At 45.4% G+C, this 144179-nt stretch overlaps 1 protein-coding gene across 1 annotated transcript; it reads left to right on the top strand.

The window, feature by feature from the left end:
- Positions 1 to 56720: 56720 nt before the first annotated feature.
- zswim2 (zinc finger, SWIM-type containing 2) lies at positions 56721 to 136002 on the top strand. Its single transcript, XM_041200253.1, has 11 exons — positions 56721 to 56748; positions 71222 to 71287; positions 77250 to 77433; positions 81019 to 81095; positions 83079 to 83119; positions 89983 to 90196; positions 102477 to 102725; positions 113965 to 114049; positions 117090 to 117217; positions 134276 to 134387; positions 135178 to 136002. The coding sequence occupies exons 3-11, from the start codon at positions 77284 to 77286 to the stop codon at positions 136000 to 136002; spliced, it is 1881 nt and encodes a 626-aa protein (XP_041056187.1). The 5' UTR covers positions 56721 to 56748; positions 71222 to 71287; positions 77250 to 77283.
- Positions 136003 to 144179: the final 8177 nt, after the last annotated feature.

Here is a 144179-nt window from a genome sequence, read left to right as displayed (position 1 = left end):
CGCAGCAGCTACCTGTCATCGGTGCGAGCTCCTCTCAGGGCACTCCGGATGAGGGCAGCAGCTCCTCCGCCCCTCTGCCAGTGACTGTTGCATCCGTTGAGGCTGCAACAACTGGGGAGGTTCCAGTTCTGGAACTGGACACTCCCCCCACCCCCCCTCCCAGACGGGGCCAGCACAGGCTCCACGGGCCAGAGGACGGCCGCCAAGATCATCGAGGCCAACAGGACAGCAGAGTCAGCAGGCTGTCTCACAACCCACTCTGAGCAATGGGGCAGCACCAAGACGTAGCACCCTCAAACATAAGCATAAGGCACGTTAGGCACTCCACAGGTTTCTCACTGGTGATTTTGTGTTGGCCCTAGATTAGGGAATGCTTGATTCTCAACTTCAGAGCGACGTTTGTTCATTTTTTTGGTGGCAATAAAGTCCGCATTTGTGACCATGGCTGGGGGTGTTGGCTTTGTGCTGCACTTGTCTGATTCATAGACATATCATGAGAGTTTGAGTGGACATTGATGTTTATGTACTAAGCCCTTAGTTGCAGCAGATGAGGTGGAAGATGTAGCACCTAAGTGCCATATGGAAGCTAGAGGCAATGCTGGTCCTGCTGATCCATGTGTGTGGAGCTAGCTGAAGGTTCATTGGATTAAAGTGTCCCGGGTGTCCCTGCCTCCTTGGTGTAGTAGTGGGTCAGCATGCTGCCCCTCATTATCGCCCTGTGCTTCCTCATCCTCTGAGCCACTGCTCGATTCATCATGTGCAGCCACATCCACTGCGTCAAGGTTTTCAGGGTCAACTGCATCCCCCTTTTCCAGCGCAAGTTTGTGCAGAGTGCAGCATAGTACCACTATCACAGAGATGCGATCTGGGAGGTAATGGAGTGCGCTTCCTGAGCAGTCTAGGCATCGGAAGCACATCTTGAGAAGACCGATGGCTCTCTCCACCACAGCCCTTGTGGTGCCATGGATCCTATTGTAGCACTCCTCAGCTTCTGTTCTTGGATGGCGGAGAGGCGTCATGAGCCACGTTCTGAGGGGATAGCTCTTGTCACCCAGCAGCCAACCATCCAGCGGAGCCGGAGCACTGAAGAGCCCCAGCACCTGGGAGTGTCTGAGGATGTAGGCGTCGTGGGAGCTGCCTGGGTACTTTGCACAAACTTGCAGAATCTGCATCCTGTGATCACACACTATCTGTACGTTCATGTATTGGAAGACATTCCTGTTGATGAAGGCATCGGGCTCACCTGCTGGCGCCTTGATGGCCACATGTGTGCAGTCTATTGCACCCTGGATATGGGGGAAGCCAGCAATGACTACAAAGCCTCTGGCTTGCTGTGTCTGGCTTTGCTGGTCGCAGCGGAAGTGGATGAATGTCAATGCCCATCTGAACAGAGAGTCTGTAACCTGCTTGACACAAGTGTGGTCAGCTGATTGGGAGAAACTGCAAAGATCACCCACCAGGCCCTGGAAGGAGCCAGATGCATAGAAGTGGAGGGCAACTGTGACCTTCAGAGCCACTGGCCTGGGGTGTCCACCCACACAGTTAGGGGAGATCTCAGGGCCAATCATCTGACAGATATAGCTCTCTGTCCCCCTTGACAGTCAGAGCCTCCTTCAGCACTGCACCTCAGTCATACTGAGGTAGCTACATCGCCACCTGTATACCCTGGCAGCAGGATGGTGGCATCTTCTGCGGCTCCTTTCACCTTGGACAACCTCTTGGCCCTGCGCCCCTTGTGCCTGTGCCTGGCCTCCCAAAGGTGGCTCCCCTGGAGGCTGATTGTCCAATCCTGGCCTCCTCCTTATGTTATCCCTCCCTTCCTCCTCAGAGGAGCTGCCTCCAGTGGAGATGTTAGAATCCACACCCCCAGGCTAAATGGAGGCCTCCGGAAAGCTGCAGGCCTGATAAGGATTACTGTCTGCAGACTGGTGAGCTGAAGCTTCAAAGTACGGAGAAAGCTATTGGAAATCGATCTGAACTGCTACCAATCACACAGGCAAGTTTAAAACACTTTCTGCAATAAATACTTCACATAAAACATTAACAACCCCTCTGAGCCCACATATCCCGCCCATGGATGAGGTTTGTTAAAAAATCACTTACCCGCCTGCCCATTGCGCCTGTGTGCCAAGCCGAAGATCGCACGGGCGCCTCAAAATCGGCGTCGATTGCTGAGTTAAGGGCCTTAACAAGGCCTTTAATTAATGGTGGGCAGGCATCGCACTTCATCGAGCGCCCATCCAGCTACATATCGCGATGGTGCACACTGACATCGGGATGCTCATCCAACAGCGTGTGACATTTTAAGCGCTGACGTGTGGGGTCCACCAGCTGCACGTAATACATAAAATTCTGCCCAAAGTCTTGGCTAATGATTGATTTTCAGACTAAACAGTAGTCAGTGCTTGGACCATTGTTTCTTTTTGATTATATACAAATACTTAGATTTCAGCATATTGAGTAAAATTTCAAAATTTGGCAATGGTATTACCAAACTTGGGCATGTGACAAACAGGGAGAATAATACCAATCAACTGCATAGATAGGCTGGCAGAATGGGCAGATATGTGGCAGCTGGAATTTACTTCGGAGAAGTATGAGGTGATGCATTTTGGAAGAAGGGATAGAGAGAGGCAATATAGACTGAAGTCCACACTTCTAAAGAGTGTGCAGGAACAGGGGGACATGGGCACAGATCTATGTGCATAGATCTTTAAAGATGACAGGACATATTGAGAAAGTAATTAGCAAAGCATATGGGCTTTATAAATAGAAGTATTGAGTGCAAAAACAGGAAAGTTATGCTAGGGGACACAGATTTAAGGTTTTGGGCAAGTAATGAAGGAGGAACGTGTGGAAGAACCTTATTGAGCAGCAAGTGGCAATGACTTCGAACTCACTGTTTACAAGGATGGTGGAAGAAGAAATGATCAATGATTTCAAAAAGACATTGGATGCAGATTTGAGGGAAAAATACTTGTAGGGCTATAGGAATAGAGGTGGGGAATGGGACCAACTAAATTTCTCTGCAGAGAACTGGCATAGACTTGATGACCCAAATGACTCTATGGGCAGAATTTAATTTCTCCTCCTTAACAAGTTTGATGGAGGAGGGGCATTTAATCATATGGGTTGGTCGCAGCTGCCTTCCTGCCATTGCGCCAATTGAGTGTGTGGTGAGAAGGCCCATGGACAGCTTTCCCACCCCTCTGCCAATTGAAGCCCTTAAGTAGGCAATTAATGCCCACTTAAAGGCTTCATTCTGCCCATTCACCCAGCAGTAGGCTGGGGACTCTCAATGCAGGGAGCCCGAAAGTCAAGCTCTGGCATGTTTATTTGTGGACTCCAGGGTGCGTGAAGGGGATAAGAGTCCTTCATATCACACACTTAGTGCCTGATCAAAGAACCTAGCATCAGGAAAGGGGGGCCTGCTGAAACCTCGCCCTTGCTCTTGCTATCGATCCCTTTCCCCCTCCCTAGTGACCCCAAAATCTAACGACCAACCCCCATTCCCCCTGAGCATCACTCACCTGTGTCTGGGTCCCTCAGCAATCCTCGGCCACGGGTGGATGTAATACCAACAGCAGCCACCAGCTTCCCGGTGACGGTGCAGAGTAATGATGAGCTACTAGCCTCTGTTCGGCTGCTCTTGGCAAGCAGGACTTCTGCCCCAGCATCCTGGATCACAGGGAAGGTCCACTGCTGCCCACCTAAGTGCCTGATTGGCTACACCCCCTGTTTCCTCCTGTAGTGTTCAATGGTTTGCTTTATCTATGTTTGATTATGCTAGTCTGGTTCACTGATCCTTGTACCTCTACTTAATTGTTTAAGCCTGTGGGTGAAACTAGAGAATTAATTGAAGAGAACAGCTTCTAGATAGAAAGCCAGGGATCTAAAAAAGACCATGGCCAGAATTTTTAACTTGTCGGGCGGGCTCGGCAGGGGCGGGTAGGAGCGGTTGGGAAGCGGACCGCTGCCTGCGATCAGGGCCAGACCGCGGTTTCATGCTGGTGGGCCAACTAAGGCCTGCCCAGTGTGAAAGAGGTGCTGCAGCGCTTAGCGCTGCTCTTGGTGGTGGGGAGGAGGATGGGCTCACCAGTTTGCTCATGCGCACAATTGCACGCAGGTAAAGTTCCCTGAGGCACAGAGTTGCCATCAGGGAGATGAAGATATATAAAAAAAAATTAAAATAAAGAATTCTAAGATGTTAAAAAACATGCCCCCTCATGGGACTCTGGCACATGAGCAGGGACATGTTAGAAATTAGAATGAAATTTTTTTATTTTTTTTAGCGACAGATCGAAACCTCATCCTGCCCATGTTTAAGGTTTTACAAAAAATGCAAAGGCCACTTGGCCTTTTGGCCTGCTGACTGAAATATCACGATGATGTCAGGACGTTTGCTCAACTTTATCGCACGTCATTTTACACTCGTTCGGGTCGATAAGGTAAAAATTCTGGCCCATGTGTGTTGGGAATCCTGTAAGGTTTGAGATGTTTTAAAGCACTGTAAATTAACTAGAATCGCCTTTGCGTTGTTCTGAGATAATTCAGTCATTTAAGATATACAGTAACACTGTGCAAACATAACACCTCCATTAAATACTGCCGTATGATTCTAGTCATGTGAGTAGGTGTCAAAATGCAGATACACCTATGACACTAATCATAGGATCAATGTATATGCCTTCAAGGATTTAAAGAAGGGGAAGCCATCATTCGTAATTAGAATCCATGAGTCTCACATCATATGTTACAATATTATGAGTAATAACTATTTAGACTTTACATCAATGTTGATATTCTAAAAGAGTGTAGTCATAGCTTTGATATAAGGGAAGAATCAAACATAAAAAAGGTACAAAGATAATTTTATCTCAACTGTAATACACCAGTGTTACTATGACAAATACTGATGTTAAGCAATGATTAAATCATCTTAGCTTGTTAAACAGAATCACCAGCTTATGCTTACTGTTCAGCTGTTATGTCTTGTAGTTCATGTGGTTGATGAAATTGAATGAGAGGGCCAAATGTTGGTACTACCTAACATCACAGCAACAAACTAATAATCTGTTAATCTTTGGGGAAAAAAATCAATTGACCGTAGGTACTTATAGTCTAGATTATGTCATTCTCATAGCAATTCGGTACAGTACTGAGGGAGTGCAGTTCTGTGCGAGGTTTCACCTTTCCGATGAGATGTTAAACTGAAGCCCCTCATGTAGACATAAAAGATCCCATGGTACTATTCAAAAAAGAGCAGGGGAGTTTAGCTGGTGTTCTGGCCAGCATTTATCCTTCATCCACCACCGAAAACAAATAATGTGATCATTTAATTCATTGCTGCTTGTGGGAGCTTGTCACAGGCAAATTGGCTACCATGTTTCCAGATTACAAGTGATTACAATTCAAAATTACCACATTGGCTGTAAAGTGTTTTGGGACATTCTGAGGTTGCGAAACAAATAGATAAACTTTGCTGGCTCTTTCAAATTTAGCTAAGGGCAAACTAACTAAGAAATATTACTCTCCAGCTTAACAGTGCACTGTGACAGGCATTTCCAGAAAACTCGATTACTTTATTGTACAGCTCTTATTTAATATCAGCTTTCTCAATCAGGAAGCCAAGGGCAAAATGATGATGATGCTGCAGAAGGTTACTAAATTGCAAAAATTGTTTGAGAACTTGTTAATCTTCAGTAACGCATCATGATTCAATTAAAATTTTAAATAATGAGATATTTTTACTTGTACTTTTTTAGAAAGATTTATATCAGGCTTTTTATGATGAATGTTAAGGCACAGATTACTAATTTCAATAATTGTTTTAATCATGCTATGATGTTTAGCATATACATATCGTCCATATTTAGACTATTAATTATAAGCATAAAATAATGAGATATTTTAACAACAGTAGCAGAATGAAATTCTTGTTTGCTTTGGGTGGTGCTGGGAAAGCAAAGTCCTGCATTTCCCTTCTCTTTACACTGCTGGGGGAGATGACGGTGTGGTGATACTGCCACTGGGACTGGTAATCCAGAGATCCAGACTAATACACTGAGGACGTGGTTCAAATCCCACCATGGCAGCTGGTGTAGAATTCAATTAATAAATCTGAAACTGAAAGCTAGGGTGGAATCAACCCAGATTTGCAGGTGGGGAAAGGATGTTTTACCTGCCAGCCACAGTGGCAGCTTTTCATGTCGTATCGTCCCAATCCCACCTCATTAATTATGCATTCCTGGGAAACATGCCATTTCGATGACAGGCAGCATCTCATGCATCCGCCACACCATTACCTATGTTGCTTTATCACATCGGGCGTCATATTTAAAGTGCAGCCACTCAAACACCTCTCAGTGCCTTCAGCCCAAGACTGCTCCATGGAAGACATAGCCCGAAAAGGCAAGAAGACTGCAGGCCCTACACCCGCCCCCCCCCCCCACCCCACCTGCCCCCAGGTTTAATGATGTGTCACTTGAGTGGCTTTTGGATGCAGTGGAGCCCGCCGTGACATACGAACATACAAACAAGAAGCAGGAATAGGCCATTTAGCCCCTCGAGCCTGCTCCACCATCTAATAAGGTCTGATAGTACCCTGAAATCTGCATCCCACCTACCCTGATAACCTGTCACTCCTTGCTTAGCAAGAATCTATCCATTTCTGCCTTAAAAATATTCAAACCTTAAAAATATTCCTCTATCCCTGCTCTGGGCAAAGACCAGCAAGCAAGGTCACCAATCCAGCATGGGAGGCGGTGGCAGCGGTAGTCAGTGCCGATGCCCTACAAAAGAGGACAGCCATCCAGGATGAATGATCTCACCCATTTTGCCAGGGTAAGTCACTCTTCTCATCTTAATTCACGCGCTCACAAACCCATCACACATTCACAGGGATCTCACACCTCAAGGGACAACACCATTAGCTCTCACACACACTCTCACATCTCCATCAGACTCATATCATCTCGAGCTCGCGCCCTCATCCTGTCCACGGCTCCACTCTCCACACAAACATTCCATGCAGTGCCATGTGTCCTGCTCACACACTCTCCTTCTGTTTTCAAGCAAGAGAAGTTGGCTGAAAACAGCAGGGAGAGGTCCCAGACCGGGGGTGGAGGGCCCACATTAGGCCTCTCACTCACTTTGAGGAGGGTACCATCGTGCTGACCGGTGAGGATGTAGACCATGCTTGTAGTGATGGTGAGGTCGGAAGCGAACACTTCGTAAAGATCCTGCACCACATCATTGCTCTCTCAACGCAAATGCGAGTGCTCTCTCTCTCCTGCTTATAACTTTGCTGACATGCACTAATTTATCTCTATTTTGGTTCACAAGGACCTCTACCAAGCAAACAAAACTCTCAGCCAGCCAGTTCCTCAGCTTCATTGACATCCTTGCCTCCAGCTAAGAGGACTCCTCTTTCATTGAAGAGCTGGAAATAAACAGCCTGGAAGACCTGTCACAATGCTTACCCACACTCTCCACCAGCGCAGAGACACACATCTTGGTGGGACTTAGATCTAGAGCAGGCTTGGGTTCACAATCTGGCGGTCACCGCACGGATGTATGTCTGCAGCAGGAGAAAGCAGGTTCAGCTGAGCTCCCTGGCTCTGAAGAATACTGAGGAAGAGGCACCAGTGAAGTCCAAGTCAGATGATGAGCCTCTGGATTTGGCCTTCCAACTAATCCTGGAGAGCCAGCAGAAGGCAGGGGGAACATCAAGCAGAGCTATTGGAAGCCCTCAACAGAGTGGCACACAAGGCAGAGGAGTGTGTCTGCCTGTTCTCTGATGAAGTGGTGCCCACCTGTACATGTATGGGGAGAATGGCAGATGCCATGGAGACCCTGGTCCAGCAGAATGCGGAGATGGGCACAGACCTCAAGCTATCGCAGTAACCACGGGTGAGATCCTGCAGTGGCAACGGGAGAGGGAATGGGGCAGCTCGATGTTGCTCCAGGTGCTCCTTCCCCTCAAGGAGTCAGACTGGGGCCCTCGGGTACCCATAAGGTGGATGAGCGGCAGCTGGACACTCCTGGGTTATCCACTCAGAAATCTCCTCCAAGTCAACTTTGCCTAAGACCCCCCCTCAACCTCGTCCTCTTTCACCGCAGAGAGAGCAGCTGGCCCACAGGAGGACAGCCATAGCAAACCGGGGACCCCAAGGCCTCAGCTCTCCAAGGGACCCACATCAAAGTCATCAGAGGCAACAGGGCCAAACATTGCACAGGCTGTCTCCACCCCTACTGTGGATGTCAGGGTAACACCTAGAAGTCTCAGGCATTTAAAAGTTAGGAAATTCTGATCAGTTTGTTGCGTGGGTGAACACACTGTTATTTTACAATCTGAAAATATATTCACTTTCACTGAATAACGTGTAATGGTGTCTTTCAGCTTCATTGACTGGCTTTGTGAGACCTCCCATTGCATCCCCCCACCGGCACTTCAGCTGCACACAGCTGGCTCACAAGTGATTTTGGAGGTAGAATCACATAATCACAGTGCAGAAGAGGCCCCTTGGCCCATCGAATCTGCACCGACACGTGAGAAACACCTGACCTACCTATCTAATCCCTTTTACCAGCACTTGGCCCATGTCCTTGAATGTTGTGACGTGCCAAGTGCTCATCCAGGTACAGTTTAAAGGATGTGAGGCAACCCGACTCCACCACCATCCCAGGCAGCACATTCCAGACCGACACCACCCACTGGGTAAAAAAGTTCTTCCTCACATCCACCCTAAACCTCCTGCCCCTCACCTTGAACTTATGTCCTCTCATGACTGACCCTTCAACTAAGGGGAACAGCTGCTCCCTATCCACCCTGTCCATGCCCATCATAATCTTGTACATCTCGATCAGGTCGCCCCTCAGTGTTCTCTGCTGCAACAAAAACAACCCAAGTCTATCCAACCTCTCTTCTTAACTTAAATGTTTCATCCCAGGCAACATCCTGGTGAATCTCCTCTGCACCCCGTCCAGTGCAAACACATGCTTCCTATAATGTGGCGACCAGAACTGCACACAGTACTCCAGCTGTGGCCTGACTAAGGTTCTATACAACTCCAACATGACCTCCCTATTTTTGTAATCTATGCCTCAAGTGATAAAGGCAAGTGTCCTATATGCCTTTTTCACTACCCCACCAACATGCCCCTATGTGTGTGTGTGTGTGTGTGTGTGTGGGCGGGGGGCGGGAGGGGCGGGGCAGGGCCTTTCGGAGCCTTGTGCAAGCATTCTCCCACGCTTGCAGATCCTTCCTGCATCACACTCATCTCAATGTCCTGAACATTTTCAGTGCTGCCTGCTAGGGTTCGTTTTCAGTTGTCCAACTGACTGACCTACATCTCCGCCCACCTAATGATCACACACCATGCAGCACCTGTTCTCACCCACCACGACTCTCGTTCCACTTTCAATTTACCTAGCACAGTGTGGCTGACATTTCTCTTCAGGTTTCCCCATCCTTCCAAGCTCCCCCAGTCACCCGTTTCCTTTCCCCAATCACTGTTGACACCCCCTGCCCATGGCATCACTTCCACCTCCCCACTGTGACCTACCAGCAACAACCCTTTTCTTTTGGGGATATCCAAGTGAATGTGCAGATTCCCTTCCTTCCTGAAAATCCCACCCCCATCCACATTAATCTCCCTGACCTCCTCCTTCCCCAGGGTCTGCGTCTGCCTTCGAGTCCCACCAACCACCTTCGCCATCTCTTCTACCAATACCATCACACCCTCTCCCTCCCACTCTATCGCCTGACTCTGCCCTCGATCATTCTCACCATTCCTTTCTACCACACCCTCCCTCAGTTCGCTCCCCAGGAGCAGACATGGACTCAACAGAGCCCTCCCTTGCACATTTACCTGGACTTATGTGCCACCTCCCCCACCCCCCACCACCAGAACCCCTTCCTCCACCCCAGAACCCCTTACTTCCCCCAAGACTCCTTCCTCCTCCCAGACTCCTTCCCTTACACCTACCTCCCAAGTCACTGTCTTCTCTCCCATTAACCTCTCCTCCCCCCAACCGTACTCCCTCACCCCCTCCCAACCTCACCCCCCCGATACATATTCCTCTCCCAGTCGATTCTAGACCTTCCTCTCCCACCCACGCCGGTTCATCTTCCTCATGCCAATCCATGCCCCACATCCCTCACCCTTTGCCCTTACAGCCTCCATGCCAATTCACCCAATATTCTTCATGGGCAGATCTCAGGAATCATGTTGAGATTAAATAAAATAAAGATCAAAATATCTATTATATTTCAAAGCCATGACTATAGCTTTCACTATAATAAACAAACATTCCAATTCATGAAAGCCATTCAAAACTTTCAAAGCCCTCCAAGTGCTTAATCCCTTATTAAATGGACTTGTATTTCTAACCCCTCATCAAAACAGCTAATCCTTGAAATAACCTCTTTGAGCTGTCAATCAAACTGTGAATTTTCAACAAAAACAAAAATACCTGGAAAAACTCAGCAGGTCTGACAGCATCTTGCAGAGAGGAACACAGGTGATGTTTGGAGTCCGAATGACTCTTCTCAAACTCTCTCATGGGATAATTACATGTTGTGGAAAGCAGCCAACCATTAAAAGAGATTGGGGTAATTTCAACAAACAGCTGTTGTAACTGCGAGAACAGATTTATTTTCAAATATCACCAGCACAGGCAGGTTTGTTTTTAATTTTTAGAGGGTTTGGAATTTAAATAACTTGACCATTTGATAGTTCTACATATCTTATCTGCCCTTCACAAGCAGCTATGTCTCCTCCATTAGAGACTCCCACACTGCGAGTTAAGGCCCTTGCTACAGCAAAAATGGGATCTGACTGATCTCAGCACTGAGTTTAAATGGCCCTGCTGAGTTTGCGTTTCCCTCAAATCTAAGTGACAACCCAGCCCCTTTCCCCTACCAGAGAAAAGTCAATCTGCTGGAAATGGGGGTGGGTCTTCTGGAGAGGGATCCTATTCACCACAGCTCCACGAAAATCTCGCCCAATGTTTCAAGTTGAAGACCCTTGATCAGAAATAGAAGTACTTAGAGATGTAATAGTTTTTAAGCAAGGCAGGGGATGTGGTGGGCAGCAAGGGTGGACAGAATGAAAGAACAAAGGTTGGGTTTGTGATAGGGTGGAAGGAAGGAGAGATTAACTCAATGAGCTTCATTTTAATAGTGTAGGAGACCATGGACAGAAAGGTCAGAGTGGGAGTGGAATAGAGAATTAAAATGAAGGGCAACTGGAAGCTCAGGGTCATGCTTGTGGATTGAACAGAGGTTTCACAAAGCACTCACCCAATCTGTCTTTGGTCAGTATAAAGGAGACTGCATTGTGATCAGCCAATGCAGTATACTAAATTGAATGAAACGCAAGTAATCACTGTTTAACCTAGAAAGGGCAGTGTCTCAACAAGGCTGTGAAATATAATTTAGCAGCATGGTGTTCACTATTGGCAAATACTAATTCATTTTGGTACAGCGAAGCATAATCTTAAAATTCTCAACACAACCTTCGAGGAAAAAGTCAAAAGCATGCCAATGTTTTAACTTTCATACATTTAGTCTGTTGTCCTTGCCTTGAAGGTTGCGTTGAGACTTATAACAGGATGGGTGGAAAGGTTACATCGAAGATGACCAGTTTGAATTCCAAGGTGGGAGAGGGACGAGGGAAACATTTGATATTAAAATATTAATGACTAAACACAGTTTAAAATTTGGACAGAAAGTATATGTTCATTTTGTAAATTTTGGAAAAGCATTCGATTGGGTTGACTGGATTAAACTCTTGACAGTACTGAAAGACATTAGAATGGACTGGAGAGATAGATGCTTCATAAGAAATCTGTACTAACAGGGTGAGAGTAGCCAAGCAGTCGGAACCATGTATAATTGGAAGTTGTTCAACAAGGGTGTTGTTTGTCATCAGTCCTCTTCAGTGTCTATGCAGGAGCAACGATTAAAGAAGTGTTTGAAGACACAGAATCTGGCATTAAGATTGGGGAGCGAATGATAATATCAATTAGATTTACAGGTGACATAGCACTTGTAACAAACACAGAAGAAGATATAGCCAGCCCTTCAGCAACAGCGCATTCATTTTAAAGAAGCCAACATCTAAAAGCTGATGGCAAAAGTTAATGCATGAGGTCCTATCTCAGCAAGAACAGGAGAAGTTGATTTAAAAGTGACTGATTCCATGAAGAGTCAGAACACCAGTCACTTGGAGTCGAGTCATGCAGCCAGTCCATCAGCAAGAACGCATTCAACTTAATAGAAGCCAACATTTAAAAGCCCAAAAGAAGGTATGGCTAGAAGTCTATACAGAACAGATAATTTTCAGAAATTGGCCAAACTTTGCTTCCCAGCATTCCATGGGACCTTGTAACTTGATCTAAAATAAAACTTGAAAACCAAACATAGACACAATGAGTGATTTCTTCAAAATACTAGTCAACAGATGGAAGAGATAGTTAAGCCACACAATGAAAGGCATTTATCCAAGATTTAAATGATTTGTCTCAAACATTGAATTGCTGTGAACTGTTGTCAAACTGTAAATAATACATCCAAGCGAGTGAGCTATGGAACCATTGTGTCTGGTTGTGCCCCCACATTCCTTGAAAATGCTAATCCCAAAGAGAGGAGTCAGGTAATGTTGATATGCCAAAATCTTCCCCATTGAAGCACCTTCATATGTTAAGGATGTGAGATTGTTGCAATATGTAAGAAAATACAATCAGAGGTGGGGTGGGGGGGTTGGTGGAATGATGTAGTGCAGGGGTGGCGTGGGGGCTTCTGTGCAGCAATCATTGTCACAGGTGTGATTTTTGTAGTTTTGAGAAACATGCATTTATCAGTAGTAGCAACAGCAACTTTTCAAAGGTTAGCAGCATGAGTGCAGCTCAGAAGTTACGGGAACAGCATTTGTAAGTATAATGCTGATTTAACTTTGAGAGGACGATACTGATGTTTGTAAGTTGTTGACGGTAAACAACATTTGTTTAAGTGTTGATCTAACTTAAGGGGAGCAGGGTACAAGTTCTTAAATTTATCAATGTTACAATAAGCTGTTAAAAAGAAAAGTTGTAAGCCTTGACCATTTCCTCCACCCAGACGGGTTCAGAGGAACCTTAGAATTAGGAGTATAAGTGAGGAAGTGCCAGTTCACCTACCTACAAAGGATTACAAGGACTAGAAAAAGCAGCCATGAACTTTGGAATGAAAGTGCACATCAGTAAAACCAAAGTGCTGCATATTTCAAAATCACCAATATTCATATATTCATAGAAGAAAAATAACTAGAACAGGTGCAAGAATTAAAATATTTAGGAAGCATAATATCTGCAGATGGAAAGTGCAACAAAGAAATAAGAACAAGGATAGCAATGGCAAAGGCTGTATTTAGTAAGAAGAGACAGTTGCTAACTGGACAGCTGAATAAACAACTCAAGAAGCTAAAGAGTTTGATCTGGAGTGTTGATCTGTATGGATGTGAGATGTGGGCATTATGGAAAGTGGAGACTAACTTGCTAAATAGCTTTGAAATGTGAGTTTGGAGGAGAATGGAAAGAATCAGCTGGAAAGAAAAATAACTAATACTGAGGAAAGTGAACTCACAAAGAAATTTACTGAATGTAATTAGGAAAGGATAGAGAGACTGGGCCGGGCACATCTTATGAAGAAACAGACTAGTAAGAGACACTATGGAGGGAAGATTTCAAGGAAATGGAGAAACAGGAAGGAAGAGAATACCATTGCTCGATGGCTTGTAAATTGAAGCAAGTTATTGGAAAATGAAAAGACTGGCACAGGACAGAGAGACATGGAGAAGACTATGAGCCAAGGACCTGTCCTCGGGCAGGGCACACGTGATGGTAATAATGGTGATGAAAAAAATGATGAAGCATAGTCTTATAGGGAATCTGAAATGCCAGAATTGAGCTCAAAACATGAAATTAAAGGTTCAAAATGACATTCACATCTCAAGTGCACATTTCTGGTGTAAGTAGCACCAGATGCCATGATGGTTAAGATACACACAATGAGCATCTGAAGGAAGTATATAAATTAGGCATTTAATGACCTCAAACATCATTTTGGAGCTCAATGCTGCAGGAAACACCCTCTCTTAATCATGCTGAACACATGTTCAACAAGAGGAAGAACTCACAACCAGCACTATTAAAAGAGATCATCAAATACTTCCAGTTACTGATTGATTTCTCCTGACATTCTATTCAAATGGAGCTCATTATATTACATTCTCTCTTGCCAGAAAGCAAGAGGTGAGGTGAACACGTTGAGTCATGAAGATTGCAGGATTCCCCAGGGTTCAGGGCGTCATCACTTTGCAAGTGCTGTAACCAAAATGGATTCAAATCTTTAAACATCCAGCTGGTGTGCAACTATGGGCAGCAAATCATGCAGGTCATTGCCTGATATCCTGGCAACAGTTGTGATGCCTTTATTCATCAGCAGTCTGCTGCACCATCTACTATTGAGCCACCATAAAGCAAAATGTGGTTGTCCACTGACTTATTACTCTGGCACACAACCCATGCACAGGCAGGCAGGATGCATACAATGAAAGCCATGCTGCCACACAAAATGGGAGAGAGCAGACCATCGGTGTGCAGAAACAATGCTTCCACTGCCTGGACTGCTCTCGGGGAGGCCTGCACCACTTAGCAGAGTAGGTGTCAAGATTTTGTGGTCTACTGCAGAACCTTGTCATCATGGGGACAGGGTTTTCCACCAGCTATGTGGCAAGCAGCCAAAGAGGAGGAAGAGAAGGGGGAAGAGGGTGGAGGTGACATCGGCAGCCATTTTCTAGCCAGGCCCTCTGCGAACAACTCATTTTACTGCAATATCAGTAAACATAACCTTAATTCCCTATTCATCAACAATCCTAACACACCCTCCTCTCACTTTGTCACTGATTGTCCCAGAGTTCACATGGAAAAAAGTAAAGCCACCACAAAAAAATTCCAACCAAACTTATAAATCAAACCATGCCACATATACAAATGATAATTAATCAATCTTGTGCATTCCCTTGGTAACTGTCTTCCATGTGCTCTTGTTTGTCCTCATGCTTTTATGCAGTACCACCCTGGTGGCTGCAGCATGAAGGTTGCTGAATTTCACTGGAGAAGACAGCAGATGGCCTTGCAGGGTAACCTCGAGCAACTCTGGGGCCAAAGGCTGTGGCTTCAGACTGCAGCATGGGCATTAACAGACAGAGTTGGCTTGGGCATGAGCATTAACAGAGAGGGTTGGCTTGCTGCCAGGCAACATTACAAGCACTGGCAGAGCGGCAGTTGTGAGAAGATGAATTCTGTCATCCTGAGAGAGGACCTGAAAGCTTGTGTTCAATGGAGCCACTGTTACTTACCAGGGCAGCGCCTCACTTATTCTGGCAACCTAATTATGAACAGATTGTTGGATTGCTGTGAATCCCTGAAAGTCCCTTTGAACGCTAGTATCCGCAGTCATGATGGCAGTGAGTTTTGCTTCCACAACAGCACCCAAATGTTTGTTGGCTTCTGCTTCTGCTCCAGTGGAAGCTTAGACATCAGCCATCTGACATTGCATCAAGGTCGGGTCTACAAGTGGGCAAATAGAGTTCCTCACTTTTCCATCCTGTGAAATGTTGGGCTGGACTTCTCCATATTTCTTGACATTGCAAACAGGCTGCCTGGTAGGCCTGGCAATGCAGCAAGAATTTCAGTGCACATACCCATCAGCCTTTGTCTGTAGCCTGCCCCATCAAAGTGCTAATCTGAGTCTGTTACAGCATAACTCGTGTGTATTCTCCCCCTCAATGGAGATGGCACCTCCATATACCCTTACTCCCTGGTTCCAGGCAACCCACGTCCAGTGTCTCACCATGTGCACTATCCTGCCTCTATGCTATCCTCCAAAGTAAGCGCAGTGGCAGTATTTGAGCTGGTGGCTATGGATGTGAGAGTGAGTGACAGTGTTTCTTCATCATTACTGCCTTCTTGCTCTTCCACCTATTGCTGGTCCACCACTGCCTGGCCAGATTGCAAAGCTTGAGTATTTGAAAGGAGAAAGGCGCCAAGGTTGGATTATGGTGACAGGATGTTGGGGGTAGTGAAAAGTGAGTGTTGGGTGTTTACACCACCAGCAGTTTCTAAATTGTGGGAAGAAGGGGAAGTGAGATGTGAGAAGGATTAGATATGAGGATTCCATCATCATCTATGATTTCAAACCTGCCCCTGGCCATGGCCTCAACAATAGTCACTCCAATAATGACAAGTGTCAAGTGCCATCTTCTACATGGGGCAGGATATGCAGGCATGTCTCACCCTCATCTTTTAGCACCTGCTGCCTCCAGTTGCATGTCATCTTGTACTGCAAGAGAGAGGCAATTGTGGTGCAATATGTTTGGGTGATGTGTCTGTTAGAGTTGAATAGTTAGCAGCTAGTGTAATGCAAGTTGTGAGGTGTGGATATAAGGCTCACAACAGTGCATGTGTGAGGGTGAGTTGAAGCTATGAATTCTAGGTGTGAGTCCTGATTGATAAAGATTGATGGAGGGATGTAAGATTGAGCAGCATCTGAACTTGTGATGCAGTTGATGGGAGATAACATTTGAAGATGCATTCGCTGACCTTGATAACTCATGTGAGATCATTGAACTATTTGCAGCACTGACACCAGGTCCTTGGGGGTTGACCCCTGGCATTGACTGGTGCTGCTATCTCCTCCCAATGCCTTCTGAGAGTTGTCTGGAGAGTCTTTTGTTCAGTGTGGATATAGCACATCTCTCTTACTCAAGGGGTAGAATCTTTCCTATGGCAGGCGGGAGCAGGTGCGGGCGGGCACAGAGCTAATCACCACCCACGATCGGCAGCACCTCGCCATTTAACACGGGTGGGCCAATTAAGGCTCGCCCAGCGTAATGCACGGCCGGTAGTGCTCAGTGCTACCTGTGCGGGCGGGGGGAAGAGGGAGAGTCAGGGACTGCACTCTATAGCCTGACTCACAGCCGACGTCACTTCACGTCATTTTACACCATGGTGTGTCGGGCCTGCCCTTGCACACTGACAGCATCTCGTCAATCAAGTCTTCCAGTGCAACATCAGAAAATATTGTAATACACTCTCTCCTATGTTATACCATTATTGCATCTTTATGCAAGTTACACTGAGTTCCACAATGAGTTCCACCACCTGCTCCAGCCACAATGCACCTCTCCTTTCAGAAGGACAAACTGCCTTAAAGTAGTGCAGGCTAGCTTTAAGCATTGCTTGCTTCTCACAACCTTGGGCCTCCCTGCTGAGGTCTGCAGCCACTCAACAGCGTGGTTAACACTACTGCATGCAAAAAAAAAAGGTAACGTGGGAGAATTTTCCGATCGGCGAGTGGGGACGGGGTCCACTCGCCATTGCGTAAAATGACTGTGGTAACGTCGGGCAGGCATCCTGACATCACCGCGCGTCATTTAGATTTTCAGTTCGGCGAGCGTGCAGCCAAACTGTCAAAGGCCTGTTTAAAATTAATTAAATCAATTAAATGAGCTGCCCGTCCAACCTTAAGGTTGGTGGGCAGGCGATGGGCCCTGGCGGCCTTTGCATTTTTCATGGAACCTCATCCACGGGCAGGATGAAGTTTCATGAAGTGTTTGTAAATTAAATAAATTTTTTAATTAATGTTCCTTGACATGTCCCAGCTCATGTGACACTGCCACATGAGGGGACATGTCTTAAAATATTTTCAATTCTTTATTTAAATGTTTGAACCTTAAACAAATCTGTGCGTGAAAGAGCACATGCCCAGACTCAGGGAAATCCCCCCCCCCAACCCCGCCGCCTGCACAGGGAACGCTCGGCGCTTCCGGATGAGTGTCTCGCTGGTCGGGCCTTAATTGGCCCACCCACGTAAAATGGCTGCATGCACCCGATCGGCGCCCCCGATTCACACTCATTCCTGCCCGCCCCCACACCCCCCTCCCCTCCCAACGGGGGGAAAATTCAACCCATGAAGTTGGTATGCAGTCTGCATCAGAACTAACAGGCATGGGTTAATCATGCATCATGATCAATATTCCCTCTAAGATTTTTTGTTGTGCAATGCTATTCATTTAAGTGCACAGGCCCTTTAAATCATTTTGTGTGGCCATGGATACATGGTAACTTGAAGGGGCTGATTTGTGCTCAGCCATTGCAGGTTAACTCCCAGGCATATGAAAGGTTTTGCAGAGTTCCATCTGTATCAGTGCATTTAGAGAAAGATAGCTGGCAGCAGTTTTGATTGCATTGAAGATACACTGAATGGAATAATTTTATTTGACATTATACATTTCCTGACATCTGTTTGATGGCTTTTGATACCTTAAATGAAGGTAGCAGAGAGTAAATAATATACTCGTTTGTCATTAAATTTCACTAGTTTAATTTCCAAATTATAATATTTTGCAATGTAATAGCGCAGTTAAGATTATTGTTTTAATATTAAAATATGTACCAACCAGGAAACACCTAGCATCCACATAAAGCTATGTATTAAATTAAGAGAGTATATTAGCTACTACCCTTGGATGCAAGGAGAAGGCTTAATGATATTCATTGAGTATTTTGCAATTTGTAATGTATTTGGCTGCAGACATTACTTGTTGTCAGTTTACGTTTTTTGAAGTTCTGATTACCAGCAGAGAACACTCTTGAGTAAACTACAATGCATTTCATGGATGGTAGAATATGTTATGAGATAAAGGCTGGGAGATTTGGTTCCATTGTAACACTGGAGCTGGCACTGTGGAAGTCAGAGACCCTGTGAATGGAGTGTGCAGTGCTTCTGGACACTACTCAACAGCCTTCTCCTGTATGCTGCCCCATTGAATCCTCATCTGAGAGCCCTGTGGAAGAACTTATCTTCTTATCTTGTCCTCCAGTAAACTAGCACACAAACTATCCTTTCCTGGTCTGGCTGAAGCCTATTCATGCCCAGTGACTCACCATGCGCAGGCCCCAACTTTATACTTGCCTCAAAGGTGTGTGCGGTGCCTGTATCAAGGTAGTGGCTGCAAGTGACAGGGCCTTTTTAGCAATGCTGTGCTGTTGTATCCTTTTTTCCTCCTGGGTGTATTGTGGCTGGCAAGATAGCAGTTCTTGGGTGACTGAAAGCAGAAATCAGAAAGGAGAAGTTTGGGATGAGGGACAGGGGTGGGGTGAAAAGCGAGAGGTCCTATTCATACCATCAGCAGCTTCCTCATATGTCAGGGACCCTTCCTCAGATCAACTCTTGTTCTCTCTGCCCAAAGACCTGTGGCTCCAAGATCGGCCTGCTGAATCACTTGAGGTCATACAATTCATGAATCATTTCAAGGGATTGACGACGAAATATGTCAGATAGCAGGATGAGAGTGACATGGGAGTTGAGAAGAGGCTTAAAGCAGGAGCATACCATCACCCTCAATGTTTTCAGCAATGCTGGATGCCATATGCTCTCTCACTGCCATATCCTCCATCAGGGCTCAGGAGTTCAGGCATCCTTGTCTCCAGCAGTTCCACTCTGGACCACCTTGTCCTGCAAGAGGGAAGGCAGAATGTCAGTGATTGTGTTGCACTATGTTTTGGTGAACTCCTGACACAGCTGAATAGCAGGAAATGTGTTGGGTTAGTGGAAGCTAATTTGTTGTGAGGCTGGCACCATTGGAATGTTTGTGAGGGTGACATGAAGCATCTGGATGGAGTGCTGAATACCAAGGAGTGCTGCTGAGTGAAGGGAGTGTGGTGCATTGAACAACATGAGAGGCTGGGAATGTGGTGGGTATGAGGTCCTTTGAAGATGCATTCATTGACCTGGACCACCCACATGAGATCATTAAACCAGTGCTGCTAAGACCACAGGGCCATATCTGGCTGTTCATGCCTATTTCCTTTAGAGGGCCTCCTAGCCCCCCCACACAGGTTGTGATGAAACCTATACTTACCTTAGTTTGGAGGTCAGAGGTCGGGAACTCTGTTATGATACCCAGCTGAGGTTACCACTAGACAAGCCTGATCCCAGGGTGGAACCCACATTGATAGATCCTAACTTTTATTTGTTTGTTTAGATATGTGGAGAAGGGCTAGTGAACAGAGTCAACTAGAAAACTTTTAACAAAAGCATGAAACATTTATCAAACAAGAAAAGATGAACTATATCACAATACTCATTAACCCACAACCTTACCTTTACAGGAAGCTCACCTCCACCTTCTCAAGGGCAACTAATGATGGGCAATAAATGCTGGCCCAGCCAGTGAAGCCCATGAATAAATAAAAAGTATTTATACAGATTTGTAAGGATAGTACAAGTTATTAAAGCTATCTTATACTCTAATGTTCACAGTAAGTACAGTCCATGTAAACCAATTGGCAATCTATGGCCAGACATACCATACTCTGAAACCAAATGACAGATGCCACCCCAGAGAGATGCTATGGATCTCTCCTCAATTCCCCACCAGACACTTATCACACCATGAGCCAACTAGTCTCAATGAACTCCGTCTTTCACACAAGGGTCTCCAATTTCCACTTTCCAAGAACTTGCCATGGAATCTTCTCCCAAACCAACGCTTTGTCTCAGATGCCTTCTACAAGGGTTCATCTCCAGGGTTTCAAACTCTCCTTCCAATGTTCCTCTCTCCTGGGTCACCACATGCATTCATGCTTTCTTACACACATTCTCTCTCACCAACTCAGTGGTAACAGTACACCATTGCTTCACATGCCCATAGCAAAGAGTTATGGACTTTCAATTGCCTCTTTGGACCTTCTGACTTCTCACAGGTCCTTATATTGTTTTCACTTTGCTTCCTGCAGCTTGGAGCTTTAAGCCTTTCCCTGCCCTTCACTCTTAACTTCACTTAACAGGACCTTTTCCAGGTTCATGTCCTTCCTTTGACTAGAAGGTCTACTTGGGGCTTTCTCCTGTTCCACTTCTCTGGATTTTTGGGGACTTTCTTTTTTATCTTGGGACTGGCTATCTGGCCCCTTTGCTCCAGTCTCTCCCTGGCAGCTAGTTTCAACCAACTTTATCTTGGAACTGGCTATCAGAGCTTTCTAGGTTGCTTCTGCCTGACAACTGTCTTCAAAACCAACTGAACTCAAACAGCTTCAAATCAAACTACTGTTTCTAGGTTTCTTCTGTGTGTGTCTGTGGGAGAGGCCTGCCTCTCTGGACACCTGTTGCTAGGCAACAACCCAGTTTTCTACTCTTGTATTTGCTTAACTTCTCTTACAGTCATAAAACTCATTAGAAATGCAGGCACCTTTTAAAGAGAAACTAAAACTCAACGCGGCCTTTACTTAACACACAGATACAGCAATACAAATCAAACTTAAACATTAAAGCTAAAACTCATTCCTAACACCCACAAATACCAATATAACTTAATTAAACTATCTCTATTTCCTAACAACTCCGATTCCCTAGGATCCTCGGACCTTTCGCATATGTGCCAGCTGTGACCTGGCCACACATGCACAGTTAGGTTATTTTCATTCTTCAGGATGAGGACCAGCCCTTGTGTGCCTGCACAGAAGAGAGAAAGAAGAATGACGCAAAAACCCAGGTCAGATGACCTGGTACAGAGTGTGATGGTCAAGTAAGTGTCTTAAGGATTGGGGCAAGGGAGGGGGACAGGGAAAGGTCCCAAACCAGGGATGGGGTCAGGGAGAGGTCCCACATAGGGGATAAAAGACAGGGGACAGAAATAGGTCCTGTTAAGTTAAAAGAAAGGAGCAGAGAAATAGACTCCAAATTAAAGAAAGAGTTGCAGGGAGAAGATTTTAAGCAAAGTGGGCACAAGAGAAGCCCTGAAGATCGGAGAATGAAGCCAAAGATTGGTGACTCCATGTTGAGGGCCGTTGGGGCAGAGATATCCCTTTGCAGAAGTGGTGATCTGCTTGCCACAACTAAAGATCTGAAAGTGTGTCTGGAAGGTGAAGTTTGAGTGTACTCAGAGATCCAGGGGAAATGAATCTCAGAAGGAGAGATTGAAACCGTGAGAGCTGGATCATTGTTGAAACCATTCGAGTGGGAGTGACTTTTGGAGAGAATTCCAAGGCGAGTTCTTCAAAGATAGATCTTGGAAACCCTCATGAGGAAGACGAAGTTTCAGTGAGTTTGGTTGGCTCACAATGTGACAAAAGCCTGGGTGGGTTGTTGAGAAATTCATGGAATCTGTTTTGATCGCATCTGTCATTTATTCTGCAGTGTGGTGTGTCCGATTACAGTTTGCCTGGTAATTCACACGTACCTCATGCTTACCCTGAATGTTAGAGTATAAGATAGGTATTGTAAACTGTTCTATCTTTCTGAACTTGTAAAGTTTACTTTTGCTTGTTCAAAACCTATGGAATCTTGTGGCTTTATTCACTTAGTAGGCGCCTTGAATCTCAAACTTTATATACTTTAAACAAGAAGTTATTGGGCCCAACCGAATCATCCCCACCCACAACTGCCCCCCCCACCCCCCACCACCACCACCACCACCACCACCCCCAAGGTCTGGCCAAGGATCACAATAAGTTACATAACATTCTGTCCATCTCCATGAGCACAGTCAACTACACTTCTGTGCAAACCCTAGAGCACTGCTGCCTCCTGTGTCCATGGGGAAAGTGATGAAAGTGTAGAAACATAAGGAATCAGCTTAATCTGAACATTAACAGCAAGCTGTAACTGTAACTGACATCCCTTGTGACAGTCAGGCAACACTGGAGATAAAGAGGTTGAGAGCTGCAGTAGCTAACTGCAACCGACAATGCTGTTGTCAGTCTTATTTCAGGAGGCCTCCTTATGTATTGCTCCTCAGCCAGCTGTGGGTATTGTGTCTTAAGCTATAAACTCTGTTGGGAGAGTAAAGGTTCCTGTCAGCAAATATCCTACTTGCTGTTCCTGCAACTGCAGTCCAGTTTGCTCCTTTCTCCTCATCTTGTCAAAATAGAATTGTAAAGAAAATAGTGTTACCAGAAGCCCCAAAAGAGCTCAGAATGCTCTGAAGCAACTAAAAACAATTGAAATAAAAGCAGAAAATTCTGGAAAATCTCAACAGGTCTGACAGCATCTGTGGAGAGAGAAATGGAGTTAACATTTCGCATTCGCACAACTCTTCTTCAGAGCGAAAGAGAAGTAGAAATAGTTGGAATTTATACTGTTTAAGGGGGTGGAGCAGGTAAAGAAAGTCAGCGATAGGTCAGGGTTAAGGAGAGATTGATAAAGATGCCATGGACACAAAACAAAGGGAGTGTTAATGGTAGCGGTGAAGATTAAAAAAGGTGCTGATAGCGGCATAAAGTTGAGATAGCAGAATGTGTTAATAGCAGAACAAGGGTCAGCACTGAACCAACTGAACTCACCAAAGTAAGAAAAAGCCACTGGATGTTACAAGAAAAGTGTCTCCCAAAACTTGCCAACTTGGAAAGGAACTAACAAACCATTTAAGCATCACTGGAATTGTCCACCTCCTGAGTTGTACCACCCAGGATTTGTAGGCTAGATCTGGACCTGGTGATAGCAACATGAGCAGAGACAGAAATGGCATTGCGAGGCATAACTCTGTGATTCAACCTTGATTTGAATTTCTTAATGAGGCTCTTAATCAAACAATAAGTAGATGTTTCAATTGTACAGTCAGTTAGGGTGCTGCTACTACCCAATTTTTTGTTGCAAACTGAGTAGTAGGGACGGTTGTAATGATCTGAAATATACTGAATGAACGGGGTGGTGGAAGTTGATTCATTAATAACTTTCAAAAGGGAATTGGATGTACACTTGATGAAAGAACATTTGCAGTACAGTGGCGAAAGAGCAGGGAAATGCGATGAATTGGATAGCTCATTCAAAGAGGCAAGATAGGCCAAATGGCCTCATTCTTTATTGTTCAATTGTATTATCCTGTGAAAAAGCGGCCTCTTTGCATCCAATGTTTACACAAAGTTGCTGTTTTACATGTTGATGACTTCAGCTGTACATGTTCCCAACCAAGTCACTCAATGTGTTTGGTGCCTTCCCAATTTAACCTTCTCCATTTTGGTTGATTCAGAGTCTCCCATGAATTGACAGGGAAGTTTGACCTCTACAGGGATGCTTTTGGATATCCCTAAAGCATTTCCGCTACCAACCTGGGAGTCTCCTGCCACAGCCAAGTTCCAAGTAGCGCAGTTGCTTCAGGAATCTGGTGTCAGGCATACGAACGACATTTCCTGCCCAGCGGAGCTGGTTCTGAGTGATTAGCACCTCAATGCTGGGTATATATATGAACATATATATATATATATATATGGGTATGTATATATGGGGGAGGCGCTGCTGCTAGATATTTCTTGCCCCCAGATTTGAAGAATCTTGCGAAGGTACGCCTGATGGTACATCCCTAGTGCTTTGAGGTGCCAATTGTAGGTTGCCCAAGTCTCCAAAGCATACAGGCACACAGGGATCACTGCTGCCTAGCAAACCATAATTTTAGTGTCTGGTTTGAGATCCTGGTCCTCAAATACTCTTTTCCTCATTCAGCCGAAAGCTGAGCTGGCACATTGGAGGCAACGATGAATTTCACCGTGTATATTTACCTTTGTCGGGAGGACGCTCTCAAGATATGGAAAATGGTCCACATTTCCCAGGATCTTGCAGTTAATCTTAATTGATGGGATGTGTTGTGCTGTGGGAAGTAATTGGAAGAGGAGCTTAGTTTTCCGGGCGTTTAGTGAAAGACCCACTTCCTCATATGCTTCAGAAAAGAAGTGATCTGGAGCTCAGTTTCTGAACGAACGCACACGTGAACAGCATATCCAAGAATAATGCAAGAAACAGCACCAACCCCTGTACATAGCCTTTCTCGCTCTCACAAAAGTCTCTGAATCTATCAATCATGAAGGTTTATGGAGTACCCTCCTCAAATTTGGCTGCCCTCATAAATTTGTTGCCATCCTCTGCCTACTGCACAATGAATGCAAGCCCTAATCCCCAAGAACAGAATCACCACAGACCTTATCACAGTGAAGACTGGGGTGAAACAAGGCTGTGTCAATACAACAATTCTTGTCTCCATCTTCCTCGTTGCAATACTGCATCTCACCTCCAGCAAATTACCCACAGGGGATGAGGATAATTTACAGAACAGAACAGAACAGTTCCACCTAGGCTACTTTCAATCCAAAACCAAAATCACTCCAACTTCAGTCATTGATTTCCAATATGCAGGTGACATACACCAGTACAACCATATTTCAGCCATTAAGTCGCCAGTGGTTCGAGAATTGAAGTCTCACCATCTCTTATCCATGTGTCCTATTTTTCAGTTAGTAAATTTTCAGTGTTAATGTAACTTTGGTTCACTGCGCATGAATTTCTATAAAAAATTAATATCAGTTTCTTTTTTTACATTTTTGAACAAGTGCTCAAAATTCAATCAAGTGCAATCAGATAAAATAAGGTATAAAAGCACATCTTTTGACTGCATTCCCTTTTTCAATCTCACAAAAGTCTTTGACTCTATCAACCGTGAAGGTTTATGGAGTATCCTCCTCAAATTTCAGCTGAGAATATTCTAACTTGTAATTTGTAATTTTATGAATTACCACAAAGACATTTTTTGTAAATAATATGTATAGTAATTGTAATTAAGATGTAATTTATAAATGTACTGAACAAATATTGGATTGAATGATTCACTCTTAATCTCTGAATATATTGGAAATAAAAGGTCCCTGATTCTAATGAAATTATCAGCTCATACAACTACATAGATTGCACCTCCTGACTCCCCAAACCCTGTCCACCATCTACAAGGCACAAGTCAGGAATGTGATGGAATACTCTCCACTTGCCTGGATGAGTGCAGCTCCAACACTCAAGAAGCTGAACACCATCCAGGACAAAGCAGCCCACTTGATTCGCACCCTATCCACCACCTTCAACATCCACTCCCTCCACCACTGATGCACAGTGGCAGTAGTGTGTACCATCTACAAGATGCACCGCAGCAACTCACCAAGGCTTCTTCAACAACACCTTCTAAACCCGTGACTCTACCACCTAGAAGGAAAAAGGCAGTAGATGCATGGGAGCACCACCATCTGCAAGCTCCCCTCCAAGCCACACACAATCCTGACCTGGAACTATACTGCTGTTCCTTCACTGTCGCTGGGTCAAAGTCCTGGAACTCCCTTCCTAACAGCACTATTGGTGTACCTACACATCATGGACTGCAGCGGTTCAGGAATGGAGCTCACCACCAGCAATTAGGGATAGGGAATAAAAATACTGGTCCAGCCAGCAATGCCAACGTCCTGTAAAAGTATTTTAAAAAAAAAACAGCTCAGCCTAACTGGCATATTGGTGTTTGTGTTCCACGTGAGCCTCTTTCCCCAACATTACTCGCTTCACCCACAGAATCTTCAATAAGTTAAATCCATGAAACTGAGTTTCATAACAAAAGTGTTTATTTCATTATATCTTCCAAGTTCCAGTTCTTGGGAACTCTATCAATGTAAACAGTGAATTCAAGTGTAGGAAGGTAATTGGCCACAATCCATAAGGGAACATAGGCATCCCTCTTTATGAGAGAAAGACAATCAATTAAAGAGCTTGAGGGGCACCACTCCACATCAAGCATGGGACAGGCAAGCAGGCAGGTCCCACATCTACTTTAGCCATATTGAGAATCGAACCCACACTCTTGGCATTATTCTGAACCACACACTGGCCATCTAGCCAACTGGCCCCTGAATTTAAGTGTGGATAGATGGAAAGCACCACAGCAGAAATTTATATAGAACTTTTAACCAAGTAAAATGTCTCAAGGCACTTTACAGGAGAATTATCAAACAAAATTTGACAGCGAGCCACTTAAGCTGATATTAGGACAAATGACCAAAACCATGGTTAAAGGGGTATGCTAAAAAGAGGAAAGAGAAGTAGAGAGATGGGGAGGTTTAAGGAGAGAATCCCAAAGCTTCAGGACTTGGCAATTAAAGCACCGCTTGACGCTACAGGAACAAAACTTTCCCCCTCTGCTTTCATTTTCATGAACGATATTTTGTTTCCTTTTTTCCAAAGGGCCCATTTGAAATATTAGCCTGTCTTTCACTTTCAGATTTTGTATCTATTTAACCTGCCACAATTCCTACGAGTGAAACCAGCTTTTGTGATTGCTGGAACTTTAAACAATGGCACCGCCCAGTGGCAGTAATGTACAATTTTTCACCATAAAAATATATCACAGAAGCAATGGGTCACTCAATTGCTTTGGAACAAAAAATATTTCTTAGAATCATCACAGCACAGAAAGAGGCCATTCATCCCATCAAGTCCATGCCAACTATCTGTAGAGCAATCCAATCAACCCCATTCCCCTGCCCTATCCCTGTAGCTCTGAAAGTTTATTTTCCACAAGCGCCTATCTGATTTCCTTTTGAAATCACTGATTGTCTCTGCTTCCATCACCCTCAGACACAGTGAGGTTCAGGTCATTACTATTCCCTGCATGGAACAAAAAGTTCTTCCACACATTTTCCCTGCATCCCTTGCCCAAATCCTTCAATCTGTGGCCCCTCGTCCTTGTACCATCAGCTAATAGGAACAGCTTTTCTTTGTTTATCTTATCTAAACCTGTCACAATCTTGTACAGTTCTATCAAATCTCCCTTTTGCTCCAAGGTGAACAACCTCAGCTTCTTCAAGCTAACCTTGTTGCTGAAATAAAAAAAAGCAGTGTTCCTAGCACTGAGCTTTGGGAAACGCCACTGTTTACCAAATCCAGTCCGAAAAACAACCATTTATCACAACTCATTGTCTTCTACCATTTTTTAAAACTCAAACTGACGTTGAACCTCCTATTTCATGAGCCTCCATTTTGTTAACAGCCTTTTATCTGGTACTTAATAAAAAAAAACTTTCTTAAAATCCATATAGACAACATTGACTGCATTCCCTTCATCAACCTTCTCATTAATTCATCTGTTATTTCACCCTTCTGTTAATTCATCAAAAATTTCAAATAGACTAGTCACCTGTCTTTTAAAAACCCATGCTGGCTCTCCTTAATTAACTCAAACCTCTCCAAGTGCCTGTTGATTTATTTTCCCCCGATTGGTTGGCATGAATTGGCTTGGATGGGGCATGGGGAGTGTGGAGGTGAGGGTTTGTGCGGGCTAGAGGGCTTTACTGTTTTAATTATTACTGGAAAGATGTCCCAGAGCACTAATGCAGGGCTTTTAAACATCCTGCCTCAGCACCCAGCAGCCCATGTGACTGCCTCCGTACTGTTTCCAGGGGCAGTATGCCCGACTCTAGTTAGCCCCTGACCCCAGTCCCCCCACCGGCCCGGAACAAAAATCCGACAATTTTAGGTAAGTTTCTCCCGAGCTGTGTTTGGGAGTCGGGAACTTTCCCAACTCTGCGCGCCCAACATGGAAGTGAAAATTCAGCCCTTTGTAGTTCTGAATATCAAGCACCCAGTCCTCAAGACTTTTAAGCTAAATGGATGAGAATTTACTGAAACTGCTAAAATAAGACATTCTATTGCAAGTTATTTGTATTCATTCAAATCAACTGCATGAAGAAGTAGAAATAACCTTCAAATTTTTACAAACAAATTTAACCAGTGAATAGAACCAATCACACTGATGGCTATTGGCAACAGACAAGTACACTTACTGGTCTGAATTATGTATTCAAATATACACCACGAGGTTATTCAGCTTGGTAGTAAGAATAGAAAAGCTGAATATTTTTAAAAGGTGTAAAACTTGTAAATGTTGATGTTCAGAGATGTACACATACAGGAACACAGACTGTTAGTACATAGATCAACAAGCAATTAGGAAAGCAGATGGCATGTTGGCCTTTATTGCAAGGGGATTAGAGTACAAGGATAAGGGGTTTTGTTGAGACCACACCTGGAGCACAGTTTTGGTCTCCATTTTGAAAGGAAGGATATACTTGCATTCGAGGCGGTGCAGCAAAATTTAATTAGTTTGGTCCCTAGGTGGACAAAATTGTCCTAAGATGAGAGGCTGAATAAATTTGACCAATACTCTATGAGTTTAGAAAAATGAGAGGTGATCAAGACTCTGAAGGGGCATGACAGTGTAGACACTGAAAAGTTGCTTCCCTGGCCTGGAAAATCTAAAATACAGGAACAAAGTCTAAGGAGAAGAGAACAATCATTTAGGACTGAGATGAGGGGAAATTTCTTTAGGAATTGTCTAGTTGTGAATGCTCCATTTCTGAGTACATTCAGGACTAATTTCTTTTGATCTCTCAGGAAATAAAGGGATATGGGCAACGGGCAGGAAAATAGAGTCGAGGTAGAATATCAGCCATGATTGTACTGAATGGCGGAGCAGGCTCGAGGGCCCAAATAATCTTCTCCTGCTCCTGTTTCTTATGTTCATATGTAACACTTCTACCTTTCAATCCACTGGAACTGCCCCAGTCTTGGATTTTTTGGAAGAACACAACCAGTGCATTTACTATGGTCATGCTTGTGGAACACCTTCGGTCTGTCCGCAAGCATGACCCAGACCTCCCTGTCACTTGCCATTTCAACACTCCACCCTGCTCTTATGCCCACGTGTCCATCCTTGGCCTGCTGCATTGTTCTAGTGAAGCCCAACACAAACTGGAGGAACAGCAACTCATCTTCCAACTAGGTACTTTACAGCCTTCTGGACCGAATATTGGGTTCAACAACTCTAGATCATGAACTCTCTCCTCCAACTCCACCCACTTTCCGATCCCCCTTTTTTCCAATAATTTATATAGATTTTCTTTTCCCACCTATTTCCATTATTTTTAAATGTATTTCCATCCATTGTTTTATCTCTACCTTTTAGCCTATTTCGATCCTTACCCCCCACCCCACCCCCACTAGGGCTATCTGTACCTTGCTTGTCCTGCTTTCTACCCTTAATGTCACCATTAGCACATTTCTTAGATAATATCACCAGCGTCAACACCTTTTTGTCCTTTTGTCTATGACATTTTTTGGCAATCTCCACCTATCACTGGTTCTCTATCCAGCTCTACCTGTTCCACCCCCACTTAAAGCAGCTTATATTTCACCTCTCTTCTATTTTCCCTTAGTTCTGTTGAAGAGTCATAGGGACTCGAAACGTTAACTGTGTTCCTCTCCGCAGATGCTGTCAGACCTGCTGAGTTTTTCCAGGTATTCTTATTTTTGTTTTTGTGTTGCAGTGCATTTACTATCTCAGCAGCCACCTCTTTTGGAACTATAGGTGCAGGCCATTAGATACAGGGATTTGTTGGCTTTCAGTTCCATTAGTTTCCCTAGGGGAGAATTTTCTCCCTGTCGGGGGGGTTTGGGCAGGATCACCTGCGAACTGCCATTTTACCCGGAAGCACTGCGCACTCCCTCTGCAGGCGGGGGGAGTGGGCTGAGTCGGGGCCTGCGCGTTCTCACACATGCGCGCAAAAGAGCGCAGAAATCATTCTCAGATGGGCTGGGACATGTGTGTGAATTTTATTTAAAATTTCTATTAACGTTTTAAAACCTTCATGAAACCTTATCCCACCCGTGGATGAGGTTTCGTGATAAATGCGAAGGCCGCCTGGGGGATTTTCAGCTCAGTGGGTATACAGCCGACTTGGCTGCATGCCCGCCAACTGTCAACGGCCTATTGAGGCCATTTAACTAACAATTAAAATAATTAACTGAGCTGCCCGACCAACCTTAAGGCCTTTGCATTTTTCATGGAACCTCATCCATGGGCGGGGTGAGATTTCATGAATAATTTTAAATTTTCTCAAAAATTTTTATTGAAATTAATGCACATGTCCCAGCTCATGTGACAGTTTCACATGAGGGGACATGTCATAAAGATTTTTTCAACACTTTATTGAACTGGTAAAACTTAAAACTAATCTCCCCGAGGCACTTCTGTACCTCAGGGAGATTTCTGCTCACTTTCGCACACACTCCCGACTCAAGGAACCCCCCCACCACCCGCACAGGGAGTGTGCAGCACTTCCGGGTGTGTGTCATGCTGGGCAGTCCTTAATTGGCCCGCCCACGTAAAATGTTAATTACTTTAAGCGTTTCATTCTCATTAGGTTCCCCACTACTTCTGGAATGTTTTTGTACCTTCTGCTCTAAGGACAAACATAACTGATGTCTCTACCATTTCCTTATTCCCCAATGTAATTTCTCCTGTCTCAGCCTCTAAGGGGCCCATGTGGCATTCTCTTCCTTTTTACATTCTTGTAAAAACATTTACAATCTGGTTTTATATTCCTGGCTAGTTTATTCTCACTCTATTTTCTCCCTCTTTATCAATTACTTGGTCATCTTTTGCTGGTATATAAATTTCTCAATCCTCAGGTTTAAAATCTTCTTAGCAATATCATAAGCCTCTTTTAATCTGATACTATCCTTAACTTCTTTAGCTAGGCATGGGTGGATTTCCTTCCCCATGAACGAATTATTTCTCAATGGAATGTAAATCTGTTGACAAGTATGAAATATTTCTTTAAATGTTACTCATCTACCATCATACTTTAATCTAATTTTCCAATCTACCTTAGCCACCTTACCCCTCATCCCAATGGGACAGCTCCCTCTTTCCTCAGGATAATGCTGATGCTTCGTGAATTGAAACCCATTTCTCCCACACCATTCTTTGAGCCACGCTTTCAATGCTCTGATCTGTTTCATCCTGTGTTTGGCTCAGATAGTAATCCAGAGATTATTACTTACAGGTTCTGCTTCTTCATTTAGACCCTAGATCCTCAAACTGCCCTAGCAGAATCTCATTCCATGTTCTATCTACTTCTTTGGTTCAAATATTGACAATGGCAACTGTAGCCTCCCCCTCCAGGTTCTTCTCCAGCTGTGAGGAGATCACTTTTACCTTGGCACAGATCAGGCAACACAACCTTCAAGACTCTAGGCTACAGCTGCAGATAACAGTATTTACCTCCTTGACTATACTGTCTCCTATCACTACCACATTCCTTTCCACTTCCCTCACTTGAATGGCCTTCTGTACCAGTGGTGTTGTTGACAGTTTGTCTATCCACACAGACAGCTCATACCTGTCGAATAAGAATAAAGGCTAAGGTTCCTCTGGCTCTGCACCTGGGTAAATTTACCTGGCAGACTTGCAGTCACGCCCTCCTGTCCATGACTACTAACCATAACTGTACCACTTTGTCCCCTAAGGGCTGTGACCACCCACCCACCCCCCCACCTCTTGGATCAAAGCAGCCATGTAACTCTTCCCCCTCCCTGATACCCAAAATGTTTGCACCCAAATAGAGCTGAGACCAATGTCCTTGAAGGGCAGTTTGCTAGTATTTTGGGGTTTAAACTAACTTGGCAGGGAGTTGGGAATCAGAAAGTAACATCAGAAAGAAAAATTAAGATACACTAAGAATTGGAAAACAGATAGCACTTTTATAAAGCCATGCTTTATATCAAAAATGGCTTGATTTATTTATCGGGCTGAAACCACTGGTTGAGTTTTAAAAGACTGAACAACAGCATTTCAGTGACTTAAAACAGCTTTTATGATGCCCAAACATTTGCATAACTATACCTTACAAATTCCAAAGCCATTAAAAACAGAGTCAGGCTGTCTAGAAGAACCCATCAAAGACAATCACCTTAGAGGAATATGAATGATCACATTCCTCCATGGGTGTGGAAACCAAGAGAAAATATTAGAGAGGAATACCCGGGTGCATAAAATACTGGGAGGGACAGATAGCACTAGTATAGAGAATAGTAAGTTAATAGGTGAAGTCGGGTTGAGGGAGAAAGTAACAAAATCTAAATCAGGGTTCCTATGCATGTATGTGAATGGACGGAGTATAGTAAATAAGATTGGGGAGTTACAGGTGCAGATTGCCATGTGGAAATATGACGTTGTGGTGATAACAAAGATCTGGCTCAAGGAACAGCAGATCTGAGTGTTAATTATTCCCGGGTACAAGGTGTTCAGAAAATACAGGAAAGGAGGAGGGATGGCGGTATTGGTTAAGGAGAGCATTGCAGTTCTGGAGAAAGAGGATGTCCCAGTGGGTTCAATGACAGAAGCAGTTTGGCTAGAGCTAAGGAACAAAAAGAGTGCAATTACATCGCTCAGTGTAGTATATAGACCGCCAACTAGTGAGAAGGATGTAGAAGAACAAACCTGCAGGGAAATTACAGAGAGATGCAAGCATTATAAAGTAATTATAATGGGTGACTTTAATTATCTGAATGTAGACTGGGGCAGTGGTAGTGTAAAGGGCAGAGAGGGGCAAAAGTTCCTAGATTGTTTTCAGGAAAATTTTCTACAGTAGTGTGTGTCCAACCCCACAAGAAAAGATGCACTGTCGGATCTGGTTCTTGGAATGATGTGGGCCGAGTGTATCAATGTCAGTGGGGGAACATTTAGGAGACAGCGATCATTGTACATTTTAGGATGATGGTAGAAAAGGATGATAGGAAATCCAGAGTAAGAATAATTAACTGAGCAAGAGCCGACTTCGATGGGGTAAGAACGGAACTGGGACAGATAGACTGGAATGGGAAAAACTGTAGTTGAACAATCGGCTACCTTCAAAAAAGAATTGGTTCAGGCACAGTCAAGGTATATTCCATTGAAAGGGAAAGGTAGGGCAAAAAAATCCAGAGCTCCCTGGATGAAAAAGGGGATAGAAATTAAGATAAAGAAGAAAAAGTGTGCTTATAACAAGTGTCAGATAGAAAATACAATTGAGAACCAAGAGGAATAAAGAAGATTCATAGAGGAGAAGAAAAAGCACATTGGAGAAGCAAAGAGGGATTATGAGAAAAGACTGGCAGCCAATATAAAGGGGAATCCAAAAGTCTTCTATAGGCATATAAATAGTAAATGGGTGGTAAAGGGAGGAGTAGGGCCAATTAGGGACGTAAAAGGGAATTTACATGTGGACAAAGGGCCATGGCTGAGGTATTAAATTAATACTTTGCATCCATCTTTACCAAAGAGGTAGATGCTACCTTGGCCATAGTGACATAGGAACCTCTGTCACTAGGAGGGTTCAAAATTGATAAGGAGGAAGTGTTGAATAGACTGTCGGTACTTAAAGCTGACAAGGCACCGGGAATGGGTGAGATACATCCAAGGATATTAAAGGAAGTGAGAGTAGAAATTGCAGGGGCACTGGCCATAATTTTTCAGTCTTCCCTAGAGTCAGGAGGTGCCAGAGGACTGGAGAATTGCAAATATTACGTCCTTGTTCAAAAAAAGTTGTAAGGATAAGCCCAGCAATTACAGACCAGTCAGTTTAACTTCAGTGGTGGGCAAGATTCTAGAAACAATTATTCAGGGTAGAATTAGTAGTCACATGGAAAAATATGGGTTGATGAGGAAGAGCCAGCATGGATTTCTAGAGGGAAAATCATGTTTAACTAACTTAATGGAGTTTTTTGAAGAGGTAACAGGAAAGGTTAATAAGGGTAATGCTGCTGATGTGGTGTACATGGACTTTCAAAAGGCATTTAATACAGTGCCACACAACAGACTTGTGAGAAAAGTTATTGCTCATGGAATAAAAGGGACAGTAGCAATGTGGATACAAAATTGGCTGAAAAATAGGAAGCAGAGACTAATGGCCAATGGATATTTTTCGGGCTGGAGGAAGGTTTGCAGTGGAGTTCCCCAGAAGTTGGTATTGGGACCCTTGCTTTTCCTGATAAATATTAATGAAATAGATCTTGGTATGCAGGGAACAATTTCAAAGTTTGTGGATGATATAAAGCTTGGGAGGGTTGTAAACACAGTGTAGAACTTCAAAAGCCCATGGACAAGTTGGTGGAGTGGGCCGAAAGTTGGCAGATAAAGTTCAATGCGGAGACGTGTGAGGTAATACATTTTGGTAGGAAGAACATGGACAGAGAATATATAATAAGTGATGAAATTTTGAAGGGGGTGCAGAAGCAGACAAATGTGGGTGTATATGTGATGTCCATAGATCATTGAAGGTGGCAAGACAGGTGTAGAGAGCAGTTAATAAAGCACATAGTGTCCTGGGCTTTTTTAATAGGAGCATAGAGTACAATAACCAGGAGGTTATGTTGAATTTATATAAGACACTTGTTAGACCTCAGCTGAAGTATCGTGTACAGTTCTGGGCACCACATTATAGGAAGGTTGTGAACACATTGGTGATAATGCAGAAGAGGTTTACAAGAATGGTTGCAGGGATGAAAAACTTCAGTTACGAAGATGGGTTGGAGAGGCTGGGACTGTTCTACTTGGAGAGAAGAAGGCTGAGGAGATTTGAAAAAGATGTTCAAAATCATGAGGGGGCTGGACAGAGTAGATAGGGAGAAGCAGTTCCTGCTCATAAAAAGAGCAAGAATGAGAGGGCACAGATTTAAAGTGATCTGCAAAAGAAGAAAATGTGATGTGAGAAAAAAATTTTTCGCATGAGTGGTTCAGGTCTGAAATGAACTGTTTGGAAGTGTGGTGGAGGCAGGTTCAATCAAGGCATTCAGTAGAGCATTAGATGATTATTTGAATAGAAACAATGTGCAGGGGTATAGGGAAAGGGCAAGGCAGTGGCACTAGGTCACAATGCTCATTTAGAAGCCAGTGCAGGCACGATGGGCCAAATGGCCTCCTTCTGTGCCATTAAAATTCTGCAATCTCCTGACCCATTCACAAAACATCCAGACAGCACCTGTGTATTCAATGGGGGTGGGAAACAAGGCATTAGACACAATCACTTTGGACAATGGACCCTGGTTGAGAAAGGAACTCATCCAGCCCTAATTTAATCATGCCTAAACCATGGACCTGGAATCAATCTGCTATGACCATATTTGGATACCTGGTTAGTTGGTGAGAGGGGATCATGTGATGAGCTAACTAACATTCTTTTGTGTTTTAAGAAACTGTTTTTCTCCAAGCCTGCAGAATAAAGATGGAGGACCCTGAGTGATCACTCTCTCTCTCTCCATCTATCCTGGAGGTTTTAACCCTGTCTGTTGTTTGACCACCCACATGCCACAGGCAGTATTTTAAGAATCAACCAAGCAGTTGTTGCCTCCAGAAGAAAAGATAAATCTTCTATCAATGTCTTTAAATTGTCTCAGCGCAGAATCCAGAAGGACTATCAAGCACATCCTGAATCCATCCTAGTCATCTACAGATCCGTATACCACTGACTTTTATTAAACTTTAAAAAACTACTTAATCTATCCTCCAACTTTGTAACTTATGTGTGTGTGTGCGCATGTGGGTCAAAGTAAGAGAAAATGCAATAAGTCCAAAGCAAGTTCATGTTGCATGTATGTGAAAGCACAGAATATGGTTAATAAGGTTGGTGAGCTGCAGGCACAGATAGCAACATGGGAATATGATGTTGTAGCAATAACAGACACCTGGCTAAAAAAAGGACAGGATTGCATACTAAATATTCCTGCATACAAGATATTCATGAAATGCAGGGAAGGAAAGTAAGGAGGAAGTGTGGCTGTATTTGATTAAGGAGAGTGTGGCAGTTCTGGGGAAAGAGGATGTCCCAAAACGGTCAAGGACAGAATCTATTTGGTTGGAGCTAAAAAGCAATAGACACACCATTACACTACTGGCTGTGTTCCATAAACCACCAAATAGTGGGAAAGATATAGCACAACAAATTTGCGAGGAAGTTAGAGAGATGCAAAAACTATAGAGTAGTTATAATGGGGGGACTTACATTAACTTTAAATAGACTGGGATGGTAACAGATAAATGGTAGAAAGGGACAAGAGTTTCTAAAGTATTTTCAGGAGAATTTTATAGATCAGTATATTGCCAGCCTAACAAGAAAAGAGGCATCACTGAATCTGGATCTGGCAAATGAGATAGGCTAATTGGATCTTGTGTCAGTAGGGAAATATTTTGGGGACAATGATCATATTGCATCATAAGGTTTAGGTTAGCTATTAAAAAGGACAAGGAGCAATCTAGGGTAAACTTCTTGACTGCCTCCACCTGCCCCAGCCTCCCCAGTGTGTTTATTTTTCCCAAAGATTACTGGTAAAATTGGTACTATGATAGATTTTATTATTAGAGAGGTAAGATTCCAAAGACATAGTGAAACAATGGGAATTTGCATTCAAAGGGGGAAATATGTAAAAAGGAGTGAAGGTTATGTGTAAAGGCAAGAATTCTAAGATCTAACAAGCATGAAAAGCCTTCAGCATTTAAGCCTCAAGCTGCCGTGTATAAGGAACTGAAGCTGAGAAAAACTCACTTTGAATTCAACTGTTCATGTGTTACTGTGCCTGGGTCTTTTTAAAACCAATGTGTCTCACTGTTGCCTTAACAGAGGTGTAACTGGGGTTTAGATTAATTATAGGATTTAGAAGTTATCATAATAGTAATTTGTAGATCTATGTATGTGCTTAAAATCATTTATTCTATTAATAAAGGTTTAATTTAGTTTTTTTAGGAAACCTATAAGACTTGGTGGCCTTTTTACTGAATTCAAAGCCTGCGTCTCAAAGTAAGTACAAGTTGCAGAACAGTTGTGGCAGCTGCTTCAAGTTTCCCTCTGGAATTTGGACAGTTTGGCATTTACCATCCACTTGCCATAACAGGAAGCTTTTAGAAATGATAATCCAGGTCAAAATTAACAGTCACTTGGTCAATGTGGATTAATTAAGGAAGGCTAGCATGGATTTGTTAAGGGCAAATCCTGTTTAACTAAATTGTGGAGTTTTTGATTGGGTAATGTGACTGATGTAGTGTATATGGACTTCTGAAAGGCATTTGTTAAAGTGCTGCATAGTTGGTTTACCAGCAAAGATGAAGCCCATGAAATAAAAAGGGCAGTGGCAGAAGGATACAAAGTTGGTTAAGTGACAGGGAACTGAGAATAGTGGTGAATGGTTCTTTTTATGACTGGGCGAAGATACATAGTGGGGTTCACAGCAGTCAGTGCCAGAATCCTTCCTCTTTTAAATCTGGATTAATAAACTAGATTTGGGTGTCCAGGGAACAATTTCAAGATTTCTAGATGATTCAAAACTTGGAAGTATTGTGAACTGTGAGGAGGATAGAGATAGATATAGAAGATAGACAGGGTGGTTGAATGGGTGAAAAAGGGTCAGATGAAACTTAATGTAGAGAAGTGTGAAGTGATACATTTTGGTAGGAAGAACAAGGATAAGCAATATAAAATAAAAGATACAATTCTAAAAGGGTGCAGGAACAGGGAAACTTGGGGGTATAAGTGTATAATTTGTTGAATATGGCAGTGCAGGTTGAGAAAGCGGTCAATAAGGAGTACGGAATCCTACAGAGACAGTGAGTTCAACAGCAAGGAAGTTGGGGCGAATCATTGTAAAATACTGGTTCAGCCTCAAATGGAGTGTTGTGTCCCATTCTGGGCACCACACATTAGGAAGAATGTGAAAGCACTGGATCGAGTGCAGAAAAGATTTACAAGAACGGTTTTGGAGATGAGGGACTTCATTTACGAGGCTAGATTGAGTTGTTTTCCCTAGAGAAGAAAAGGTTGAGAGGAGATTTGATGGAAGCATTCAAAATCATGAGGGCTCTGTACAGATTAGATAGGGAGAAACTTTTCACAAGGTGGAAGGGTCAGCAACCAGAGGACTCTGATTTAAAGTGATTAGTAAAACAACCAGAGGCGAGATAAGGATTTTTTTTTTATACAGTGAGTATAGGTTGGACCTGAAATGCATCAGAGAGTGTGGTGAAGGCAGGTGGAATCACGGCTTTCAAAAGGAAACTGGATAAGTATTTGAAACATCTGTAGGACTAGAAAGAAAAGGCAGGGGAGTGGGACTAGGGTGAGTTGCTCTCACAGAGAGCTGGCATAGACACAATGAGCCAAAAGACCTCCATCTGTGTTGTAACCATTCTGTGATTCTATGATTCAGACTTCAGCTCAATAATTTTGAGCTGAAGTTCCTCGAGATCACAGAATCTTTACTGTGCAAGAGGAGGGTATTCAGCCCATCAAGTCTGTACTGGTTCTCTGAAAGAGCATTCTACCTAGTCCTACTCCTCTGCCTTATCCCTGTAATCTTGCACATTCTTTCTTATCAGGTAACAGTCCAATTCCCTTTTAAATACCTCGATGGAATCTGCTTCCACCACCCTCTCAGAAAGTTCATTCCAGACGCCAACCACCCTCTGGGTGAAAAAATATTTCTTCCTTTTGCCAATTATTTTGAATCTCCACCTTCTAGTTCTTGATGCTGTCTTGAGTGGGAACAGTTTTTCCCTATTTACCCTGTCCATACCCCTCAGGATCTTGAATACCTCTATCAAGTCTCCTCTCAGCCTTCTTTTCCCCAAAGAAAACAGTCCCAACCTCTCCAATCTATCTTTATAACTAAAGATCTTTATCCCTGGAATTATTCTTGTGAATTTCCTCTGTACTCTCTCCAACACCTTCACATCATTCCTCGAGTACGGTGCCCAGAACTGGATGAAGTACTCCAGATGAGGCCTAACTAGTGTCTTATAGAAGTTCAACATGACCTCCATACTCTTGCACTCAATGCCCCTATTAATAAAGCTTAAGATACTACATGCTTTATTAACTGCTCTCTCAAGATGCCCTGCCATCATCAATGACTTATGTACATATACACCAACGTCCCAATGTTCCTGTAATCATTGCCCCCTAGAGGATCCTGAATATGTTATCTCTTATTAATCCCACCTCATTACACATTACTAGATCCAAAATAGCCTGTTCCCAGGTAGGTTCTGCAACATATTGCTCTAAAAAACAATCCCTGATGCACTCTACAAATTCGACTTCCATGTTACCCCTGCCAATCTAATTGGTCCAGTCAATGTGCGAATTTAAATTACCCATGACAATTGTAGCGCCCTTCTTACATGCCTCCACTATTTCCCGATTTATACTTTGTCCTATAGTGAGGCAACTCTTTGGGGGCCTACGGATGACTCCCACCCGTGATATCTTCCCCTTGCTATTCCTTATTTCCACGCAAACTGATTCCACATCACAATCTATTGCAACTGCATCGCTATTCACCACTCCACTGATACCTTCCTTTATTAACAAAGCTACTCCACTTTCTTTTCCTTTTTGCCTATTTTTCCGGAACATCGAATACCCTTGAATATTGAGTTCCCAGTCTTGGTCACCCTACAGCCACATCTCTGTAATAGCTTTCAAGTCATATTCATTTATTTCTATTTGTGCTGTCAACTCATTTATCTTGTTACAAATGCTGTGCACATTCAAATAAAGAGCCTTAAGCTTTGACTTCTTACCATTATTACTCATTCTGGCTCTGATTTCTGCAGCACTCTTCAGCTTATATTTTCTGCCCCTTTCTGTCACACTTTGATTAACATCCGCCTCTTCACTACCCTGCATCTCTGCTCTCTCGCTTCTTTTTAATTTTTTAAACTTCCCTTCAATTGAGCCCTCCCCCTTGACTAATTAGTTTAAAGTCCTATCTACCATCCTAGTTATATGATTCACCAGGACACTGGTCCCAGCATGGTTCAAATGAAGCCTATCAGAACAGAACAGCTCTCTCCTTCCCTAGTACTGGTGCCAGTACTCCATGAATCGGAACCCATTTCTCCCACACCGATCTTTGAGCCACGTATTCACCTCTCTAATCTTATTTACCCGACACCAATTTGGACATGGCTCAGGTAGTAATCTGGAGATTATTACCTTTCTGGTTCTGCTTTTTAATTTAGCCTTGAGCTGCTCATAGTCCCTCTAGAACCTCTATCTTAGTCCTACCTATGTTGCTGGTACCTCCGTGGTACCACAACAACTGGATCCTTCCCCTCCCACTCCAACTTCCTCTCCAGCCCAGAAGAGATGTCCTTAACCTTGGCACCAGGTAGGCAACACAGCCTTTGGGACTCTCTGTGTTTGCTGCAGAGAACAGTATCCATTCCCCTAACTATGCTATCCCCTATTACTGCTACATTTCTCTTTTCTCCCCCCACTTGAATGACACTTTGTACCATGGTGCTGTGGTCAGTTTGCTCATCCTCCCTGCAGTCTGTGCCCTCGTCCACACCAGAAGCAAGAACTTCATACCTATTGGACAAGGAAACTGGCTCAGGCTCCTCCAAAGCTAAATTTTGGATCCTCATACCTGCCTCACTGGCAGCCACACCCTCCTGTCCCTGACCATGGTCCAAATTTGATGTAATTAATCTAAGGGGTGTGACTGTCTCCTGAAACACAGTGCCCAGGTAACTGTCCCCCTCCCTGATGTGTTGCAGTGTCCACAGCTCGGACTCCAGCACATCGACTCTGAGCTGAAGTTCCTCGAGAGCCAACACTTGCTGCAGATGTGGTCACCATGAATCGCACCAGCATCTACCAGCTCCCACATACTACAACTTCGAAACAGTGCATGCCCAACCATCTCTATTTAATTAATTAATTTGGATGTTAAATATTTTAAAAGCAAATTTCTCAACTGTACTCTTCAGCTGTAATTATGTCTCCTGATTTAAACCAATTAGTCAATCAAAAGAGAAACGGAAGAGACACCCACCAATCACCTACCTGTTTTTCTTGGATGTCACACTTCAGCTCTGACAGGTAGAAACAGGTCCTCCTCTCACACTCTTCTCTAGGTACTGCTGACTGCTTGTTCCAGGGTCCTCCTCTCACACTGTCCTCTCAAGCACTTTGTGCCTGCACAACATTCCACGCCCCGCAGGATGCACATTCCGCGTGGCTGAGCTGCACTGACATACCTTAAAGTTTATATAAGGTGTTTACTACAATATAGTTTAATATAATAACTCATCTGTCACTCACCAATCATCTCCTCTGTGCCAAGATGCAGACACTTGTGGTCACAGTGCTCTCCACAAATGCTTGCAAGTTGTGGATCATGGCACAACAGCTCTCTATATAACATCATTTAATTAAATTAATTAATTAGTCTGGGTATTTAATCAGCTTAACATAAAGATTTTATTTTTTTACCCAACTATTTAGTCTGGTTTAAGTTATAGGTTGACTAAGTTAAATATTTCCCAATTAAATATTGGAGCAAAACACAGCACATCCTCCTCTCTCTGCACCAAATTTACAATTTTTACACCCTGTGATGCATCATGCTGCAACTACCAAATTTTCAGTCACATGTTTTATGCATTTATCGGCAGCCAACTGCGAGATAATGCAAATGACTCAGGGAGACACCTGGAAGGAGTCAAAGGCAAAAGAAAATTGAGGGTAGTGTTGACTTTGACAGCTGGATATGTTTGCTGACAACGAAAATACAGAGGGTAACCTCTCATCCATGAACAGTTGGTGCTATTTTTCAGTGATGTATATTCAGTAACTGCAACCTCTTCTGCAGCTTCCAAAGTGTGCAACCATCCAGCAGTAAAGATGGCGACAGAGTGGTTCTCCTGGAAACAGGAGCGGCTTGTGAAAGAAATCAATTCTGAAATGCCCTAAGGTCACACAGGAACTATGGGTGGAATCATCCCTGATTTTCAATAAGTGAGGTAGTGGGTAGGAAAAATGACGTTTTACCCGCCAGCCGTAAAGGCAGCTTCTCACACCGTATCATCCCAATCCCACCACAATAATTATGCATTTGCAGGAAGCACACCATTTCGATGGCAGCCAGACTCTCATTTGCCCGCCGTGCCATTACCTCGCCGCTTCATCACGCCGAGCGTCTCAGAACTTCCAGCCCAAAATTGCTGCATAGAAGACATGGCCCCAAAAGGCAAAAGGACTGCAGCCCCCAAGTTCAATGATGCGTCCCTCAAGCACCTTCTGGATGCAGTGGAGGCTCACCATGATGTCCTCAACCCCACTCTGGCTGCAAGATGGGAAGCAACATCACCAATCTGGCTTGGGCAGCGGTGGTAGCGATGGTCTGCACCAATGCCCTGCAAAAGGGGACAGCCAACCAGTGCCACAAGACGATGAATAATCTCCTTCATTCTGCCAGGGTAAGTCAATCTTCTCATCACTCTCAACTCACACACTCACAAACCAATCACAGATCCACAAGGCCCTCACTTACTGTCAGTTCAATGGGCCATTCATTCTCTCACACACACCTTCATTGTCCTCATCCCATCCATGGGACTATTCACCGCCCACACAGGCAAGGCATACTTATCATCTGGCCTGGCAAAAGCTCTGCTTACATTCTCTCCATCTCTATTCATGCAGTACAAGCTGGCACACAACAACATGGAGAGGTTGCAGACTGGTGGAGGAATGCCTGAAATCAAGGTGCTCAAGGAGTTTGAAAACAGAGCCATCCAGCTGTCCAGTCAGGATCTGGACCAGTCCTTTGCTGATGGTGAGGTTGGCGGTGCTCTACCAAGTGAGGATCCAGCAGTGCAACATCCATCAGACAACCATGCCGGGAGTTATGTGTCCTGTTTCACAGGCCACTGCCATGCACCAATTATCTCCCCTTCTGCAGCACATCTGGGGAAACAGCCGACAGAGTCCATGACCCAGGAACTCCAATCAAGCCCTGAAGAAAGCTCTGAAGAGGAATCAGAAGGTACCCTTCTTGAAGTCCCATCACAGTGCTCACCCACACCCTCCACCAGTGCAGAGGGACCCGGTGGGGCCTAGCTTTAGAGTAGCCTCGGGTTCACAATCTGGTGAGCACATCGCACTTTCTGATCCACAGCAGGCAGAGGCAGGGACTTCCCGGTTTTCCGACACTCGGAGAACTGCTGGAGCCCAGAAATTTCCTGAGTCCGAATCAGATGACGAACCTTTGGACTTGGTTATGTCTCAGTTGCTGCAGCTGCAAAGCTAAGCTCGAAAACATCAGAAAGGGATGCCCTCTGCACTCCTCAGATTGCAAGGCACAATGGAGTAGTCCATCCACCTTCAGTCTGAGTAAAAACGGCACGCCAACACAGTAGGATGGCGGCCATGATGGAGTCTTTGATCCAGGATGTTGCTCCTGCACTGCAGTCCGGGCTCAACTCCAGCACTGACACCATAGTTAGCCTCCAACAGCATGTACATGAGAGGGGTTTGGAGTAGCTCGATCTCACTCCAGCATCCCCTTCTTTTCCATGGGTCAGCCAGGGGCCTTTGGACATCCATTGGGAGGAGGATCAGTAAGTACAAACCCTGGAGCCACCATGGGAGTGTCCAGTCCATCCGAATCCCCTCTTCCTGTGACCCCAGCAGTTCCAGCTCCAGAGGTCAAGGAGGGTGCCACTGCCACACAGCAGGACCCCAAAAGCAGGCCGGGGCCCTCCAGGTCACAGCCCTCCAGCGGACCCCCGTCAATGTCATCACAGACAAGGCGTTGCAGTCAGCAGGCTGCCTCCACCTCCACTGTGGATGCCAAGGGAGCACCAAGACGTAGCAGCAGGGTTAGGAAGGTTAAGAAGGTGTAGTTTCACCATCTGGGCACAGGTTAATCACTTGTACATAATGTTCGCTGGTGTAAATAAACTCTCAACAATGTCTCCTTGCCCATGACTCCTTGGTTCTGATTAACAGTGTTCATGTCACTCAGATGTGAAATCTTTCTGCACAAGATAAAGGCAGGTATCTCAGTCCAGGTCCTCTGCCCTGTGCTTTGTGCAGCCTTCAGACCAAAATGATGGCCTGGCCTCACACTCCCTGGTCACATTAGTGATACCAGCACCTGGATGGTGCTTGTCATTGCACTCTCTCCAAGAGTCAGACATTCTCAAAGGCTACGTGAAGATCTATGGAGTGCCCTCACTGCATGTCGTCATCATCCTCCCGCAATCAAGTGATTATTAGGGCCTCCACTGTGTCTTCATGACAGGAGTCTTATCACAGAGGGTATGTTTACTGTCATAAACCAGGCTGGAGTCAAACATTTATAGATGCAATGTGAGGATCTATGGTGTCTCCTCACTGCACGGCGTCATCATCCTCCACAAATCTAGCAGCTATGAGGGCCTCTCTAGCCAGTGCAAGGGCCTCATCACCATCATTGACACCTTCGAAGACCTCCTCATCCTCATCCCTGTCGATGTCCTCCTCATTGGAGGAGATCTCCAGCTCATTCATCTCCTCGGCCAGCTTCTTTCCCCATTGCAGCGCCAGGTTGTAAAGGGTGCAACAGGTGACGACGATGCGTGACACCCTCTGTGGACTATATTGCAGGGCTCCACCAGAGCGGTCCAGGCACCGAAATCTCATTTTCAGCATCCCGATGGTCTGCTCCACCAAGTTGCAAGTTGCAGCATGAGCCTCATTATACTGTCGCTCTGCTGCAGTCTGAGGCCGCCACACAGGTGTCATCAGCCATGCCCTCTGTGAGTAGCCCTTGTCCCAGAGGAGCCATCCCTGCAGCCTCTGTGGACCCTGGAAGATGTCAGGGATCTATAACTGACAGAGAATGTAGGAGCCTAGAAACTGCACAGACCTGCAGAATGCATTTCAGGTGGTCGCACACCAGCTGCACATTCAGCAAATGGAACCCCTTGCAGTTGACATAGTTGACCATGTGTCGTGCCGGAGATCTGAGTGCCACATGCGTAAAGTTGATCATACCCCGAACCTGTAGAAAACCCGTGATCTGGGCAAATCCAATCGCCCTTGCATCCTGGCTGTCCTGGTCCTGGGCAAAAGGCACAAAGTTGTGTGCCCTTGCGAAGATGGCATCCGTGACGTCATGGATGTATTTGTGTGTGGAGGCTTGTGAAATCCCACAGAGGTTACCTGTGGAACCCTGAAAGTTGCCACTGGTATAAAAATTGAGCACCGTGGTCACTTTTACAGCCACTGGCAGTGGATGTCCTCCTTGTCCCCATGGCGCCAAATCCTGCTTAAATGGCAGATGTGCCCAACCAGTTCACAAGACATGCTCAGTCTTCAGCAACATTTGTTCTCGGTCATCTGCAAAAATGAAAGGCAACATCTATAGACCCTGGGCGCGAGGAGAGCGGTGGAGACGCAGGATAAAGGAGCACAAGGAGAGTGGAGGAGGCACAGGATAAAAGAGCACGAGGAGAGTGGAGACACAGGATAAAAGAGCGCGAGGAGAGTTCCAGGGAGTAGAGTCGGAGGGCGGAGTTCCAGAGAGGTGAGAATAAAAACCTGACCGCAGGTCTTAAAAAAAAAATTTAAGGTGGTGTCATAGTAAATCTGATTGGCTGGTAGAGAATCTACACTGAATTTGGAACTAAAACATTGTTAAACTAATTAAACCAAATAAATTAATCACTTAATTAATAAGTAGAGAGTATCTAGACCAGAATCAGGGGATTACTGTTCTTAGAATTTAGCATTTATAGTACAGATCTAGCCCTAGGGGATGTATAGTTAATAAGGAGTTAATAGGCAGTTATTAGATTTAAATTAATTTATTAAATAGTTCTAGAAATGGCAGTTGCTGGGGTGAAGTGCTTCACCTGTGGGATGTTGGAAATCTGTGACGCTTCAAGTGTCCCAGACAACTACTTCTGCAGGAAGTGTACCCAATTGCTGCTCTTCACGGACTGCATGGATTGGTTGGAGCAGCATTTGGATGCACTTAGGAGCATTCAGGTGGCGGAAAGCGTCATTAACAAGAGTTTTAGAAACGTGGTCACACCCAAGGTACAGAAAGGTAGATAGGTGACCGCTAGAAGGGGCAGGCAGTCAGTGCAGAAATCCCCTGTGGCTGTCCCCCTCTCTAAAAGGTATACCATTTTGGATACGGTTGGGGGGGGGGGATGGCCTATCAGGGGAAAACAACAGCAGTAGCCAGAACAGTGGCACCATGGCTGGCTCTGTTGTTCAGCAGGGTGGGGGGAGGGGGCGGGGGTGGGGGGGGGGGGGGGGGGTCAAAGCACCGAAGAGCAATTGTCATAGGGGACTCTATAGTCAGGGACTCAGATAGGCGCTTCTGTGGTCATGAAAGAGACACCAAGATGGTATGTTGCCTCCCTGGTGCCAGAGTCCAGGATGACTCTGATCGGGTACGGGACATTCTGAAGGGGTAGGGAGAACAGCCAGAGGTCGTGGTACACATTGGTACTAACGACATAGGCAGGAAGAGTGACAAGGTCCTGCAGCTGGAGTTCAGGGAGTTAGGCAGAAAGTTAAAAAACAAGACCTCTAGGGTTGTAATCTCAGGATTACTCCCTGTGCCACGTGCCAGTGAGGCTAGAAATAAGAAGATAGTGCAGCTGAACATGTGGCTGAACAGATGGTGTAGGAGGGAGAGTTTCCGATATCTGGGTCAGTGGGATCTCTTCTGGGGCAGGTGGGACCTGTACAAGAAGGACGGGTGGCATCTAAAACGGAGGGGCACCAATATCCTGGCTGCGAGGTTTGCTAGTGTCACTCAGGAGGGTTTAAACTAGTATGGCAGGGGGGGTGGGAACCAGAGCAATAGGTCAGCAGGTGAAATAAATGACTGGGAACCAGTGAATATGGCCAGTAGGACTAAGAGGAAGGGCAGGCAGGGAGAAATTATTGAACGCATTTGGACTGGGGGTCTGAAATGCATTTGTTTCAATGTGAGAAGTATAACAGGCAAGGCAGGTGAGCTTAGAGCTTGGATTAGTACTTGGGTCTATGATGTTATTGCTATTACAGAGACTTGGTTGAAGGATGGACAGGATTGGCAGATAAACGTTCCAGGATTAAGATGTTTCAGGCAGGATAGAGAGGGATGTAGAAGAGGTGGGGGAGTTGCATGGCTGGTTAAGGGGAATATCACAGCTGTACGACAGGAGGACACCTCGGTGGGCTCAGGCAGCGAGGCAATATGGATAGAACTCCGGAATAGGAAGGGTGCAGTTACAATGTTGGGGGTTTACTATAGGCCTCCCAATTGCCGATGGGAGATTGAAGAACAGTTATGTAGGCAGATTTTGGAAAGATGTAAAAGCAATAGAGTTGTTGTGGTGGGTGATTTTAACTTTCCCTGAATTGACTGGGAATCACTTAATGGTTTGGATGGTGCAGAATTTGTAAGGTGCACCCAGGAAGGCTTCCTGAGACAATATGTAGATAGCCCAACTAGGGAAGGGGCAAATCTGAACCTGGTATTAGGGAATGAACCCGGCCACGTGGTCAAAGTTTTTGTGAGGGAGCATTTCGAGAAAAGTGACCATAATTCAGTAAGTTTCAAGGTACAGGTGGACAAGGATAACAGGAGTCCTCGGGTTAAGGTACTTAATTGGGGGAAGGCTAATTATAACAATATTAGGCAGGAACTGAGGAATCTAGACTGGAGTCGGATGTTTGAGGGCAAATCAACAACTGATATGTGGGGGGCTTTCGAACGTCAGTTGATAAGAATTCAGGACCGGCATGTTCCTGCTAGGATGAAGGATAAGCATGGCAAGTTTCAGGAACCTTGGATAACGAAGGATATTGTGAGATTAGTCAAAAAGAAAAGGGAAGCTTTCGTAAGGGCTAGAAGGCTGGGAACAGATGAAGCCCGTGAAGAATATAAAGAAAGTAGGAAGAAACTTAAGCAAGGAGTCAGGAGGGCTAAAAGGGGTCATGAAAAGTCACTGGCAACCAGTATTAAGGAAAATCCCAAGGCCTTTTATACATATGTAAAAAACAAGAGGGTAGCCAGAGAAAGGGTAGGCCCACTCAGGGCCAGAGGTGGGAATCTGTGTGTGGAGCCAGAAGAAATGGGAGAGATACTAAATGAATACTGTTCATCAGTATTCAGCAAAGAGAAGGACTTAGCAGTCGATTTGTCTAGGGAAGAGTGTGTAGATAGCCTGGACCATGTTAAGATCAAAAAAGAGGAGGTGTTAGGCATCTTGAAGAATATTAAGGTGGATAAGTGCCCTGGGCCAGATGGGATCTACCCCAGAGTACTGAGGGAGGCAAGGGAGGAAATTGCTGGGGCCTTGACAGAAATCTTTGTATTCTCACTGGCTACGGGTGAGGTCCCAGAGGACTGGAGAATGGTCAATGTTGTTCCATTGTTTAAGAAGGGTAGCAGGGATAATCCAGGAAATTACAGGCCGGTGAGCTTTACGTCAGTGGTATGGAAATTATTGGAGAAGTTTCTTTGTGACAGGATTTACTACCATTTGGAAGCAAATGGGCGTATTAGTGAGAGGCAGCATGGTTTTGTGAAGGGGAGGTCGTGTCTCACTAACTTGATCAAGTTTTTCGAGGAAGTGACAAAGATGATCGACGATGGAAGGGCAGTGGATGTTATATACATGGATTTCAGTAAGGCCTTTGTCAAAGTCCCTCATGGCAGGCTGGTACAGAAGGTAAAGTTGCACGGGATCAGAAGTGAACTGGCAAGATGGATGCTCAAAGCAGCCAGGTGTCTCAGTCACTCTCTTCTCCATTATCTTCGCTCTCTGTACACCACAAGGCATACAGCTAGTTCACTAGGCTCCATGCTCCTGATATACTCGTCCTGCAGGATGAAAGAGAGAGACGGGTGGATTAGCTTGGGTGTTCTAAGAACCTCTCTTGATTATGTCTGAGGAACCCTTAACCCATCGCGGAGATGCTGGCCACCACTTGGATGGCCAGAATTTAGTGCACTGCATGCACCCCCCCACCACCACCCAAGTTGCCTCATCCGTTGGACAGCCCTTGCCCCCACCTCCCCCAACTTGCCTCAACCTTGAAGTCCAACAGGTGACCCTGGTGAGCACTGCACAACGTTACTGCGCACTTACCTCCAAGTTCCCCTCAAAGTGCAGCCCACCAAGTACATGCCTTATATATGCTGTTGCGATACACATCGGCATAATTGTGGGCGTACGATCGAGCACGGGATGGGGTGCCTTATAATGATGTGCAGACAATGAGGTTCCCGACGTCCAATGGTGGGAAATGCGGCCCACCATCGATGGGCTGAGTGGATGATCGCAAGCTGGTTTCACGACGTCGTAAACCCAATTTTTGTCTTTATCGCCATATGGTCTGCTCACACCACCAAATACGCCTGACACCAGCAGGCACGGAAAATTCTGCCCCTGTGTTCTCTTGCCTTCAGTTGCAATTTTATTCAAACTGACTTTTGTGTCACTTAATATAATTTTGCATTGTATTTTCAGAAGATTCTTGCTCATCTCAAAATTAATATCCAATTTATTTTTTCTTAAATATATTCTGCTCACCATTTTTATGATGTTTCCCAAGCACCCACTGTACATTTGGTTCTGGGACACAATCAGGGTGAATAATTTGCATTCATGTCATCTTGTTTGACTGCTGAGAAATTCCATCTGTGACCTAATAAGTGTAAAACTTTCCAGTAAACAATACACCAGTACAGTGGTGCTGTTGGGAGATGACAAAAAAAATTAATGTAATCTGTGGTGAGTTGAGCTACATACTTGCAGATACTTTAATATATTTTGAATAACAACCACTTTCCTTTCGTGTTGCCATGGTTGAGATCAATAAAATCTAACTGAGAGCTGCCTTGTTCACCATTATAACTATTATATCCACTAAATCAGATTAAATACCCCTGCAAAGTATTTATAATAGCCAACAGATTATTAATTCAATACTTTCAATAAACAGACTCAATCATGAGAAATAAATTGGCAAATATTTAAACATTTTTTTGGAAAAAAATGGATTCAGACTGCATATTATGAAGCCTTACACCACAGGCATGCACAGAATTATTGGACCTAATCCATTACTTTAGTTTATCAAACACAACATTTGGAGACCAAGAATGCCTTTGTTCGATATACTTGTCTTCTGTCAGCTACAAATCATAATGACTGCAGTAAGTTGACCAGAACTGATGGCCAATTATTTTTCTTCAGTTTAAATCACGTAACTGCTCTATTTGTGTTCGGTTCCCTGCCAGTAAAAAGCTCACACTATTAAGTGTGAAGATGATTTTAAAATTTATCTGCATGAATTGGTACTCAATAAAAGACAGCAAAGAAGCTTTTGTGGTAGACTTTTCGCATAGGTGGCCTCCAAATCTCAAAATTGTGTAAAGAAACCAAACTGAACATCAGTGAGATTTTTATTCTAAATGGTTATGTCGGCTTTACATCATCAGTTTTACCTCCAAATTGCGAAATGACCAGGAAACCTGAAAAATACATGTGAAGAGTAGCAAGCCCTGGGAAATATCCTTATTTAGGTTCGAGGGGAGGTTCTACTGAAAAGACCTGAACGTTAATGACAGTCACTACGTGATGGTATACTTTCCACCAGCAAGGCACTAGCTTACCTACTGCTCCCCGCATAGTCTCCTCCCATCTACACTGGGGAACTCCTGTGGCACTGTGAGAAACTTTCGTGGTTGGTTCTACATATGTGAGGTGCGGAGTTAAGCAGATGGATTCGTGCTTAAGGCCAAGACATCAGGCAGTTAGCTATGAGCCAAATTTTGACCGTGACTCCAGCAAGGTTGTTTGCTGCTCAACACTTAGGCATTAAAATCCAGCTCTAGTAATTTCTGCAGCTTGCTGGCTAACAGGCAACAGCAAAGGTGGCAGTAGGGTCAAGAATGTTGTCATCCTGACAGAACACAGAAGGTTTGGGCTCCACGGAGGAACTGTCAGCACCCCAAGTGCTTTCATGGTGTTGGCCGCCATTTTAATGCTGGAAAGGATGAAAAAAAAAGAAAGATTTGCATTTATACAGCACTTTTCCTGACCACTGGACATCCCAAAGCATTTTATGGCCAATGAAAGCACTTATAAATTTCAATGGGGCCTGGGGTTCAGCAGGACCTGGGGCCCGACATTCAGCAGGGCCATGAATTCAGCGGGGCCAAGTTTGGCAGGGCCTGGGGCCCAGCATTCCTGGGGGCCTTGAGTTCAGCGGGGCTTGGGGCCCACCGTTTGGTGGGGCTTGGGGCTCAGGGTTTGGTGGGGCCCAGAGTTTGGTAGGGCACAGAATTTAGCAGAGCCTGGGGACTGGAAGTGGGGTTGGGTGGTGAGACAGAGTTTGGAAAATGGAGGGAGCGGGTAGGGTTTGGACACAGGCAGTCGAGGAGCAAGGAGAGCCTAGAGACTGGAGGGTAAGGAGTGGGGAGAGTTTGGAGACTGAAGGTTGAGAGGGGGGAGAGAGTTTGGAGACTCCATGGAATTTCAGACATCATCTTATTTCGAAAAATAAAGTTCAAGAAGATTCAATGAGCAGTAGAAATTATTTGTTCCACAGTTGTCTATTTTGAACAAAGCTGCTTCAGAGCTAGGGAATACTTTTCTATTGGCAGCTGCTATATCAATAGCTGTGATTGCTGAAATAATCAATATATTTATTATACTCATGTATCTTACAGTAGTGTCAGTGTTTGCAACACTGGTAACAGTACATTTTTCTTTGCCTGCATGCATACAAAGGAAGAACAATTGAAACCGGATGATTTGGATGAAGGAACCGATCATACAGTTGTTAAATTCGCTGATGACACAAAGATAGATAGGAGAGTAGGTCGTGAAGAAGACATAAGGAGTCTGCAAAGAGATGTAGATAGGGTAAGTAAGTGGGCAAAATTTGGCAGTTGGAGTATAATGTGGGAAAATGTGAACTTGTTCACTCTGGCAGGAAGAACAGAAATACATATTATTTAAATGGAGAGAGATTGCAGAATTCTACAGTACATAGGGATCTGGGTATCCTCGTACATGAATCACAAAAAGTTAGTATACAGATACAACAAGTGATTATGAGAGGCATATGGAATGTTGTTGTTTATTGCAAGGGGAATGGAATATAAAAGTAGGGAAATTTTGCTACAGTTGTACAGGGTGTTGGTGAGACCACAGCAAGGGTACCGTGTACAGTCATGATCATATCAAATAGCGGAGCAGGCTCGAGGGGCCAAGTGGTCTAATCCTGCTCCTAATTCCTAAATTCGTATATTAGATGGTGGACAAAAAACTTAATGCATATCTTTATTATATGTATAGGTAGGCACCAGTTCCTAGTAAGAGGGAGTTTATGGAGTATGGGCGAAATTTTACGGCAATGGGGTTTTACGTTCCCGCCAAAGGCAATGAGGTTTAGAATGTCTCGCCGCATTTTACGGCCCTACCCCTGCCGAAACATAAAATTCTGTCCTATGAGTGTAAAAAAAAATGAGGTTAAAGCAAGGAACAGAATTATTTGCAAGGTGTAATATGGGTTAGGTCTTCTGACCATGATGTTTGAACAGTACATTTTGAAAAAAATAATGTAATTGGCCATCCAGATTCTGATGTCTATGTTGTAACTGTGACATAGAACAGTAAAGATAGAGTGAGAAAAATACTATTAAAAGGTATACCCTTGCCTTATATCAAGAAATGCACAAACATTAGTCCTTTTATTGGGCGAGTAATCCAAACGCCTGGATTTAGGATCCAGAGACGTGAGAGACAATCTTACCGTTGGAAGCTGGGGAACTTAAATTCAGTTAATTAAATTAAGAGAGAAAACATCTAAAAAGCTAGTGTTGGTAACAGTGAGCATGCAATTTGTGGATTTTTGTAAAGACCCATTGATCTGGCAGTCAATGTTTATTATTAGGTACATTGTCATCAAAACAGCAGGCAGGCACATTCATTGCCTTAGTTCCATAGAAGCAAAATTATCAGCAAGATGATATAATCAAGGTGACTCATATTTCAGTGACCAAAAAAGTATAGCAGTTCATTTTACTGATTATTTTGCCAAACTGAGGCATTTGTTCCATTGCTAGCCACAACCAGGAAATATTGTACGGATAATCACAGGATGAAAAAGTTGATTTGTGCAACTGCTTTTCAGTCATGAAGTTATAGAGATTGTCATGTCTCAATAATTTCTCATCTTTAAGGATGCATATGGAACAAGGATAAATTCTTTTCAGAAATCCATGAATTTAATGAAGAGATTTCACAAGTCTGCTGAATGCTCAAAGAAAACCTTACTAACAAATTCCCCTTCAGAAAATACAGTAACGTGTGGAAGAATGCATGCTCAGTTCCCTGTAACTTGAATTTTTTCCTAACATTCTCAAAGATCCTGATTGTGGAACTAGGCTTTCATTGCCTCTCTGGAAACTTTTGCATGTTTGCAATGGATTACTATGAAAACTACTATTAAACTTGCCAGAAATAGTAGTAAGCCTGAGGATTGAGTTTTTAGAATACAGCAAAGGAAGGCCAAGAAACTGGTAAAGAAAGGGCGAATTGAATATAAATGCAATCCAGCAAAAAACATAAAAACAGACTGTAAAAGCAAATAGGTATGTAAAAAGGAAGCATTTGGCTAAGACAAATGTGGGTCTGTTACAGGCATAATCAGGAGAATTCATAATGGGGAATAGAGAAATGGCAGAGAAGCTAAATGATTACTTTGTGTCTGCTTTCACTGAGGAAGATACAGGAAGTCTCCAAGATTTAGAGATCCAAGGGACTAGGGAGAATGAGGAGTTGAAGGAAATTAGTATAAGTAAGAAGGTTGTACTGAAGAAATAAATGGGACTGAAAGCTGATCAGTCCCCAGGACCTGATTCTGCATCCCAGAGTATTGAAAGAGGTTGCTATAAGAGATAGTGGATGCATTGGTAATCACCTTCCAAAATTCTATAGATTCTGGAATGGTTCCTGAAGATTGGAAGGTAACCTGAAGAAGGGAGGGAAAGAGAAACCAGGGAACTAAAGACCTGTTAGCTTTACACCAGTAGTAGGGAAAATGCTAGAAAATAGTATAAAGGATGTGATAAATGTATACTTGGATAATCATGATCTGATTGGGCATAATCAGCATGGATTTGCAAATGGGAAATCATGTTTGACAAGCTTATTGTTTTTTTTTAGGATGCTACTAAAAAAATTGATAAAGGGGTATCAATGGATGTAGTATACTTGGATTTTCAGAAGGCTTTTTATAAAGTTCCCCACAGGAGGTTGATTAGCAAAGTAAAAGCACATGGGATAGGAGGCAATATACTGGCAATATACTGGATTAAGGATTAGCTAACAGGCAGAAAACAGAGAATAGGAATAAATGGGTCATTTTCACGTTGGCAAGCTGTGACAAGTGGGGTACTGCAAGGATCAGTACTTGGGCCCCAGCTGTTCACAATATACATCAATGATTTGGATGTGGGGACCAAGTATAATACTTCCAAGTTTGAGGATGATACAAAGCAGAGCTTGGACAGCTTAGTAGTGTGCAAGAAAACAGCAGATGGAATATAATTTGGAAAAATTGAAGTTATCCACTTTGGTAGAACGAACAGATGTGCAGAGTATTTCCTAAATGGTAAGAGATTAGAAAGTGTAGATGTGCAAAGTCACTGAAGGCTAACATACAGGTGCACAGGCTATTAGGAAGGCTAATGGAATGTTAGCCTTTATTGCATGAAGATTTGAGTACAGGAGTAGTGAAGTCTTGCTTCAATTGTATAGAAGCTTGGTTAGACCGCACCTGGAGTATTGTGTGCAGTTTTGGTCCCCTTACCTCAGAAAGGATATTATTTCTATAGAGGGAGTGCATCAAAGGTTCACCAGACTTGTTCCAGGGATGGCAGGACTGTCTTGTGAAGAGATTGGGGAAACTGGGCCTGTATTCTCTAGAGTTTTGAAGAATGAGCGGTGTACAAAATACTTAAAGGAATAGACAGGGTAGATGCAGGAAAGATGATAATCTAGAACCAGGGAACACAATCTCAAAATAAGGGGGAAGCCACTCAGAACTAAGATGAGGAGAAATTTCTTTACTCAGAAGGTTGTGAATCTTTGGAATTCTCTACCCCAGAGGGCCATAGAAGCTCAGTCATTGAGTATGTTCAAGGTAGAAATTGATAGATTTCTGATTAACAATAATGTAAAGGGTTATGGGGATAGTGTGGGTAAAAGGCATTTAAGTGTTTGATCAGCCATGATCGTATTAAATGGCAGAGCAGGCTCGATGGGCTGAATGGCCTTTTCCTGTTCCTATGTTCTTACAAATGCCTATGTTGGTTGTACGCAACAAGCTTCCAGAATCATGGGGCGATAACATCAGTGCTCCCAACAGTTAAGCCAGGAATAATGTAAGGATCAATCAACTAAACTATGTATACATTTAACTTAGGATATGGCCACTGCAAGAATTTTGTTGACAAAAGAAACATATTAGGAAGCCTAAGTAATATGTATATTAAACATGGTTTTGTTGTGAATTTTTGGTTTGAAATTGAAATATATTGTTTGTTAAGCTGTCAGTTAAGAAGAATTATATCTTATGAAATGGGAAATTGTTGAAAGAACCTTTACAATCATTGCAGCTTAGTTTTCTAAAGCTTTTCTTCCAAATGTCGTTCTTCAGTATCATTTCCTTTAGGAAGTTGAGATTCAGTATCAAGTAAACTTGACTTTCTCGGAGACAGTGCGCTCTGCAATGGTTAAATCAAACTTGCAGCATCTATGACTCTTGACAGAAAAATAGAGGATGTAGTCACATAGAATAATCAAAGTGAAAAAAACAGATGTAGGACATCCTTGGGAAATGGCAACCTGCTGTATTTGGAAGTAGATGTAATCGTTAATCCTTTTCCTCAAATTAAAGATTTTCAAAATGATTTGCTTTTCAGAAAAAGTTTGCAACATTCCAAATAACCAGCAAAGCAGCCCCAAACACCAATACTCATGCCCTTTCACCCAGAGTGCACTGACCCCGCCCCATGCCCTTTCACCCGGAATGCACTGACCCCGCCCCATGCCCTTTCACCCGGAACGCACTGACCCCGCCCCTTTCAGCCGGGCCGCACTGAACGATGGGATTCCGCACTCAGCGTCTCGTCTCCATGGTAACGCAGCGGCTGAGGCAACCGCTTCTCCCCGTCAGGTGAGCGTCTCTTCCTGGGGAACAGACCAAAGAGATCAGGTCAGGATCCCAAATCCTGGGCCGCTTCCAACGTGATCAAAATGGCAGCAGAAGTGGGGGGGAGGGGGGGAGGTTGGGGGTGAGGGGGAAGAGATGGGGGGAAGGGAAGGGATGAGGGGAGGGGAGATGATGGGAGGGGAGTGGGGAGATGAGGGGAAGGAAGATGAGGGGAAGGAAGATGAGGGGAGGGGAGATGAGAGGAGGGGAGGGGGAGATGAGGGGAGGGAGGAGGTGAGGGGAGAGGACAGGGAGATGAGGGGAGGGGAGGGGGAGTTGAGGGAAGGGGAGAAGAGGGGAGGGGGAGATGAGGAGAAGGGAGGGGGAGATGAGGAGAAGGGAGGTGGAGATGAGGGGAGGGGGAGATGAGGGGAGGGGGAGATGAGGGGAGGGGAGATGAGGGAGGGGAGGAGGAGGAGGAGGGGAGGGGAGATGAGGAGAAGGGAGGGGGTAGATGAGGGGAGGGGAGAAGGTGATGAGGGGAGGGGAGGGGAGGGGGAGCTGAGGAGAAGGAAGGGGGAGGGGAGGGGGAGATGAGGGAGGGGGAGCTGAAGGGAGGGGAGTGTGGGAGATGAGGGGAGATGAGGGGAGGGGGAGATGAGGGGAGGGGAAGGAGGAGGGGTGGGGAAGGGAGGGGGGAGATGAAGGGAGGGGAGATGGGGGGGTGAGGGGTGAGAGGGGAGATGAAGGGAGATGAGGGGTGAGGGGAGGGGGAGATGAGGGGGAGGGTAGATGAGGGGGAAGGGGGGATGAGGGGAGGAGATGAGAGGGGGAGATGAGGGGAGAGGGGCGGGGGAGATGAGGGGAGGGGGAAAATGAGGGGGAGGGGAGGGGGGAAGATGAGGGGAGAGAGGGTGAGGGGAGGGGGGAGATGACGGGAGGATGGCGAAGATAAGGGGAGGGGAGGGGGAGATGAAGGGAGGGGGAGATGAGGGGAGGGGAGGGGGAGATGAGGGGAGGAGAGGGGGAGATGAGGGGAGGGGAGGGGAGGGGGAGATGGAGGGGAGGTGTGAGATGAAGGGAGGGGGGGGAGGGGGAGATGAAGGGATGGGGGAGATGAGGGGATGGGGGAGATGAGGGGAGGGGGAGATGAGGGGAGGGGAGTGTGGGAGATGAGGGGAGGGGAGGGGGGAGATGAGGGGAGGGGGAGATGAGAGAAGGGGGAGATGAGGGCTGGGGAAGGGGAGATGAGGGGAGGGGAAGGGGAGATGAGGGGAAGGAGGAGGTGAGTGGAGTGGAGGGGGAGGGGAGGGGGAGGTGAGAGGGGGAGGGGGAGATGAGAGGAGGGGAGGGGGGAGATGAGGGGATGGGAGGGGAAGTTGAGAGTGGAGGGGAAGGGGAGATGAAGGGAGGGGAGAGGAAGGGAGGGGGGAGATGAGAGGGGAAGGGAAGGGAGGGGAGAGATGAGGGGAGGGGATGGGGGAGATGAGGGGAGGGGGAGATGAAGGGAGGGGAGTGTGGGAGATGAGGGGAGGGGGGAGATGAGGGGAGAGGAGGGGGAGATGAGGGGAAGGGGGAGATGAGGGGAGGGGGAGATGAGAGGAGGGGAAGGGGAGATGAGGGGAGGGGAGTGGTGAGGGGCGGGGAGATGGAGATGAGAGGAGGAGAGGCGGGAGATCAGAAGAGGGGAGGGGGAGATGAAGGGAGGGAAGTGTGGGAGATGAGGGGAGGGGGGAGAGGAGGGGGAGATGAGGGGAGGGGGAGATGAGGGGAGAGGAGGGGAAGGGGAGATGAGGGGAGGGGAGGGGGAGGGGAGGAGAGGGGGAGATGAGTGGAGGGGAGGGGGGAGGGGAGGGGGAGATGTGGGGAGGGGAGGGGGGAGATGAAGGGAGGGGAGGGTGGGAGATGTGGGGAGGGGACGGGGGGGATGAAGGGAGGGGAGGGTGGGAGATGTGGGGAGGGGACGGGGGGATGAAGGGAGGGGATGGTGGGAGATGAGGGGTGGGGATGGGGGATGGGAGGGGAAGGGGAGATGAGGAGAAGGGAGGGGGAGATGAGGGGAGGGGAGGGGGAGATGAGGGGAGGAGAGGGGGAGATGAGGGGAGGGGAGGGGGAGATGAAGGGAGGGGAGGTGTGAGATGAGGGGAGGGGGAGATGAGGGGATGGGGGAGATGAGGGGAGGGGGAGGTGAGGGGAGGGGAAGGGGAGATGAGGGGAGGGGAAGGGGAGATGAGGGGAGGGGAATGAGGAGGTGAGTGGAGTGGAGGGGGAGGGGAGGGGGAGGTGATGGGGAGGGGGAGATGAGAGGAGGGGAGGGGGAGAGGAGGGGAGGGGGAGATGATGGGAGGGGAGGGGGGAGATGAGGGGAGAGGAGGGGAGGGGGAGATGAGAAGGGAGTGGGAGATGAGGGGAGATGAAGGGAGGGGAGGGTGGGAGATGAAGGGAGGGGTGGGTGGGAGATGAGGGGAGAGAGGGGGAGGGGAGGGGGAGATGATGGGAGGATGGCGGAGATGAGATGGGGAGGGGGGTGATGAGGGGAGGGGAAGGGGAGATGAAGGGAGGGGAGGGGAAGGGAGGGGGGAGATGAGAGGGGAAGGGAGGGGGGAGATGAGGGGAGGGGATGGGGGAGATGAGGGGAGGGGGAGATGAAGGGAGGGGAGTGTGGGAGATGAGGGGAGGGGGAGATGAGGGGAGAGGAGGGGAAGGAGAGATGAGGGGAGGGGAGGGGTGAGGGAGGGGAGGGGGAGATGAGAAGAGGGGAGGCGGGAGATCAGAAGAGGGGAGGGGGAGATGAGAGGAGGGGAGGGGGTGAGGGGAGGGGAGGAGGAGATGTGGGGAGGGGGGAGATGAAGGGAGGGGAGGGTGGGAGATGTGGGGAGGAGAGGGGGGAGATGAAGGGATGGGATGGTGGGAGGTGAGGGGTGGGGATGGGGGATGGGAGGGGAGGGGGAGATGAGGAGAAGGGAGGGGGAGATGAGGGGAGGGGAGCATGGGAGATGAGGGGAAGGGAGGGGAGGGGAAGGGGGAGATGAGGGGAGGGGAGGGAGGGGGATGAGGGGAGAAGTGGGGGGGATGAGGGAAGTGGGGCGATGAGGGGAGGGGTGGGAAGGGGAGTGGGGAGATGAAGGGAGGGGAGGGGGGACATGAGGGGAGTTGGAGAAGGGGAGATGGGGGGGGAGATGAGGGGAGTGGGGAGATTAGGGTGGAGGGGGTGATGAGGGGGAAGGGGGAGATGAATGGAGGAGATGAGGGGGGTGATGAGATGAAGGGAGGGGAGGGGGGACATGAGGGGAGGGGAGAAGGGGAGATGAAGGGGGGGAGATGAGGGGAGGGGGGAAATGAGGGTGAGATGGGGGAGGGGTGAGATAAGTGGGGGAGCTGTGAGTTGAGGGGAGGGGAGATGAGGGGAGGGGAGGGGGTAGATGAGGGGAGGAGAGGGGGTAGATGAGGGGAGGGGAGGGGGAGATGAAGGGAGGGGAGGAGTGAGATGAAGGGAGGGGAGGGGGAGATGAGGAGAGGGGAGGGGGGAGATGAGGGGAGGGGAGGAGGAGATGAGGGGAGGGGGAGTTGAGGGGAGGTGATGATGAGGGGAGTGGAGGGGGAGATGAGGGGAGGGGAGGGGGAGCTGAGGGGGGATGAGAGGGGAGATGAGGGGGAGGGGGAAATGAGGGGGAGGGCAGGGGCTGATGAGGAGGGAGATGAGGGGAGAGGAGGGGGAGGGGCCGGGAGATGAGGGGAGGGGAGGGGAAGATGAGGGGAGGGGATGATGCGTGGAGGGAAGGGAGGGGGAGATGTGGGGGAGGGGGAGATGAGTGGGGAGGGGGCAGATAGGAGGGGGGTTGGGTGGAGATGAGGGGAGTGGGGAGATGAGGGGAGGGTGGAGTGTGTGGAGATGAGGGGAGGGGGAGATGGGAGGGGCTGAGGAGTGGTGAGTACAGGGGAGGGGGAGATGAGGGGGGAAGGGAGGTGGAAGATGAGGAGGGAGGGGGAGATGCGGGGAGGTGTGGGGAGATGATGGGGGAAGATGGTGGAGATGAGGGGATGGGTGGAGGAGTTGAGGGGAGGGGATGTGAGGGGGAGATGAGGGGAGGGGAGGGGGAAGATGAGGGGAGGCGAGGGAGATATGAGGGGAGGGGAGATGAGTGGAGGGGAGGGGGAAGATGAGGGGAGGGTGAGATGAAGGGAGGGCGAGGGAAGGGGGAGGTGAGGGGGAGATGAGGGGTGAGGGGGGAGATGAGGGAGAGGGGCGAGATGAGGGGTGGGGAGGGGGAGATGAGGGGAGATGGAGGGAGAGGGAGGGGCGATGGGAGGGGAAGGAGGGGGAGGTGAGAGGGGAGATTGGGAGGTGAGGGGGAGGGGGAGATGACGGGGTGTATGGGGGAGGGGAGGGGGAGATGAGGGGAGGGGAGTGATGAGATGAGGGGAGGGGGTAGATGAGGGGAGGGGAGGGGGAGATGAGGGGAGGGGATGGGTGAGGGCGATGAGGGGAGGGCAGGGGAGTGGGAAATGAGGGGACGGGGAGGGGGAGATGAGGGGAGTGGGAGTGGGTGGAGATGAGGGGAGGGGGAGATGAGGGGACGGTGGAGGGTCAGAGATGAGGGGAGAGGGAGATGAGGGGATGGGGAGAGGGGAGATGAGTGGAGGGAGGAGATGAGCGGAGGTGGAGGGGGGAGATGAGGGGAGGGGGAGAGGGGAGATGTTGGAGGGAGGAGATGAGGGGATGGGTGAGATGAGGGGAGGGGAGCGCGGAAGATGAGGGGAGGAAAGGAGATGAGGGGGGAAGTTGAGGGGAGGGGAGGGGGAGTGGGAGATTGGGGGAGGGGCAGATGAGGTGAGGAGGAGGGGAGGGAGGAGATGGGGGAGGGGAGGGGAAATGGGAGGGGGAGTTGAGGGGGGGACGGGGAAGATGACGGGAGTGGAGGGGGGAGATGAGGGGAGTGGGAGATGGGGGAGGGGAGGGGGAGGAGATGAGGGGAGTGGGAGGGGAGGAGAGGGGAGCAGGGAGATGAGGGGAGGGGAGGGGGAAGATGAGGGGAGGAAGGGGAGGGGGAGATGAAGGGAAGGGGAGAGGAGGGGGGAGTTGACAGGAGGGCAGGGAAGATGAGGGGAGGGGGGAGATGGGAGGGGCTGAGGGGTGGTGAGTACAGGGGAGGGGGAGATGACGGGGGGAAGGGATGTGGGAGATGAGGGAGGGGGAGATGAGGGGGCGGGGAGATGTGGGGAGATGATGGGGGGGAGATGGGGGAGATGAGGGGATGGGTGGGGGAGTTGAGGGGAGGGGATGTGATGGGGAGGCAAGGGAGAGATGAGGGGAGGGGGAGATGAGGGGAGGGGAGGGGGAAGATGAGGGGAGGGGAGATAAAGGGAGGGCGAGGGAAGGGGGAGATGAGGGGGAGGGGGGAGATGAGGGGGAGGGGCGAGATGAGGGGAGGGGGAGATGAGGGGAGGGGAGGGTGGAAATGGGGGAGAGGGAGGGGAGATGAGGGGAGGGGAGGGAGGGGGGATGTGAGAGGGGAGATGGGGGAGGGGGAGGGGAGGAGGAGGTGACGGGGAGCATGGGGGAGGGGGGGGGGAGGGGTGAGAGGAGGGGAGGGTAGGGGAGTGGGAAATGAGGGGACGGGGAGGGGGAGATGAGGGGAGAAGGGGGAGATGTGGGGAGTGGGAGTGAGTGGAGATGAGGGGAGGGTGGAGAGGCAGAGATGAGGGGAGGGGGAGATGAGGGGACGGGGAGAGGGGAGATGAGGGGAGGGGGAGGGGGGAGATGAGGAGAGGGGAGATGGTGGAGGGAGGAGATGAGGGGAGGGGGAGATGAGAGGATGGGGCAGATGAGGGGAGGGGGGCGCGGGAGATGAGGGGAGGGAGGGAGATGAGGGGGAAGTTGAGGGGTGGGGGAGTGGGGAGATTGGGGGAGGGGGGCAGATGAGTTGAGGTGGAGGGGAGGGAGGAGATTGGGGGAGGAGAGGGGACATGGGGGAGGGGGAGATGAGGGGAGCGGAGGGGGGAGATCAGGGGAGTGGGAGATGGGGGAGGTGAGGGGGAGGAGATGAGGGGAAGGGGAGGAGAGGGGAGCAGGGAGATGAGGGGAGGGAGGGGAGGGGGAGATGAAGGGAGGGGGAGATGAGGGGAGAGGAGGGGGAGTTGAGGGGAGGGCAGGGGAGATGTGGGGAGGGGAGCGGGGAAGATGAGGGGAGGGGAAGGGGGAAGATGAGGGGAGAGAGGGGTGTAGGGGAGGGGGGAGATGAGGGGAGGATGGTGGAGATGAGCGGAGGGGGAGATGAAGGGAGGGGAGGGGGCAGTTGAGGAGAGGGGAGGGGAGGGGGGAGATGAGGGGAGGATAAGGGGAGATGAGGGGAGGGGAGGGGGAGATGAGGGGAGGGGAGGGGTAAGATGAAGGAAGGGGGAGATGAGGGGAGGGGATGATGAGGGGAGTGGAGGGGGAGATGAGTGGAGGGGAGGGGGGAGCTGAGGGGGGGATGAGAGGGGAGATGAGGGGGAGGGGGAAATGAGAGGGAGGGCAGGGGCTGATGAGGAGGGAGATGAGGGGAGAGGAGGGGGAGGGGCCGGGAGATGAGGGGAGGGGAGGGGGAGATGAGGGGAGGGGGGAGGTGGAGATGAGGGGAGGGGATGATGTGTGGAGGGAAGGGAGGGGGAGATGAGGGGGGAGGGGGCAGATGAGGGGAGGTGGTTGGGTGGAGATGAGTGGAGTGGGGAGATGAGGGGAGGGTGGAGTGGGCGGAGATGAGGGGTGGGGGGAGATGGGAGGGGCTGAGGGGTGGTGAGTACAGGGGAGGGGGAGATGAGGGGGGAAGGGAGGTGGAAGATGAGGAGGGAGGGGGAGATGAGGGGGAGAGCGGAGATGAGGGGAGGAGTGGGGAGATGATGGGGGGAGATGGGGGAGATGAGGGGATGGGTGGGGGAGTTGAGGGGAGGGGATGTGAGGGGGAGATGAGGGGAGGGGAGGGGGTAGACGAGGGAAGGTGAGGGAGAAATGAGGGGAGGGGAGATGAGTGGAGGGGAGAGGGAAGATGAGGGGAGGGTGAGATGAAGGGGGGGCGAGGGGGGAGATGAGGGGTGAAGGGGGAGATGAGGCGTGAGGGGGGAGATGAGGGGGAGGGGCGAGATGATGGAATGGGGGAGATGAGGGAAGGGGAGGAGGGAGATGGGAGATGGAGGGTGGGGGAGGGGAGATGAGGGGAGGGGAGGGAGGGGGGATGTGAGAGGGGAGATGGTGGAGCGGAGGGGGAGGTGACGGGGAGGTGAGGGGGAGATGAGGGGAGGGGTGAGATGAGGGGAGGGATGAGAGGGGAGATGAGGGGGAGGGGGAAATGAGGGGGAGGGCAGGGGCTGATGAGGAGGGAGATGAGGGGAGAGGAGGGGGAGGGGCCGGGAGATGAGGGGAGGGGAGGGGGAGATGAGGGGAGAGGGAGGTGGAGATGAGAGGAGGGGATGATGCATGGAGGGAAGGGAGGGGGAGATGAGGGGGAGGGGGCAGATGAGGGGAGGTGGTTGGGCAGAGATAAGGGGAGTGGGGAGATGAGGGGAGGATGGAGTGGGCGGAGATGAGGGGAGGGGGTAGATGGGAGGGGCTGAGGGGTGGTGAGTACAGGGGAGGGGGAGATGAAGGGGGGAAGGGAGGTGGAAGATGAGGGAGGGGGAGATGAGGGAGAGTGGGAGATGATGGGGGGAGATGGGGAGATGAGGGGATGGGTGGGGGAGTTGAGGAGAGGGGATGTGAGGGGGAGATGAGGGGAGGGAGGGGGAAGATGAGGGAAGGTGAGGGAGAGATGAGGGGAGGGGAGATGAGTGGAGGGGAGAGGGAAGATGACGGGAGGGTGAGATGAAGGGAGGGCGAGGGAAGGGGGAGATGAGGGGTGAGGGGGGAGATGAGGGGTGAGGGGGGAGATGAGGGGTGAGGGGGGAGATGAGGGGGAGGGGCGAGATGATGGAATGGGGGAGATGAGGGAAGGGGAGGGGGGAGATGAGGGCAGATGGAGGGTGGGGTAGGGGAGATGAGGGGAGGGGAGGGAGGGGGGATGTGAGAGGGGAGATGGGGGAGGGGAGGGGGAGGTGACAGGGAGGATGGGGGAGTGGAGGGGTGAGATGAGGGGAGGGTAGGGGAGTGGGAAATGAGGGGACGGGGAGGGGGAGAAGAAGGGAGGGGATGTGGGGAGGGGAGAAGGGGGAGATGAGGGGAGTGGGAGTGGGTGGATATGAGGGGAGGGTGGAGGGGGCAGAGATGAGGGGAGGGGGAGATGAGGGGACCGGGAGAGGGGAGATGAGTGGAGGGAGGAGATGAGGAGAGGGGGAGATGAGGGGAGAGGGAGATGAGGGGAGGGGGGTGCGGGAGATGAGGGGAGGGAGGGAGATGAGGGGGGAAGTTGAGGGGAGGGGGAGTGGGGAGATTGGGGGTGGGGGGGCAGATGAGGTGAGGGAGAGGGGAGGGAGGAGATTGGGGAGGGGAGGGGAAATGGGGGGAGGGGGAGATGAGGGGAGCGGAGGGGGGAGATGAGGGGAATGGGAGATGGGGGAGGGGGAGGAGAGGGCAGCAGGGAGATGAGGGGAGGGGAGTGGGGCAGATAAGGGGAGAGAGGGGGAGGGCGAGATGAAGGGAGAGAGGGGGAGATGAGGGGAGGATGGCGGAGGTGAGGGGAGGGGGGAGGGAGATGAGGGGAGGGGAGGGGGGATGAAGGGAGGGGAGGGGGAGATGAGGGGAGGGGAGGGGATGATGAGGGTAGTGGATGGGGAAATGAGGGGAGGGGGAGGTGGAGATGAGGGGAGGGGGAGGGGGTGATGAGTGGAGGGAGGGGAGATGAGGGGGAGGGGGCAGATGAGGGGAGAGGGTTGGGTGAAGATGAGGGGAGGGGGAAGATGAGGGGAGAGGGGAGATGAAGGGAGGGAGGAGATGAGGGGAGGGGGTGGGGGAGATGAAGGGAGGGATGGAGATGAGGGGAAAATGAGGGGAGGGGGGAGTGGGGAGATTAGGGGTGGGGGGCAGATGAGGGGAGGGGCAGAGGGAGGAAATCGGGGGAGAGGGAGATGAGGGAGAGGGAGGTGGAAGATGAGGGGGGCGGGGAGCAGGAGATGAGGAGAGGAGGGAGATGAGGGGAGGTGGGCAGGGAGGATGAGGGGGGAGATAAGGGGAGGGGGAGTTAAGGGTGGGAAGGGGCAGAGATGAGGGGAGGAGGGGAAGGGGAGATGAGGGGGAGTGGGGGATGAGGGGAGGTGGGAGATGTGGAGGGGGAGCTGAGGGGAGGGGAGATGAGAGGAGGGGCAGATGAGGGGAGGGAGAGAGATGAGTGGGGGCAAGATATGGGGAGGGGAGGGGGTAGGGGGAAATGGGGGAGGGTGGGAGATGAGGGGGAGGGGAGGGGGAGTGGGGGAGATGAGAGGAGGGGGAGATGTGGGGAGGGGAGAGGAGGGAGGAGGTGGGGCGAGGGGGAGATGTGGTGAGAGGGAGATGAGAGGGGAGGGTGGAGATGAGCATGGAGGGGGGAGATGAGGGGAGGGGTAGGGGGATATGAGGGGGGAGGGTAGAGATGAGGGGGGAGGGTAGGGGGATATGAGGGGAGGGGATGGGAGGGGGAGATGAGGGGAGGAGAGGGAGAGATGAGGGGATGGGGGAAATGAGGGGCGGACAGGGGGGAAGATATGGGGAGGGAGAGATTAGGGGTGATGCGGAGATGAGTTGGGGAGGGGGGAGATGAGGGGAGGGGAAGGGGGGATGTGAGGGGAGGGGCAGGAGGGGATGTGAGGGGTGGGGAAGGGAGGGATGTCAGGGGAGGGGAAGGGGTGGCTGTGAGTGGAGGGGAAGGGGGGTGTGAGGGGAGGGGAAGGAGGGATATGAGTGGAGTGGAAGGGGGTAGTGAGGGGAGGGGAGCAGAAGGGGGATTTGGGGGTATGGGAGGAGAGGTTAAGGAGAGGAGGGGAGGGGAAGGGGGGACCTGAGGGGAGGGGAAGGGGGGAATGTGAGGGGAAGGGAAGGGAGGGATGTCAGGGGAGGGGAAGGGGAAGGGGTGGCTGTGAGGGGAGGGGAAGGGGGGTGTGAGGGGAGGGGAAGGAGGGTTGTGAGGGGAATGGAGTGGAAGGGGGTAGTGAGGGGAGGGGAAGGGGGATTTGAGGGTATGGGAGGGGAGGGTAAGGAGAGGAGGGGCGGTGAAGGGGGGATGTGAGGGGAGGGGAAGAGGGGGATGTGAGGGGAAGGGAAGGGGGGATGTGATGGGAGGGGAAGAAGGAGATGTGAGGGGAGGGGATGGGGGGATGTGAGGGGATGGGAAGGGGAGATAAGGGTGAGGGGAGGGGGTGGGGGGATGAGGGGGAGATGAGGGGTTGGGGGGCGAGGGGATGAGGGGGGAGATGAGGCGAGGGGGGAGTTGCGGGGAGGGGGGAGATGAGGGGAGGGGTGGAGATGAGGGGGGAGGAGAGGAGGGAGGGGGAGATGAGGGTTGATGGGTGAGATGAGGGGAGGCGGGGGAGGAGATGAGCGGGGCGATGGGGGGAAGCGGGAGAGCAGATGAGGGGGGAGATGAGGAGAGGCGAGGGAGGAAATGGGGGAGATGAAGGGAGGGGGAAGATGTGGGGAGGGGGAGGGGTGAGATGAGGGGAGGGGGAGGGGAGGGTGGAAGATAATGGGAGGCGGCAGGGGGATCAGCGGGGTGTTGAGGGGAGGGGGTAGGGGAGGGTGGGAGATGAGGGGAGGTTGGCAGGGGGATCAGGGGAGAGATGAGGGAAGGAGAGATGAGGAGAGGCGGAGATGAGGTGAGGGTGGAGATGAGGGGAGGGGGAGATGAGGTGAGGGGAGGAGAAGGGGGATATGAGGGAAGGGGAGGGGGATATGAGGGGAGGGGAAGGGGCTGTGAGGGGAGGGGAAGGGGATGTGAGGGTAGGGGAAGGGCTGGATGTGAGGGGAGAGGAAGGGGAAGAGATGGATGTGAGGGGAGGGGAAGGGGGAATGTGAGGGGAAGGGAAGGTAGGGATGTCGGGAGCGGAAGGGAGGGATGTGAGGGGAGAGGAAGGGGAAGGGGTGGATGTGAGGGGAGAGGAAGGGGGATTTGAGGGTATGGGAGGGGTGGGTAAGGAGAGGAGGGGAGGGGAAGGGAGGATATGAGGGGAGTGGAAGGGGGGATGTGAGGGGCGGGGATGTGAGGGGAGGGGAAGGGGGATGTGAGGGGAGGAGGAGGAGATTTGAGGGGTGGGGAAGGGGGGAATGAGGGGAGAGGAAGGGGGGATGTGTGGGGAGGGGAAGGGTGGATGTGAGGGGAGGGGAAGGAGGGGCTATGTGGGGCAGCGGGTATATGAGAGGAGAGGGGAGGATGAGGGCAAGGTTGTATGGGGGAGATGAGGGGAAGCAGGGAGGTTGGCAGGGGGAGGGGGATGAGTGGAGAGAGGGGGAGGGGTGATGAGGGGAAGGAGATGAGGGGGGGAAGGGGATGAGGGGAGAGGGGGAAGGGGGATGAGAGGAGAGAGGGGAATGGGAATGAGGGAAGGGGGTGAGGGGAGAGGAGAAGGGGGATGAGGGGAGAGGGGGGAAGGGGAGGGATGAGGTGGGGAGGGATGAGTGGGAAAGGGGAAGAGGATGCAGAGAGACTGGGGGAGGAAGAATGGGGGTAGAGGAGTGGGGAGGGAGTGGGGGTGCGGGGGAGAGCGAGGAGTGGGAGTAGGGGTGAGAGAGGAGTGAGGGGAGAGAGGAGTGGAGGTAAGGGGGAGTGAAGAGTGGAGGGGAGGGGGAGAGGGGGAAAAGGGGAGGGAGAGAGAGGGGAGAGTGGGGATGACAGGGGAAGGAGGGAGAGAGGGGATGAGGGAGGAAGTGGGGAGAGGGGCGATGAGGAGGGGGGATGAGGTGGATGAGGGGAGAGGGGAAGGGGTTGAGGGGAGAAGGGGAAAAGGGGTTGAGAGGAGAGGGGTTGAAGGGTAGGTGGTGAGGAGAGAAGGAGAAGAGAGTAGGGGAGGGGGAGGGTGAAGTGGTGAAGGGAAGGGGGTGAGGGGAGGGGGAAGGGAGGAGATGGGGAAGGGGGCATGAGGGGAGAGGAAGAGGGGGTTGAGGGGAGATGGGGGGTATAAGGGGAAAGGGGGGATGAGGGGAGAGGGGGGAAGGGGGTGCAGGGAGATGGATGACTGGGGGTAATGTGGGATGAGGGGGAAGGGGGATGAGGGGAGCGGAGAGAAGACGGGGTGAAGGGGGTAGAGGGTGCGTGGAGAATGGGGGGAGAGGGGAGAGGGGACAGCGGCGGTGGGGAGGAGTGGGAGATGGGGAGGATGGGTAGGGGGGGAGACGGTGGATGGGGAGTCGGGGGATAGATGAGTTGGGGGAGGCGTGGAGAGAGGAGTCTGGGGGAGGGGGAGAGAGAGGAGTGAGGAGGGGGAGAGTGGAATGGGGAGGGGTAGTGAGAGGAGTGAGGAGGGTGAGAGAGGTGGGGAGGGTGAGAGAGAGGAGTGGGGATGGGGAGGGGGAGGGTGGAGAGAGGAGTGGGGAGGGTGTGTGGGGAGGGGGAGAAAGAGGGGTAGGTAGGGAGGGGAGAGAGGAGTGGGGAGGGCGAGGGGAAGCGGGAGAGAGAGGAGGGGGAGAGAGAGGAGTGGGGGGAGGGGGAGAGAGAGGAGTGGGGTGGGGGATGGAGAGGAGTAGGGAGGGGGATAGAGGAATGGGGAGAGGGAGAGAGAGGAGTGGGAAGGGAGAGGGGGGAGTGGGAGAGAAGAGTTGGGAGGGGGAGAGAGAGGAGTGGGGAGGGCATGCAGGGAGGGGGAGAGAGAGGAGTCGGGGGAGGGGGAGAGAGACGATGGTGGGGGGAGAGAGAGGAGTGGGGGAGGGGGTTAGACAGGAGGGGGAAGGAGTGGGATATGAGGGGGGAAGTGGGTAGAGGGTGCATAGAGAGTGGGGTGAGGGGGAGGCGGGATGGGGGGAGGGGGACGGGGGAGAGAGGTGCGAGCTGGGGGAGCAGGGATAGGGATGGAGAAAGGAGTGGGGAGGGAATTGGGGGGAGAGGAGTGGGGAGGGAGTGGGGGGAGGGGTAGAGAGGAGTGGGGAGGGAGTGTGGGGAGGGGGAGCAAGAGGAGTGCGAGGAGAGGGTAAGAGGAGTGGGGGAGGGGTGAGAGGAGTGGGGAGGGGAGGGGGAGCAAGAGGGGAGGGGGAGAGAGGAGTGGGGAAGGAGGGGGAGGGAGTGTGGGGAGAGGAGTGGGGAGTGAGAAGTGGGGGGAAGGGGAGGGGTGAGAGGAGGGGAGAGAGAGGAGTGGGGGCAGGTGGGGAGAGAGGAGCAGGGGAAGCTGGGAGAGAGTAGTGGGGGAGGGTGAGAGAGGAGGGGAGATGGGGAGAGAGGAGTGGGGGGAGGGGGAGAGAGGAGTGGACAGGGAGTAGAGGTTGGGGAGAGAGGAGTTGGAAGGGAGTGGGGGGAGCGGGAGAGGAGTGAGGAGGTAGTGGAGGAGGGGGAGAGAGTAGTGAGGAGGGAGTGGGGAGGGGGAGAAAGTAGTGGGGGGGAGAGAGGAGTGGGGAAGGAGTGGGGGCAGAAGGGAGAGGAGAGGGGAGGAGGTGGGTGGAGGGGGGAGAAGAGTGCGGGGGAGGGGGTAGAGAGGAATGGTGAGAGGGGAGACGGAGGAGAGAGGGAGGGCGAGTGGGAGAGAGGATGAGTGAGTGGGGGACGGTGAGTGAGAGTGGGGCTGAGGGGGGAGAAGGGAGGGGGAGAGAGTGGTGGAAAGTGGGGAGAGAGGAATGGGGGAGAAAATGGGGGGAGAGAGTTGGGGAGGGGGAGAGATTGGTGGAGTGGAGAGAGAGGAGTGGGGGTTGGGGAGAGAGGAATGGGGAGAGTGTGGGGGAACGGGATGAGAGGTGTGGGGAAAGAGTGGGTGGATGTGGGTAGAGAGGACTGGGGGGGGGGGGGGCGGGGAGGGAGGACCGGGGAGAGAGTTGGGGGTGGGGGAGAGAGTGTGGGGAGTGGGGAGAGAGTGTGAGGAGTAGGGAGAGAGTGGGGAGGGGAGAGAGCATGGATGGGTGAGGGGGAGAGGGAAGGGAGGGTGGAGATGTGACGGGATGGGGATATTTGCGAGAGAGAAGGGGAGGGGGAGGGGGATAGGTGGGATGGGGAGGGAGGAGTTGCAAGGGGGAGAGGTGGGAGAGAGAAGGGAATGGGGGGAGGGGAGGCAGGAAAGTTGGGGAGAGATGGGGAGAGGGGAGGGGGGAGAGAGTGGGAAGGGGGGGAGGCAGGAAAGTTGGGAAGAGAGGAGTGGGAAGGGCGGGAGAGGGGGTGATGAGAGGGGAGGGGGAGAGAGGTGGGGAGAGGGGGAGAGTAGAGAGTGGAGAGAAGAGAGATGGGGAGAGGGGAGGGGGAGAGAGGGAGGAGAAGGGGAGAGGGGCGGATGAGGGGAGAGGGGGGAAGAAGGCATGAGGGGGTAAGGGGAGGATGAGGGGAGAGGGGGGAAGGGGGAAGTGGGGGATGAGGGGAGAAGCCATACATCAACTGAGAGGCTGATGATCTCATACTGCCTTCCATCTTCTCCCTCCACTATTCCGTAGCCACGTCCAATATTTAATCCATCTAGTGTTGTCCCAACGGTGGCTGAAGACTGAGGAATCATCAAGGTAACATCATATGGTTTAAGACCAATCGCATGCTCCTGCTTCTGCTCCTCTTCAACTCCAGTTTTTTGTGAGGGCTTCTTTGATTCTAGCCAGTCCAGGAACTTTTCATTAAGCAAAATAGTTTCATTATGCTCTGTCAGCCTGCCAAAAATTGCCCAATCAGGACAACCTTGACCTTTCCTTGGTATCAAAGGATTGCATTCGCCTGGATCTAAAGGGTTGATGTCACAGTTTGTGTAGTCAAAGGTACCATTCCATAAATGTTTTGCCAATTGGGATGCCACTTCTCCCTGTGCGAGTGTGACCTCTTTTCCATGCCACACATACACTTCACTGCCAAAATCGAACAAAAGCACAGTAGTTTTACCTTCTGTCTCCTAAGATGGAACCTCTGCAGTCACAAAAGGCTGCTTAGCAGATCAGTTACCAAAGTCCAAAAGTGCACAAACAAAACATAATGGGCAGAAATAAGACTGAGGCCGTGTGAATCTCAAGTACACTAAACTCTTGACATCTATACAACAAATTGACGTAGAAATACAGGTACCGGTGAGGGGAGAGGGCGTGGAATAGGGGAAGGGGGGATGAGGGGGAAGGAGGAATGAGGGGAGAGGTGGGATGATGGGGGGGGGGAAAGGGGGGTGAGGGGAGGGGGAAGGGGAGGGATGAGGTGGGGAGGGGAAGAGGGTGCAGAGAGAGTGGGGGGAGGGGGAATGGGGGCAGAGGAGTGGCGAGGCAGTGGGGGAGCGGGAGAAAGAGGAGGGGAGAGCGAGGAGTGGAGGAGGGGTGAGAGAGGAGTGGGGGGAAGGGGGAGAGAAGAGAAGAGTGGCGGGAAGGGGGAGGGGGGAAAAGGGGAGAGGGGGAAAGGGGAGAAGGGGAAAAGGGGAGGGATAGAGGAGTGGGGGAAGTTGGGGGAGGTGTGGAGAGAGGAGTCTGGGGAAGGGGGAGAGAGGAGAGGGGAGGGGGAGAGAGAGGAGTGGGGAGGGGGTGAGAGGAATGGGGAGGGGGAGAGAGGAATGGGGAGGGGGAGAGAGAGGAGTGGGGGGAGGGGGGAGAGAGGAGTGGGGAGAGAGAGGGGGAGGGGGGGAGAGAGGTGGGGGGAGGGGGAGAGAGGAGTGGGGAGGGCGTGGGGGAGAGGGGGAGGGGGAGAGAGAGGAGCGGGGGGAGGGGGAGAGAGAGGTGCAGGGGGAGGGGGGAGAGAGGAGGGGGAGGAGTGGAATATGAGGGGGGAAGGGGGTAGAGGGTGCAGAGTGGGGTGAGGGGGGAGGCGGGAGGGAGATGGGGAGAGCAGGGAGGGAGAGGCGGGATGGGAAGGGGGTGGGGAACGGGGGAGAGAGGAGCGGGGTGGGGGTAGGAGTGGAGGGAGGAGTGGGGACGGAGTGGGTGGGAGAAAGGAGTGGGGAGGGAGTGAATGGGGAGGGACTATGGGGAGGGGGAGTGAGAGGAGCGGGGGGAGGGTGTGGGGGAGAGGAGCGGGGGGAGGGGGAGAGAGGAGTGGGGAAGGAATGGGGGGAGAGGAATGGGGAAGGAGAGGTGGGGGGAAGGGGAAGGGGACGGGGAGAGAGGAGTGGGGGGAGGGGGAGAGAGAGGGTTGGGGGGAGAGAGAAGGTGGAGGGGGGAGAGAGGAGCAGGGGGCGGTAGGAGAGAGTAGCAGGGTAGGGGGAGAGAGGAGGGGGAGGGATTGGGGGTTGGGGAGAGAGGAGTTGGAAGGGAATGGGGGGAGAGGGAGAGAGGAACGAGGAGGGAGGGGTAGAGAGGAGTGGGGAAGGAGTGTGGGGAGAGAGGAATGGGGAGGGGGTGGGTGGAGGGGGAGAGAGAAGTGTGGGGGAGGGGGTAGAAGAGTGCAGAGGAGTGGGGAGAGGGGAGATGGAGGGGAGAGGGAGGGCGAGTGGGGGAGAGGGAGGTTGAGTTGGGAGGGAGAGCAAGTGGGGAGAGCGGGAGTGAAAGTGGGGCTGAGGGGGGAGAGGGGAGGCGGAGAGAGTGGTGGAAAGGGGGGAGAGAGGAATGGGGGAGAAAATGGGAGGAGTGGGCGGAGGGGGAGAGAGTGGGGGTAGGGGGAGAGAGTGGGTGAGGGGGGAGAGAGGAGTGGGGGATGGGGGAGAGAGGAATGGGAAGAGAGTGGGGGAGGGGGAGAGAGAGAGAGGAGTGGGGAGAGGGTTGGGGGTAGGGGGAGAGAATGTGGGGAGTGTGGATAGACTATGGGGAGGGAAGAGAAAGGGGATGGGGAGGGGAGAGAAAGGGGAGGGGGCGAGGGAAGGGAGGGTGGAGATGGGACGGGAGGGGGATTGATGGGAGGGAGAAGGGGGAGGGGGATAGGGATAGGTGGGATGGGGAGGGAGGAGATGCAAGGGGGAGAGGTGGGAGAGAGAAGGGAGTAGGGGAGAACGGAGGGGCAGGAAAGTTGGGGAGAGATGTGGGGGGGGGGGGGAGAGAGTAAGAAGGGAGAGGGGGGAAGGGGCGTGAGGGGGGAAGGGGGAAGGGGGTGAGGGAGGGAGGAAAAGGGGGGGGATGAGGGGAGAGGTGATTGAAGAGGGAGTGGAATAGGGGAAGGGCGTTGAGGGGGAAGGAGGAATGAGGGTAGGGGAGGGATGAGGGGAGGGGGGAATGGGGGATGAGGGGGAAGAGGAGGGATGAGGTGGGGAGAGATGAGGGGGGAAGGGGGAGAGTGTGCAGAGAGAGTTGGGGGAGGGGGAATGGGGGAGACGAGTAGGGAAGGAGAGAGGAGGGGAGAGTGAGGTGTGGGGGAGGGGTAGAGAGGAGTGGGGGGAGGGGGAGAGAAGAGTTGGGGGAGGGGGAGAGAAGAGTTGGGGGAGGGGATAGAGCAGAGTAGGGGAAGGGGGAAAGGGGAGAGGGAAGGGGGAAGGATGGGAAGAGAGAGGGGGCAAGGGGGAGAGATGGGGAGGGAGGGGAGGGAGCGAGGGGGAAGAGGGGAGGTGGGAGAGGGCGGGAAGAGGGGAGTTGGGGGGAGGAGGGGGGAGTGCGGAAGAGGGGGAGGGGAGAGAGGGGAAAGAGTGGAGGGGAGGGAGAGGGAAGAGTGGAGGGGACGGAGGGGAAAGAGAGGAGGGGAGGGAGGAAAGGGGAAGAGGGGAGGAGAGGGGGAACGGGAAGGGGGAGAGAGGAGGGATGGTAGGAAAGTTGAGGGGAGAGGGGGGTGATGGGGAGTGGGAGAACGGGGAGAAAGAGGGGAAGAAGGGAGAGGGAGGAGGAGGGGTGAGAGAGGTGGGAGGGGAGCGGGAGAAAGATTGGTTGTGGAGGAGAGAGGGGATGGGAGAAAGGTGGGTTGAGGGGAGGGGTTGGGGGGTGGGGGAGGGGAGAGAGTGAGGGCAAGAGGGAGTGAGTGGAGGGGGGAGGGGAGAGAAAGGTGGCAAGAGGAGGAGGGAGAGGGGAGGGGAGGCGGGAATTTTGGTGAGAGGATGGGGAAGGGGGAGAGAGGTTGGGAAGGAGGAGAGGCGAGAGGGGAGACGGGAGGGAAAAGCTGGAGGAGGGAGTGGGGGAGTGGGGAGAGGAGAGGGGAGGGGAAAGAGGATGATGGGACACCTATTGCTGCAGCACCATCCTTAGGTGAAAATGCATATCTTAGTTAAGAGAATACGCAAATGCCAGCAGAATATTGAATGCAAGGCATGTCTAGCATTAATTGAGTTTTTGCAGTGAGCATTGGGTTAAAAAATATCATGTTGGAATCCTGCCCGACTCACAAAACTGCCTTGCCCCAGATCAAAATAATGAACGTGACGAGTTTCAGCTGATTGATCACTTTTGCGACATTTCTTCAAGTTGAGCTTTTCTCCTAGGCATCCGGCCACCATTAGGCATATTTTAAAATTTTGAAATTTTAAAAATTAATTCACTACAAAATTGATTAGTGTACGCCAATGAAACCAATCATTTGTTCAGAATAGTTATTTGAAATAATGTTCAGTGATTTTATATCAGGTTACTCACAGTTGGTAGTCTAGACACTCTTATTAAAAATGCTTATTTTTCCGTGATAAACTCATTTTTAGCTTATTAACAAAACTGTGCCAGGTTACTGCTCTTATTATCAATGAATATGTTTTGATGCAAGGGAAAAATACAAGGAAGAATGATCTAAAGCACTGCTTGTTTACACTGTTTTATGGAAGATTTTATGTTTGCAGTTATACAATTTTCACTTGGGGGAAAAAAGTGTAATTTCCAGTGCAATTTGCTGAAATGTGTGCAATGTGGAAACTAACACAACATCACCACCAATACCTTTGACTCTTCCACTGCTGCTAAATTTTCAGCCTTTTTGTCCAACATCCAGCGCTGGATGAGCAGAAATTTACTCCATTAAACACTCCTTTCACGTGAAGCAGCATTTCACTTGCATTTCCCCCAACTTAGTCTACTGCATTCGTTGCTCCCAATGCGGCCTCCTCTACATTGGAGAGACCAAACGTAAACTGGGCGACCGCTTTGCAGAACACCTGCGGTCTGTCCGCAAGAATGACCCAAACCTCCCTGTCGCTTGCCATTTTAACACTCCACCCTGCTCTCTTGCCCACATGTCTGTCCTTGGCTTGCTGCATTGTTCCAGTGAAGCTCAACGCAAACTGGAGAAAAAGGACCTCATCTTCCGACTAGGCACTTTACAGCCTTCCGGACTGAATATTGAATTCAACAACTTTAGCTCTTGAACTCCCTCCTCCATCCCCACCCCCTTTCTGTTTCTTCCCCCTTCCTTTTGTTTTTTTCCAATAATTTATATAGATTTTTCTTTTCCCACCTATTTCCATTATTTTTAAATCTTTTATGCCCTGCTAGCCTTTCCACCCCACCCCCACTAGAGCTGTGCCTTGAGTGCCCTACCATCCATTCTTAATTAGCACATACGTTTAGATAATATCACCACGTTCAACGTCTGTGTTCTTTTGTTCTTTTGTCTGACATCTTTTGATTATCTGCTCCTATCACTGCTTGCTTGTCCCTACAACCACACCACTCCCCCTCCACTTCTCTCCCCCCATCCAACACCCCCCCCCCCCCCACCCCCCCCATCCACCCACCTTACGCCAGCTTATATTTCACTCCTCTCCATAGATTCACTCAGTTCTGTTGAAGGGTCATGAGGACTCAAACATCAACTGTTTTCTTCTCCTCCAATGCTGCCAGACCTGCTGAGTTTTTCCAGGTAATTCTGTTTTTGTTTTGGATTTCCAGCATCTGCAGTTTTTTGTTTTTATCTATATTTTTAAACTCATAAATTTGTTTATTTAAAAAAAAGTGATCCTAGCTTTATAAGTGAGGCTAGAATACAAAAACAAAGAGGTAATTGTAAACATAGACAAATCATTCTGTATGCTGCAGTTAGAATCTTTTGTCCAATTTAAGGATATCAAATCAGTCAGTCACAGTTCTAAAGAGAAAGCCTCAAGGCCTTCATAGAGTAAGAGGATAGAAAAGCTTTGGACAATTGGAAGTTATATTGTTTAACTCGCAGATTTGAGAAGTGTGGCATATTCTTTATTTTGTGCTATTACACAAAAATAATGTGTACTTATTGAATTAAGTGAGTCTAATGACAACTGCTATTCTATAGACTCACCTTGTTGCAAAATAAAGCAGCTTATCAATTGCTATGAGGCCTTATCTTTCAGTGACTTTTCAGTCAATTACTGAGGGAAAATTTGAGGAGTCACATGAGAACATATCCAAGAACATATTCACGTTAAAAAGGTACTACTGTTCCACCCGAACGATACATTACTGTGCAAGTAGATAAAGGACAGTATGAAAATAAAATTATGACTTATGAAGTGACTGATGCCTTGGAACTCAAGGTGGTATCTATAGAAAATTGTATACACCACTCAAGATACAACTTGATTAATAACATTTAAATAAACCACTCTGAACCTTTGCTGCAAGTTAAAAAGAATTAACAGACATATGAGCCTGAGGTGTATAGTTTCACCATTTATATCATTTTCTTTAGGTACTTGAGGTTACCTGAGCCTTACTTTCGCAACATGGCACGAGCAGCTCCGTTGAGAAGAAGTGCTACTGATTTAGTTAGCTGGCATCAAGATCAAGCCCTCAATACAACAATATACATTCTGAGAGAATTAGGTCCAGTTGGATTTCTTCTTAAAGAAGAGGGTGTAGCTAAATATTTTAAAGTAAGTATGCAAAAATTAAGAAGAGTTCTGTTTTTATTTGGAACTGGTTCCATTATTTAATTTTTAGCAATGAAAGTTCTCAGCATTTCTTCAGCTTTGAAATTTAGAGAATCATATGTTGTTTTCATTACTTATACAAAAGCATAAAACTCAAGCAAAAGTTTACACTTCCATGTTTACCACTGCCCATAACACAAAATCTTCCTCAGAGTTGTATTTTATTCTTTGCCTTTGTCAAGAACATTTCAGATGTAAAGGTCCTGAGACAGTAGTTAGACTGGCTAATTCATTCCATTTCTAGTCCCCAAATTGTTATTCATCCTTTTCATAGAGATGAGATTGCCAGAGCATGAAATAAATTCAGGATGGCTTTGCATTCAGGGTTCACAAGAAGTGGGACCTCTTTATTGGTCCCAGTTGATAAGAGCATAGATTTTACACGTACATATAGCAAAAAATACGTATGGAATTATTGCATTCCCAGTAGCGTAGAAATCTTATGTTTAACCAAAGGTTTGAATTCCTGTAATTCCATTGTTAGAGTGCATGGAGCTGATTTTTGTTCCCATTTTTTAGCAGATGCAGAACAGTAGTGGGACAAAAATCGCAGCATGGATCTATCTGCCTTGTTCCTACCAGTGTCTTGTCTTGCAGCAATTTTTGAGCAGCCCAATCCAGTGTTATTAATGGGTCCGAGAGGCTACACTAAAAATGTGGCAAAAACAGTTGTGGCTGAACTTGACTGCACAAAAAATTTCTCACTCTCTTTCAGTCCCTCTATGACTGCCAATGAGGGATTGTCTCCCTCTCCCTCACTTTAAACAATCATTTTCAGCTCAGCTTTTCAGGAGCTGCCAGATTTGTCGTCCCTTCTATTATCAGCGAGCTGTTTGTCAGTGCTCTTTCAGCGTTGGTCTGAATAATTTCAATCAAATTAAATTAATGGAATGAAAATTGAACAGACAGCCCATCCATTCTACCAGGCATTGAAGAAGGATATCTTAGTGTGTTATGTCTATGAGGTGAATGTCACTTTTCATGGTGCAATTCACAAGAGATATTTTTTATATTAGCTTGGAGTACTTTGGAATATTTATCCTCTAGTTTTAATAAATGAAAATGAATTGCTTATCTTGGATCTGCAAGAATGGCAGTAGATCGATAATTTGGATAGAATGAAATAGAATTTTACAGAACAGAAACAAGCCACATGTTTATGTTCCACACGAGCCTCCTCTTACCTAAATTGATCTCACTCTATCAACATGTCCTTTTATTCCTTTCTCCCTCATGTAATTATTGAACTTCCCCTTAAATGAATTTATACTATTTGCCTTAACCGCTTCAAAGGATACTGAATTCCACATTCTCACCATACTGGGTTAAACATAGCTGGTATTCTCCACTAACAGGGTACTGCCATCAAGCCAAAAAGATGTTCTGCTTACCAAACAAATTAATTATGTAGTATATGAATTTCAACACCAATATGATTCTAGATATGTAGGCTGTACATCACAGCGACTGATGGATTGCATTTTTTTTAATTCATTCGTGGGATGTGGGCTTCACTGGCGGGGCCAGCATTTATTGCCCATCCCTAGTTGCCCTTGAGAAGCTGGTGGTGAGCTGCCTTCTTGAACTGCTGCAGTCCATGTGGTGTAGGTACACCCACAGTGCTGTTAGGAAGGGAGTTCCAGGATTTTGACCCAGCGGCATTGAAGGAATGGCGATATATTTCCAAGTCAGGATGGTGAGTGACTTGAAAAGGAACTTCCAGGTGGTGGTGTTCCCATCTATCTGCTGCCCTTGTCCTTGTGATTGTGGGTTTTGAAGGTGCTGTCGAAGGCTGAATTCCTGCAGTGCATCTTCTAGACAGTACACACTGCTGCAACTGTGCAATGGTGGTGGAGGGAGTGAATGTTTGTGGATGTGGCGCCAATCACAAAAAATCCTATCAAATAGCACATCCTGTTTGCAACAGGCAGAGAACTGACCATACTCAACCAGCCGATGCTCACAAAACTCAGAATTTTCTGCCTGTCGGGCGGGCAGACCCGACCCAATCTCCGGGGAGCCAATCCCTGCCGGAGAAGCGGGCCCTGTCGCCATTTTACGTGGGTGAGCCAATTAAGGCCTGCCCAGCGTGACGTCCGGTGGGAAGTGCTATGCGCTTCCTGTGTGGGCATCGGGGGGGGATTCCCCAAAAGCGAGAGTGCGTTCTTTTGCACATGCGCACAAAAGAGGGCACATCTCCCTGAGGCTAAGTACTGCCTCAGCGAGATCGCTGAAACTTTGAAAAATATGAAAAATAGAAAAAAAAATTCCTTAACATGTCCCCCTCATATGACAATGTCACATGAGATGGGACATGTTCATAATTTACATAATAACTTTATTGAACTTTTTAAAACCCTGCATGAAACCTCATCCCGCCAGTGGATGAGGTTTCATGTTTTTTCTATTTGCCACCAGGGCTCCTGGCCTGCCCGCCAACGTTAAGGTTGGACGGGCAGGTCCTTTAATTGTATAATTGATCCAGTCAATGGCCCCAATTGGCCATTGGCAGGTCAGCGAGCCCGCAGCTGATTTTTCTGCAGGCCCGCCTTCCTGAAAATTTAAATGGGCCAGGATGATGTCGGGGGTTCCGCCCGACGTCATCCTGCGTCATTTTACACGTCAGTGAGCGGGCCCCGGCCCCTGCTCACCGACAGCAAAATTCTGCCCATATGTCAACATTAGATGTGATCCTGCATTTGGACACCACTTGCTGAACAATCCTGAGTGTGTTACAAATTACACTAACAACCAATTTAAGATTATCAGTTGGGCACAGTGTGTGGCTCACTTAAGCTACATGTATCCATATGTGTGGCCCTGTCTTCTGCACACACAAAGTACTTTTTTCACCTTTCTCAATTCAATAAAAGCATGGGGGACAACTGTTCCCTGGTGCACTCCCCCTGGCAATGCATCAACTAGTCAGACTCCACTTGCCAAGCAATCAGCACTATTTTCTCAAGCAGTATAAATTGTTGTTCCCTTTAAAATTCAGCATTCTTGTATCAGTCCTAATCAGTGTAAACTGAAAAACCGTGACAATATCTCTTTTTTTTTCACCAATTCTCAGGTGTCAAATTTGGAAATGTGGGGTGGAATTTTCCAGCCCCACCCCCCCCCCCCCCTTGGTGGGTTCACCTGCAGCAGGGCTGGCAAGCCATTGAAATCCCTGTTCATGTTGACAGGACCGGAACATCCCGCTGGGGTGAAGGGATGGGAGAATTCCACCCATAGAGTATATGAAAAATGCTGACGACATAGACAATTAAACAAATAAACAAGAGTAAATAATGCACTTAATTAGAGAACACATTTTTCTTTTCTTTAAAATGAGTTATTAGATTATTACTTAAACTTTAAAGTCATGAAATAACAAGTCAGGATTCAGTAACAATGTAATTACCACCTGTAGAAATAAAGAGAAAGAAATCTGTATTTGCAAAACTCTACGTGCACAGGCATAGTGCTGGCTATGTGTAGAAATATGGAGCTACACTAATTTCAATTATTTTTATTTCCTGGAAGGTGAATATAGGAAATCTTCACAACTGCAGCTGTTCCAACTTTGTCAAAGAAAAGGACCTCTGCAAACACATCTGCTGGTGAATTCATTTTCCTGCACTGTTTTTGATTCATGGAACAAATTTCTGAATTTTAAGAATGCTGCACTGTTTTAGTCTGGAGTCTTGTAGGTGGTAGATCAAGCTGCTCGCCATAATTTGGATCGTGTTTCAGTTTACTGTTAAGAGTAGCTCTTAATAGTCTTCAATACAACGGGAGATTGATTGGCCCATGTGCATCTTCAGAAGAACACAGCTCTCATTGACTGGCCCACTGGGACTGATGTTTTAAGGAAAATTGCAGTTATGTTTAACCACTGAAAGGCGAAGAAAGGACAGAACACAATAATAGTCATGCAAATACATTTTGAAAATCAAAAGAGCCCAACTATTTTAGGCATGTCAGCTCAAAGTTGAAAGTGAATAAGTTCTACCATCTTCTCACAATTAATGTAAAAAAAATCTGTCGATAATATTTGTTTTATCTTAACTGAGTATGAATTGGCTAAGATTTTGGCATTGCTTTGGGGGTTTGTTTAATTGAATTGTAAATACTTTTGCTTTTAGTTCTAATGATTTTAGTGTTTTACTTTTGAAGTATTTAGAGAGCCACAAAATTGTTCATATTCTAGGAGAATTTAGCATGCTGATTGTGCACAGTCGATTCTCATTGTAACTCCAGAAAAGTAATGATATATTTGCATGAAATCATTTCAATGAAGAATTGCATAAATTCCACACATTTGCATTATAATTAAAGACAAAGGAATGTGTGTGGAAGAGGGAAATGCTTTCTGTAGAAAATACTTTGCTTTCTCTTACCACCCATTTTGGACCTGTTTCTCACATCAGGGATCTGCTCAGCAAATGTCATCAGCACAAGTGGCTGATCAGCATCTTTTCTCCTTCCTGGATGTTAATTGGAAAGTGTCTGAGCCAGGAAAATTCAGCACTAATTGAGCACTGATGTGTATTTGGCCAGTACTGAACTTTCCCAGCATAGGCACCTCCCAATCTGCATTTAGGAAAGGAAAGGATGTCAGCCAGTGCTCTTTCCCAAAGAGACACCATTAGTCATATAGCTGATGTTATCTGAGTCACTGTTTAATGAAAGGGAAAATTTGGAATGGGTCTCCATACCACAAGCAAGTAGCATATCAAATATCTTAACTAATTAGATCATAATGACAATTAGATGGAAGGGAAGCACTTTATATTCTGAGTACTCCCTTTGCGCTTCTCTTTTCACAAACTTAAGCTGTAAAAATATAATTAGTAGGTTAATAAAAACAACATTAAGTATGTGAAAATACTGCTTATCTGTTGCAAGCTTATCCAGCGAGTAGTTCAGCCAAACAGATTAGCCAACGATGTCTTCACATAAAGGATCATGAATCTTTGGAATTGCCTACCCCAAAGAGTTGTGGATGCTCTATCGTTGGCTATATTTAAGGCTGAGAAGACAGATTTTTGATCTGTCAGGGCATCAAGGGATATGAGAAAGGGGCAGAGAAGTGCAATTGAGACAGAAGATCAGCTATGATCACATTAAATGGTGGAGCAGGCTCAAGGAGCCATATTGGTGGTCTTCTCCTATTTCTTATGTCCAAGTGTAGTCTCCATTTTTTGCTGAGTTGGCTGATCACAGCTGAGATGTTAGAAGCATGTTATGTATGTTCTTGGTACCCTGGGTTAAAGAAAGGTAAATCAGTCTTGGTTTCTCTTTATTGCTAATCATGAATCACTGTATCACTGTTGGTACACATGCGTGGAGTGCAAGTGTTGCCGACTGTTGTTAAATACCCTGCCAACATTCCCTATTAAGGCATGCACATGAATAATGGCCAAGTGAACAATGTACTTGGACGCCATGAGCACTTTGAATAATTCCCCAGCAAAGAGTTAACCCATTCAAAATATAAGATAAACTGAGAAAACAGAGCTTTAACATTCTGCCCCTGGTTACTTTGAAATTGACATTTTGCTACTTTTGGGTATATTTTAATTTATTTTCTTTTCAACCAGGATTTTGTTAAAGAAGTTCAAGCTACCACGTGGTCATGAATGTAAGTTTTATAATTCAGTTCTTCAGCTATAGAATTGAAGATTTTGGTATATTGCTTGCGTTAAAGTTTAATCGTACTTAATGGAATAGTCTAAGCTTCTCTTTCAAACTGAAATGAATAGAGCTCACCAGGATGTCTAAGAATCTAATATGTTTCATTTTAATTACATTCTTACATTTTAAGATAACCTATATATAGATTTCATCTATAATAGTTGCTCTCATCCAAATATTTTCCATTCACTGATGACCTAGCACCCTGTAATCACTTTCCTTGCTTTTCAGCAAAGGGCACATTATTACAACTTGCTGGCACTTCATCTGATGGCCATTTTGAAGGCAATAACTCAGGAAAAGTGTGCCGTCTGCAGACACAATGTACTTGTGATATACTGTAGAAATTAACTTTTACCAACAAAAAAAGTTGAACATACAAGGGAGTAATAAGATTCCTTTGCATTACTGCAAGGTCCCACATATTTAAATTTATAGGGATTATTATATAGTTTTTCACTTTTATATGATCAAAAATTATTTTAAAAGCTTTGGAGTTCTGCACTATAATTTTATCTTCAGAGCTTTCATTGTAATCAAATGATGGAAAAATACTAACTTGTGGCTAATGCTGGCAGAATGCTTTTGTTTAACACTGTACCTTAATTGTTTTCATACGTATTGCATCGTGTATTATCCAATGTCATGTAGAGTGCATCATGGTCATCTAATATAAATCTGGCTGATAAATAATTACTAAATCTTTCAACAGTGAAACTGTTCATGTATCAGTATATATGTCTTCATTTGACTGAACATTGGGAGGTCCCTTTTATACCCCAGGCTATAAAAAGCTGGGTATAATCAACCTACGGATTCAGTGACAGGTACCTTGATGGCATTGGAAGTGTGCGCCTACCTGCTCCTTAGGGAATGAGGTCTTGTTCCAGCAGTTACTGCCATAAGAACCTGCGCCTCTTAAGGCACTGGTGCTCAGACATGTTGAGAGAGCTGACTCTCTGCCTGTAGACTCTGTATTGGGAATCTCGCATCCTGCCAGCTGGATCTCAGTGTCCATTCCATCTATCCTTTGGAGGGGCATGTGGTTGAGGGAAGGCAACTGATGCTGCTGCTGGTGTTGCTCCTGCTGCTGCTAGAGCTTTTGGTAGTGGTGTGGCCTCTGTTCTTAATCCTCAGCAGAAGTGTAAGGTGGAGCTTCATTAGCCACTCACATGCAGTGTTGAAGGCATGTAGCAGGGAAGTGCAGCTGAAGGTGAGTGAAACAGGTAAAGTGCCTTCTAAGAAGATGGCAATCATCTGTCAAGTAGTGAGAGCACTCTCTGAGAAGAAGTGCTTTGAACACCAGCATGTCAATGGCTAGGACTGGAGTTGTTAAGTATAACTTATCAAAGTTTTCCCAGCTTGTCATTTTCACTGAAGAAGCTTCTCCCACTGTGCACTTACCTCAGTGACTTGGCTATGCAGACACTGCATGGAAGCTGTGCGCTGGAAAAAAGGAATTCTTGGTAAAATTGGCATTTTTAATCACCTCAGCTGCTTTCCCAACACTCACTTTCTTCCCCACTGGACTCTCAACCTTCCATAGGAAAAGACGCAAGAGGGCAAGATCACATCAGGGTCCTGACCCGATTCCAATCTCCAGCACTTCCACCCAGCACACTCCAGAAGCTGCCTCCATCCAACTGTAAAAATTCTTCCCTGTGTGTCTGCACTTAATAGCTATATAGTTAATTCAACAGTGTTTTTTTCCTTAATGATCTCCTGAATTGACTCTCACAATGTTACAATATGCTTTGCTTTAATTTATTGAAAATGTCAATTCTCTTTGGACTTCCCTTTGGTGTAACTAAAAAAACTAATACAAATGAAAATGAGTTTAAAATATGCTTCAATAGCTCCTCCACTGGTTCATTTGGTAGCAGCAATATGCAGCTGAGCGAAACAGATCATAAAGTTCAGGTTGTGCTGAGTCTGCTTATCAAAACTAGAGCAGCTAAGTACAGTGATTTTAAATTAGGAAGGGAAAATCAACTGGGGTTCCTGTTGCTAATCCCTATTAGAACCATAGAACACTACAGCACAGGAAACAGGCCATTCTGCCCTTCTAGTCTGTGCCGAAATATTATTCCGCTAGTCCCATTGACCTGCACCTAGTCCATAACCCTCCAGACCTCTCCCATCCATGTATCTATCCAATTTATTCTTAAAACTTAAGAGTGAGCCCGCATTTACCACGTCAGATGGTAGCTCATTCCACACTCTCACCACTGAGTGAAGAAGTTCCCCATAATGTTCCCCCTAAACCTTTCCCCTTTCACCCGAAAGCCATGTCCTCTCATGTTTATCTCTCCTAATCTAAGTGGAAAGAGCCTACTCGCATTTACTCTGTCTATACCCCTCATAATTTTGTAAATTTCTATTAAATCTCCCCTCGTTCTTCTACACTTCAAGGAATAAAGTCCTAACCTGTTTAATCTTTCCCTGTAACTCAACTCCTTAAGACCTGGCAACATTCTAGTAAATCTTCTTTGCACTCTCTCAATCTTACTGATATCCTTCCTATAGTTAGGCGACCAGAGCTGCACACAATACTCCAAAGTTGGCCTCACCAATGTCCTATACAACCTCACCATAACATACCAACTCCCATACTCAATACTTTGATTTATGAAGGCCAGTATGCCAAAAGCTTTCTTTACAACCTTGTCTACCTGTGACGCCACTTTCAGGGAATTATATATCTGAACTTCCAGATCCCTTTGTTCCTCCGCACTCCTCAGTGCCCTACCATATACTGTGTATGTCCTACCTTGGTTTGACCTTCCAAAATGTAACACCTCACACTTTTCCGCATTAAATTCCATTTGCCATTTTCTGACCCATTTTTGCAATTGGTCCAGATCTCTCTGCAAACTTTGAAAGCCTTCCTCGCTGTCCACAACGCCTCCAATCTTAGTGTCATCAGCAAACTTGCTGATCCAATTCACCACATTATCATCCAAGTCATTGATATAGACAACAAACAACAATGGTCCCAGCACAGATCCCTGAGGCACACCACTAGTCACAGACCTCCAATCTGAGAAGCAATCATCCACAACCACTCTCTGTCTTCTCCCACGCAGCCAATTTCGAATCCAGTTTACAACCACTCCATAGATACCAAGTGTCTGAACCTTCTGAACTAACCTCCCATGTGGGACCTTGTCAAAGGCCTTACTAAAGTCCATGTAGACAACATCCACAGCCTTTCCTTCATCTACTTTCTTGGTAACTTCCTCGAAAAACTCTACAAGGTTTGTTAAACACGACCTACTACACACAAAGCCATGCTGACTATCCTTAATCAGCCCTTGGCTGTCCAAATAATGATATATCCGATCTCTCAGAACACCTTCCAATAATTTACCTGCTACTGACCTCAGGCTCACTGGCCTGTAATTACCTGGTTTACTTTTGGAACCTTTTTTAAACAATGGAACAACATGAGCTACCCTCCAATCGTCCAGCTCCTCACCCGTGGCTATGGACATTTTAAATATTTCTGCCAGGGCCCCTGCAATTTCTACACTAGTCTCCCTCAAGGTCCGAGGGAATATCATGTCAGGTCCAGGGGATTTATCTACCTTTATTCGCTGTAAGGCAGCAAGCACCTCCTCCTCTTTAATCTCTATATGTTCCATGACACTACTGCTTGTTTCCTTTCCTTCCTTATGCACTATGCCAGTTTCCTGAGTAAATACTGATGCAAAACAACTGTTTAAGATCTCCCCCATCTCGTGAGGCTCCACACATAGACGACCACTCTGATCTTCAAGGGGACCAATTGTGTCCCTTACTATCCTTTTACTCTTAATATACTTGTAGAAACCCTTCGGGTTTACTTTCACATTATCTGCCAAAGCAACCTCATGTCTTCTTTTTGCCTTCCTGATTTCCTTTTTTAGTATTTTCTTACATTTTCTATACTCTACAAGTACCTCATTTGCTCCTTGTTGCCTGTACCTGCTATACACCTCTCTCTTCTTCTTAACCAGATCGCTAATATCCCTTGAAAACCAAGGTTCCCTATGCTTGTTAACTTTGCTTTTAATCCTGACAGGAACATGCAAACTCTGCACTCTCAAAATTTTGCCTTTGAATGCCTTCCACTTACTGAACACATCCTTGCCAGAAAACAACTTATCCCAATCTTCCTAGATCCTTTCTCATTTCCACAAAATTGGCCTTTCTCCAATTTAGAATCTCAACTCAAGGACCAGACCTATCCTTATCCTTAATTAGCTTAAAACTAATGACATTGTGGTCACTGGACCCAAAATGTTTGCCTACACATAATTCTGTCACCTGACCTGACCGGTTCCCTAATAGGAGATCAAGTATTGCATTCTCTCTCGTTGGTACCTCCATATATTGATTTAGAAAACTTTCCTGAACACATTTGACAAACTCCAAGCCATCCAGCCCTTTTACAGTATGGGAGTCCCAGTCAATACATGGAAAGTTAAAATCTCCTACTATCACAACTTTCTGTTTCTCACATCGGTCTGCTATCTCTCTACAGATTTGCTCCTCCAATTCTCTCTGACTATTGGGCGGTCTATAATACAGAACACCTTTATTATACGGTCACACCTTTCCCATTCCTCATCTCCACCCATATGGCCTCTGTAGACGAGCCCTCCGGGCAGTCCTGCTTATGCACAGCTGTGATATTTTCCCTGACTAGTAATGCCACACCTCCCCCTTTCATCCCTCCCCCTCTATCATGTCTGAAACAACGGAACCCCGGAACATTGAGCTGCCAGTCCTGACCCTCCTGCAACAAAGTCTCACTAATAGCAATAATGTCGTAATCCCACGTGCCAATCCACACCCTAAGCTCATCTGCCTTTCCGACAATACTCCTCGCATTGAAATAGATGCACCTGAGAACATTTCTATCACGTACAGACCCTTGATTTATGTCTATGCATGCATTCCTCTCTTGACCTTTATCCTCCTCCACCTCTGGTTCCCCTCCCCCTGCAAATCTAGTTTAAACGCCCCGGAGCAGCACTAGCAAACCTACCCGCAAGGATGTTAGTCCCCCTCCTGTTCAGGTGCAAACCATCCCATCAGAACAGGTCCCACCTTCCCTGGAACAGAGCCCAATTGTCCAGAAACATGAAGCCCTCCCTCCTGCACCATCTCCTTAGCCACGAATTTAGTTGCATTATCCTCCTATTTCTAGCCTCACTAGCACGGGGCATGGGTAGCACTCCTGAGATCATAACCCTGGAGTTCCTGTCCTTCAACTTTGCACCTAACTCCCTAAACTCTCTTTGCAGGACCTCCTCCTCCTTCCTATCTACGTCATTGGTCCCTACATGGACCACGACATCTGGCTGCTCACCCTCCCTCCTGAAAATACTGAGAACTCAATCCGAGATATCGTGGACCCTGGCACCAGGGAGGCAACAGACCATCCGGGATTCTCGATCTCTCCCACAGAACCTCCTATCTGTCCCCCTAACTATCGAATCCCCTGTCACTACTGCTCTCCTCTTTTCCCTCCCTTCTTTCTGAGCTGAGGGTCCAGCCTCGGTGCCAGAGACGCGACCACTACAACTTGTCCCTGGTAGATCGTCCCCACCAACAGTATCCAAAACGGTATACCTATTGTTGATGGGAACGGCCACAGGGATGCTATGCTCTTTCTGTCTATTCCACTTCCCTCTCCTGACATTCACCCAGCTGCCTGCCTCCTGACTTTTAGGGGTGACTGTCTTCCTGAAACTCCTGTCTATTACTGCCTCTGCCTCCCGAATGATCCGAAGTTCATCCAGCTCCAGCTCCAGCTCCAGTTCCCTAACTCGGCTTCTCAGGAGCTGCAGCTGGATGCACCTTTTGCAGGTGTAGTCATCAGGGACAATTGTGCTGTCCATGACTTCCCACATGCTGCATTCGTAGCACTCGACTGCCCCAACAGCTGCCTCCATTACCTACTCCTAATTTACTTAAAGGACTTTACCCGGCCCTAACCCACTGGGAGCAAGCTCGTCCTCAGCCTCTGCTCGCCTAAGCCTCTTGAGCCAAAACCTCAAAGCTCCACTCCTTCACTGGGCCACTCACACACTGGCCACTCCTCTTCAGCTTCCCCTCCTTTTATTTTTGCTCTCTGCGCTCTTTTTCAACTGACCTGCCTTCAAGATCCGCGCTCTTTTTCAAATGACCTCCCCCACGCTCTTTTTCAAAAGACCCGCCTTCAAGACCCGCGCTCTTTTTCAAATGACCTCCCCCACGCTCTCCACACTCTTTTTCAAATGACCTGCCTTCAAGATCCGCGCTCTTTTTCAAATGACCTCCCCCACGCTCTCCGCGCTCTTTTTCAAATGACCTGCCTTCAAGATCCGCGCTCTTTTTCAAATGACCTCCCCCACGCTCTCCGCGCTCTTTTTCAAATGACCTGCCTTCAAGATCCGCGCTCTTTTTCAAATGACCTCCCCCACGCTCTTTTTCAACTGACCTGCCTTCAAGATCTGCGCTCTTTTTCAAATGACCTCCACCACGCTCTCCACACTCTTTTTCAAATGACCTCCCCCACGCTAACTGCGCTCTTTTTCAACTGACCTGCCTGCAAGATCCGTGCTCTTTTTCAAATGACCTGCCTTCAAGATCCAAGATTCATAACTTTTACTAAATATTGGTGCTATAATTGCATGAACAAGGTATGGAAAGGTAAAGCAGCATTGTATGACTTGTTATATAACAAGTCATATAATGTTGCTTTAAATATAATTGTAGATTTAAGGTAGTTCCAAAAGTGTTAGAGTGAATGTGTAATTTCTGGGTCTCCACTCCTTTCAGACTCTTTCCAACTTGGCCTTGTGGACCGAGAAATTGAAATATTGCTGGACAGTCTTCATACAGAGCAGACAGTGCAGCCACCCACCAGCAAGATAAAGCAAGATGATGAAGAAATGGCTGGAGCTATATGCCAGAAGGAAATTGATCCAGAAGATGTCTGCCCAATTTGTCAGGAAGAACTATTGAAAAAGAAACAACCTGTAACATATTGCAGGTCAGACTATTAGAAATATCAGATTACCTTTTTGAACAGACAAACGGAATGAGAAAGAAAATAAACTGTTCAAAATAAGCTTGCAAAAGATTGTTTAATCAACAAGGGGAAAATTAAGTATTTTGACAGTTTCTTAAGCTCAGACATTTGTGATAACCCAGAGGACAGATATGTTGAGTGCTGCATACTTGCATATTATGCACAGAACTGTCAGCATGGGGAAAGTGTATAAGAATATTATTTATGGTTAACGAGAGTTAAAGTATCACTTCTATGCTTACCTCCTTCACCAATCATGGCACAGCAGAATTTAAAATAAGCATAACTAATCATAGTAAATGGTATATTTATTCAATGTGACTTTATAAATTCTCAATTTGGTTTATTCAAAAATGGCTGATTAATATTTTATGGGGAGAATCTTTGGCTCGGTAAGCGGGGGCTGGGCCCGCTTGCCGAAGCATAAAATGATGCGGGGTGACATCGGGTGTGTGTCCTGACGTCACCGTGTGTCATTTAGATTTTCAGTTCGGCGAGCACAAAGCCGACTCAGTGCCCGCCAAACTGTCAAAGGCCTATTGAGGCCATTTAACTAACAATTAAAATAATTAACGGAGCTGCCCATCCAACCTTAAGGTTGGCGGGCGGGCGAAGAGCCCAGGCGACCTTCGCATTTTTCATAGAACCTCATCCAAAGGCAGGATGAGGTTTCATGAATGATTTTAAATTTTCTCAAAAATTTTTATTGAAATTAATGCACATGTCCCAGCTCATGTGACAGTTTCACATGAAGGGACATGTCATAAAAAAATTTTCAACACTTTATTGAACTGGTAAAACTTAAAACTAATCTCCCCGAGGCACCTCTATGTGCAAAAGAGCGCCCTCCCAATTCAGGGAATCCCCCCACCCACCGCCCGCACAGGGAGCACGTCACACTGGGTGGGCCTTAATTGGCCCGTGCATGTAAAATGGCGGCGCGGATCCGATTGAGGGCACTGATTGGGTCTGCGCCTGTCCCCGCACAACCCCCCCCATCCCGCCAATGGGGGGATCATTCTACCCCATGAATATATAAACCCTTTCCTTTCTGCATATTCCAGTGGTGGCCCTTATAGTTATGTTGGGTGAGTGGAATTACAATTTATTATTTTATGACACTGCTTCACAATCTTGTTTCATTGACCTCTAAAATAAATAGGAGACTCGAAGAAGTTAATTCACAGATGGCTTTTAGCAAAACAATTAATCCATACCAAACAAGGAAAGTCGTAGGTTTGATTGCTGGTCTGTGATGAGCTGACTGCTGGTCAAAGGTAATGCAGTAACTCTTTCGAGTACAAACACGTTTCCATCTGTTTCAGATGAAGTTACATTGTTTCATAGTTTGCCATTGTGAGATTTGAACTCTTGATTGATCTTTGGCCTTAAGTACACTTTCCTGTCATTCGCCATGTAACTCTTTCGAGTACAAACGCGTTTCCATCTGTTTCAGATGAAGTTACATTGTTTCATAGTTTGCCATTGTGAGATGTGAACTCTTGATACTCTTTTGAGTAAACCTGTTTCCATCTGTTTCAGATGAAGTTACATTGTTTCATAGTTTGCCATTGTGAGATTTGAACTCTTGATCTTGGGGTTACAAACCCAGTACCATAACCACTTGGCTATTTAGGCCAAGCTCAAAATGCTGGTGGGGTTCGTCCGGGAATTGAAGCCGGAAGCTCTCGCATATAATTCACCACAAATCCCATAGCAAGAATCATACCGCTAGACCAACGAGCCAGCTGCCAAAATTGTACATTTCTTTTAGCCATTGTGAGATTTGAACTCTTGATCTTGGGGTTACAAACCCAGTACCATAACCACTTGGCTATTTAGGCCAAGTGAAGGTAATGCAGTAACTCTTGAGTACAAACCCGTTTCCATCTGTTTCAGATGAAGTTACATTGTTTCATAGTTTGCCATTGTGAGATTTGAACTCTTGATAATCTTTTTTAAATCAAACATGTTTCCATCTGCTTCAGATGAAGTTACATTGTTTCATAGTTTGCCATTGTGAGATTTGAACTCTTGATCTTGGGGTTATAAACCCAGTACCATAACCACTTGGCCATTTAGGCCAAGCGAAGGTAATGCAGTAACTCTTTCGAGTACAAACCTGTTTCCATCTGTTTCAGATGAAGCTACATTGTTTCATAGTTTGCCATTGTGAGATTTGAACTCTTGATACTCTTTCAAGTACAAACCTGTTTCCATCTGTTTCAGATGAAGTCACATTGTTCCATAGTTTGCCATTGTGAGATTTGAACTCTTGATCTTGGGGTTACAAACCCAGTACCATAACCACTTGGCTATTTAGGCCAAGCAAGTTAACAATGTACCTATATTAGAAAAGCTTGGTATTTGATTACTTTGTCACTGAAAATAAATGTCAGTGCTGAATGTTTCAAATTCACCGGACTGATGAATATTCTTATTCCCGAGTATGTGCAACATGATAGTTATGCACACGATTAGTCATCATGAGACACTGATAATGCATTAAAGAAAGGGATTAATCTCATGCAATTTATGTACAAGGTGCACTTAATTGTTTATTTGAAAGCAAGTGAATAGCTATCTAAATTCTACTTCCTCTACCACTTGAGAAAGCAGCAATCTTGCTACTGTTATACATTTAATGTTGGTATGCAACCATAAAGCTCTTTTAAAGGTTTTCAATTCAAAATTTTAAAAAATTAGCTGCACGCAATATGCAATGTGAAACATGAGTGGTAAATTGCTATCTCTTTCAGATGGTGTCACTATCAATGCTGTATACGATGCAGTCACTGCCAGTATGTTGCTCTGCATGTTTAATATAAATGCATTGTAAATGCTGTCTTAAGACCATAAAAAACAGGAACAAGGGTAGACCATTCAACCCCTCAAGCCTGCTCCGCCATTCAATAAGATCATGGCCGATCTTCTTGTGTTTCGATTTTCACATTCCCATCTAGCCCCAATAACCTTAGATTCTTGTTGGGCAAGGGAATTAATCTACCTCTGCCTTAAAAATATTCAATGCTCCTGCCTCCACCACCTTCTGAAGCAGAGAATTCTAAAGTCGCACAATCCTCTGAAAGAAAAAAAATCCCCTCATCTGTGCTAAGAGGCCAACCCCTAATTTTTAAACAGTGCCCCCTAGTTCTGGACTCATCCACAAGAGGAAACATCCTTTCAACGTCCACCTTGTCAAGGCCGTTTAGGATCTTGTATACTTCAATCAAATCACCCCTCAATCTTCTAAACCCTAGTGGAAACAAGCCCAGTCTGTCCAGCCTTTCCTCATAAGACAACCCACTCATTCCAAGTATCAATCTAGTAAACCTCCTCTGAACCCCTCCAATGCATTTAGATCCTTCCTTAAATAAGGAGAGCAAAACTGCACACGATATTCAAGATGCGGTCTCACCAATGCCCTGCATAACTGAAACATAACATCCTTACTTTTATGTTCAATTCCTCTCATAATAAAGGATAACATTCCATTGGCCTTCTTAATTGCTTGCTGTACCTGCATACTAACCTTTTGTGACTCATGCACTAGAACACCTAGATCCCTCTGCACCTCAGAATTATGTAGCCGTTCTCCATTTAAGTAATACTCTGCTTTTTTATTCTTCCTGCCAAAGTGAACAACTTCACATTTTCCCACATTAAACACCATTTGCCAGATCTTTGCCCACTCACTCAACCTATCTGTATCTATCTGAAACCTCCTCATGTCCTCTTCACAACATACCTTCCGACCTATCTTTGTGTCATCTGCAAATTTAGCTACCATTTTTTTGCTCCCCTCGTCTAAGTCATTGATGTAAATTTTAAAAAGTTGAGGCCCTAGCACAGATCCCTGTGGTTCTCCACTCATCACATCCTGCCAATCTGAAAAAGACCCATTTATACATGCTCTCTGCTTTCTGCCAGCCAGCCAATCTTCTATCCAAGCTAATATGTTACCCACTACACCATGTGCTTTTATTTTCCGTGATAACCTTGATGTGGCACCTTATCAAATGCCTTATGGAAATCCAAGTACAGTATGTCTACAGGCTCCCCTTTATCCACTGCGCATATTACTGCTTCACTGATACTGGCCAACAGGAAATTGGTACTGATAGCAGAATAAATCGGCATTAGGATATTTATGTAACATAACCTGACATTTTTAATTTGCAGTATTGGAAATTCTCAGTTAAATTTTGTTGATTTCAAACCTTTGTAACAATTTTGTACTTAAAATTTTGAGTTGACTTACCTGACCCATAAACTTCCCAGTCCTGCATGAACCTGGAGAATTGTTGAAACTGAATCAGCACACTATTTTTAATTGTAGGTGATTTAAATCAATCTTTAACTTAAATATGAAAACGTGTCCTTATCTCAGCAGCACCTGTGAGAACGATAACATGTTTCTATGTATGGCTGTTGTTGTAATATGGTGTCATCTATGGTGATTCACTGATGAGATCCTGCAGAATTGTATGTTTAAACACAAACCTTTTATTGTTAGTCTTTAACTATTTAAAGATCCAAGGTATGGCCAGGCATGGAGCTGTTACCTCCATGCAGGCTGGTTCCAGTGTTCTCTCTAAATTGTTCTCTCAGTCTAATACGTGCTTCTATACAGCGTACCATGGGTGGTGCTATTTTCCAGTCCCGCATTTACCCTTGCTCTGCCAAACACCTTTACATTACAGTGGCATGCAGGCACATATAACATCTTACAACTTTCTTCTCTTAAGAAAATCTTCCACACTTTCAATGGAATGTAAGAATATAATCCTTACTTGCAATCCCTGTTCCCCCACCTCAAGTCTCTCATGTTATAAATTCAGATGGCCTTGAGGCTTGACAGTTCTTCCACGTCTCAGTCTGTCACTTTGGGCGGAATTGTAATAGTACTCTGTGTTTCTGGTACTTGGCTATCTCCATTTGATCAATTTTTTTGAGTTGAGTTTCTCTTTATTAACACCCCTTTTTTTTTGGATGCTGTGGGTTTGTCCTGTTCCTTTCAAAGGGAATGTGCACTCTGTTCATTCCCAGAGTGGACTCGAGTTTTTCTTTTCCGTGGTGTTCTCCAGGTTCTTGCCAAATCTCTGCATTGCACAAATGGAACCTTCATTTCCATTGTTTCACTATCTCTGCCAAACATTTGTTTGCTGTTTTATTTTCAAACCATTTTGCAAGCTTTTGAATCTTTTCATTCAGCTCAATGATTCTCAGTACATCTGAGACATCCTATGCTCTTTCTTTTTCTAGCTCCTTGCACTTCACTGTCGGATTTACATTTTCCAATCTTTTTTCTGTCTTTTCTTTCTTTTTCTGCAACAGAACTTTGTCCTTGTCCTTCATCTTGGTTTCACTTTGGCCAGGTCTGTCTCCAGCAAAGTCTTAACCTGTTTCAGTTCTGTACTTGTGCAATTCATGGCTTCATTATCCGCTTGCAGTTTGGAAAGTTCGACAGCTTTTCTTTTCAATGCCTCCTCTTTTATATTCAACTGCTTTGTCAGCTCTTAAGTCTGTTTCTTTCAGATTCCTGCTGGAGTATTGAACATTGCTGAGTCTTCTCTGCCAATTGGTTTGTCAGTTTGTTCAGAGCGACATTAAATTCATTTTGCTTCTCTTTGGAATTTTCCAGAGGAATAAGCTTTGACCTGAGGGATCCTTGTAGCATGTAAAGGTCTTTCAACAGGTTTTCCTTTTCTTTGTGAAACTCGCTTGCTTTCTCGAGTTTTACTGTCAGTCAGCATAGTCTCCTCGAATTTCTTCTGCTGTGCTTCCATTTGACTGTTGAAGACAGTCTTCGTTTCATCATGTTGCAGAATGGTTATGCATTCCTTTTGCATCTGATCTTGAAGGACAATCAGTTGTTCTTTCAACTGTTTATTTTCTTGTTGACCTCTTGCCAACTCACTCTGGGCTTCAGTGCATCATTTCATTGCTGCTGATGGTTCCAACCTAGCTTTTTCTGAAGTAATATTCAACATCCTCTGTAGTTCCCCATGTCTTTCCATGGCTACATATTGATTCTTCAAGGAATCCTTCAGGATCACAACTTCTTTGCTTGCCTTTTCTGCCTTCTGTTTTGGCTGGCTGCTTTCCCAATTCCTGTTTTGATTTGCCAACTGTAGAATTGAGGGGCATTATTTCCTCCTGATACCTTTGTGTTGTCTCTGAAATTTGTTTGTTCAGATCTTGACAGCTTGGTTCATTGAAAACTTCAGTTTCTCGTGCGTTTTCAAAGGTGTATATATTCTCAGCTTGAATCTTTTGCTTTAAATCTTCCAGTTCAGCTCTGATGCGAACATTTTCCTATAGAACAGCTTCATATACTTTTTGTACATTTTGCTTCTTTAGCTCTGGGGTCTCCTGCTGCCCATCTTCTGGGGTCTTTTGTTGTCCTCTCTCTGGGATTATTTGGTGCCCTCCCCTGGGATCTTTTTTTATTCATTTACGGGATGTGGGCATTGCTGGCTAGGCCAGCATTTATTACCCATCCCTAATTGCCCTTAAAAAGGTGGTGGTGAGCTGCCTTCTTGAACTGTTGCAGTCCATGTGGTGTAGGTACACCCACAGTGCTGTTAGGGAGGGAGTTCCAGCATTTTGACCCAGCAACAGTGAAGGAACAGCAATATATTTCCAAGTCAGGGGAACTTCCAGGTGGTGGCATTCCCATGTATCTGCTGCCCTTGTCCTTCTAGATGGTAGTGGCTGTGGATTTGGAAGATGCTGCCTAAGGAAACTTGGTGAGTTCCTGCAGTGCATCCTGTAGATCATACACACTGCTGCTGCTGTTCGTCAGTGATGGAGGGAGTGAATATTTGTGGAAAGGTTGCCAATCAAGTGGACTGCTTTGCCTTGGGTGGTGTCAAGCTTCTTAAGTGTTGTTGGACTGCACTCATCCAGGCAAGTGAAGAGTATTCCATCATACACCTGATTTGTGCTTTATAGATGGTGGACATGCTTTGGGGATTCAGGAGGTCAGTTACTTGCTGCAGGATATCCTAGCCTCTAACCTGCTTTTGTAGCCACAATATTTATGTAGCTAGTCCAGTCCAATTCTGGAAAATGGTAACCTCCAGGATGTTGATAGTGGGGGATTCAGTGATGGTAATGCCATTGAATGTCAAGGGACGATGGTTAGATTCACACTTATTGGAGATTGTCATTGCCCGGCACTTGTGTGGCACTAATGTTACTTGCTATTTGTCTGCGCAAGCCTGGATATTGTCCAGGTCTTGGACTGCTTCAGTATCTGAGGAGTCGTGAATGGTGCTGAACATTGTGCAATCATCAACGGACATCCCCACTTCTGAACTTCTGATGGAAGGAAAAGTCATTGATGAAGCAGCTGATGATGGTTGGGCCTAGGACACAGCCCTGAGGAGCTTCTGAAACAATGTCCTGGAACTGAGATGATTGAGCTCCAACAGCCACAACCATCTTCCTTTGTGCTAAGTATGACATCAACCAGTGGAGAGTTTCCCCTGATTCCAATTGACTCCAGTTTTGCTAGGGCTCTTTCATGCCACGCTTGGTCGGATGCTGCCTTGATGTCAAGGGCAGTTACTCTCACCTCACTTCTGGAGTTCAGCCCTTTTGTCCATGTTTGAACACAGGCTGTAATGAGGTCAGATGCTGAGTGACCCTGGTAGAACCCAAACTGAGCCTTAGTGAGCAGGTTATTGCTAAGCAAGTGCTGCTTTGTAGCACTGTTGATGACCCTTTCCATCACTTTACTGATGATGGAGAGTAGGCTGATAGGGCAGTAGTTGGCCGGGTTGGATTTATCCTGCTTTTTGTGTACAGGACATACTTGGGCAATTTTCCACATTGCCGGTAGATGCCTGTGTTGTAGCTGTACTGGAATAGCATTGCTCGGGGCTTGGCAAGTTCTGGAGCACAGGTGTTCAGTATTATTGTCAGAATATTGGCAGGGCCTATAGCCTTTGCAGTATCCAGTGCCCTCAGCTGTTTCTTGACATCATGTGGAGTGAATCGAATTGGCTGAAGACTGGCATCTGAGATGCTGGGGACCTCCAGAGGAGGCCGAGATGGATTATCCACTCGGCACTTCTAACTGAAGATTTTTGCAAATGCTTCAGCTTTATATTTTACACTGCAGTGCTGGGCTCCTCCATCATTGAAGATGGGAATATTTGTGCCACCTCCTCCCCCAGTGAATTGTTTAATTGTCCGCCACCATTCACGACTGGATTTGGCAGGGCTGCAGAGTTTAGATCTGATCCATTGGTTGTGAAATGGCTTGGCTCTGTCTATCATTTGCTGTTTATGCTGTTTGGCACGCAAGTAGTCCTGTGTTGTAGATTCACCAAGTTGACATCTCATTTTTAAGTATGCTTGGTGCTGCTCCTGCATGCCCTCCTGCACTCTTCATTGAACCAGGGTTGATCCCCTGGCTTGATGATAATGGTCGAGTGGGGGATATGCTGGGTCATGAGGTTATAGATTATGGTTGAGTATAATTCTGCTGCTGCTGATGGCCAACAATGTTTCATGGTCTCTGCTTGCCCTCCCTCTGGGGTATTTTGTTGTCTTCTCTCTGAGGTCTTTTGTTTTTCCCTCTCTGGGGGTCTTTGTTGCCCTTGCACTGGGGTCTTATGTTGCCCTTGACACTTTATTGGGAGTTGCCCCCTCTCTGGGGTCTCTTGTTGCCCTCAGCGGAATTGCCCTGTCCCTAGAGTCTCTTCCAATTGTCTGTCTATGGCTATCCTATTTTCTTTTAGTTTTAGCTTTAAATTGCACTGCCTCTTTAAGAGCTGACAGTGCAGTCACTGCATTTTTTCAATTAAACTGTCTGCAGCTGTCAATTCTGGCTCTGTGGATTTCCCGCGCTTTTTAGGTTTTGGTGGACTTCTCAATGATCATCCACTTAGTTGTTTGACAAGCTTTCTAAGCTTGTAAAACCCCTGTCTTCTTGAAAAAAAAACACTCGACAGGTGTTCTTTTTTTCACCCTTAGTGCTGTTTTTGTTTGAAAGTCCCACGTCTTGGAAGTCGTGGCGGGCACACGCTCCTATCAGGGCCCTTTATTTTAAAATTTAAAGGTACAGTGCTTTGCTGTAAAAATCTGCAGGTCTCTCTTTTTTTAAATTCTGCAGGTTTTTCTTAAACTTTTGACTCCACCAGTCGATTTTTACAGGTTTTTTTTTAACCATTTTTTTATTTGCAGCTATGTTCCAGCTTCTCTAATCTATTGACTACCACCTATTCTACAATGTAAGTATAGCTTCTTTTATAATTTTTGCTCACTTTCTCGTGATCTCCAGTATTCTTCACACTGCGTCACTCAGGGTCTTGCAATTTTTTGTATTTTTGCTCACCTGTTTTTGTGACCTGTCCAGGGATTTCCCGGTCGACGAGCCGGGGGTGGGGCCCGCTCGCCGACTTGTAAAATGACGCAGGATGACGTCGGGCAGAACTCCCAATATCACCCCACCTCATTTCAATTTTCAGGTCGGTGGGGGCTCAGCAGAATCAGCTGTGCACCCACTGACCTGTCCATAGCCAATTGAGGTCATTGACAAAGTGATTAAAATAATTAATGGACCTGCCCGTCCAACCTTAAGATTGGTGAACAGGCCGGGAGCCCTGGCGGGTTTAAGAAAAAGCATGAAACCACATCCATGGGCGTGATGAGGTTTCATGTAGGTTTAAAAAATTTTAATAAAATTGTCAATGAAAGTGATGGACATGCCCCAACTCATGTGACAGTGTCACATGAGGAGACATGTCAGGAAAATTTATTTGTTTTTTAAAAATTTTTTCAGACAGGAAGCGATCTCCCTGAGGCAGCACTTAGCCTCAGGAAGATGAGTGCGCTCTTTTGTGTGCGTGCATAAAATGGTGGCACACCCTGAAACAGGGGCACCAATCGGAAACACACCTTCACGTGCCCGCTCCTGAACTCCACCACCCACCCCCCACCCCCCAAGACAGGGGGAAAATTCTGCCCCAGGTTTTTTTTCTCTTTTACTCTGCATCACTCAGGGTTCTTGCAATTTGTTGTAGTGTTTCTCACCCATCTTGTGATTTAAGCAGTTTTTTTGCTCTGCAACTCTCAAGGGTCTTGCATTTGAACTTCCAGTCACTCTGGTGGACTTCTCAAGTTCTAAATCTGTAGCGAAGCTTCTTTAATGTTCCTTCAAGTTTTCTTCTTAGGTGTGTGTCTCTCTAGTTAGGCTTCAGTTGCTTTCAGTTTCTCAAATCTTGGTATGCTGTTCTGGGTTCATGCATCCTTCATATCACCGCAGATCACCATATCGGATTATTGTACTATCTCTTGTAGAAGCAATCAACGCCACCAACAATGTTGTACCATGCTGATAGCGCTGATATCCCACCGTTGCCAACCATGTTGCAATATGGTGTGTGGTGGTTCATTGATGAGATCCTGCAGAGTTGTATGTTTAAAAATGAACCCTTAATTGTTAGTCTTTAACTATTTACAGATCCACGGTATAGTCATGCATGGAGCTGTTACCTCCATGTAGGCTGGTTCCAGAATGTTCTCCAAAGATTGTTCTCTCAGTCTATTACCATGTGACTCTATACATCATACTGCAGGCTGTGCCAGTTCCACATCAACCCTTGCTCTGCCATGAACCTTTACATTACAGTGGCATGCAAGTGCATACAACATCATACAACATTTGTGTTTTCTTTTTCTGACTATCCTTGCTAGCCCTCTTGATGGGACTGGCTACCTTTTTGTTCGAGAGCCTCCATGATGATGCCACTCTGCAGAGCGATGTCCTTAACATAATCCTTAATATCTTAAATGTGCTATGTTGCAAGATGACTCAGACTGGTCCAAGCAACTGAAGTGGTGCTCCACAATGCAACTTGTATGCTATATCATGACTCCTGTGAAAGAATTGACTACATCATATCTGCTCTTAGCTGTTTAGAAAGGTCAGGAACTAACACTGAAGAATGTGACTTAAATTACCCAGGAGTTGCTCTGCCACTTTCCTCTTTGGGTTAAATATTAATGGTATGATGGATTGCTTAAAATTAAACCATTGTCATATCTTCCTGGAAACTGAGCAGTGATTTGCATAATATTGATGGTCACATATAAGCTACACATTAATAAAGTTGAGTAATTTTCAATTTATGTTGGTATTGTTTAAGGGATAAAGTTGAATTTCTTTGCTTCATATGATCTTTCCTTTCTCCCATAACCTATAAGTTTTTAAAGGCTAACCACAACTTGCTGATTTACATCATCTTCTCCCTTTTCAGTCTAGTTCAATTTGATCCTTGTTGACTTCACTAGGTATTCCATTTTTAAAAATCTGAGGGAGGAGTTAGATGAAACCATTACTTGAGTCTAGACTAAATAATGGACTGCCATTTAGCAAAGAAGCTGTGCACTTCTATTGTTTTACATTAAAGTTTCAGCACAAGAGCTCATATCCCACCCAGCAAAGTAAATAGTGAAGAGCAGAATACTCTAGCAGTAATTCATGATGCCCATAAGATGGCATTATTGTAGTTACAAAGCTCATTGGTGCACTCTAGTGCCAGTGACTGAGTACTACAAAAATAATACTTTTGAAGATCGTGCGACTTCAAAGTTACAAGCATATCTTCCATCTTGTAAGTTTGCCTAGTTGATGTTTTATGATTATTTTGATGTGAAACAATACACAGATGAATAAGACAAATATATGCAATTCACGAGTTTGATTTTTTAATTTCCAATTTTGGTTCCCTTAGGTTTTTGAAAAAATTCTCCTCAAGGTGCCTATTGAATTTGTTTGCTGTATGTTTTTCATGGAATTAAATTGCAAAAGAACAGGAACAGCTACAATACCACAAATTTTTGTTTTCCCATGTTTTGTAGAATAGAGTGATGTTACATCGTTAGGTAGTGGCTGTTTGTTGGTGATAATTAAATTGCTGTATTCATCCTTTCACATTAATGTGCCATATTGCAAGCTTGTGTAGCACGTGTAACACCATAGGCATTAAAATCCCACATTTTAATTGCTGGAAGTGGTGGTTCTAGAAACAACAATATTGAAATCATCTTATCAATTAAGTCCAAAATTTAAACAGATTAGCCAAATGTATATTCTAGTGATTGTATTTAACCATACTGTAGATTTTTGTGGATATCCATGTTCTTATTCCTTATCTTAGCGCTTAATCTTAACTTTGATTGTGTATGCAACTGTCCATGGTGACAATTTGCCTTCTTAATACAGATATAGCTGTGGTAACAGTGTCCATATCAGATGCATGAAGATTTGGGCAGAACACCAGGCAAAGACTGAGATTGAAACCATCATCAAGTGCCCTCTCTGCAGAGAGGAGTTTGCACCACTGAGTCTCCTGCAAGAAGAATACAGAAACTCCACCAAACTTTTGGCAGCAGAAAGAGAAAGACTTGACAGACACCTTGGCATTCCATGCAATAACTGTCAGTTTTGTCCAATTCAGGGAAAATGCTACAGGTAAACAGATTTCTGTTTCATGTTAACAAATATAAAATATAAAGTGCTTTGCTTTTTGTTTAAAGTGCCTTGCACCACTTGTTGCTTCTTTTATAAGAATTTTAATAAGAACATAAGAAATAGGAGCAGGAGTAGACCACTCGACCCACTGAGCCTGCTTCACCATTCAATATGATCCTGACTGATCTTGGGCTTCAACTCCATTTTCCTGCCAGCTCCCCATATCCCTTTATCCCCTGAGAGACCAAGAATTTATCAAAACCCAGCCTTAAATGTATTCAACAATGGAGCATCTACAACCCTCTGGGGTAGAGAATTCCAAAGACTCGCAACCCTTTGAGTGAAGAAATTTCTCCGTATCTCTGTCCTAAATGATCAGCCCCTTATCCCGAGACTGTGCCCCCGTGTTTTAGATACCCCAACCAACGTCCACCCTAGTAAGCCTCCTCAGAATTTTGTAGGTTTCAATGAGATCACCTCTCTTCTTCTAAACTGCAGACAATATAAGCCCAGTTTATAATATGCACAGCACAGGTTCATTAAGATGCTGCCTAATATGAGTAAATACAAATATGAAGAAAGTTTTGAAAAATTGGAGTTGTTTTCATTAGAGCAAGGTAGATTATAGGGTGGCTTGATAAGTTAAAGTTCTGAAAGAATACAAAAGAAAGATAAATACAGAGAAACAGATTTTCCAGTAATTGACAGATCTTGAATGAAGAAACCTAGTTATAAGATTAAAGGTGATAGACTTAAGGCAGAGAGCAGCAGAAACCTGTATTGCAGAGAGGTTTGTAAAGTTGTGGAATGCGCTACCACAGTTATTGATTGAAATACAGACCACCAGCATTTAAGAATGGGTTGGATGTGTGGTTGGAAATAAGGGGAAATAAAAGAATACAAGAAGTGAGAAGGCACATGGGATAAAGACCACTGATCTTGTAAAGGATAAACATTAGAGTGAAATGGTTAGACCAAATAGTATGTTTCCATGTTGTAATTTCTATGCAATTATCTTTGAATTTCTACCAAATTCTTAAATACATAGCACAATGCCATCTCTCTGGCATCCAAATGCTGTTGGAAATTTTAGCTTTGACGTCGAACCGACAGACAGTAAACTCTTTCCCAATTTAAAACGTAATGCTTCCAGTGGACTGTTTAGGTATGTTTAAATTTGACAATTTTAAATTTACCCATCTGATGGAAACTGGGCACACACAATGTTACACTGAAGACTCACTACCAACATTCCACTCCTTTTCCACTGTCTTCTATTTTAAAGTACATTTCTGAGCAGGCAGCAAGGATGTCAACATGATGCTGATGGAATCCTTTTAAATATGCAGTAAGGGTCTGTGGTAATCTGAGGTGCAATACACCTTTTAAAAGAATGTAAGCAGATTGACCACGTGACTGTATTACCCTATTACTGTGTCATAGGCTACAATGTTAATCGCTGGTTTAGAATAGGGTCTGGTTGGAGAAGCATACATGTTAGTGCTCTGTTATTTGTTAATAAACAGCATGTGCTTCATTTTACATTGGTCTCTGTTTCTGCAATATCTTGTTTAACAACTCACTCACCAGTAGGTAGGTGTGCAATCATGTTTGCTAAGCAAAGCAATCCGACAGGTGGAACATAACTGGCGATGAGGCAAAACGCGATCAGTCGATGACACCAAAGGAAGCCGCAGAAATTCAACAGAAGTCAATCAGCTGTAAGTACAGCCTTCACCATAGTCGTCGAAGTTATCTCCCTCCAGTATGCCACAGTTTGGCCACATCAAACTGTTTGATCAGACCATCAGACTGGTCACATTATATTGAACATTCTTCTTTTTGGCCAGCAACATATTGGGGGAGGAGAAGAGGCGAGCGGTCCTCTAATCGACGTGTGGCAGTAAAACATACGGCCTAATTTGTAGTCTAATGGCACGCAATGCCCCAGATTCCAAGAGCTTTGATGAGTTGGTAAATCTTATGAAAAGCCACTTTCAGCTGAAACCCTCGGTAACAATGCAGCATTTTAAATTTAATTCAAGGTGTCACGCCACTGGAAAGACAGTTGCTTACTACGTAGCCGACTTAAAACAACTGGCAGAGCACTGTGACTTTGGGACATCGACTAAGAGACCGATTAGTATGTGGGATTAATGAAGATGCCATTCAGAAAAGGTTGTTGTCAGAAACAAATTTAGACTTCAGCAAGGCGCTGGAGTTGGCGTTCACAATGGAGAGCACAGTCAGGGATTCAGAAGCAATCAAGGGGGCACAAAATGGCACCATCCTTTGCTTCGGGAGGGAAGCACCAGTTAGAAATGGCGCAGAAGCATTGGGCTCTGCAGAAAGGTGGGAAACAGCCACCATTAACAGACCAGCAAAAAGCAATGGTTTAACAAAGAAAACCTACAATAATAACAACAGAAATGGAACCAGACAGCCTGCAAGCAAATGACAATTTAAAAGAATCGAGTGTTTCTACTGCCATCGTAATGGGCACATTATGCAATGTTGTAAAGACAGATTAAGACAAAATTTTAAACAAAAAGGTAGAAATCATGAAATCCACGTCATAGAGGAATCAGAAGAAACAGAGTCAGATATTTACTCACTACACAACTTAAAAATGGGTAAACAAAGAGCCAATCTACGTGACAGTGGAAGTCAATGGGAAACCTATCTGAATAGAGATGGATACAGGGGCATCCACAGCAGTTATAGGGGAACTTACATTCAAATATCTGAATAGAGGAGACCACTCATTAAATCTGGAAAACCCTGATGCTAAATTAAAGACGTATACTGGTGAAGACACACGAGTAAGAGGTATATGCAAGGTTCCAACACAATGTGGAAATCAATCTGTTAATCTATCCCTAATAGACTTAGCAGGCAGAGGACCGAGCCTCCTCAGAAGGAACTGGTCAAGAGAGATTAATCTTGAGAGACTACTGAGATCTCAATCAGAAGTAGGAAATGTTACTGTTTGGAAAAAGGAGTATGTAAAGACTCAACAAAAAGAACTCGTAGAGGTGACGCTTCAGGACAAAGTTCGAGTTGAAGTCAGTAACCTCCAAAAAGAAAAGGAAAACCTGCTGAAGGACTTCTGCATATTGCAAGATTCCCTCATATCCCAATTTGTACTGCTAAAAAGGTATGAGAAAGAATAAAGAATTCAACATATCTCTGGCCAAGATGAAGAATAAATTAGCCAAGAAAACACAGCAATGCTTAACTCTCCAGGAAACAACTAACAAATATAAAAAGGAAATGGAAGAGCTGAAGAATCAGCGACGTGGATGCCAAGAAGCTTTAAAAATAGAGACCCCTGAGTTTTCAAAGGAGCTGACAGATGAGGAAATGCTGGAAGACTCAATTAGTGAGTTCACTCATGTTGAGCTCATACCTGAGCCTAGTCTGGCCAATAGGGAAATTGAAAAGAAGGCCGAGATTAAAGTCAGCATTACCAAGAAGAAAACCCATCAAAAGAAGACACGTAGGAAGAAAAAATGGAATTACTAACAAGACCCCTAAATTTTATTTTACACAACAGGAAGCTGATCATTCATGTTGAAGTTAGACTTGCCCAACATCCTGATTTTGAGAACCTTCTTGACAGTTGACCTTCATATTGTTGAACTTGGAGGGGAGGGGCAGCAGGAGTGCCAGTGATTGGGCCCGAAAGAGGTTGAAAGCATTCCCGTTGGAGTCTACACCACATGTGGAAGGAACTCCACTTGGTTTGGAAGTGCCTGTAGGATCCGTTGAGCCTGAGAGAGTTGAAGCGACAAATTTATAGGTTCTTACTGGAGAGCTTAGTGGACAGATGACTCCTGAGAAGGAGGCCTCAGAAGAGCTACGACATTCGACATATTTGAAGAAACCTCCAGTGAGGCTGAATTTGTAAATAGTTTATTTATGTAAATAGTTGATATATTGTAAAGATTGTAAATTGTACTTTCGAGTAAGGGGGGAGGGATGTAGTCATCTGAGGTGCAACACACCTTTAACAGAATGTGAGCAGATTGACCATATGACTATTACCCTATTGTTGTGTAGCGCGGGCTGCAATGTTAATCAGTAGTTTAGAATAGGGTCCGGTTGGAGAAGCACACATGTGTTAGTGCTCTGTTACTTGTGTTAATAAACAGCATGTGCTTCATCTACAATGGTTTCTGTGTCTGCAGTATCTTGTCTACTAATTCACTCACCAGTAGATAGGCGTGCAACTTGTTTGCTGAGCAAAGCGGCCCGACAGGAGGAGCACAACAGGGCCTGATGATGTCATCAGCCCCCAACTGCTACTTTAACTCATGGCCTGAGCAGAAGAGCTGGCAGCAGGAAGAGGAGCCACGACTAGTGAGGCCTAAACAGTTATAATCTTGTTGCTTCACTCTGGAGCCACGAGGAGTAGGAGTACTCCTCTGGGTCCCAAAAAGAAAAGCCAGGCATCCCCTGCCCAAGAGTTCTCCCTCATTCTGAATGAGCAAACCTTCCAAATACCCTTACCTAGAACCATAGAAAAGTTACAGCACAGAAGGAGGCCATTCGGCCCATCTTGTCCATGCCAGCCCGAGGACACCAGGTGCCCTTTCTAATCCCACCTTCCTGCACCCGGCCCATAGCCCTGCAGCTTACAGCACTTAAGGTGCAGATCCAGGTACATTTTAAAAGAGTTTAGAGTTTCTGCCTCTACCACCAACTTGGGCAGCGAATTCCAGACACCCACTACCCTCTGCGTAAAAAAGTTCTTCCTCATTCCCCCCCCCCTACGCCTTCTGCCACTTATCTTGAATCTATGTCCCCTGGTTCTAGAATTCTCCACCAAAGGAAACAATTTTATCCTGTCCACTCCATATATTCCCCTCATAATTTTGTACATTTCAATCAAGTCACCTCTCAGCCTTCTTTGTTCTAAGGAAAGTAACCCCAACTTATCCCATCTCTCATCGTAGCTACACTTTTCTAACCCTGGCAACATTCATGTAAACCTCCTCTGCACTCTGTCCAGAGCTGTTATGTCCTTCCTGTAATGTGGTGACCAGAACTGCACACAATACTCCAGTTGTGGCCTCACCAGTGTCTTGTATCTGCACACAAGAGTGATGAATGACATTCTTCCAGACACAGCCAATTGTTGCTGTCCACCCATTCCGCATAAGCAACTGATCTGGCACATGCAGATGAGATCCAGAATTTAAAATATCCCAGTCTTCATTGGGTTGCTAATTCTCCTGGAGTCCCTGGAAGTCTCTTGGAATGGGCCATGTATCTCCTGGGTGCTACCACAGCCCTTCCTCCGGCTTCCACCCTGCTCTGTGATGTCGCCAGCTACAGCTCAGAGGAGGCTCTGGTTTGGTCATGTCACCGACCAACTTCCCTTCTGCCATAGAAAGGGGGGACCTGGCTGATGGGCTGAAAACAGTCAGAAGTAAGTGGAGTCCTCAGGAGTTGGGAGGAATGATCGTTGAGTCAAGGGCAAGATCAGGAATTGGGGAAAAAGAGGGGAATTCAAAGGTCTTGCAAAGAGGGAAACGGAGAGAGGGTGATGGAGGTTAGGGAGAGAGAGAGAATGGGAATTGGGAGTCAGAGAGTAAGATCCGTATGCGGGTGAGAGAAAGGGGGGCTGGAAAAATGGGGTTAGAGATCTGGAGATTGTAGGTCAGGAGAATTGGAGTTTGGGCAAAAGTAGAGAAAAAGACAGACTGGGAAATGAGCTGTGGCTTGGGAGGCAGCAGTTTGTGCAGAGCCAGAAACAGCAGCAACACTGAGTGAGAATTTCACTGAGAGGAACAGGCAATAAAGGGGAGAATGCAACCCTGGGCTTTACTGTGAGTAAACAATGAACAGTTGCTTCCATTGGTGTGCAGATTGGAAATAAGGATAGAGACCAAGGATTCTTGCTGGAAAAACCAAGGGGAAGGGAGAAGGAATGTTCTTGAGATTGAATGTTCATTAGCCCACAGGATGCATCATGACAAGTGATTACTGATTACTGAGGCAGAGGGCAGTATTTAATGGAAGCAATGAGGGCCTTGCCTGTCTGCTGGAAAGTTGGCCAGAGTGCTGCGCCCCTCATTTTGGGAAGGCCTGCCAAATTAGGTGTCAGTCAAGGACACCTTAACTGGTCAGAAGCGGGCCTTCCTGGGATCCAACCCCACCCACCATGAGAGCTGCTAGGAGACCAGGGATCACCAAGGGACGCAGGCCACAGGTGAGTAATGACGGAATAGGGGCCCCATGGGAGGGAGTCCAGCAGCAAAGACTGTCAATGGGCTCCTCACCACCCATCCCTCCCCCCCACCCTCACCCCTGTCCTCTCCACCACCGCCACCCCCTCCACCATCCCAACCAACCTTCCTGATGCTGGGTCCTTCAGTCAACCACTAAGTGCCTTTGAGCATGGGAACACCCCCACCCGCCCACAGAAGCCCACAAGCAACCCCGCCATGGTTTTGCTTATTGGGTTTTCCGCATGGCAGGTCCCCCGCCCACCGCTGGGTGAATTCCAACAGTGGCATCATGAGGCCCTTAATTGGGCATTAACTGCCCACTTAAGGGCCTCAATTGATGGGAGGACAGGAAGACTGTCCACGTGCCCTCCCGTTCCAGACTTAGTTGGGGCAGAAGTGGGAAGGTGGCAGGGTCCCCACCCACCTCCCTCTTGCCAGATTAAATGCCCACTGTCACCAAACTCGTCTCTGGGGAGGGCTTTAAATTCTGCCCAGAGACTAGAATATCATTTAAAGCAGAATGGGATAAATATTTAAAAGGAGGCATACAGAATAATTGAGGGAGAACAATCTTACAAGAGGGAGCACAGGCATTGGTGCCAATTTGTCTCATTTTGTCCTATAATTTCTAACATTCTATTAAAATGCTCCATTATTAAGCCTAAAGTAGTGGTTTAGAAATGTTGGTGTTAATCTGAGTTTAAAGCAAGACAAATCCAACCTGGCCAATTACCGCCCCATTAGTCTACTTGCGTTCATCAGTAAAGTAATGGAAGGGGTCATCAACAGTGCTATCAAGCAACACTTGCTAGCAATAATGTGCTCACTGACGCTCAGTTTGGGTTCCACCAGGGTCACTCAGCTTTTGACCTCATTACAGCCTTGGTTCAAACGTGGACAAAAGAGCTGAACTCAAGAGGTGAGGTGAGAGTGACTGCCTGTGACATTAAGGCAGCATTTGACCAAGTGTGTGATCAAGGATCCCTGACAAAACTGAAGTCAATGGGAATCAGAGGGAAATTGCTCCACTGATTAGAGTCATACCTAGCACAAAGGAATATGGCTGTGTTTTTTGAAGGTCAATCAACTCAGCCCCGGGCTATTACTGCAGAAGTTCTTCAGGGTAATGCCCTAGGTCCAACCATCTTCAGCTGCTTCATCAATGACCTACCTTCCACCATAAGGTTAGAAGTGGGGATGTTCATTGATGATTGTACAATGTTCAGCACCATTCACAGCTCCTCGAATACTGAAGCTGTCAATGTTCATATGCAACAAGACCTGGGCAATATTCAGTCATGGGCTGACAAACGGCCAGTAACATTTGTGCCACACAGGTGCCAGGCAATGACCATCTCCAACAAGAGAATCTAACCGTCTCCCTTTGACATTCAATGGCATTACCATCACTGAATCCCCAACTATCAAACTCCTGGGGGATACCATTGCCAGAAACTGAACTCGACCAGCCATATAAATATAGTGGCTACAAGAGGAGGTCAGAGGCTAGGAATTCTGCAGTAAGTAACTCATCTCCTGACTCCCCAAAGCTTATCCACCATCTACAAGACACAAGTCAGGAGTGTGATGGAATACTCTCCACTTGGCTGGATGAGTGTAGCTCCAACAACACTGAAGCAGCTTGTCACCATCCAGGACAAAGCAGCCCACTTGACTGGCACCCCAATCACCACCTTTAACATTCCATCCCTCAATCACCAATGCACAGTGCCAGCAATGTGGACCATCTACAAGATTCATTGCTGCAGCTCACCAAAGCTCTTCGACAGCACCTTTCAAACCTGCAACCTCTACCACCTAGAAGGACAAGGGCAGCAGCTTCAAGCTCCCCTCCAAGCCGCACACCATCCTGACTTGGAAATATACCGCCAATCCTACACTGTCACTGGGTCAAAATCCTGGAATTTCCTACCCAACAGCACTGTGGGTATACCTGCACCTCATGGACTGCAGCAGTTCAAGAAGACAGCTCACCACCACCTTCTCAAGGGCAATTAGGGATGGGCAATAAATGCTGGCTGAGCCAGTGATGCACATATCCCACAAACAAATTTTAAAAATGACTGGGACTCATTGCTGTGACAGTGCTGCCTGGGCACTCACTGTTGGCCATTATTTATATTTCCTTTAGCCACTCAAGCAGTGCAGCTGAGAGGGCATGCACTGGGGAATTCGCTGTCAGACCTGGGTGCATAGCGCACTTGCGCAGCAAGACACCGGTAAGCAATCACCAGGCAAGCATTGAAGCTGAGACAGTTCTGGAAATGAACATGTATCTAGATTAGTGGGGCCTCAGGCTGACTAAGAATCCCAAGGGATGGGACAAGAGGCACCCAGGGACACTGGAAATGAATTCACATGTTTGATGTGGGGGAAGGTAGAAAAGAATCACCATGTCAGCCTTGTCTAGGGATCTGGAATCACAATCAATTATTCACTAAGTATAGCAACTTGGCCTGTGACTGGATCCAGACTAGAGCTGTGTTCCCAATTACCAGTGGTGTCCCGATGGCAGATATGCCAAGCAACAATATTGACAGGCTGATAAACAGCAGAAGGGGAAAGAAAAAACCCTGAAACACACAGCTGCTATATATTGAATAGGCAGAAAGTGGAAGATTGTATCTAAAACAGTGACAATCTTCCCAACATGAGTCATCAAGCTTAATTCTACTCCAGGAAGGGCATGGAGGAGTCATGGTGAGGTATTCAACAGACATGTCACTGAACCTGTAGGGATACCTTCCAGCTGAAGGGAAAATATTCCCAGAATGAAAAAACCGTAAAAGCTGGGAAATAAGAATACTGGTCCAAACTGGTCTTGTATACCTTAAAATGAAACATCAGTAAAAACTGGGAAATAAGAGTAATGGTCCTTCCGGGTACATCACCAGTCACATCGGTGTTCACTATATCAGACAGCCCTGGTAAACTTTCTTGTAAACCCCTTTAAAAAGCAAAGATAAACTTTACATTTAGAAATGTAAATGTGCAAAATTGTATTAGAATTTAGATAGGGAGAGTTTATGGTTATTAATCTATTTGAAAAAGGATCCTTCAATCAAAGAAGTTTTAAGCACCATTGTTTCAGACTTTACTTTGTACAAGTTTCTGAACATGGAGTATTGTGTTGTGTATAAATGTATTCCAGGTTTTTTTCTTCTTTAATACTTCCCTATGCATTCATCAAATAAAAATCGCATGTAAATAAATGAGCTTCATAAGGACTTTCTGATAAGCAACGGGGTGAAAGGTTATGGAGGTAGGTGGGAATATGGAGTTAAGGTTACAAACAGATCAACCACAATCTTATTAAATGGCTGAGCAGGCTCAAGGGGTCAAGTGGCCTACTCCTGCTCCTAACTCGTATGTTCATTTGACCTCCTTGATACCATGCCCATTTGGAGAGCTGCAGTAGTACATTTCCTTGGTCTCTGTCAGCACATGTAACAGGAATAGGTGAGATAAACTATCAACCAGATTTGTCACAGAACCTGACTGAGAAAGACTACAGGGCTATTGGGACTTGATGCAAGGATGAGCAACCTGAAATTTGTAGCTTTTAGTTTGATTTTAATTTATTTGATTTAAATTATTTGAACTTCTAGAGAAACAAAGAATAGTAATTTTTTCATATATTTAAAGAGGCAATGATACTGTTAAAGAAAAGCTCTTGAAAATATTTTATAGGGTGCACAGCACAATTCCCAATATGTATCCCTAAGAATAATTAGGCAGGAGCCCACCAAAGGGGCCTGAAATAAAACCCTGAACTGTCTATGCTATCTCCTGCTTGCAAATGGGCATTGGTAGATAAGTGAATAGACAAAGCTGGCAGATGGAATTCAATGTGAGAAAGTGTAATGTCATCCATTTTGATGCTTTTTACACAATTAAATAACTTGCAGATGAGAAGCAGTTAAGCTACTTCTCATCTGCAAGTTATTTATTTGTGTAAAAATGCTAGCTTACCTTGTACATAAGGGTTGCATTAGTTAAATTATTAGGACAGATTATGGGGTGATATAATTGAAGTGTTTAAGATGATTAAAGGATTTGATGGGATAGATAAAGAGAAAACAATTTCCTCTGCTTCAGAACAAAGGAGCATAACATTAAAATTAGAGCTATGGCATTCAGGGGTGATGTCAGAGAGCACATCTTTACAGGTAGTAGAAATCTAGAACTCCATTGATGTAAGATGAGTTGAAAATATCAAAACCAGCATTGATAGATTTTTGTTATGTAAGGGTATTAAGGGTTACAGAACCAAGGTGGGTAGATGGAATTAAGGTACAGATCTGTCATGCTTTATTTGAATGGTGGGAAAGGCTGGAGCGTGGGAGGTGGGGGTGGGCAATTGCCGAATGACCTATCCTTGTTCTTATGTGTTCTATTCTGGTGGCTAAATGGGTAAATATACAATTTTTTTTTCTTGGTAATGGGTCCTACAGACTAGGGGTGTTTGAAGTTCAATCACAGGCTTGAGTGACCTGAACTCTGCTGGCTTATAGTGCGATGCTACAGTTAACGTCCATTATCAACTCTAGGATGAAAAGCATTAGCGAGGTTCCCTGTTCACTGTATTCTGTTGGGTAGTGTATACATGAATGTTAAGTGGAGGCCAGGACTGACAATTTTGTTTAAACAGCCAATTATCCTGCCAACACACTCTGTAAGCTCACATATGAAGAACATGTGGGTGAGGTAAGGGCAGTGCTGACCATATACCCCAACACGCATTACTACCGTAAGAAAATGATAGGAGGAAAGGGGGTGGGGTAGGGAACAACCATGAAGCTTTTTACAGATGGCAAAAAAAAACTAGTCGATTGGAGCCAAAAATACAGAGTCTGAGGACTTCTCATATCAATTGAACTGATATACAGAGTTAGTGTTGGTTTTCGTCCATTGCAAGGCTAATAACATGTAATAAGTTGATATAAGCATTGTTTCTGTTTTCCTTCCATATTCTTCAAAAGATGTTTAAGCTGTCCTGATTTCCACCTTTGTCAGGAGTGTTTTCCATGCCTGAACCATCCTCAGCACCAGTTCGCTTTTCGAGAGGTAATTTTAGTTATTTGTATTACAATATTTTAAATGCCGTACATATGTATAGAGTTAAAATAAAGCAATTATGGAAATACAGTAGTAACAAATACTTAACCAATGATAATCACCGGTTGTTATATGAGGAAACCACCTGAGCCACACAAATAGGCAGTAAGATAAACAAATAATAACATTGGGAAAACTCCAAAGTTTCCTAGTTGGGATGCCTCTCAATAATATGTAGATATGAAAAGGATGATTTTCCACTTGTTGTTCAAGGAGTCACTCACAGGAAAAACAAAATTATGGATCAGGTGACTTGGAAGTGAAACTTAATACACTTCCATAGAATGTAGTTATTTTTAGAATGTTAAGATCATTCTCAATGAATAGTTTGTAAAACACTCATTTTGAATTATTAGATAAGAACATAAGAAATGAGAGCAGGAGTAGGCCATAGGGTCCCTCGAGCCTGCTCCACCATTCAAAAAGATCATGGCTAATCTGACTGTGGCCTTCATTCCTCTTTCCTTCCTGTACTTGACTCCCATGTCAATCAAAATTCTGTGGAGCTCAACCATGAATATATTCAATTACTCAGCCTTCACTGCTCACTGGGGAAGAGAATTCTAAATACTAGCGACTCTCTGAGAGAAGAATTCCTTCTCATTTCCATCTCAAATTGGAGACCCCTTATTTTTAAACTGTGCCCTCTATAGTTCTAGATTCCCCACAAGGGGAAACACCCTGTCGGCATCTCCCTGTCAAGCCCATCAGAATCTTTTATTTTTCAATAAGGTGTCATTCTCATTCTTCTAAACTCCAATGAGGATAGGCCAAACCTGCTCAACCTTTCCTCATGAGACAAATTCCTCATCCCAAGATCAACCAAGTGAAACGTTTCTGAACTTCTTCCAATGCAAGTATGTCCTCCTTAAGAATGGTGACCAAAACTCTGCACAGTTTTCTAGCTGTGGTCTCACAGGTGCCTTGTACAGTTGTAACAAGACTTCCCTACATGTATACTCCATCCCCCTTCCAATAAAGGCCACATTTTTGCTGTACCTGCATGCTAACTCTTTGTGATTCATGTACAAGACACCAAGTCCTTCTGTACTGCATCATTCTGCAGTCTCTTTCCATTTAAATAATAATCTGCTTTTCTTTCTTCCTGCCAAAGTAGACAACCTCACATTTTCCCACATTATACTCAATCTGCGAATTTTTTGCCTACTCACATAACATGTCTATAACTCTTTGCAGATTTTCTGTATTCTCCTCACAGCTTGCTTTCCTACCCATCTTCATATCATCAGCAAATTTGTTTACAATACTGTCGGTCCCTTCATCCAAGTCATTGATAAAGATAGTAAATAGTCAAGGCCCCAGCACTGATCCCTGTGGCACTCCACTAGTTACAGTTTGCCATCCTGAAAATGATACATTTATCCCGACTCTTTGTTCCCTGTTAGTTAACCATTCCTCTTTCCTTGCTGATATATCTCCCCAAAAGTATAAGCTCTTGTCATATGTAGTAACTTTTCATGTGCTATCTTATTGAATACTTTTTTGGAAATCCAAATACACTACATCCACTAATTCCCCTTTCTCAAATCTGCTTATTATATCCTAAAAGAACTCTAATAAATTCATCAAACAGGATTTCCCTTGCATAAAAACATGTTGATTTTGTCTTATTGCATTATGATTCTCTAAATGCTCTACTTACTACCTCTTTACTAATGAATTTTAGCATCTTCACAATGACAAAAGTTTGGCTAATTGGTCTATAGTTTCCTGCGTCCTCTGTCTCCTTTCTTGAATGGAGGCGTTGCATTTGCAGCTTTCCAATCTGCAGGAACCATTCAAGAGTCTGGTAAATTTTGACAGATTATAACCAATGCATCCACTATCTCTGCAGTCATCTCATTTAAGATCCGAGAATGCAGGCCCTCAGGTCAGCTTTAAGTCCCATTAGTATTCCCATTACATTTCTTCTGGTAATAGTGATTATTTTAAGTTCCTCTCTCACTTTTGCTTCTTGATTTTCTGCTATTCTTGGGATTTTTTTGTGTCTTCTACTATGAAGACGGATACGAAATACTTGTTCAAAGCCTCTGCCATTTCCTTGTTTCCCATTATTCATAACCCAGTCTCGCCCTCTAAGGTACCAATGCTTCCTTTGGCTACTCTTTTCCTTTTCATATACTTGTAGAAACTTTAACTGTCTGCTTTTGTACTTCTTGCTATGAGTTTTCTCATACTCCAATTTCTTCCTTTTTATTACTTTTTTAGTCATCCTTTGCTGGTTTCTAAAACTTTCCAAATCCTCTGGCCTACCACTATTCTTTACACCATTGTATGCTTTTTTTTCAGTTTGATATCATCCATGACTTCCTTAGTTAGCCACAGATGGTGTATCCTTCTGGCAGAATCTTCCTCAATGGAATATATCTTTGTTGAGAGTTATGAAATATCTCCTTAAATGTCTGCCAATGCTTCTCTACCATCTTACCTTTTAATCTATTTTTCCAATTCACTTTAGCCAACCCAATCTTCATAACCTTGTAATTGCCTTTATTTAAGTTTAAGACACTCAATATGGACCCACATTTTTCACTCTCAAACTGAATGTGAAATTCTGACATGTTATGATAACTCTTGCCCAGAGGATCCTTTACCATGAGGTCTTTAATTAATCTTGTCTCATTACAAATTGCCAGATCCAAAATAGCCTGATCCCTAGTAGGTTGCAAAATGTATTGTTGTAAAAACTATCCCCAATACAATCTATGAACTCATCCTCCAAGGCTACCTTTGCCAATTTGATTTGTCAAATCAATGTAAAGATTAAAGTCACCTGTAATTATTGCAGTACCTTTTTTGTAAGCCCCCATTACTTCTCAATGTATACTCTGTTCTACAGCATAGCTTCTATTAGGGATCCCATAAATTACTCCTACCAGTAACTCCTTTCCTTTGCAATTTCTCATGCCCACCCAAATACCAATAGATGCCTAAACACCAGAAATGGGTGATTTTGTTTTTATTTTAGAAGAGGAATCAACGTTGGAAACCACTACAACAGGTATCCGGCCAGCCTTTGCCATTAGCAATTATCAATGATCTAATGAATAGAGAGATAGTTTCAAAAGACTATGAAATACTTCTGCAATTGGACAGGTAAGTGGTTTTCAGGCTGTCATGACATTGCAAGTTTTATCCATTAGAGGTAAAATAAGTTGATGTGCTCTACATCTATTTTATGGACCAAAACACAATTGGGGGACTGTTTCACCTTTATTGTAAATGAAAGCCCATGTGAAGTACCTGTTTGTGCAAAACAGCAGCAGGACAGAAAAAAGATAGAGATGATAAGATAAACCAAGCAATAGTGATCGGTGATCGAAAGCTTGACTCTATAGTATTGTACAGAAAGTGATTCAAGACAATTATAGACTAGTTCCCCCAAATTCTTTAAGAATTCTTATTGGGAAAGGTCATCAGTAATGCAGCACTGAAGAACCATTCACAGGATCAATTGGGAAATATCCCATTTCCACCCCTGAATCAGGAGTAAAATGATTGTCTTCTTTTGAATTTGGTATGTTCATTTCATGATAGCAATTCCATTACCTATCTAGTACTTCAGTGAATGTAAACATATGTTCTTAAAATGAATAGCTCCTGTGTATTTGTTCAGTGATTTCATTGATCTTATTTATGTGAGTAACATGTTGTTCATCTGTTCTAAGAAATAGATCTGACACTGTGCCAGGTCATATAGTGCTGACTTTACCCTTGCTAATAGTGAAAGAGCGAAGCAAACTTCTTGTGCCCGGTCAGCAGTGCAGAGTCTGTCTAAAAGCATTCCAATTAAGGCAGCAAGTTCGATGGCTGCCTTGTCACCACAAAGTAAGAACATTTCCTCATGTTATTAGACAAATTCCATCTTTATGCACCAATCACAATACAATTTGGCATTGGTGTGTTGTATTATTTTGCATGATCCATGCTAGATTTCAGTATAAGGGAACAAATCAGGAGACCAAAAGTCTTTTCCCCTTTTCTGTCAGCACAAGGAAAGCAGAGCAAGCACTGGTTATCACTATTCTTGACCCTACCAGAGTATCTAAAGTCAGTATGCTTACTTCTCTCTGGCTTGCACACACACCATATGGGTGCATCTTGGGCAAACACTACAGCAAAGGGGGGATGTAGCGAGGATGACAATAGCAATCCTCATACAACCACCCCATCCCCCCCAAAAGAAAAATTCCAGCACCTTTGATGATCAGCACCTTTGGTAGGAAAGCCAATCAAATCTTTTAACTACTACATTTCTGGGGCATTCAAAACCATTATCCTATTATTGTGAAAAGCAAGGGTCCCAGTACCAATCCCTGAGGAACTCCACTACAAACCTTCCTCCAGCTCGAAAAATATCCATCGACCAATACTCGCTGCTTCCTATTTTTCAGCCAATTTTGAATCTACGTTGCTACTGTCCCTTTTATTCCATGAGCAATAATGTTTCTCTCAAGTCTGTTGTGTGGCACTGTATCAAATGCCTTTTGAAAGTCCATGTGCACCACAACAGCATTACCCTCATCGACCTTTTCTGTTACCTCTTCAAAAAACTCCAGCAAGTTAGTTAAACATGATTTCCCCTTTAGAAATCCATGCTGGCTCTTCTTTATCATCCCATATTTTTTCCATGTTACTACTAATTCTTTCCCGAATGATTGCTTCCAGAATCGTGCCTACCACTGAAATTAAACTGACTGTTCTGTAATTGCTAGGCTTATCCTTACAGCCTTTTTTGAACAAGGGTGTAATGTTTGCAATTCTCCAGTCCTCTAGCATCACCCCTGAGTCTAGGGAAGACTGAAAGATTATGGCCAGTGCCCCTAGAATTTCTACTCTCACTTCCTTCAATATCCTTGGATGCATCTCATCTGGTCCCGGTGCCTTGTCAATTTTAAGTATGACGGTCTATTCAATACTCCCTCCTTATCCATTTTGAATGATATCATATTGTAATGTTCCAAGTATCTTGTAATCACATCCTTAATAATTTGCTCAACATTAAAACCACCTGGTGAATTACCTGTGAGGTTTAGTAAAAATGTTGTAATGAATTTAACAGCAGCTGATAACTCTTTTTCAGGTAAGTTAAAAGGCCACCCATTAAAGGTGCAAAGCCTGAAATTCCTCGAGCCAGAGAGGGTGAAGAGGTCATTGGGAATTTGGGTATGAAATCAGTTCTAATGTGTTTCCTGCCTGTTTAACTTCTGGCCCAAATTCCATCTTCAGGGAACACAACAGGTTACCAATCATCCTCCCTCAATTCTAGAGAAGTAAGTCTGGGCATGGACTTCTAGGTATACCCTGGGAATTATTCAATTTTTGCCCCTATTAGAGTCAACAGAAATCTGATTTGCTGCAAGTGGGTGAGAGTTCCATTGGGTTTAGTAAAGCTTCAGCATTGTACTAAGCAGAAGTATTAGCCTCAGCTAATAAAATGAAGTATCTCACCTGCCTCCTTAACCACCCTATATGCCTGTTCTGCTAACCTCAGGGATCTGTGGACATGCACTACAAGGTCCCTCTGTTTCTTTACGCTTCTCCTACTATTTATTATGTATTCCTTTACCTTGTTTGTCCTCCCCAAATACCTCAGAATTCTCTGGTTTGAATTCCATGTGCAAAACTTAATATAGGCAGCAGGGGTCTCATTAGAGCCCCATGTCACTTTCTTTTGGGACGGCCCGCCAAAGTAGCTGTTTCTATTCCACTTTTGCTAAATCACACCTCAGCTTAATTAGTAAAGTTGTACTGTTAACAGAAATACTAAGACAGAGTAAAATATTCCACAACCAAAGAATCAGATAAAAGCTCTGTCATCCTGCTACATCTAGTTGAGAGTGGTGGTGGACAATTAAACAACTAACTGGAGGAGGAAGGCTCCAAAGTGTCCCCATTCTCAATGATGAGGGAGACCGGCACATCAGTGCAAAAGACAAAGCAAGCTTTTGAAACCATATTCAGCCAGAAGTGCCAAGTAGGTGATTTATCTCAACTGCCTCATAAGGTCCCGACCATCATGGATGCAGTCTCAGACTATTCGATTCACTGTAAGTGATATCAAGAACTGGCTGAAGACACTAGATACAGCAAAGGGTATGGGCTCTAACAACATCCCAGCTGTAGTAACCAGCTGCAGATCTAGCCATGTCCGTTTGCCAAGCTACTCCAGTACAGCCACAACGCAGGCATCTACCTGACAGAGTGGAAAATTGCCCTGGTATGACCTATCCACCAAAAAAGGACAAATTTCACCCAGCAAATTATTGCTTCATTAGCCAACTCTCAATCACCAGCAAAATGATAGAAGGTGTTATCAACAGTGCTATCAAGCAACACTTACTCAGCAAAACCTGTTTACCAATACTCAGTTTGGGTTCTGCGAGGGCCACTCAGCTCCAGACCTCATTACAGGCTAGTCCAATCATGGACAAAAAGCTGATTTCCACAAATGAAGTGAGAGTGACTGCCCTTGACATAAAGACAGCATTTAAACAAGCATGGCATCTAGGAGCCCTGGCAAAACTGAAGTCAGTGGGAATCAGGGAGAACTCTCCACTGGTTGGAGTCATACCTGGCACAAAGGAAAATGGTTGTAATTGTTTGAAGCCAGTTGTCTAATGCCAGGAAATTGCTTCAGGAGTTCCTCTAGTAGTGACGTAGACCCAATCATCTTCAGCTGCTTCATCAATGATCTTCCTTCCATCATAAGGTCAGAAGTGGGGTTATTTACTGATAATTGCACAGTGTTCAATACCAATGGTAACTCCTCAGAATCTGAAGCTGTCTGTGTCCAGATGCAAGAAGACCTGGATAAATTCAAGCTTTGGCTGATAAGTGACAGGTGATATTTGTGCTAGACCAAGGGCCAGCAAAACTGTACGAAATCACCAAGAGAGATTCTAACCATCTTCTCTTGATATTCAACAGCATTACCATTGCTGAATCCCCCATCACTAAAATCCTGGGAATTATCATTGACCAGAAACTTAACTGGACCAGCCACATAAATATTGTGGCTACAAAAACATGTCAGAGGCTAGGAATTCTGTGGTGAGTAACTTACCTCCTGACCCTCCAAAAACCTGCCCACCATCTAAAAGACACAAACCGGGAGTGCAATGGAATACTCTCCTCTTTCCTGGATGAGTGCAGCTCCAACAATACTCAAGAAGCTCAACACCATCTGAGACAAAGCTATCTGCTTAATCAGCACCAATCCACCACCCCTTAAACATTCACTTCCTCCACCAGCAATGCATTGGCTGCAATGTATACTATATATAAAATGCATTGCAGAAATTTTCCAAGGTTCCATCGACAGCACCTTCCAAATCAGCAACTTCTACTGCTAAAAGGGCAGCAGATAAATGGAACAGCACTACTTGCAAGTAACTTCTAAGTAACACACCATCCAAACTCAGAATTATATCACCATTCCTCCATTGTCACTGGGTCAAAATCCTAGCACCCCCTCCCTAACAGCACTGCAGGTGTACCTACACTGCCTGGACTGCAGTGGCTCAAGAAGTCAGCTCACCACCGCCATCTCAAGAGCAATGTTCTCCTATGTTCCTAATTAGAGATTGGCAATAAATGCAAGCCTACATCCCAAGAGCAAATATAAAAAAAATAAAAGTTACAGCCAATCCAAATGAAAATTAGATCTTGCCCTAAATCTTGTAGAATAATTCTCATTGTATTACTTACAGTATACAGTATACATGCACACTCATGTGTGCATGAGTCATGAATTAATACAAAATCAATCATTGGATTCACACACTTGTGATAAATTTCTTACTAAAGTTTAATACAGTGAATTATTTCATTATGTTCCTATGTTTACACTCTACACTAGTGAATGAAAACTACTAAGGTTGGAGTTTTCTCCTTGTGCCACCTGATTTTCAGTTCCTCACCAATTTTTGAAACCACCCAATTTTCCATGGTCACTTCCAGTGGCGTCTGGGAGCACTATCTTAGGAAATAATCATCTGTTAATGCTAAATATCATTACCATCTCACATGCACTAGATATTAAACATATTCATATATAAGGTCTCCAGCATTGCTAGGCGAAAAATCTGAAGTGGAAGTAAAGATAAAAAAATGCAGGTAGTCTAAAAAGATTGGGATTTCTATATCACTCTGAATTCTGTTTGATGCGTTTTCTGAGCTGGACATACAGTGGGCTGCACTTATAGTATTGCAAAGGAAGTCTAGCCAGGTCTTGGTCCTTCCACATTTGCCAGTACCTGAAGTGAGTGGTAGAACAGTGTCCATGTGCTGTTATCTGTGACATAGCAACATCATGTGATTACATACCTAGCAGGCCAGTAGTACTGAGCACTAATTCTGCATAGGTACTGATTAGTTGAAAAGCAGGCAACAGTATTAATTAGGCAGTGAAGTGCTGAAACATGATTATCTCTTACATGTTAAAGCTGAAAATGACAGCCCACTCCATTCTGGTACCCAAGGCCTCTATGGAGTCCTTAGAGTTTCTGTTTTGCAGGATCTCCACTGCAGGTCAGACTGCAGCAGCCACAGCCTCCATGATAAACTTGTGTTGCAAACCCATCCATCATCCAACCATATGTTATGATGCAGCAGTTGATGTGTGCCAGGTGGATCAAATCCATGAGGGAAACCTGATCATGCTATCACAACGGTTTTGTAATTTGTGTTTATTTCAAGATGCATGCCCTGAATTCAGTAGTAGTAAGTCCACCCAGACTTCAGGGATATTTAGAAAACTAAATTAACCATTTATTAACAAAAGAAAAGATTTCAAGCTCATACATAGGTCTACAAATTACTACCATAATAATTCTCAAAACCCTTAATTAATCTAGCTTCCAGTTACATCCCCGTTAAGGCAACAGTTTTGAAAAAAAATAGATTTATACAGATCCAGGCAAATCAACACAATACCCTGAACAGTAGAATTCAAAGTGGCTTTTCCCAGCTTTGGTTTCTATAGACAGCAGCCTTAATGCACAAATACTAGAGGCTTTTCACACTTCTGGTAGATCTTACAATGCCTTCCTAACACACAGCATCTTCTCCTTTATACGTGTTTCTCCCCTCTAATGTAAATGCCATTGTTTCCATTTGTCTTTGGAACTTTACCTTTCTCATAATGTAAATAATTTCATGGTGCTAATATTATCAGTAATCCTTGGGAAAAATAAACACACTGCTTTGCCTAGCTTCTCTAGCTGGGTGTAACATCCTACCATCTCTTTGAAATTCAAACTACCCTGGTTTATCTAAAAATGCAAATTCTCCTCACCTCACATTCTAAGACTTCAGCTATGTTTACATATTTAGCATTTCAAGCCTAGCTTCTTTTAATGAGTCAAAGCCTCCAGACCAGCTGTCTCCAATTTAATTAAATCCCACGTGCGTGTGCGCGCACACACACATACACACACACACAAACTATCCACACCCCACTATTAATCTACTTTTACAATAAATCACAATAATATTATACTTTTGTGACACATACATGTGTGTAGTGGACTTCTGCAATGGCCCAACATCTGCTGTACACTCTCAAAGACCATTACCAGAGCCTACACAAAGATTTAATGCACTGCAAGCATCTGTCTTTTAGAAACAGGACCTGTTAGATTCAATTCCTGAGATTTTTCAGCGGAGAACTGATGTCATCTGACCACCTTGTCGGCAATGTCTGCCTCCTCGTGTCCCCCCTAGTTGCCCATCTTGTTTGGATCATCTATGCACTCTTCTCAAAAGCCATTTGGCTGAGACTTGCCAGAGAGTATATCAGTGATGGTACTTGGGATGTTGTGCTTTCAGGGCCAGAGCTGAGGGCTTAAGTTAATTTTATTCCACCTCAACTTCTTCTTTCTGTATAATATTGGTAGATTCTTGTTAAATAGGCTATCAAAGAGAGAGAGTAAAACAGAGGGTAGATGAAATTCTAATAATGTTCAATAGAAATTGCTAACAGGCATGGCCATGGTAAAATAAAAGCAAAATACTGGATGCTGGAAATCTGAAACAAAAACAAAATAACTGGAAAAACTCAGCAGGTCTGACAGCATCTGTGGACAGGAACACAGTTAACATTTCGAGTCTGTATGACTCTTCATCAGAACTGCATGATAATTCTATTTGAGCCACGTGCATCACTTTTAACAACCCTTACACACAATACTGACAAACTTACTTCACGTGTCTATATTCTTAACTATTATCTACTGCCATTCATACAATACAGGCTAAGGGGTAATGGTAATGTCATTGGGCTAGTAATCCAGAGGCCCAGGCTAATACTTTGAGGATATGAGATTGTTGTAGTTCGCCTCAACAAACCACCAGGAGACTCAGGTACAGGTTTTGATTGTTTATTATTCAAGTGTGCATAGGCAGAGACAGCCTTCAGCAGTCCAAGACCATACTCTAAAAGGTTGCAAGTGTTCAACCTTATATACGCCTTTGGTCACAGACACATATTATTACCTTGTCAACTTACAATCACAGGCATCTCCGGCCTTAGTTACTTGTTTCCCAAATGTACATACATCAAGCATTGTTCTCATTCATATCTTGCCTATAGTGCCGGAGTCTGGGCCTCCTTGATTTCAACACCCACTCCCTGGCCTTGTTCTTTGTTCTACTAGCTTGTTTGTCTCATTCCTTATCCTGTCTAAAGTATACCTGCTAATCTCCAGTTCTGCTTTTCTGCTTATATTTTAGTTTTACTAAAAGACACTTCTAACTAAAATTGTTTAACCCTTTCAGTCCCCACTTTTGGGCCTTGGCCTAGCCCAAGGTAGCCAACTCAGTGGTATTGCCCCTTTCCTTATGTTTCGCGCTGCCCATTGATACTGGCCTTGTATCGAGCTTGGGGTTATAAGGGTATCAAACTATACCATCTGTACAGGTTGGCCCTGCAATACGGGCACTTGCCTCTGTTGTTTAGCCCCAGCATTCCTGAAGTCCCGTACACTTTGCTCTCTCTTGTGTGTCCTTCGGTATGGTAGACCAAGTATGTTGAGTGTTGAACCAATACCAACTGGGTGATAACCAAAATATGGGAGATGATCCTAATCCACGGATGCACCTGGACATTCAGCCCCAATTCCACAAGTCTTCCTACCACATCTATCTGTTTGATCTTGTCTGTCAGTGTTTTAACCTGTTGTTGCAACGTATAATAGGTTCTGTGCACTCACTGGGTCTCAGAGGAGAGTGTGAGAGGCAGTCAGTAACACCTGGAGGAAAGTGCAAGAGTAGGACCTTGGGACAGGCAGTCAGCAGCACATAGAAGAGAGTGCAAGAGGAGGTCCCCGAGCCAGGCAGTCAGCAGCACCTAGAGGAGAGCAGAGGAGCTATAAAAACAGCATGAGAAACAGCGAGAGTTCAAGAGCAGAGGTGACTGAGGGAGTTTGATGAGGAGGGAGGAGGTGCTCGTTTCCTTTTCTACCTTTCTTCAGAAAGAAGAGCGGTGGCCTCGGTAAGTAGATCCTGGTGAGTAAATTAGAAAAGTGTAATATTTTTAATCAAGTAGCTATACTTGGATTTAACTGAGAAATGTCAGGGATTAGGGAAATTTAGGGCCAATATAATAAAGTAATATAAATGATCCAAAGTAGAATAAAGTTAGCATAAGGGAAGTAGAGTTAAGACATGGCGGAGCAGCTCAGTTGAGTGTATGCGTGTCCTGTAATGTGTGTGAAATCAAGATGCTACCAGTCTCCTAGAGGACCACGTGTAGGAAGTGCTGCCAGCTGCAGAAACTTGAGCCCCGGGTTTCAGAGCTCGAGCGGCGGCTGGAGTCACTGTGGCACATCCACAAGGCTAGGAGCTACATGGATAGCACATTCAAAGAGGTGGTCACACCGCAGCTTAAGGACCTGGAGACAGAGAGGGAATGGGTGACCACCAGGCCGTCCAAGAGAAGTGGGCAGGTAGTGCAGGAGTCCCCTGGGGTCCCGCTCACAAAACAATTTTCCATTTTGGAAGTTGGTGAGGGCGCTGGTTCTTCAGAGGAGTGCAGTCAGAGCCAAGTTTGATGTTGTGGCTCAAGGAAGGGCAGAGCTGGGTGTTAAATATTCCCGGGTACAAGGTGTTCAGAAAAGATAGGAAAATAGGGAAAGGAGGAGGTGTGGCGGTACTGGTTAAGGAGATCATTGAAGCACGAGAGAAAGAGGATGTCCCAGAGGGTTCAAGGCAGAATCAATTTGGTTAGAGCTAAGGAAGAAAAGGTGTGCAATTATATTGCTCAGTGTAGTCTATAGGCCACCAACTAGTGGTAAGGATGTAGAAGAACAAATCTTAAGGGAAAATGTAGAGAGATGCAAGCGTTATAGAGTGGTTATAATGGGGGACTTTAATTAGCTGAAAGTAGACTTGGACAGTAGTAGTGTAAAGGGCAGAGAGGGACCAAAGTTCCTAGATTGTGTTCAGGAAAATTTTATATAGCAGTACGTGCCCAATTCAACAAGGAAAGATGCACTGTTGGACCTGGTTCTTGGAAATGAGGTGGGCCAAGTAGATAAAGTGTCAGTGGGGGAACATTTAGGAGATAGTGATCATTGTATTGTATATTTTAGGATGATGATAAAAACGGACGATAGGCAAACCAGAGTAAGAATAATTAACTGGACGAGAGCCGACTTCGATGGGGCAAGAACAGATCTGGGCCAGATGGACTGGAATGAAAGATTGGCAGGAAATACTGTAGCTGAATAATGGGCTATCTTCAAAAAGAAGTGCTTCGGGCATAGTCAAGGTATATTCCATCGAAAAGGAAAAGTAGGGCAAACAAATCCAGAGCTCCCTGGATGAAAAAGGGGATAGAAATTAAGATAAAGAAGAAAAGGTGTGCTTATGACAGGTGTCAAATAGAAAATACAACTGAGAACCAAGAGGAATACAAAAGGTTCAGAGGGGAGGTGGAAAAGCATATTGGAGAAGTGAAGAGGAATTATGAGAAAAGACTGGCAGCTAACTTAAAGGGGAATCCAAAAGTCTTCTGTAGGCATATAAATAGTGAAAGGGTGGTAAAAGGAGGAGTAGGGCCGATTAGGAACCTAAAGGGGAATTTATACATGGATGAAGGGGCCATGGCTGAGGTATTAAATTAATACTTTGCATCCATCTTTACCAAAGAGGTAGATTCCACCCAGGCCATGGTGACAGATGAGGAACCTCTGTCACTAGAAGGGTACAAAATTGATAAGGAGAAAGCGTTGAATAGACTGTTGGTACTTAAAGTTGACAAGGCAGTAGGACCAGATGAGATGTATCCAAGGATATTGAAGGGAATGAGAGTAGAAATTGCAGAGGCACTGGCCATAATTTTTCAGCCTTCCCTAGACTCAGGGGAGGTACCAAGGGCTGGAGAATTGCAAACATTACGTCCTTGTTCAAAAAAGGTTGTAAGGATAAGCCCAGCAATTACAGGCCAGTCAGTTTAACTTCAGTGGTGGGAAAGATTCGAGAAACAATTATTCGGGATCGGATTAGTAGTCACAAGGAAAACTAATTAACTTGCTGGAGTGTTTTGATGAGGTAGCAGAAAAGGTCAAAAGGGGTAATGCTGCTGATGTGGTGTACATGGACTTTCAAAAGGCATTTGATACAGTGCCACACAACAGACTTGTGAGAAACATTACAAAAACAAAAATACCTGGAAAATCTCAGCAGGTCTGACACCATCTGCGGAGAGGAACACAGTTAACGTTTTGAGTCTGAATGACCCTTCAACAGAACTGTGAGAAACATTATTGCTCATGGAATAAAAGGGTCAGTAGCAACGTGGATACAAAGTTGGCTGAAAAATAGGAAGCAGAGAGTAATTGTCAATGGATGTTTTTCGAGCTGGAGGAAGATTTGTAGTAGAGTTCCCCAGGGGTCGATATTGGGACCCTTGCTTTTTCTGATATATATTAATGATCTAGATCTTGGTGTGCGGGACTGTTTCAAAGTTTGTGGATGATGCAAAGCTTGGGAGTGTTGCAAACTATGAGGAGGACATTGTAGAACTTCAAAAGGGCTTAGACAACTTGGTGGAGTGGGTAGATAGGCAGCAGATGAAGTTCAATGCGGAGAAATATGAGGTGATGCATTTTGGTAGGATGAACATGGAACGACAATATAAAATAAAGGATGAAATTTTGAAGAGGGTGCAGGAGCAGAAAGACCTGGGTGTAAATGGGCATAGATCATTGAAAGTGGCAGGACAGTTGAAGAGAGCAGTTAATAAAGCATATAGTGTCCTGGGCTTTATCAACAGGGGTAAAAGCAAAATATTGCAGATGGTGGAAATCTGAAACAAAAATAAAAGGAGCTGGAAAAACTCAGCAGGTCTGACAGCATCTGCAGAGAGGAACACAGTTAATGTTTCGAGCCCATATGACTCTTCATCAGAACTGATGAAGAGTCATACAGACTCGAAACGTTAACTGTATTCCTCTCCGCAGATATTTTATTAACAGGGGTATAAAGTACAAGAGCAAGGAGGTTATGCTGAATTTATATAAGACACCCATTAGACGTCAGCTGGAGTATTGTGTACAGTTCTGGATGCCGTATTATAGGAAGGATGTGAGCACATTGGAGAGAGTGCAGAATAGACTTACAAGAGTAGTTGCAGGGATGAGAAACTTCAGCTATGTGGATAGATTGGAGAGGATGGGACTGTTCTACTTGGAGAGAAGAAGGCTAAGAGGAGCTTTGATAGAGATGTTCAAAATCATGAGGAGGCTGGACAGAGTAGATAGGGAGAAGCTCTTTCAGCTCATAAAAGGATCAAGAACAAGAGGGCACAGATTTAAAGTGATTTGCAAAAGAAGCAAATGTGATTTGAGAATAAACTTTTTCATACGAGTGGTTCGGGTCTGGAATGCACAGCCTGGAAGTGTAGTGGAGGCAGGTTCAATTGAGGCATTTAAGAGGGCATTAGATGATTATTTGAATAGAAACAATGTGCAGGGCTACGGGGAAAAGGCAAACAATGGCACTAGGTCATAATGCTCATTTGGAGAGCCAGTGCAGACACAATGGGCCGAATAGCCTCCTTCTTTGCCGTTAAAATTCTGAGATTCTGTGATCATCATCTGTAAGGTGTTCAGATATCAGCGGTATTACATAGGATAACTGGCTTAAATACTGTGTCAGGTTTTCTTTTATGCTTTTATCTGCCTGCATGTTAACTGTTTCCGTCTTGTAGATTCCCACCAGTTCCACCTTTCCCAGTCTGGTTTGTAACCACATGGATGGTTATAGGACAAGATCAATTGTTCCCATATTATGATGTGATAAGGCAATATCTCCCTGTACCCAGGTACACAACATGAATTAGTTCCACCATAGCCCATATAGCTCCTAATATACAATTGGCTGTTGCATTAAACTCACACTTTGCTTCTTCTGTCTCATATATTGGATGTGGACAAACTACTGAGGAGGCCTTTACGTTACATTTCTCTAAAGTGGTGCTTACTATACTCTCCTCTATTTCTACTGCATATGTGATATATTATGATACTTTATATAATAATGCCCCCTAATTACCCCAATATTCTGTACTCTATTTAATGTCTTAGTGGATGTTGATTCTGGTATAACTGGGATTACCAAAACAATGCCGATTAACATATTATTATTCACAAATCACTTAGTATCAGTTCTATATACACGCGTAAGACCGTGAGCTGGCAACCAGTCAAATCATGATTCTTACGTCATGACAGGTTAAATAAGTGTGCATTTTTATCCACAGAGGCACCTCGCCTCATGAATTTGTCTAAGGTTTGCCCGTGTCTGCTCAAGCATCCATAGATGTCATTCCTGACCCCATCATCTGAGAGGTTTCTTTCTACATTAATCAAATTGTTAATGGCCCAAGCATGGCTCTCCAGTACAGTGGCAAAGCTCTGAATTATCCATGTCAGGTCTTGGTCTGTACTGAATTGCCTGTCCTGGATCCCTAGTCCCTTTTCCAGGATTTTAAAAGTTAAAAGTTTCAGTCCACTGTTGCCAAAGCAATCAAATTTACCATTGAGGTCCCTTTGTTAAATGCTATGGTGACATCATTAACCAGACATTTCAGTTGACCTTTTCCCTGAACAGGGGTGCAGTCATGGGCTGCCCTCCACCGTTAAACCAGGGTGCCTGTGTTGTCACTTGTTTTACCAGAGCTGCATACGGTGCTCGGGTATGACCTGAGCACCATTCTGCCAAGCCAATATCAGGGATGTTTAGGACAATGCACACCAGCTCATGGTGTACATTATTGTAGAGTTTTGCCCGCTTTTATCAACACTAGTTCATTCTCTGTTCCAGGGCTCAATGCTGGACAAGGTAGATCAGTTAATTGCAGCTGTGGTGTTTTGCCTCCACTTGTTAAGTCAGTTAACGCTGTTGTTGTAGCATCATTCCTGTGGATTCAATTACAAGACCTCACAGTCATTACTGGTTAGCCACGATTAGTTCTGTAAATTAAAATCGGTTAGTAATGTGCTTCAATTGCGACCAGTGCTTCCCTTTCCTTTCATATCCACACAGGCACAAGTATCGTCACTCATTATTACCTCATAAAGCCCTAACCACTTGGGTGCAAAACCTCGTTTCTTGGACGTTACTTTCACCATTACCTTATCCCTCACTTCTGGCATGGGGAGGCGCTCCCCCTCACTTCTTTTCTGGTCCACTATCTCCTGTTGCTGTCCCACCTCGGACCTCAATTCATTAAGCTGCCAACCCAACTCTACAATGCACCTTCTTATCCTATCTTTCAATGGCTCAGTATCTTCACTTCCAGTGGTGGTTCTCTGCGGGAGCCGCTTAACCCTGCCTGTCATCATGGTGTTAATCTTGTGGTCTCTTGTAGCTCACAGGCACATTAATATCGTCAATATTATATCTAATTAGCTTTTTTTCCAGCTTTCCCTTAACCTGTATCCATCTTGTGGTAAATTGTTGTTATGTATTATTTCTCCCTACCTTTCAATTGCCTGAACTATAGATTCCTTATACTTTTACCTTAAATTTTTTTAACTCCCTCTGAACATGATCATCCTAAGATTCTCTTACAGTCAGTTTCTCTATTGCCTTCATCGTTTAAAATGTTCCCTTACTCTTTAGGTCATATTAACCATTCCATGTCAATTGGGATCTCTGTCTCTAGATCTTTGCTTATCTCCCCCTGTGCGGTTCCAATGTCTCAGATGACAGCCAGATTATCAAATTCAGTTCTCTTAAAACCATTCGCACATTGTGTCCTCTTTCCCTAACTCTATCTCCTGCCCTTAATCATTACCTCATACCATTTTACACATGCAATAGCCACCACCTTATCTCATTCAGGTTGCCTGGAGAGACTTGACAACCCAACAAAATATTCTCATAACATTTTTAAAACAGAAGGCAAAAATTTCTATTTGGTTCCAGATATTAACATGTTTTGCTTCCTTTTCTTCTCCTCAAACAATTTATTTTCTCAAAAGTAACCCACTAGATTATGTCTGACCTTTTTTTTTTCATTTTAAAATTATCCCAGATTCGTTACCGCTGCCAAAAATTGGATTTCTGCCAAACTTTCTCAAGGTTTTGAGCTTAACTTTGTATTTGGGAACAGACTTACAAATACAAAAAGCTTGCAGCATTTGAATTGGTGTCAATTGTTGTCAAATGAAAATTCCCTTTTGAGAACTTGATCAGGAACCAAACCTCAAATTTTAAGCTTTGCGAGAACTGTAATTTACACTATCAAAATGCAACTACCTCTTTCTCATGTGTATAAATTTGTGTCCAGACTGTAAGTCTCACATGTTTATCAACCCATATTCTTTATCTTGGATAGCATCCTAGTTATTCAAAAGTAATCTGCTAAATTACACTGCACCTTTCATATCTCAAGATTGTCCCAAATTCAAATAACAGTGTTGTTGGGCTACAGATTTCTTTTCATATTTAATTCAGCTCTTCTTCAGAAGAAACCCCATTTTTCCATTGAAACCGCTTAGACCGTGTGTTTATGTCTTTTGGTTTTCCTGGACTCCTTTGGAATTTCAGGCATTTTTTCCTCAGAATTTTTAGAATACCAACTCATATGAACTAAAATTAATTCATCAATCTCAATCAGCTTAGATGTTGGTGGAAAGAGTTACTCCCTGGCAGTCTGCAAGGGGGTGGTGCAAAGGCTGGTTCATCTCAAACAAAGGAAAACACTGCTTTACCTTTACTTTTCCTTTAATCAAGCATAAGGCTTTTGACTCTAAAGTGCTGAACTCCACACACAAATGACAATTTAGGGAAGAAAACACATTTAAGCTCAAATATAAATTCTTCCTTGCACACAAACACTTCATATATAAAGGTATGTATTTCCATTCTTATAACATTTATCTTGACAACTTATAACTTTCATTCTCTAAATGCAACTTCAAGAAGCCATTGGGGGAATAAAGGAATCTTCAAGGCTCCAGCTACAGGAACAATCAAAATAACTGAAGCTCTCATTTCCTCTGCTCCTGCCTGTCACTGCTTATTAACCCCTCTGGGGGTACCTTTCTCTCTGTCTCTCTCTCTCTTTTTCTCTCTGTCTCTCTCTCTCTCTCTGTCTCTCTCTCTCTGTCTCTCTCTCTCTGTCTGTCTCTCTCCAGAACAAACAGCTCTTGTGACTTAGATCAATTCATTCTTAAGTTATTTACCAAAAATTTAGTGAGGGACCTTTCGGGTCCCACTGTCCTTCCGCATTTTCTTAATAGGTTTTTTATGGTGTTCTGGTATGAACCTCGTAATGGAGCCTTCAGGTCCCCAATCAAGGTCCATGGTACCCTCTGTCTTCTTCTACTTCCACAAAAACATTTTGTTTCGCCTGCCCTGCATGGTCTTTTTCACCCTGTGTGGCTTCGGCTTATTCTTTCCGAGAGGTCCAATCTACCTGCACGGCTTCGGCTTTTAACCCGCCAGCTTGGTTCCGCCTCCTCTTCCCGGTGCCTCCTGTTCTGAGTTCTTCTTCAGATTCTTTGGAATCTTGACTGGATCTTTACTCTGGTAAACTTACTGCTCTAACCATGGGTGGTAAGTAAACATACTCATCCATTTGCAATGCCGTTCCAATGATCCGGTATGAGTATCCTGCTCGCGGTGCCAGTTGTTTTGATTGGCCTCAACTACCATCAGGAGACTCAGGTGCAGGTTTTGATTGTTTATTATTCAAGTGTATGCAGGGAAAGACAGCCTTGGGCAGTCCAAGACCGTACTCTAAAAGGTTACAAGTGTTCACTCCTTATATACAACTTTGGTCACATACACATCTTCTAATCTTATCAATTTACAATCACATGCTTCTCCGGTCTCAGTTACTTGCTTCCCTTGTCAAGCATTGTTCTCATCTTTAAAAGACCATGCTGTTTGTGCAGGAGTCTGGGCCTCCTTGATTTCAACACCCACTCTCTACCCTTGTCCTTTGTTCTACTAGCTAGTTTGTCTCATTCTTTATGCTATCCAAAGTACATCTGCTACTCTCCAGTTCTGATGCTCTGCTCATATTTTATTTTTACTAAAAGACACTTCTAACTAAAATCATTTAACCCTTTCAGGTTCAAATCCCACCATGCCAGCTTGTGGAATTTAAATTCAATTAATAAACTCTGGAATTAAAAGCCAAGCTAGTTTCAAAAATGGTGACCATAAATCTATCATTGTTGTAAAAACCTGTCTGCTTCATTCTTTAGGGAGGGAAATCTGCTATCTTTACCTTGTCTGGCCTACACACAGTCCTGTGGACTCAATGGGCCAAATAGTCTCCTTCTGTGGTGTAACCATTCTATAACTTAACAGCCCTCTGAAAAGGCCAAGCAAGCCACTCAGTTCAGGGCAATTAAGGAGGGTAACAAATGCTGGCCTTGCCAGTGATGACCACATCCCATAGAGAATAAAAAAGAAGTACCTGCCAGACTTTCACTTGCATCAAAGTTTGGAATTCTTGCATCAGACACAGGACATCCTAGTGCATTACTAGGCTTTTGTGCAGCAGTTTCAAGAGTGATTGCTCAGAATGTTGACTCGCATAATGAGATGTGCCAGATCCATCCCTGCTCTCCATCCAGAGTGTGGTTGAACACTGCTTGCCCTTTGCCATGTTGTGCTTTCTTGGAGCAGGTTGTTATTGGTAGAATTTGCTTTTTCTGCTGGCCTGAAGTGGTTATTCCAAATCGTCAAGCTGACCATGATGATAGCTCCCTTTTCCACAGAGGAGTTGCTGATGGTTTCCGTAGTGCTGAAGTCCACCATTTCCAATTGTGTTACACATCAACTCAGCAGATAGGAAATAAGCAGTGACCAAGGAATTGAAGCACTCCTATCAAAAAGCACTCGCACACGCATCTATTTTACCAGCAAAGGCACAAAAATGTTAAAGAACCCATGCAAATACCATTCACATGTGAATAGTGAGGTTACATGTCTGATGACAATATTTATCACTCATTTTTATTTAATAATCAAAAATGCAATTAACCAAAACTGGCTTTGTGCCTTACATAAGTTGTCCAATATTTAAAATCCACCTTTAGGAAAAAAAATCTTCTCACAATGATGCCTGGTCCCTTACATTGTAGATGTTTAAACTAACAGCATCATACTATTTCTCACTGCCTCCATGCAAAGCTTCTTGACAGAGATAGGTCTGCTGCCAAGGGCCAACCTGGATGTTTAAACAAAGTTGTCCCCAGAAAATTACCGGTGTCATTGCCAGTGCGGTTAATCAGGTGGAATCATAAACAAGGAATCTTTTACATCATTTATTTATATTCAGGCAGACCTTTTTTTGCTATTATTAGCTCCTGGAATAAAAATAACCAGTTATGAGGATGGAAGTGTGATACACCAGTGTTTACTTGTCACAGCTCCTTTATCTCTTTACATATTTGGCGACGGTAACAAAACTAGCCAATCCTGGGCTGTTTTTAAAGTCATTTTTTAGTGCTGTAGTCAGAGTAGTGCATTATCTCATTAATAATGCTAAATATGAATTTTAAACTTCCACATTTTGTTTTAACTAGTTTCACAAAGACTGCATTGACCATTGGCTATTGCATGAGTCCAATTCTTGTCCAATTGATGGACAAGCAGTCTATAATCCATTAACCTGGAATGAGGGATCAAGCAGAAGAATAAAGAAAGAGGCATCCAACAATTCTGAGCATTCCAGACATAATATTCAATCAGATCAACCTCAGTTTGTTATTCCAGTGATTGGTTACCATTCATCACTGAGAAAAGCAAGCAGCAACCAAACCTCTTATCAGCCAAAACAAGGTCAGCATCAAAGAGGACACAGAGATCAAAACCCAGTAAGCATCACAGAGGATTTCACTGTAAATGGATTAAGTTACCTTCGTTTGAACGCAGTAAAAAATGAGACAAGTGTAGATCAAGGTCATGACGCTGGGTATTCAACACCTATAGGGGTGTTTCAAGAACATTCCCCAAGTCTTTTATCTGGTACAAGAAATAAAAATCATTCTGCTGCATCTCTTCATGTTGAAGTGAAGCCAAAGAACTCTAAAGATAGTCAAATAAAGAAGAAAGAAATTGGCATTAGCAAGACTCATAGTGCTGGCTTAAGCAGTACCTCCATACTGCATCCTATGAACAATGGCAAGTCAGACTCAACAGAATTATCATCGCTGGAACAGATTTTACACCTGGAGGTTTGTCCACATGATAGCAGTTCCACACAGAGAATCCAAAGCACTGGATTTAAAGGTGAGATCAGAAAACAAGTCGGACATCTTTTGAGAAAAACCAGCTGCACTTCTATGAGTTCAGCTGCTGAGAATGCGTCTCTTGCAATGGAAGGAGTTGCAGTGAACACCAGACTATAAGTCCAATCACTCATTAAAGTGTGGGTTGTTTATTAATACTATTAATTATTTGGATGCTGTTACTGAAAAATATGTTTCACAGATTTTCAATAACACCATTACATCAAATTGTGGACAAAATTATACGCACACAATTTTGCAAATCCACACTTCCTGCAGAAACCTCTAAGGAAGAACAAACTCATAAAATTACCCCAATAGAATTTTCAAAAGTGAAAACATTTACCTATATTTGAAATCCTCATTGACCAAGGATAATAGTCAGCAATACAGCAATATCAAAAATAGCAGCACGTCACTTGAGATGAGTGCTTTAATAAATGAGTCACTCTCTCTACAAGGTATTTACAGTCTGTCTCATTTTCTTTTTAGAATACTAATCTATTGTGTATTGAAATATTTGACCCTTTTGAGCTTTCTCGGGCACTCACTTTATTTTGAATCAGATGAAGGTGGATAGCTCATTCTAAGTTTTTCCAAGGAATAAAAATGTAGTTAGTGTAACAGAAATTAAGATTTAAAAAATCTTTCCAAAATCAACTCTTGCATTTTCCTCAGATACATTAGCCTGACCTGAAAAAACTCATGAACAAATGATATGATAAGAAATTCTACATTTCATATGAAATAATACAAGATATATCTAGGTGTGTTTGATAGCTTTTACTAAACATACAACAGTTTTATGAAATTGTTGCTTCCAGTGAATGGTAATAAATGCTACAAATCAGCAAGTCGAGAAAAATGATGAATGTAAAGTTATTGTTGGGGTAAAGAGTGGTTCGAGACAAGTTCATTCTCATCTGAGTCAAGCTATAAGAGGGGCACACTGGTATACATTTTCTTGTAAGAAGCAAGACAAAGTCCAACCTCTAAATAATAAATCACCCTCACTCATTCATTTCCTAGAATCTTGATCAAGACTAATATTGGTATAAACCTGGGAATGGCTAATCTGTGTGCTCTTCCTGTTTTGGAATACTGGGAATATGTTGTGTTCATTTAAAAATATTATTAAAAAAGATTGTTCTGATTACATACTATGACCCTTAATCTTTATGTTTATTCAAAACAGTTGATCATGCCTTTTTATTAGTTTTTAGTAATATATAATAAATCCATGAATGTTATAAAACAAGACATTTGTTTCTATTTGGGACAATACTCCAGCTGTCAATCTCCTTAACCACTCTCTCTCTCTCACCTTTGATGCCGTTGTTTGCAGTAAATTTTTATTCTGTCCATCCTGCTTGTTCCCCCTAGTATGGCCCCATTCCCACTTAACTGCTACCCAAAAACGGTCCTCGTCAATCCTCACATTTGCTGACATTGTAAATGATTCCGTCTCTTAGATACTGCACCACTCCCATCCAAATCAGCATCATCATCCCATCAAAATAAATTATCCTTAACCCCTTTGCCTTTGCAAACTACCACCATATCTCCTACCTACCTTTGCTCTCTAAAGTCCTTAAATATGTTGGTTGCCTCACAAATCCATGCCCATCTCCTCCACAGATCAATATGTTTAAATTTCTCTAACCGGGTATCTACTCCACCACAGCACTGAAATGGTCTTAATGGAAGAAGTATAGTATTCGTGGGACTGTGGGGCATTATCCCTCTTCATCCTCCTTGTCCAGTTTTCATTCTACGATATGATGATCAAAACATCCTCTTCCAATGCCTCTCTTCTCTGCTATCATGAGACTACCATCATGCGGTTCTACTCCTTCCTATCCAATTATAGTGAGAGCATCTCCAGCAATAGTTTTTCTGGCTATCCCTACGCCATGACCTCCGGGGTTCCCCAACGATTTCTTGGCCCTCCTCTTATTTATTTATATACTGCCCTTTGGCAACATGATCTGAAGATACAGGTTCAACTTCCACATATATGCTGAAGATGGTGGTAAGTAATAAAATGGCACTTTAGATAGATAAATATCTCCAGAGCCTGATGATTTCCACCCTAGGGTACTAAAATAAACAGGTAAGGAAATTGCAGATGCATTAGTCATAATCTTCCAAAGCTTTCCTGATTCGAGATTGGATTGAATGTTAGTCTATTAATTAAGAAGATTGGGAGAAGGAAACTAGGCAACTAAAGCCCAGTCATTTTAAAGTTAGGTGTGGGGAAGTTACCATAATCAGGGGCAAAGTGACTGAGCATTGGCATAAATTTGAGCATGGAGGATAAGGGAATGTCTATGGATGTAATCTATACAGACCTCCAGAAAGCATTTGATAATGTTCCACACAAGAGATTATTAGCAAAAACGAACTGCATAGAAGTGGAGACAATCTTCCAACATGGATTAGAAATTAGCTGTAAGTTAGAATAAGGATAATGGGTTTGTACACAGGTAAGATATCACAAGTGGTGTTTCTCAAATATCTGTACTGAAGCCTCAGCTTTTCACAATATGTATCAAAGACTTTGATAAAGAAATAGAAAGTTGCATATACAAGTTTGCAGATGGCACAAGTTAGGAGGCAAAGTAGTGCTGATGGGAGCAGGAAGTGACATAAGTGAAATGGTGAGAAACTGGGAACTGTAGAGGAGCAAAGAGACTTGTACATTAACACAAATCATTAAAAGTATATGGGCAGGTACAAGAAGCAACCAAAAAGGCTAATGGAATTTTTGTCTTTATCTCAAGGCGACTGGGAAAAAAGAGAAAGTTATTCTTCAGTTCAGATCCATCTGAAGTACTACATTCAGTCTGAGTACCACATCTCAGGGGGAATAGACTGACCCTGGAGAGGGTGAAGTGCAGATTCGCCAGAATAAACTTGGTGTGTATTTGCTTGAGTGTAGAAGATTTAGGGGTGACCTAATCAAGTTATTTAAAATGAAAGAGGAATTTAATTGAGTAGTTAAAGAGAAATCATTTCCTGTGGTGGAGCAGAACAAGAGGCATAATCTTAAAATTAGAGTTAGGCAATTATGAGTGAAGTTAGGAAGTATATTTTAATACAAAGGATGGTGAAAATTTGGAATTAGCTCCACCAAAAGGCTGTGGATGCTGGGTTAATTGAAACTTTCAAGACTGAGGTTGAAAGGTTTTTGTTAGCAAAGTGATGTGAATCAAAGATGGGTAAAAAGGGTTGAATTAGAGATCCACCATGACATAAATGAATACCACAAAAAGCTCAAGGGCCTAATCCTTTGACATCAGCTTTACCTTACCAACAAATATGCCCACTGCATCATTTCCTCAGACAGCTTGTCTGAGGCCTAGTCTTGAATAAGCTGAAATTTCCTTCAATGGGAAAACCAAAGTAATCATCTTGGCCCCTGCCACAATTCTGCACTATTGCCATTGATTCAATCTCCCTCCATGGCACTGTTTTACATTGAATAAGACTGTTCACAATCTTGGTGTGCTGCTCAACCTCCAGCTGACATTCCACCCCATATCCCCTCTATTTCAAAGTCCACTGAATTCCACCTGCTCTGACCTTGCCTCAGCTCACAGACTCCCTTTGTCATCTCCCGACTCAACTGTCCGGTCGCTTTCCTTGACAGCCTCCTTTCTCCTACCATTGATAAACTTCAACTATCCAAAATTCTACTTACAGTAAAGTATCCTGCTCATTAATCACCTACAACACCACAGGAAATCATAGCTTCTCCAGCTTCCATTTCTTGTGCATCGCTCTCCCTTTGCCCCACCACTGGCTCTGCCTTCATCAACATAGGTCCTGCACTTTCCTCTCCTCCTTTAAGACTTTCTTTAGAACACAACTTTCTGGTCACCTGGGTAATCTGTCCTGTTTTGGCAGTCATTTTGATTTGATCATAGTTCTATGAAGCCTCTTGGGTTAATATACTATACAAATGCAAGTTATTGTTGTAATATTTCAAACTTCTGAGTCCAATTCTGATGAATCAGTAGTTACTTTGATTTCTTTGCACTACGGGCAGAATTTTACATCACGAATGTAATATGAGCCAGCATCTTCCGGTCGGCGAGCAGGGACGAGGCCTTTTCGCTGATGCGTAAAATGACACAGGGATATGTTAGGCGTGCGGCCCAACGTCACCCCACGTCATTTAGATTTTCAGTTCAGCGGGCTATTAAGGCCATTAAAAAACTAATTAACCTGATTGATGGACCTGCCCGTCCAACCTTAAGGTTGGCGGGCAGGCTGGGAGCCCAGGCAGGCCTCAGAAAAAGCATGAAACCTCATCCACGAGCAGAATGAGGTTTCATGAGGGTATTTAAATTTTTATCAAATGCTTAAAGTTATGAATATGTCCTAACTCATGTGACAGTGTCACATGAGGGGACATGGCAGGGAATTTTTTTTATTACCTTTATTTCAACTCTTGAATCGGAGCCGATCTCCCTGAGGCAGCACTTTGTTTCATCAGCATTACAAGAAACTATGGCTACACTGAATAATTAAGTCCTAATTTTTAAGGCTCTACTTTATTTCAAGGTAGACGTTCTAAATGGCAATAGGCCATCTAACAGGTTCAATGTAACAACTGGTGTCAGAGAAGAATTTGTCCCCGATACTCCTAGTATTGTGATTAGACATCAAACTTAAAACACATTTTTCCCAGTTATTTAGACATGTGTCAGTGGGGTGTCCTCTGGCAGTGTAATATGACATTGCTCCATCTTAAAATGGCAGGTCAAGTTTGGAACCACTGCTATATTCATTTCAGGCATCAGCAGTTTACACTAACTAAGCAAATGATCCAGTTCCAGGATTTAGTATGGGACTGGCTTGAATTAGGCCCAGGAATTTCAGGGTCTGTGGGCTTGATAGGGGCAGGCTGCAATGGCGGTGGGAGGGGACGGGGGGAGGGGGGGATAGAGTGGGGGTGGAGAGGAGTGGGTGGTTGTCGCAGAGCTTCTATCAGGTTTCCCTGGAGGCTACAGAGGTTAATCCCTGGCCCTTGATGGAATATCAATCCCTGACCCCTGGGGGTCCAATCCATGATCCTGGTAATGACCAATTGCTGACCCCAGGAGTGTGTTGGAGGTTATCTGATAAATTTGAGTTTGAGAGGTCGGGAAAGGACTTACCTTCTCTCTGAAGCTGCTCTTGGCTCTCTTCAGGTGCTGGGTTTCCCAAGGCCTGGGAAACCTGGACAGCAAGGGTAAAACATGCCAGCAGGTTAAATCACTGGCTGCTATTTAAATAGCTAACCCGCCTCCAAAGAGTGTGTTGGCTTCCTGCACCTTGTCGCACCTCCATTAAACCTAGAGGTGGGCGGGTTTAAAATTTCTTAAGTTTTAACATGTCATCTGGGCTGGACTCTCAGGCTTTTTGGATTAGGATTCAGCCCAGGGTATCCCACTGCAAACAGAATTATGAACAATCAAATATAAAAATTGAGCAAAGAGGGTATATTTTCTCTGGCACTCTTCTGCTCATCCACCGTATACAGCAGAAGAGCCACAGAAACCATTGGAAAATACCATAGACAGCTTCTATGCAGTTTTCTTGTGAAATGATGGTGGCAGTGTGCGAGAATCTGACCCTCCCCCAGAAATTCTTGTATTGGCGAGCTGGGACTTTTCATTGTTACATTTTATTTGTACTCCCACAGTGCAGTTGATTTAAATTTAACAGCTGCCACTCCGTTTCCCAGGGCTGAAGAGGAGTTCCAATCTTGAAACCACCAAGCCCTGAGTCCTGAATTCTCCATCCCACCCATGCCAAGTTTTGATTCCGAGCCACTAGCTCTCCTTCCTACCCAGATGCCCTTCTCTGCCCTGCCACACCCATCAAGCTGTAATCCCAAAACCCAATCTTTACATCTCTCCCGATCACCAATCTCTGCACACCCCTGTCTCCTGTTCCCCACAAACTCCAATCCTGAACTCAAGTCCCAATCTCTACCTCCCACCCAATTGCCAGTATCTGGCCCCTCCCCAACTCACTGAGCTCCAATTCTGAGCTATGATATCTCCTTCCCACACGATTACCAGTCTGTGTCCTACCCCCAATAAACTCCAAACCTAAGGCAAGATCTCTCTCTCCAACTCAATTGCTGATCTCTTCACAGATCTCTCCTCACCCCACTCCTCACCAAACTCCGATCTTTCATACCTACCACAAAGAAAGATGGGTGTGTTTGTTGGAGGTCAATCATCTCAGTTCCAGGACATTGCTGCAGGAGTTCCTCAGGGTAGTGTGCTAGGCCCCATCATCTTCAGTCACTTCGTCAATGACCTACCCTCCATCAGGTCAGAAGTGGGGATGTTTGCTGATGATTTCACAATATTCAATACTATTCGCAATTCCACGGATACTGAAGCAGTCTGCATACAGCAAGACCTGGACAACATTCATGCTTGGGCTGTTAAGAGGCAAGTAATATCCATACCACACCAAGTCCCAGGCAATAACTATCCCCAACAAGAGAGAATTCCACCATCTCCCATTGATATTCAACAACATTACCATTACTGAATCCCCACCATCAACATTCTGGGGTCTCCTATTGATCAGAAACTGAACTGAACCAGACATATAAATAATGTGGCTATAAAAGCAGGTCAGAGGCTGCTTCTGTGCCGAGTAACTGACCTCCTAACTCCCAAGCCTATCCAACATCTGTAAGGCACAATTCAGTAATGTGGTGGAATACTCTCCACTTGCATGGCTGAGTGCAGCTCCAATAACACTCAAGAAGCTCGACACCATCCAGGACAAAGCAGCCCACTTGACAGGCACCCCATCCATCTAGTTAAACATTCAATTCCTTCACTACTAACTCACTGTGCCAGCAGTACATCATATACAAAATGCATTGCTGCAATTCATTAAGGCTCCTACCAAAACCCCTTCCAAACCTGCAACCCCTACCACCCGGGAGAATGAGGGCAGCAAACACAGGAGAACACCACCACTTGCAAGCCACACACCATCCTAACTTGGGACTATACTGCCATTGCCTCACTTTCACTGGGTCAAAAATCTGGAACACCCTAATGACACTATGGGTGTCCTGTATCAGATAGACTGAAGCATTTCAAGAGGGCAGCTCAGCACCAACTCAATTAAGGCAATTATGAATGGACAACAAATGTTGGCCTTGCCATCGATGCTCACTTCCCAGGAATGGATCAAAATTAAAGATTCTACTGTTTATATCATTTGGACCTCACGTTCCCAGAATTGTGAGACTTTGTTATGTACAAATTGGCTGCTGCATTTCCAATATTACAATAGTGACTATAATTTAAATGTATGAAAGCACCCCCATCTCCTCATCCCTTTCCCATGGCACCTTCCCATGCAATCGCAGAAGGTGCAACAACTGTCCCCTTACCTCCTCCCTCCTCACCGTCCAAAGCCCCAAACACTCCTTTCAGGTGAAGCAGCACTTCACTTGCACCTCTTTCAATTTGGTCTACTGTATTTATTGCTCCCAATGCCTCTACACTGGGGAGACTAAACACAGACTGGTTGATCGCTTTGTGGAACACCTTTGCTCAGTCCGCAAGCAAGACCCCAAACTTCCTGTCACTTGCCATTTCAACTCTCCATCTTGCTCTCATGCCCACATGTCCATCCTTGGTCTGCTGCAATGTTCCAGTGAAGCCCAACACAAACTGGAGGAAAAGCACCTCATCTTACAATTAGGTACTTTACAGCCTTCTGGACTTAACATTGAGTTCAACAACTTCAGACCATGAATTATCTCCTCCATCTTTACCCCTTTTTTAATCCTTTTTTAAAAATTTTTATGTTGTTATTTATTTTTTATTTATTCATTTTTTTATCCCTCCCCCCATCCCCCCGCAACCCACAGGGCCATCTGTCACTGGTTTCTATGTTGTGCTTTTACATAGCGCTGACCTTTGTCTTGCTATTAACACATTCTGCTTTTACTTTTATGCCACTATCAGCACCTTCTTTAGTCTTTAACACTACCAATAACACTCCATTTGTCTTGTGTCCATGACATCTTTGTCAATCTCTCCTGAGCTCCTAGCTACCCCAGACCTTCCATTTAGCTCCACCTGTTCCACTCCCTCTTAAACAGTTTAAAATCCATCACATTTCTACTTCTCTTTAGCTCTGAAGAAGAGTCATACAGACTCGAAACATTCACTCTGTTTATCTCTCCACAGATGCTGCCAGACCTGCTGAGTTTTTTCAGCATTTTTTGTTTTTATTATAATTCAAATGTACTTCATTAGCTG

The sequence above is a fragment of the Carcharodon carcharias genome, chromosome 12, assembly GCF_017639515.1.
Source record: "Carcharodon carcharias isolate sCarCar2 chromosome 12, sCarCar2.pri, whole genome shotgun sequence".
NCBI lineage: Eukaryota > Metazoa > Chordata > Chondrichthyes > Lamniformes > Lamnidae > Carcharodon > Carcharodon carcharias.
Note: the sequence above shows the minus strand (reverse complement) of the source record. Positions and strands in the feature narration are given on the sequence as shown.

What these genes read in the sequence shown, in the direction of transcription:
- zswim2 (XM_041200253.1), top strand. Translation starts at nt 77,284, where the DNA reads ATGGCACGAGCAGCTCCGTTGAGAAGAAGTGCTACTGATTTAGTTAGC. An exon ending in ACCAGTTCGCTTTTCGAGAG is followed by an intron (nt 114,050 to 117,089) that starts GTAATTTTAGTT and finishes TTTTTATTTTAG; the next exon opens with AAGAGGAATCAACGTTGGAA. An exon ending in ATACTTCTGCAATTGGACAG is followed by an intron (nt 117,218 to 134,275) that starts GTAAGTGGTTTT and finishes TTCTTGGAGCAG; the next exon opens with GTTGTTATTGGTAGAATTTG.